This window comes from Vicia villosa, linkage group LG2 (assembly GCF_029867415.1).
Source record: "Vicia villosa cultivar HV-30 ecotype Madison, WI linkage group LG2, Vvil1.0, whole genome shotgun sequence".
Lineage (NCBI taxonomy): Eukaryota > Viridiplantae > Streptophyta > Magnoliopsida > Fabales > Fabaceae > Vicia > Vicia villosa.
Window position 1 is genome coordinate 14,269,810 of NC_081181.1, and position 144,179 is coordinate 14,413,988.

Sequence of the window (144,179 nt, forward strand, 5' to 3'; positions counted from 1 at the left end):
GCCCGTGTCGTTGCAGCTAAAAAAACATCACCCCACGCATTGTTGGCAGAGCCGGACACGGCCGACAGTGTCACGGGACACGCCAGTGTCCAGCAATCCGCCCCCCTTTATTTTTTCTACTTTTTCGTTTTCCAATTTTTTTCTTTTTCATTTTTTTTTATTTTTTAAATTCTAATTTTGTGCTGGTGGACCCCACCACTTAACCTATTTACTATTTTTTTTCCAATTCCTTTCTTTTCTTTCCACCTTTTTCTTCTTCTTTCTCTCTCAAAATTCTCTCAAACTCCATAACCACTATCACATAAAGCTTGCAACTTTACCCACCAAACCAACCTCCTTCACAAAGTCGCTCCAAATTTCGTCCTCTACCTTCCTACGGTAACTTTTTCTACTAACTCTTCGTTTGAATTTCTTGTTTTTTTAGGTACCAACAATGGCTCCCTAAAGTTTTTTTTTCTATATTTAAAACAAAATGTTTAGAATGCACCAAAACAATCTTATACAAACAAGATAGCAGATAAATCCCTATATCCTCACTCCGTGCAGTGGGACGGGATGATGTTTATGGCATCTCTTTGGTATTCAGTTCAAACGATGTTCAGTTCACAGGCAATTAAAGTAGTCGCCCTCAAAGACACAATGATTGTACCATACATCTTATTATATTTTCATCTTGTGTTTAGATATTTGTTTAAGAGGATTCCTTGAGCTCCTTTAATGGTGTCATTCTTCAATCTTATCTACTTATTTATTAATATAAAAAATACACTATACTACATAAATTTCTCAGTTAAGTGAAGGCATCCCAGTCAAAACTCAATTAAAAAACAGTCACCAAGATACAAATCCATCATTAATCTAATAACAATCTCCAGCATTACAAGAAAGGCACAAAATATCATTTTCACATTCATAAGCTGGAAGAGTTTTGAAACCAAGCTTACGAGAATGCTAAAATTTATAAAGAGCAAACGAAGAAATGGCATGATAGAAAGAACCAAAGGAAGGAATTCTGGGAAGGTCAACAAGTTCTATGGTACAATTCCAGGCTGAAACTCTTCCCTAGAAAACTGAAGTCGAAATGGTCAGGACCATTTACGGTTAATAAAGTATTTCCTCATGGAGCAATAGAGCTTAAGATTCAAGAGAATGGGGACACTTTCAAGGTGAATGGGCACAAACTTAAGCCATATTACCAGGGCCAACATTGCGGACTTATAGAAGTTGTTCGTCTCGGAGGTTGAGATGGACGACCGTCGAGCCATGCGACGTTAAACGAAGCGCTTCGTGGAAGGCAACCCACGCGTTTAAGTATAACGAAAATTTTGTTTTTGTAGGTTACATAAAAGTGGGTAGGTTCATCTTCTACGATACCCCAAGAAGAAGAGAATGTACACGTCAAAAAAAAAACAAAAGGGGACGGACACGGGGGGCCGTGTCATTTGACACGCCCGTGTCGTTGCAGCTAAAAAAACATCACCCCACGCATTGTTGGCAGAGCCGGACACGGCCGACAGTGTCACGGGACACGCCAGTGTCCAGCAATCCGCCCCCCTTTATTTTTTCTACTTTTTCGTTTTCCAATTTTTTTCTTTTTCATTTTTTTTTATTTTTTAAATTCTAATTTTGTGCTGGTGGACCCCACCACTTAACCTATTTACTATTTTTTTTCCAATTCCTTTCTTTTCTTTCCACCTTTTTCTTCTTCTTTCTCTCTCAAAATTCTCTCAAACTCCATAACCACTATCACATAAAGCTTGCAACTTTACCCACCAAACCAACCTCCTTCACAAAGTCGCTCCAAATTTCGTCCTCTACCTTCCTACGGTAACTTTTTCTACTAACTCTTCGTTTGAATTTCTTGTTTTTTTAGGTACCAACAATGGCTCCCTAAAGTTTTTTTTTCTATATTTAAAACAAAATGTTTAGAATGCACCAAAACAATCTTATACAAACAAGATAGCAGATAAATCCCTATATCCTCACTCCGTGCAGTGGGACGGGATGATGTTTATGGCATCTCTTTGGTATTCAGTTCAAACGATGTTCAGTTCACAGGCAATTAAAGTAGTCGCCCTCAAAGACACAATGATTGTACCATACATCTTATTATATTTTCATCTTGTGTTTAGATATTTGTTTAAGAGGATTCCTTGAGCTCCTTTAATGGTGTCATTCTTCAATCTTATCTACTTATTTATTAATATAAAAAATACACTATACTACATAAATTTCTCAGTTAAGTGAAGGCATCCCAGTCAAAACTCAATTAAAAAACAGTCACCAAGATACAAATCCATCATTAATCTAATAACAATCTCCAGCATTACAAGAAAGGCACAAAATATCATTTTCACATTCATAAGCTGAAAGAGTTTTGAAACCAAGCTTACGAGAATGCTAAAATTTATAAAGAGCAAACGAAGAAATGGCATGATAGAAAGAACCAAAGGAAGGAATTCTGGGAAGGTCAACAAGTTCTATGGTACAATTCCAGGCTGAAACTCTTCCCTAGAAAACTGAAGTCGAAATGGTCAGGACCATTTACGGTTAATAAAGTATTTCCTCATGGAGCAATAGAGCTTAAGATTCAAGAGAATGGGGACACTTTCAAGGTGAATGGGCACAAACTTAAGCCATATTACCAGGGCCAACATTGCGGACTTATAGAAGTTGTTCGTCTCGGAGGTTGAGATGGACGACCGTCGAGCCATGCGACGTTAAACGAAGCGCTTCGTGGAAGGCAACCCACGCGTTTAAGTATAACGAAAATTTTGTTTTTGTAGGTTACATAAAAGTGGGTAGGTTCATCTTCTACGATACCCCAAGAAGAAGAGAATGTACACGTCAAAAAAAAACAAAAGGGGACGGACACGGGGGGCCGTGTCATTTGACACGCCCGTGTCGTTGCAGCTAAAAAAACATCACCCCACGCATTGTTGGCAGAGCCGGACACGGCCGACAGTGTCACGGGACACGCCAGTGTCCAGCAATCCGCCCCCCTTTATTTTTTCTACTTTTTCGTTTTCCAATTTTTTTCTTTTTCATTTTTTTTTATTTTTTAAATTCTAATTTTGTGCTGGTGGACCCCACCACTTAACCTATTTACTATTTTTTTTTCCAATTCCTTTCTTTTCTTTCCACCTTTTTCTTCTTCTTTCTCTCTCAAAATTCTCTCAAACTCCATAACCACTATCACATAAAGCTTGCAACTTTACCCACCAAACCAACCTCCTTCACAAAGTCGCTCCAAATTTCGTCCTCTACCTTCCTACGGTAACTTTTTCTACTAACTCTTCGTTTGAATTTCTTGTTTTTTTAGGTACCAACAATGGCTCCCTAAAGTTTTTTTTTCTATATTTAAAACAAAATGTTTAGAATGCACCAAAACAATCTTATACAAACAAGATAGCAGATAAATCCCTATATCCTCACTCCGTGCAGTGGGACGGGATGATGTTTATGGCATCTCTTTGGTATTCAGTTCAAACGATGTTCAGTTCACAGGCAATTAAAGTAGTCGCCCTCAAAGACACAATGATTGTACCATACATCTTATTATATTTTCATCTTGTGTTTAGATATTTGTTTAAGAGGATTCCTTGAGCTCCTTTAATGGTGTCATTCTTCAATCTTATCTACTTATTTATTAATATAAAAAATACACTATACTACATAAATTTCTCAGTTAAGTGAAGGCATCCCAGTCAAAACTCAATTAAAAAACAGTCACCAAGATACAAATCCATCATTAATCTAATAACAATCTCCATCATTACAAGAAAGGCACAAAATATCATTTTCACATTCATAAGCTAGAAGAGTTTTGAAACCAAGCTTACGAGAATGCTAAAATTTATAAAGAGCAAACGAAGAAATGGCATGATAGAAAGAAACAAAGGAAGGAATTCTGGGAAGGTCAACAAGTTCTATGGTACAATTCGAGGCTGAAACTCTTCCCTAGAAAACTGAAGTCGAAATGGTCAGGACCATTTACGGTTAATAAAGTATTTCCTCATGGAGCAATAGAGCTTAAGATTCAAGAGAATAGGGACACTTTCAAGGTGAATGGGCACAAACTTAAGCCATATTACCAGGGCCAACATTGCGGACTTATAGAAGTTGTTCGTCTCGGAGGTTGAGATGGACGACCGTCGAGCCATGCGACGTTAAACGAAGCGCTTCGTGGAAGGCAACCCACGCGTTTAAGTATAACGAAAATTTTGTTTTTGTAGGTTACATAAAAGTGGGTAGGTTCATCTTCTATGATACCCCAAGAAGAAGAGAATGTACACGTCAAAAAAAAACAAAAGGGGACGGACACGGGGGGCCTTGTCATTTGACACGCCCGTGTCGTTGCAGCTAAAAAAACATCACCCCACGCATTGTTGGCAGAGCCGGACACGGCCGACAGTGTCACGGGACACGCCAGTGTCCAGCAATCCGCCCCCCTTTATTTTTTCTACTTTTTCGTTTTCCAATTTTTTCTTTTTCATTTTTTTATTTTTTAAATTCTGATTTTGTGCTGGTGGACCCCACCACTTAACCTATTTACTATTTTTTTTTCCAATTCCTTTCTTTTCTTTCCACCTTCTTCTTCTTCTTTCTCTCTCAAAATTCTCTCAAACTCCATAACCACTATCACATAAAGCTTGCAACTTTACCCACCAAACCACGTCCATTGCAAAACCTCCTTCACAAAGTCGCTCCAAATTTCGTCCTCTACCTTCCTACGGTAACTTTTTCTACTAACTCTTCGTTTGAATTTCTTGTTTTTTTTAGGTACCAACAATGGCTCCCTAAAGTTTTTTTTTCTATATTTAAAACAAAATGTTTAGAATGCACCAAAACAATCTTATACAAACAAGATAGCAGATAAATCCCTATATCCTCACTCCGTGCAGTGGGACGGGATGATGTTTATGGCATCTCTTTGGTATTCAGTTCAAACGATGTTCAGTTCACAGGCAATTAAAGTAGTCGCCCTCAAAGACACAATGATTGTACCATACATCTTATTATATTTTCATCTTGTGTTTAGATATTTGTTTAAGAGGATTCCTTGAGCTCCCTTAATGGTGTCATTCTTCAATCTTATCTACTTATTTATTAATATAAAAAATACACTGTACTACATAACTTTCTCAGTTAAGTGAAGGCATCCCAGTCAAAACTCAATTAAAAAACAGTCACCAACATACAAATCCATCATTAATCTAATAACAATCTCCAGCATTACAAGAAAGGCACAAAATGTCATTTTCACATTCATAAGCTGGAAGAGTTTCGAAACCAAGCTTACGAGAATGCTAAAATTTATAAAGAACAAACAAAGAAATGGCATGATAGAAAGATCCAAAGGAAGGAATTCTGGGAAGGTCAACAGGTTCTATTGTACAATTCCAGGCTGAAACTCTTCCCTGGAAAACTGAAGTCGAAATGGTCAGGACCGTTTACGATTAATAAAGTATTTCCTCATGGAGCTATAGAGCTTAAGATTCAAGAGAACGGGGACACTTTCAGGGTGAATGGGAACAGACATAAGCCATATTACCAAGGCCAACATTGCGGATTTATAGAAGTTGTTCGTCTCGGAGGTTGAGATGGACGACCGTCGAGCCATGCGACGTTAAACAAAGCGCTTCGTGGAAGGCAACCCACGCGTTTAAGTATAACGAAAATTTTGTTTTTGTAGGTTACATAAAAGTGGGTAGGTTCATCTTCTACGATACCCCAAAAAGAAGAGAATGTACACGTCAAAAGAAAAAACAAAAGGGGACGGACACGGGGGGCCGTGTCATTTGACACGCCCGTGTCGTTGCAGCTAAAAAAACATCACCCCACGCATTGTTGGCTGAGCCGGACACGGCCGACAGTGTCACGGGACACGCCAGTGTCCAGCAATCCGCCCCCCTTTATTTTTTCTACTTTTTCGTTTTCCAATTTTTTTCTTTTTCATTTTTTTTTATTTTTTAAATTCTAATTTTGTGCTGGTGGACCCCACCACTTAACCTATTTACTATTTTTTTTTCCAATTCCTTTCTTTTCTTTCCACCTTTTTCTTCTTCTTTCTCTCTCAAAATTCTCTCAAACTCCATAACCACTATCACATAAAGCTTGCAACTTTACCCACCAAACCAACCTCCTTCACAAAGTCGCTCCAAATTTCGTCCTCTACCTTCCTACGGTAACTTTTTCTACTAACTCTTCGTTTGAATTTCTTGTTTTTTAGGTACCAACAATGGCTCCCTAAAGTTTTTTTTTCTATATTTAAAACAAAATGTTTAGAATGCACCAAAACAATCTTATACAAACAAGATAGCAGATAAATCCCTATATCCTCACTCCGTGCAGTGGGACGGGATGATGTTTATGGCATCTCTTTGGTATTCAGTTCAAACGATGTTCAGTTCACAGGCAATTAAAGTAGTCGCCCTCAAAGACACAATGATTGTACCATACATCTTATTATATTTTCATCTTGTGTTTAGATATTTGTTTAAGAGGATTCCTTGAGCTCCTTTAATGGTGTCATTCTTCAATCTTATCTACTTATTTATTAATATAAAAAATACACTATACTACATAAATTTCTCAGTTAAGTGAAGGCATCCCAGTCAAAACTCAATTAAAAAACAGTCACCAACATACAAATCCATCATTAATCTAATAACAATCTCCAGCATTACAAGAAAGGCACAAAATATCATTTTCACATTCATAAGCTGGAAGAGTTTTGAAACCAAGCTTACGAGAATGCTAAAATTTATAAAGAGCAAACGAAGAAATGGCATGATAGAAAGAACCAAAGGAAGGAATTCTGGGAAGGTCAACAACTTCTATGGTACAATTCGAGGCTGAAACTCATCCCTAGAAAACTGAAGTCGAAATGGTCAGGACCATTTACGGTTAATAAAGTATTTCCTCATGGAGCAATAGAGCTTAAGATTCAAGAGAATGGGGACACTTTCAAGGTGAATGGGCACAAACTTAAGCCATATTACCAGGGCCAACATTGCGGACTTATAGAAGTTGTTCGTCTCGGAGGTTGAGATGGACGACCGTCGAGCCATGCGACGTTAAACGAAGCGCTTCGTGGAAGGCAACCCACGCGTTTAAGTATAACGAAAATTTTGTTTTTGTAGGTTACATAAAAGTGGGTAGGTTCATCTTCTACGATACCCCAAGAAGAAGAGAATGTACACGTCAAAAAAAAAACAAAAGGGGACGGACACGGGGGGCCTTGTCATTTGACACGCCCGTGTCGTTGCAGCTAAAAAAACATCACCCCACGCATTGTTGGCAGAGCCGGACACGGCCGACAGTGTCACGGGACACGCCAGTGTCCAGCAATCCGCCCCCCTTTATTTTTTCTACTTTTTCGTTTTCCAATTTTTTCTTTTTCATTTTTTTTATTTTTTAAATTCTGATTTTGTGCTGGTGGACCCCACCACTAAACTATTTACTATTTTTTTTTCCAATTCCTTTCTTTTCTTTCCACCTTCTTCTTCTTCTTTCTCTCTCAAAATTCTCTCAAACTCCATAACCACTATCACATAAAGCTTGCAACTTTACCCACCAAACCATGTCCATTGCAAAACCTCCTTCACAAAGTCGCTCCAAATTTTGTCCTCTACCTTCCTACGGTAACTTTTTCTACTAACTCTTCGTTTGAATTTCTTGTTTTTTTTAGGTACCAACAATGGCTCCCTAAAGTTTTTTTTTCTATATTTAAAACAAAATGTTTAGAATGCACCAAAACAATCTTATACAAACAAGATAGCAGATAAACCCCTATATCCTCACTCCGTGCAGTGGGACGGGATGATGTTTATGGCATCTCTTTGGTATTCAGTTCAAACGATGTTCAGTTCATAGGCAATTAAAGTAGTCGCCCTCAAAGACACAATGATTGTACCATACATCTTATTATATTTTCATCTTGTGTTAGATATTTGTTTAAGAGGATTCCTTGAGCTCCCTTAATGGTGTCATTCTTCAATCTTATCTACTTATTTATTAATATAAAAAATACACTGTACTACATAACGTTCTCAGTTAAGTGAAGGCATCCCAGTCAAAACTCAATTAAAAAACAGTCACCAACATACAAATCCATCATTAATCTAATAACAATCTCCAGCATTACAAGAAAGGCACAAAATATCATTTTCACATTCATAAGCTGGAAGAGTTTTGAAACCAAGCTTACGAGAATGCTAAAATTTATAAAGAGCAAACGAAGAAATGGCATGATAGAAAGAACCAAAGGAAGGAATTCTGGGAAGGTCAACAGGTTCTATTGTACAATTCCAGGCTGAAACGCTTCCCAGGAAAACTGAAGTCGAAATGGTCAGGACCGTTTACGATTAATAAAGTATTTCCTCATGGAGCTATAGAGCTTAAGATTCAAGAGAATGGGGACACTTTCAGGGTGAATGGGAACAGACTTAAGCCATATTACCAAGGCCAACATTGCGGATTTATAGAAGTTGTTCGTCTCGGAGGTTGAGATGGACGACCGTCGAGCCATGCGACGTTAAACAAAGCGCTTCGTGGAAGGCAACCCACGCGTTTAAGTATAACGAAAATTTTGTTTTTGTAGTTTACATAAAAGTGGGTAGGTTCATCTTCTACGATACCCCAAAAAGAAGAGAATGTACACGTCAAAAGAAAAAACAAAAGGGGACGGACACGGGGGGCCGTGTCATTTGACACGCCCGTGTCGTTGCAGCTAAAAAAACATCACCCCACGCATTGTTGGCTGAGCCGGACACGGCCGACAGTGTCACGGGACACGCCAGTGTCCAGCAATCCGCCCCCCTTTATTTTTTCTACTTTTTCGTTTTCCAATTTTTTTCTTTTTCATTTTTTTTTAATTCTGATTTTGTGCTGGTGGACCCCACCACTTAACCTATTTACTATTTTTTTTTCCAATTCCTTTCTTTTCTTTCCACCTTTTTCTTCTTCTTTCTCTCTCAAAATTCTCTCAAACTCCATAACCACTATCACATAAAGCTTGCAACTTTACCCACCAAACCACGTCCATTGCAAAACCTCCTTCACAAAGTCGCTCCAAATTTCGTCCTCTACCTTCCTACGGTAACTTTTTCTACTAACTCTTCGTTTGAGTTTCTTGTTTTTTTAGGTACCAACAATGGCTCCCTAAAGTTTTTTTTTCTATATTTAAAACAAAATGTTTAGAATGCACCAAAACAATCTTATACAAACAAGATAGCAGATAAATCCCTATATCCTCACTCCGTGCAATGGGACGGGATGATGTTTATGGCATCTCTTTGGTATTCGGTTCAAACGATGTTCAGTTCACAGGCAATTAAAGTAGTCGCCCTCAAAGACACAATGATTGTACCATACATCTTATTATATTTTCATCTTGTGTTTAGATATTTGTTTAAGAGGATTCCTTGAGCTCCTTTAATGGTGTCATTCTTCAATCTTATCTACTTATTTATTAATATAAAAAATACACTATACTACATAAATTTCTCAGTTAAGTGAAGGCATCCCAGTCAAAACTCAATTAAAAAACAGTCACCAACATACAAATCCATCATTAATCTAATAACAATCTCCAGCATTACAAGAAAGGCACAAAATATCATTTTCACATTCATAAGCTGAAAGAGTTTTGAAACCAAGCTTACGAGAATGCTAAAATTTATAAAGAGCAAACGAAGAAATGGCATGATAGAAAGAACCAAAGGAAGGAATTCTGGGAAGGTCAACAAGTTCTATGGTACAATTCCAGGCTGAAACTCTTCCCTAGAAAACTGAAGTCGAAATGGTCAGGACCATTTACGGTTAATAAAGTATTTCCTCATGGAGCAATAGAGCTTAAGATTCAAGAGAATGGGGACACTTTCAAGGTGAATGGGCACAAACTTAAGCCATATTACCAGGGCCAACATTGCGGACTTATAGAAGTTGTTCGTCTCGGAGGTTGAGATGGACGACCGTCGAGCCATGCGACGTTAAACGAAGCGCTTCGTGGAAGGCAACCCACGCGTTTAAGTATAACGAAAATTTTGTTTTTGTAGGTTACATAAAAGTGGGTAGGTTCATCTTCTACGATACCCCAAGAAGAAGAGAATGTACACGTCAAAAAAAAACAAAAGGGGACGGACACGGGGGGCCGTGTCATTTGACACGCCCGTGTCGTTGCAGCTAAAAAAACATCACCCCACGCATTGTTGGCAGAGCCGGACACGGCCGACAGTGTCACGGGACACGCCAGTGTCCAGCAATCCGCCCCCCTTTATTTTTTCTACTTTTTCGTTTTCCAATTTTTTTCTTTTTCATTTTTTTTTATTTTTTAAATTCTAATTTTGTGCTGGTGGACCCCACCACTTAACCTATTTACTATTTTTTTTTCCAATTCCTTTCTTTTCTTTCCACCTTTTTCTTCTTCTTTCTCTCTCAAAATTCTCTCAAACTCCATAACCACTATCACATAAAGCTTGCAACTTTACCCACCAAACCAACCTCCTTCACAAAGTCGCTCCAAATTTCGTCCTCTACCTTCCTACGGTAACTATTTCTACTAACTCTTCGTTTGAATTTCTTGTTTTTTAGGTACCAACAATGGCTCCCTAAAGTTTTTTTTTCTATATTTAAAACAAAATGTTTAGAATGCACCAAAACAATCTTATACAAACAAGATAGCAGATAAATCCCTATATCCTCACTCCGTGCAGTGGGACGGGATGATGTTTATGGCATCTCTTTGGTATTCAGTTCAAACGATGTTCAGTTCACAGGCAATTAAAGTAGTCGCCCTCAAAGACACAATGATTGTACCATACATCTTATTATATTTTCATCTTGTGTTTAGATATTTGTTTAAGAGGATTCCTTGAGCTCTTTTAATGGTGTCATTCTTCAATCTTATCTACTTATTTATTAATATAAAAAATACACTATACTACATAAATTTCTCAGTTAAGTGAAGGCATCCCAGTCAAAACTCAATTAAAAAACAGTCACTAAGATACAAATCCATCATTAATCTAATAACAATCTCCATCATTACAAGAAAGGCACAAAATATCATTTTCACATTCATAAGCTGGAAGAGTTTTGAAACCAAGCTTACGAGAATGCTAAAATTTATAAAGAGCAAACGAAGAAATGGCATGATAGAAAGATCCAAAGGAAGGAATTCTGGGAAGGTCAACAAGTTCTATGGTACAATTCCAGGCTGAAACTCTTCCCTAGAAAACTGAAGTCGAAATGGTCAGGACCATTTACGGTTAATAAAGTATTTCCTCATGGAGCAATAGAGCTTAAGATTCAAGAGAATGGGGACACTTTCAAGGTGAATGGGCACAAACTTAAGCCATATTACCAGGGCCAACATTGCGGACTTATAGAAGTTGTTCGTCTCGGAGGTTGAGATGGACGACCGTCGAGCCATGCGACGTTAAACGAAGCGCTTCGTGGAAGGAAACCCACGCGTTTAAGTATAACGAAAATTTTGTTTTTGTAGGTTACATAAAAGTGGGTAGGTTCATCTTCTACGATACCGCAAGAAGAAGAGAATGTACACGTCAAAAAAAAACAAAAGGGGACGGACACGGGGGGCCGTGTCATTTGACACGCCCGTGTCGTTGCAGCTAAAAAAACATCACCCCACGCATTGTTGGCAGAGCCGGACACGGCCGACAGTGTCACGGGACACGCCAGTGTCCAGCAATCCGCCCCCCTTTATTTTTTCTACTTTTTCGTTTTCCAATTTTTTTCTTTTTCATTTTTTTTTTATTTTTTAAATTCTAATTTTGTGCTGGTGGACCCCACCACTTAACCTATTTACTATTTTTTTTCCAATTCCTTTCTTTTCTTTCCACCTTTTTCTTCTTCTTTCTCTCTCAAAATTCTCTCAAACTCCATAACCACTATCACATAAAGCTTGCAACTTTACCCACCAAACCAACCTCCTTCGCAAATTCGCTCCAAATCTCGTCCTCTACCTTCCTACGGTAACTTTTTCTACTAACTCTTCGTTTGAATTTCTTGTTTTTTTAGGTACCAACAATGGCTCCCTAAAGTTTTTTTTTTCTATATTTAAAACAAAATGTTTAGAATGCACCAAAACAATCTTATACAAACAAGATAGCAGATAAATCCCTATATCCTCACTCCGTGCAGTGGGACGGGATGATGTTTATGGCATCTCTTTGGTATTCAGTTCAAACGATGTTCAGTTCACAGGCAATTAAAGTAGTCGCCCTCAAAGACACAATGATTGTACCATACATCTTATTATATTTTCATCTTGTGTTTAGATATTTGTTTAAGAGGATTCCTTGAGCTCTTTTAATGGTGTCATTCTTCAATCTTATCTACTTATTTATTAATATAAAAAATACACTATACTACATAAATTTCTCAGTTAAGTGAAGGCATCCCAGTCAAAACTCAATTAAAAAACAGTCACTAAGATACAAATCCATCATTAATCTAATAACAATCTCCATCATTACAAGAAAGGCACAAAATATCATTTTCACATTCATAAGCTGGAAGAGTTTTGAAACCAAGCTTACGAGAATGCTAAAATTTATAAAGAGCAAACGAAGAAATGGCATGATAGAAAGATCAAAAGGAAGGAATTCTGGGAAGGTCAACAAGTTCTATGGTACAATTCCAGGCTGAAACTCTTCCCTAGAAAACTGAAGTCGAAATGGTCAGGACCATTTACGGTTAATAAAGTATTTCCTCATGGAGCAATAGAGCTTAAGATTCAAGAGAATGGGGACACTTTCAAGGTGAATGGGCACAAACTTAAGCCATATTACCAGGGCCAACATTGCGGACTTATAGAAGTTGTTCGTCTCGGAGGTTGAGATGGACGACCGTCGAGCCATGCGACGTTAAACGAAGCGCTTCGTGGAAGGCAACCCACGCGTTTAAGTATAACGAAAATTTTATTTTTGTAGGTTACATAAAAGTGGGTAGGTTCATCTTCTACGATACCCCAAGAAGAAGAGAATGTACACGTCAAAAAAAAAAACAAAAGGGGACGGACACGGGGGGCCGTGTCATTTGACACGCCCGTGTCGTTGCAGCTAAAAAAACATCACCCCACGCATTTTTGGCAGAGCCGGACACGGCCGACAGTGTCACGGGACACGCCAGTGTCCAGCAATCCGCCCCCCTTTATTTTTTCTACTTTTTCGTTTTCCAATTTTTTCTTTTTCATTTTTTTTATTTTTTAAATTCTGATTTTGTGCTGGTGGACCCCACCACTTAACCTATTTACTATTTTTTTTTCCAATTCCTTTCTTTTCTTTCCACCTTCTTCTTCTTCTTTCTCTCTCAAAATTCTCTCAAACTCCATAACCACTATCACATAAAGCTTGCAACTTTACCCACCAAACCACGTCCATTGCAAAACCTCCTTCACAAAGTCGCTCCAAATTTCGTCCTCTACCTTCCTACGGTAACTTTTTCTACTAACTCTTCGTTTGAATTTCTTGTTTTTTTTAGGTACCAACAATGGCTCCCTAAAGTTTTTTTTCTATATTTAAAACAAAATGTTTAGAATGCACCAAAACAATCTTATACAAACAAGATAGCAGATAAATCCCTATATCCTCACTCCGTGCAGTGGGACGGGATGATGTTTATGGCATCTCTTTGGTATTCAGTTCAAATGATGTTCAGTTCACAGGCAATTAAAGTAGTCGCCCTCAAAGACACAATGATTGTACCATACATCTTATTATATTTTCATCTTGTGTTTAGATATTTGTTTAAGAGGATTCCTTGAGCTCCCTTAATGGTGTCATTCTTCAATCTTATCTACTTATTTATTATTATAAAAAATACACTGTACTACATAACTTTCTCAGTTAAGTGAAGGCATCCCAGTCAAAACTCAATTAAAAAACAGTCACCAACATACAAATCCATCATTAATCTAATAACAATCTCCAGCATTACAAGAAAGGCACAAAATGTCATTTTCACATTCATAAGCTGGAAGAGTTTCGAAACCAAGCTTACGAGAATGCTAAAATTTATAAAGAACAAACAAAGAAATGGCATGATAGAAAGATCCAAAGGAAGGAATTTTGGGAAGGTCAACAGGTTCTATTGTACAATTCCAGGCTGAAACTCTTCCCTGGAAAACTGAAATCGAAATGGTCAGGACCGTTTACGATTAATAAAGTATTTCCTCATGGAGCTATAGAGCTTAATATTCAAGAGAACGGAGACACTTTCAGGGTGAATGGGAACAGACTTAAGCCATATTACCAAGGCCAACATTGCGTATTTATAGAAGTTGTTCGTCTCGGAGGTTGAGATGGACGATCGTCGAGCCATGCGACGTTAAACGAAGCGCTTCGTGGAAGGCAACCCACTCAGTACGTTTGACATGGAGTAGATGGTTAAACCAAGTAAAGGTGATTGGTGTAATCATTTGATCTCAAGTTTCTCAAGGTGGACTCTGAGAAATTATGGGGAGTCTGAGAGAATTTATTTTTCTTTGCAGAATCTGAAGGGGTATTGAGATCAACAAAGACAGTGTACTTATGCTTCTAGTCATATGGAAAGTCTTTCAAAGACTAATCTTTTCAAGCCAGAAGAATAATATCGAATAAGAAGTCAGGACATATCTCAAGACATGTTTTATCCTTGAAGACCAGCAGGGATTATTCTTAAAATGTTGTATCTAAAACTTGTATTGATGGTGTGTATCACGTGTTCTGGCTTGGTGCATGTTTTGGAAAATGTAATTTCCAAAATAAACTGCGTGTATTAAAAGCATTAATTGCTTTCAGCCGGTGCACAAAGTTACCTGATGCGGTTTTTGTGAAATAGCGTTTTTTTTTACCAAGACAATTGTTACAGTCTAGGTATATTATTCTGGTTGCTCAGGTATTTAAAGTGTCTTTAGGTTTCTTTTTCTTCACTTCACATTTTTTTGTGTTTTTGGTTGTTTTGCTCTCGTCTCTTTCGTTCGGATATGGGTAAGTTTAGAGTATGTGAAGGTTATGTTTGTCAACTTGTGGCAAACATAGGGAAAATGGGTAATGTTTAGACATTGTTAAGTATGAGGTCAATCTTTGCAGGTGTTTTGCAAAGATGTCAAATAGAATGTTCTATTATGAGTCTATTTTTGTTGCAGTTTTGCAAGTTTTTCTTTTTGTGTCTTGTTTTTGTTCTGAACACATATTGTGTCCTCAACTCTGAGTTATCCAATATAGCGGCATGGTTTCTCTATGCCAGTGAATGGATAGTTCAAGTGTTTGTTTCTGTTGGTGTGTTTCCTCTTATGCTTTAGAAGAGGATGTTGTGTTAATATGTGTCTTAGCATAGTTCTTAGTTTGAGGGGGAGTTTTTAGTATCTTCTTCCTCATGTGCATCATGGCGTTAGTTTTTCTCCTTCTATGTGAAATTGGTGACTGTGGTGTTATGTTTTCTGTGCTATAGTGAGTTGTGATTTAGGAGAGAATGAGATTGGAAAATGCAAGAGTTTCTCTGGCTTTCAAAGCTTGTAAAATGAAGAGGTAGAGGCCTCTATTTATAGATTTGGAAGTGAGGGTAGTGGCAATTTGGTCATTGTTCATTGAGGATTAATTTGAATTTAATTGGTAATGAAATGTGATTAAAGTGAGGTTAATGAAGGGAATTATGATAATGAGGTGGAAATTGGTGGGAATAATAAAAATGTGATTCAAGAAAATGATCAAGTGGTTCATATGTCATCAAGAGAGGGTGTATGATAGGATAAATCATGATGATGCATGTGATCAAGAATGCTCTTCCAAATATGGTGCCAAAGATCACTACACTTGAGAATTCTTCATTTTTGCCCAATTTACTGCATGAAATCGATTTCCCTAGGAAGGAAATCAATTTCCCCTTGTCCAGAATGGGAATTTGGCGCAAAATACACTATGGAAATCGATTTACCCAGGAGGGAAATCGATTTCATCAGCTGCATGAAATCTATTTCATCAAGAGGGAAATCTATTTCATCAACTGCATGAAATTTATTTCATCCAAAGGGAAATATATTTCATCAATGTTGAAAATGCATTGTTTCTTGGATTCCTTGTCTTGGTACCTACAAAACACAAACCTACAAAAGGAACAAAGCAATATTTTCGGTATTTTGATTAGTATAACATATACACAAGATAAACAAATATTGGTGCTTGATGATTCCCCTTACAGATGAGGTGAATACAGAACCAAAAGCACAACTTCCAGATGGAGCTCTTGATCAATGATTGGTATGCGAATGATGTATGATCTTAGGGTCAAAAATTGGGGTATGACACTTAGTGTTTTATTTTGTTCAAAATAATGCTCCAATCTACCTAAACAAAGTGTGGTGATTTTGCTCTAAAACTGGACTTGGTTAACTTGATTCAGTGCATGATTAGCCTTTCTTTTAATGTGGTTAGCATCATTGAGGATCAAGGAAGGTGTTTCAATCAAGAGTTTGGATGGAAATGGCTTGAATCACAAATACATTCTCACAAAATGTTTAAGAAAGTTCAAGTTTCTACAAAGGTTTTCTGGTTCTCTAAAGCTTGATAATTGAAAGAGAATGAGTCTCTATTTATAACAGATGATGATGGAATGCTGAGGGGGGAAATGATCAAAGTATGATTGAATTCGTGTGCACCTTTGAAGTGAGAAAAGTGTGACTTGCAATCCATCAAAATACAATAATTAGGAGCGTTTAAAGTTCATTTTCATCTTTGGCATGTCCATAAACATGATTAGAGTACAAAATAACTCTTAATTTGGCTTGTAATTGCAAATTAAGTGAAGCAAAAATCTGATCATGGTGAGTTTTCAGATTCCAAGTGACCATGGTTGAACACACGTGCCCACTTGATCAAGAGGCTTTATGACCTCATTCCTTTTGCATTGTACTTTCTCCATGTCAAAGAGTAAAATGTTCTAAGAAAGGTTCTATTTGGATGCATGTAGAAAAATTGATGCTCAGTTGAAAATGGTACAAAAAATTGTCTTGACAGTTAGAAAAATTTCTAAGTAAAAGCGCTTCAAAATGACCTATAATGATTTCAAATCTTTCACGGTCTTCCAAGCATTTTTAGTCTTTATCCTTTGAATGAAACTTGTAAAGGATATCCCAAAGAGTTCATAGAAAAAAGAACCACATCAAAATTTTGAAAATTTAATAAGTTATGGTCTTGGGAAGTTGGACTAAATTCACTTGAATTCCCAAAATGACCTATAATATTTATCCATATTTGATGGTTTTCCATGCATAATCAGCTCTTTACTTGTGAAGAGAAGTTGTTGAGGATGTCAAAGAGAGTCATTTGCAAAAAGAAGCACTAAAAAATGTTGAAGTATGAAGGAGTTGCAACCTTTTGACCTTATACTTGAAATATTAACTTTTTAGGTCAAAGTACTTGCATCAACTTGCAATCTTTTGATGATTTCTTTCAATTCAAGACACAATGATGAATATATTAACTTCAAATGATGATATATTGACTTTTATTTTAGTATCATGCAAAGAATTTAAGGTAACTTGATGAATAAGGCATGAAAATAAACACATGAACCTTTGAAGTTTCTTGAGGAACAAGCCATTAAACTTTGAGATATCTTTGATTCAAATGAGATTGAATGATGCTTGAATCTTTATGCTTTGATATTAGAGACCATGCTTCAATTAGGTATCCTTTGAGATTCGATGATCAACCACACACTATTGACTTGAGGGACCAAAACCCTGGCTGAAGCATAGTGCTTGATGCTTTGATTCAAACTCATCCTTGTAAACGGAAACAAAATAAACACAAATATATTTTTTATATTTTGATTAGAGGTTTGTAAAACATAATGGCATATAAAGGAAAATGTACCAGAAACACAATAAGGTGCTTGGTGATCCCCACTTAGGTGAGCTCAAAGATGAGAGTGCTAGAATGTAACCAAGCATATGATCTTGATGTAATGTATATATGAAAATGAGGTGGGATCTTAGAGGTAAAAATTAGGGTATGACACCTAGTATGTTCAAAACCACTTATTATCTTGAGGGAAGTGTGGAAGACGTATGGAGGTGGGTTGATGAGACCCTCATTTGAGACTTCATGTGGAAGGGGTATTTTTTCATTTATGAGGAACCTGCCATCCTTGAATTCCTCTCATTCATTCGAGGACATATTTTTTCATTTGAAGAAGATAAGTAAATTTGGAAGCTTGCTTTGGATGGTGATTTCTTGGTGTCCTCTATTTATCATTTTATTTTGGCATTTTTTTTTTCTAGTCACCTATCCTCTATAGGTAATATGCCTCTTCCCCTCATTTGGGGAAGTTGGGCACCTTCTAACGTGATTATTTTTTCTTGAAAGTTTCTCCTTCGGAGAGTATTTATTCAAGAGAAAGGTGATTATGAGCCATACTATCACCTCGTGTCATATTTGTGGTGTTTTGATTAAGTCGATTTCTTATTTGTTCATATTTGTGGAGTTTTTGGTATAGGATTTTCAATTGGTTGCGGTGGTAGATAGTTTTTCCTTTCATAAGATATAGTATACCATGGACTGGACCATCTGGAGAGATTGAAATGAGATTGTTTTTTTTGGGTTTTCAAGAAACTTAAAACAAGTGGAAAAGATTAGTATTTTTTTGACTTGGAAATGGTTTTTGAGGGAGATCAGTAAAGAACTCTTACACCTTCATAGAATGACTTCAAAGCCATATCATTTAGATTAATCAATAGTGGGTTAATATTTTGACAAGGTTGAGAATGTGTTTCTTTCCTTTTTCCCTTAAGGGGTGTTCGCGGTGCGGTTTGGACGGTTTTGACGTAAAAAATCATTCGAACCGCAAGAGAAAAAATTGTGTGGTTCGGTTGGCTTTTGGAAATAAAACCGAACCAAACCAAACCAATGCGGTTTGGATTGGTTCGGTTTTTTTTTAGAAAAATTTATTGAGTCATACATATACATATAGATGACAACATAACTTTGTATTTAGTCATTTATGCGTTATCAAATAACAACAAAATTCATGATATTTAGATATCAACTTTCCATTTAATATACAAAAATAATATTAGATAAAAGTGGAATAAAAAAATATAAAATAGTAGCAAAAGATAATATCAAAAACATTATAATGAAATAGAAAAAAGAGGAGATGAAATATTAGAGAAGATGAAAAAGAAAGAGCAGAAGAGATGAGAGATTAGATAAGAAGAGGAACATTAAAAACGTAATTGGAAGAGAGAACAGTAGAATAAAAATAATAAGATGAAAAAGAAAGAACTTAAGAGATGAAAGACTAGAAAAGAATAGGTGATATGTACTTGGGAAAGAAGATGAGAAGAATGGCACAATACCGCTAGGAGATATTTGAGAAGACTTAAACTGAAACCTTAAGTGTGAGGAAGATAAAATCATTCGTAATCGTAAGGCTAAGGCATAATAGGTTTGAGTTTGGGATGAATATAAGTTAATTAAAGTTTTGGGGGTTGTAATATAATGCGGTTTGGTTCGGTTTGTAAAATACAAACTGTAAACCGAACCGCGCGGTTTGTTAAAAAACGGCTCAAACACATCCGAACCAAATACGGTTTTTTGCGGTTTTGATTTGATTTGGTTCGGTTTTGCTGTTTTCTATTGGCCGGTTTGGTTTTGAACACTTCTACTTCCCTTGATGGTCTTGATCCCGTGTTGGTGGCCCATTTAATTTCAGCTCTAGTTTAATCCTTTTTTATGTGCAGTTCTTAGAGGTCATTTTTTCTTAGAGTTGTCTTGTGGTGACTTGTTTTGTTATGCTCTTGTAAACTTTTTTTCTTATATTATTTGTATTTGCTTAATTTTATTGTTGTATCTTTTAGTACATCTTATGCCAATAATTTCGCTCCATATACTCTATTTGACCTTTTTACACTATTTTATTAATATTATTTTTCCTTTCAAAATATATGGGATGTTTAGTATTAAAAAAATATACTATAAAAATGTTAAGTACAACAAAATTATGTTGCCTCTATGAGTAACTAGACTAATAATATCATATTGTAAAAAATGCAATCTTATCTTAATATAATCATCTTATTAAATTAAGTTCAAGATTACAAAAGTAATAAAACCTTAAATCATAATGTTGATGTCCTCTTATTTACCTTGTTAAACATTATTAAAAGATTTTGACTTTTGCAAAAACAATAACATGTGAGATGTTAACTATACTTTTTGGTGTTTAGCATTAAAATCCGTTAATTAGACTCGGCAAAAATAATTGGATTCATAGGATTCTCTTCATAAATATATACATGAAAATATAAACTTCAAAATAAATAAGATTTGTACTAATAATAGCTAGCTATCGACATATTTACACAAATATTTAACAGTTTGGTTCGCTATTATGTGTATCATCTAGTACACTATATGCAAGTTAAAATGGTTTAACTGTTTTTTAATCATAATTAACTAATGAGTGATTTTTACTCAATAATTTACTGAATAAAATGATTTTTTTTTTTAATTTTTTTTTATAATTATTTCCCATTGTGTTTTTAAAACAAATTGTGTTGCAAAATTATGGGTTGATTTTACCTCATAACTTTTTTTAATAAGTAATGGTATTAATCATAATAAGATTTCAAACGACCGATCTTTACCTCTTTATACATGATAGAGATAAAATGTTCCAAAAATAAAAATTACTGGACACAAATGAAACATTAATTGAACGAAATTATTTTTAAAAGACTGTCACTATTATACTGAAACACTCATCAAAATTGAAAATGCTTCCGCTTAACAATATTGTATTCCTCATTACCAGTTATTCCAAACAACCGACTATATAATCCCAACAATTAATCTTTCGTCTAACACCTTAATTTTACTTCCTAACTAGTAACTATATTGGCATAACAACAATTATTTTCAGCAATTCATTATCATGGCTCTAATAAACTTTGGCCCAACATTACATGCAAAATAAAGAGATGCAAACTCAGATTCCCAAAGCATCTCAATAAGTAACAAGGCTAAAAGTGTTTTTGGATGCTTCATCACCTTAACACTTTACATGTATAGTTTTCTTGAATTCAGATTAGGTGGAAGAAAATGAAACATTATTTATATTACAATATTGATATTGTTGTACATTCTAATGGTGGATTGTGTCACTTTCATTTTTTTTCTTAGAAAAGGGATCACATAAATTTAAATACTACTACTTTTATATATGTGCTAGTGGAAATCACTTCTATGAATATAAAAAATCATATACTACAATTTTAAAAAAAATACAATAGACGAGAATGTGGAATTTTATTGCCAAAAATCCTTGGAAAAAGGAAGAATTATTTTCAACCATACTTGTCACCTTGCAAATTTTATTAGAAAAAAGAAACAATAGAAAATAAATAACTAGTGAAGTACCATGCATAATGTAATTAACTCCTCATAATCAATAACCAAACCACAAAACAAGTTCAAAGATACCCATTTTGAAAACCAAAATAGGCATTAGGATATGTGGGAACAAGATTGATTCCAAGCCCAAATTTGTTGTCAAATGAATCATAACGTCCAAATCCTTTAACTCCTCCCATGTTTGATGAAGATGCATTAGATTGTTCTATGATGCATTTGTTAGCAAATTTTCCCATATTCTTCTTTAACTCCTCAATAGATCCCTTTAATTGAACCAATTCATTCAAGGCAAGCTCATCAATTGGACTCTCCCACCAAAATTGGCTTTGCCTAACTTTCCTCGCTTGCTCTATCTCCTCCCCTTGTTTCTTTTCAATCTCCAAATGGTTAAGAAGTTGAGTCAATTGAATGTTGAGATCACGAACATTAGCATTTCTATGAGCCTCGACAAGTTGGAGAGTACTGGATTCTGGTGGAGGATTGCGAGTCAAAAAACGATCAACAATAGACTCGACTTCTGGATGGCCAAATGAAAATGCCTTGTCAGCTGGAGAGAAAACTATCATTGCAATTTCAACGCCACAGAGAGTGCAAAGTTCACTAGCTTTTTTGAATAGCCCTGAACGGCGTTTAGAGAAAGTAACTTGCAAATGACTTTTTTTTGGTATTTTTTCAATAGGAATTTTTTGTCTCCCTAAGCTAGATTTCTTCTTTGACATGGTGAAAAGAAATGAGTTGAGAAGTGGAAAAGAAACAACAATAAGAAAATTAAAATCCGTTTTTGTTGGGTTTCAAGATGGAAAACTAACATGAGTATATATACATATTTTTTTTTGATTTAGGTTTAACTCAATTAATTTTCCTTTGATGTATTTTATTTCTTTTTATTATTTGTCTAAAACTAGGAAGTTATATAATCTTTCATCTTAATACTCAATTGATGTATGAGATAGAATTGGTTGGCATCTTAGAAGGATTTTTATCATTGCAATACTACACTTATGCAATAAAAAACATGATTGCAAAAATTACAACACAATATTAAATTTTTGATATTAAATGCATTATGTTTATAATTTTCATATAGAATTTTTTTAATTGAAAAGCATATTTTAAAAATCAAAATACATTTATATTTATTATTTAATTTAAAATTATTATTTTTCCTTTTTAAAATTTAAATATTAAACATTTTTTACACGGAAATATTAAAATTTTGAAGACTATTAATTTTTATAGAAATATTATTTTGGAGAAGGTTGTTAGCCAAACCACTCTAAAATTGGATCCAATGAAATTTATTATTAAAAATCTAAGCAACATAATTGTTTTCTTTACCACCATTTAAAACATAATTAGTAGGTCTCTAATAAGTTAGCTTAAAGTTATTATAACCACACATAAATGGACAATAAAATTCAAGTAAATATGCAGCCTTATTCATAACGTTTTTATTATAAAGCATAAAAACTACTTTCAATATAAAATTATTTTCTAAAAATATTTTCTAATAAATAAAATGTTTTCCTAAAATATTTTTATAATAAATAAAATATTTTCATTAATATTATTCTCAATAAATAAAATTTTAAAAGGTGGTGTACTTGGACCTCTTATTTTTCTAATATCTTTTTTTTATTAAATATTTTTTTAATGTTTGATTTCTTAACAAAAATGACTTATTTTTCCTTTAAAATTTGTAATAATTGACTAGAAAAATATTTTCCATTAATTCATTAAAATATTTTCTCAGTTAACAAAAGATAAAATTTATATATGTTTTGAAGGAATTCAATCCAATTTTGTTATACACATTATTACAATGATTTGGTAATAATCCAAGCGCGTCAATGGATAGTTGAACAATATTTCTAAATTTTCTATTAGTTAAAAAAATTATTTTTAAATATATTTTTAAGTTTTTTGAGAAGAAATCTTTAATAGTAAATTTTTTTAAAAAAAAATTTATAATTTTTTTGCATTACCAAAACTAACACATAACATTATCATGTCATAATTTCAATCTGGAAACTTTTTCTTACACACACATGTATCGTTTTGTTGAATAAAATAGGACATAGGCAATTATATTGAACAACAATTTTTTTATCAAAGTAATTAAACTACATTTTATTTAATTACTTTTTTTGAATAAATTTTCAAATTTTTGCAAGGCTTAAAATTTATGTTTCTAATTGGGCTTCATATAAATTTAGGCAGCATCTAATAAAGATTCATCAATTGATAGACTTCTTGAAATTTCCAGTTACGCCTTGTTGCTATAATAAGCTATTTGAAAGGGTTTTATTAACATTTTGGGAAGGAAGCTTTAGGTAATCATTTTGAACATAGTATTTAGTAGGTGTTTTTATTTATTTATTTTTTAAAAAATCGGTATTTGATCTTAAAACAAATTAATTTGATAGTTTGAACTTGTTGCAAACTCGGGGAAGATTTATCCTGTCACACCCACAATTTGTTCGGACGCCCCATAATTTTCGTTAATATTCATATTATTTTTGACAAAATTTTAGCTAAAAAGTGCGCATAAAAAATCGGGTATAACAAATAAAATTTTTGGTAACAATTGAAAATTTTGATGGTTTATTTAAAAAATTCGAATTGCATTTTTATCGAGTTTAGAACAAATGAATTTAACATACCTTATCTTTTGACAAATCGGGTATTTTTTATAATAATTTCTTGGATTTTTTTGAAAAATTTGATAGTTCATATTAGATAGACAAAAAAAATTAACACTATCAAATTTTTCAAAAAATTCGATATGTTTTGTAGTTTTCAGACATATTTGAAAAACTCGATAAAAAATCATATTTTTTCAAGAAAATTAGTATTTTATACCGCATATTAGATAAATCATGTGTAAAAAGTATGATTTTACACTATTTTTTTTAAAAATCCGATATAAAATCATAGATTTCTGGAATAATATATGATTTCACACATGGTCTTTAAAAACAGGTGTAAAAGGTATGTGTTTTACATCTGTTTTTCAAAAATCCGGTAAAAACTCATAGATCCCTCAAAAAATCGGGTAAAAACTCATAGACCCCCCTAAAAATCTGGTAAAATTTCAAATATCCGGTAAACACGGAATTTTTCTAACAACTATAAAATTCACGAAGGATAAAAACACTACTTTTATGGAGGTGTTAGATCAAATTATGGGGTGGCAGGATAAATCCTCAAACTCGTAACTAAGGTCAGTCCAACAGGCTGCAAGTGAGGTAGCATGTGAGACAGTTGTCTTAGGCCTCAAATATTTTTAGGCTTCAAATTTATATTTTAAATTTAGTTGATAATATTAATTAGTTCAGAGCTTTTAGTTTAATGTAATTTTGCTGCTAAATGATCTTAAGATGAATTCGAAAAATATCATTTGACCAATGATTATAGGCATCTTAGTACTCCATTTGTTGAAGCATCCTATGAGCGTGTGTCATGAAGACTTCCCTCTGATACCTACTAGTACATGTTATCAACGTTATCATTTGGTCATGATTACACAAGTAAATCATCTGTTTCCTCTACTGAACTCAAAGCATAAAGTCAATTATTTTATCTTGTGTTATGAGATCGAGTTGTCATTATTTGTTGAGATAATTCCTCTAGTGATCATCAATGAAGTTTATTCTCTAGAGAATAACTTTGATAATTTTCCTCTCAACATTAATATTTCAAATTTGAAAGATAGTTAAGTGATAGTCACAAGCTTTGCATCATAAAAAATACAATGTAATGCACTACAATACATGTTGTAAGCACAAGGATGAAAAATAGTTTGTTGCAATTGTATAAATATTACAATAGCTCCTTTATCAAAGATCAAGAAAAGAATCAACAAAAAGGAAGCAATACAAAGATTCAACTTCTCACAATTTTATTAAAAAAACTAAGCAATATTTTGAATATTTGAATAAACATTTGAGAATCAACTTGAAAAAAAAATTTTTAAGTAAAGAACATCTAGATTAATCTCAAAGCTAAACAAGGTTGATATTAGGAGAGGTTTGCCTAATTTAAATTATCAATCAAATTCTATTTTTTAGGCATGTCAAAAAGGAAAACTTGTTAAAACTTATTTTTATTCTAAAATTATTATTTCTTCATCTATACCACTAGAGTTCTTAGACATTTACTTGTTTAGGTAGGTGAAAAGTGACTTCATCTAATGGTAAGAAGTATGGAATTATCATCGTTGATGACTACAACAGATGGATATGGATCAAATTATTAAGACACAAGGATGAGTCTCATTATGTGTTTTTCAGTATTATGCAATCAAATGTAAGTTTAAAAAGACTTGAATGTTGTAACTATTAGAGGTGGTCATGGTGGAGAAATTGAAAATATTAACCTTTTGAAACAAACTGTGAAGAAAATGATTTTTTTTCATTATATCTTCAATCATAGAGCTCCATAACAACATGGAGTTGTAGAAAGGAAAAATAGATCTTTCAAGAAATGATTAAACCATGATAAACAAGAAAAATATTGTTAAACACTTTTAGAAAAAAAGATGTAAATACAACATGTTAAATTCAAAATATGGTTTATATTAGACATATATTTAATAAGACTCCTTATGAGGTGTAGAAAGGTAGGAATTCCAACATTTATTAAGACCCTGTCAATTTGATTGTACTTGTTATGAGATAAACACCAAAAAAAACCTCAACAAGTTTGATTCAAAAGAATAAAACAAAATATAAAGACCAGAGCGCCTACCCCCACCCCCTCAACATAAATAAGAAAACATCATGAACTCCATATATAGCATATATGACATTACACTAGAGACCAGATGCATCAGAGAACAATTTCCACTACAATTTTCCTAAAAGGGCCAAATTTACCTAGTGGAGATCCTAGACACCCATATATTCTATCTGCTTATGTTTGAAAATATCAAGCCACTTAACCCAAGAAATCTTAGAATCACCTTCTATCCGCTAATGATTAGTGGTGGTGGAGACTTGTTAAGGATGATGTGTTTTCTATAGTCTCAACTTATTCTACCCTCCTAAAGAAAAATCTCCCCTCTAGTCTTTTTTCTCTTAGTGTGGACTTTATTCTTCCTTTAACTTAATTTTTTTTGGGCTACCTATTAAGTGGTTGTTTTTTCTTGGCAATTATTGCACGATAATATCCATATTATAGAAAATTTCTGTATGTGTATGATTTTAGTTTTTTCGAATATTATCTTTTGTGTTATGTGCAAGGGTCAGCATATTTAGTTTCTCATTTATTTGTAACTTATGAGGTGGTGAAGTTTGCGTGGTATATGATATTTAGGTGGTTGGGTTGTTTTTAGTTCTTCCTAAGGATCTTAGGGTGCTTTTTGAGTTATTTTTCTCGTTGAGAGAAGGGCCTAGGGTTTTGGATGGGCTCACCATGTTCTGGCATTCAAATTTTTGCTCAATTTGGAAATCCTGAAAAGATATTATTTTTTGAAAATCGTCAACTAATGTAAAGGATATGGAAGAAAAGAGTATTTTCCTAACTTATAAATTGTATCTTAGCAGGTCTGTAACCATCTTCTATGCTTTCCCTACTTGGATTGAAAACCATATCCTCTATCTGAATGAATAGTGGTTTGAGAGTCTTTAACTTTGCTCTTGGGGTGGAGCACTCTTGGTGTTTTCCCTAGAGCTCTTTGTTTCTATTAATGATGGTTTATTTAGGGTTGAGCTTTAGCACATTTTCTCTTACTCATTGGTGGTGTTTATTATTGTGGTTTTTTTGTTTGTTGCCAAGTTTTTTTGGCTGGTTTTTATTTGTTTATGTTTGGAGGTTTTCTTTTTGTTTTGCGATTGTTTTTATTATTATTCGTTGTTGTTTTTAGCAGTATCAACTTGGTACATCTCGTGCCTCCTGATTTTATCATTATTTGTACTCTTATGATCTTTTAGCCGCCCTTTGTTTTATATGACATATTATATTTATCGTTGAAAAAAAAGTTATGGATGAATAAATGTATTCAACTTCCTCCCATAGCTCTCACTATCTACACACGCTACAAGAAAATAGCTGGTTGTTGATTTCTATAGACAACATATGGAGTATTGTAATTCATAATTCTGAAAAGCCCACCTTTATTTGCTAAGATAAAGACTTGACCATTCTTTGTGGAACTAATAGTTGGGGTTGTAAGCCTAACTCTTAATGACTTGGACATTCAACCCTAGTTGGTGTTGTAAGCCTAACTCTTAATCACTTCGCATAAGAAATTTGTGGTTAATCTTAATGAAGTCGTCCTTGAGTCATGGGTTTGTGCATTCTAAGAACTAGAAATTATTTTGATGGAGAAATACCGTATGATAGATTAATCTTAAACATTATTAAAAAGAGTGGTTTCATCGGCACTGTACAAGCTGAAAATCATGAAGAACTCCTAAGAGTTTTGTTATGGAGAACCTTTCAATGCTAAACTTCTAATGAAATTATTAGTTCTTATTCAAGGCTTGTTTTTATTTATCAATTTTTGGGCTTCATAGTCTTTTTTATTTATTTAGGAGTCCTATTTTTCAAGGGTAAACCTAAAGTGGTACATCTTCTTGAAAAGGTTCAATGTTAATAATAGCTCATAGAGTCCAGCTAGTTAATTTTGGAATGATTCATGGTGTGGCTGCCCCTTATCTAATTTAATTTTGTTTCATGATCATGTCAAATAATCCCTGCAATCCAAAGTTATGAGTTGGGATCCTCTTCATTTCTCAAAAGAAATGGAGAATACCATTACTAAAGTATTAGTAAATAATGCATATAATTCTTGAATAATGTGACATATATTTGTATAATTTGATTTTTATACATGAAAACATTAGTAATGGTATTCTCCATTTCTTTTGAGAAATGGAGAGGGTCCCAACTCCAAAGTTATAAACTTCATTCGTAATTCTTAATGGAGAATTATTCAAAAGTTTCCACAAATTATATGACTCCTACTCTTTTTTGATGCCAGTGAGTTAGAAGGCTCTCTAGTCTAAGCTAATTTAGAAAACTTGCATACTCAAAATATGAGAATATCATGGATAGAGTTTGTTCAATAACTTTTATATGCATTTTGTGTCTTAAAATTGGGGAAACTTATAAGCATATTTTCCTCTCCCACACCTTTGCCTAACACCTATGGAATTAGCTAAGCGCTTCGATTAACATGCAACTCAACAGACTCTCAATTACTCATATTCTGAAAACTTGAAATAAAGCTTGCTGCCCTCAAGGTAAAATTGTGATTTCAGCTACTATGTATTTTATTATCTATGCTATTTGTTATGCTTAAAATCAAGCCAGACATAATAACACTCAAATCCATTCTAAATCATCCATAAATTATGTCATTTCTTTATGCTTTATTTTTGAGAGTTTGGAGAAGAACACGAGGAAAGATTTTGAAGAAAAAAAAAGAATAATTGAGTGAAAAAATAGAGTTTATAATTGTTATGCCTCGCCCGTCTCTTTCTTTCACTCTTTCTTTCAATAAAAAAATAGTCTAAGAAGAGAATTTATAATTTATATTAAAATAATTTAAATTTATTTATAATTTTAAAAATAATTGATACATAAATACTTATTTATTTTACAGTCTAAAAGTTAATTTTCTTACCTTAGAAAAATGAAAATCTCTGGTGCAATTTTACTTAATGATTTATTATTATATTTTTCTACAAGCAAAAAAAAGATAATTTATTTTACCCAAAATTAATTAAAAAAAACTAACAAGAGACATCGAAACAAAGCCATACTACATACATGATACATGTACAACAGATTTTCCCTCTCCATATAATCCCGGCCGCCGTTGTTGCTTGGACGCACACAACCAAACCCTAACCGCACCACCAGTCTCACCCTTTCTCCACCTTAGCAGTTACCGCACACTCTCAACGGCTTCAACTCCGAATTTTCAGCTTCTCGTAACTTTCTCCCTCTTTCTTAATTTCATACATGGTAGTTTATTAGTTTTCTTCTTCAGAATTTTTTGTACTGTTATGTTTGTCGTAGCGTTTTTTTAGTTTCTGAAGTTTTTCTTTTGCTTTTTTAATTTTTTATCTTTAAGAATTTGCATATTTGGAATGTGCACATCACTTGTTTGTTGAAATGCCTAGTCGAACACAATTGTTGTCATATCTCTGTGTTGAGCGTTTTAATCACTATGGTAATGATGGTTAAGTCGCGATATTCGATATGGTTTAGAATTGTAGCTGACTTAGCCTTAACCATAGCTGCAAAAGATTAGAAACCTCGTGTCGCGGGCAAAGCTTGAATGCCAGCTTCCTGCTAGTTATTACTCTAAACAAAGGCCTTCTTCTAAGTTACAATTAAAGCTATCAAAGATGTGCTTTTTAACAGTTTGATGTCTATCTAAGTATCTATAAGTTTGAAAGGTTTCTTTAAAACATTACTAAACAATTTCATAAGCAGCCCATGAAGCATCAGCTAACACTCAGGGATAAATTAATTCACCAACAGAAATTCCTTGCAAAATTTAACCTAGAAATTCGAATATTCCTCAACTCTCTTTCTCGATATCTTTTAGATAAGTTTGTCTTTTTTCTTCTTCTGTTGAACCGAATACTCCAATTGAAGTTCGGTTCTTCTTTATTTAGTTAAGATTCTTCAATTTCCTTTCAATTCAAGGGTTAAGCCATGCTCAAGGTCTAGGTAGGCATGGCAGCTATATACAAAACAAGATAGTTATATATTGTATTACATTAGAGTTTAGTGTGCAATTTGACATCACAAATTTCAGGTTTTCTGTACAGTTATACAAACTAGTTAAACTTTCTTATAATTTTAATCCATTTGCCTAGTCATGTGTCCGGGGATTAAGCATAACTATTTATGGTTCTGTTGCTAAGGCTATGTTTGGGAGTTTGGAGGGGAAGGGAGGGGAGGGTTTTGAAAAATAGGAAGAATTGGGTGAAAAGGATAAAAAGATTTTGGGTAGGAGGGTTTTGGAGGGTTTGAGTTTATTCATAACACCAAAAACCCCATAAAATGGGGGAACTCAAAAATTGTATTGAAGGAGGGTTTTGGAGGGTTTTGAAGGGCTTACATAAATGTTCCAAATATCTTTTAGGTTGTTATAGTATTCCCAAAATTAAAAATATGTTAATGATAATGACTCTTTTATCATTCTAAACAAAATCATTTTTTCAAAAAATGTCAAATATTTTCCTATATTTTTTAAAATTTTTGTTTTTTGAAGCCTTCCCCTCCCCTCCAAACTCCCAAACATAACCTAAGTGTTTGAAGAATGGGTCTTACTTGCTATTTTTGTTGGGATTTGACTTGTTGATCACTTGTATTTAACATTTACTAGGTCTCTTTCTTCCTTTAGAGATGAAATGATTTATTGATATGTTGTGTATGCTGGAATTGACAAAATCATAGAATTAATTCAATGTTTTATATTCCAAATTCAATTCTTATTATGTGAGTCCTGCATAGGAACAAAGGTAGACTTCAAATGAATTATATGTTCCCATCATTCTGATATTTGAAGAAGGTTTTCAAAGTATTTAAATTATGTTATATATCTATCTATTGATAGCAGAGTTGTCATTCCCGGCCGCTATGGCCGCTATAGCGGCGCCCCGGAGCGGTGCGGCCCCCTCCCGCGCGAGACACAGGGTGCGGTGGCGGAGATGGTGTAGCGTCCGCTACAGCCGAGATCCCGGGTCGCGGATCGCGGTTCATTCCCGGGCGGAGCGGCTCCGAATCCATTCTGTTTTTTTTCTTTTTAACTTGACTTGTTTTCTTATTTTCAAGTTCTTTGAGTGCATTTTGAGTGTTAAACTGAGCCGGTGGAGAGAAAAGATGAAGAATTGAAAGAGAAAAGATGAAAAATAGAGATAGAAAAGAAGAAAGAAGAAGAATCGGAAGAGAAATAAGATGAAGAATACTAGAGAAGAAGATGAAACGGTGGAGAGAATATTATATTATTATATTTAATGTTACTTTTAAAAGCCATTGCTAGCTGTAACATAGGTGTATAAGTCAAAAGTGACTTTTCAAAACCCAATGTTATAATAACAGCTGTATACCATATAATAATATGATTTTTTATAAAAAAAATAAATAATAAAATAATAGAAATAATAATAATTTTATATATGTATAATTTCTCATATTTTTATATATAAAATTACTTATTCCTATATATTTTTATATATAAAAATATAATTTTTATATAATTAGCCCGCTATCCTATATCCCGCTATTCCCATTCCCGGAGGTCGGCCGCTCCGCTCCACTATCCAGGATTAATAATTCTGATTGATAGTTTAATATGAATAAGCTAGCCATTTAAGATGCCATATAAGCATCTTTATCTTGTAAACAAAGTGCCACCCGGCAGAATATGTGATTTCAATGTGTTATGTTTCGAAATTTTGATGTACACACTGCTTTGGTTTTTGTGTAAGAGTATTCAAATAAATAATAATGTTACGTAGATAAAGTTATAGGTTTTATTATGTATATGACTAAGTAGGATTGTACTTCCAGTTCTTTTAGTGTTTGTTTGGGAGTTTAAGAGAAGAGAACTTAGAGTAAAAGGAACATGGAAAGAGAAATGAAAGAAATCATAGTTTCCCAACTTTAATGCAGGAGTTTATTTTTCTTCATAATACAAAAATCTCCTAAAATGGAGAGCTCAAAAGTTGTATTGAAAGATGATTTTAGAGGGTTTAGATAAAATTTTCGAATCCAATATATGTTTATTATAATTCTCTGAAAAAAGGTGAAAACTTTCTCACTTTTTCCCTCCCCTCCAAACTCTCAAATAAACCCAAATAAAAGTAGGGATACTTGATATTATATGCCTCATTTGTGTTTTCATGTGAAGTATTGTATAGTATCTTGTCAACACAGTTGATGCAATCATGCAACTTCTTTGATCACAGCCTGTTTGATTTGATTCTCATGTATAAAATTGAATTAGTGTTTTTGTTCAACGAATTTGCTGTGACAATGTTAAGCTGCAATATGCATCAAGTTGATTTTTGAAATTGTGTAGAGAAAGATGAGTGGGATTTTATGAGGTTGAAATTTCTCTATTAACATAAACTTATCATAGAGAGATAAGAATTGATCTTATATCCTATAAATTAGTAAATCAGTTAAATTAGCATGATTGGTAAACTTTGTAACTTGTAAGTAAGATTTAGAGAAAGGCAAGGATAATCTCTAATTACGATGACTCCCTCTGGTCCGAGAAAGTTGGGTAAAAAAAATTGATGCATTTGGTTTAAAATATGAATATAGATATCAGTTCCCTGGATTTATATATCTCCGTTAAATCCTGTTTCTATTTCATAGATTAGATTGTTTCCTACAATTCTGCGGGACAGCTAGAAATAGTTGTTTATTTTCTCTTAATACTATTCCTTTTCCTTTTGAAGAGAAAAAATACACATTTTTAATTTAACAATTTTTAAAATAAATAAAATAAAACCCCTAAAACCCTAAACCAACACAAAAATCAGCAGGCGGGCATCTTTAGACGTCGTAGAAAACTCAGTAGCTCCATCAAGTGGCTCAACTTGCCAGAAAACTCAGCAGCTCCATCAAGTGGCTCAACTCGCCGGAGTTTCTCACCGTCCTCAGAATCAGTGAGAGTTGATCCATATTTGATCGATAAATTAGCAAGTGTACTAATCTGCCAATGTAGTAATAATGGGAAATCCCAAAGTATCGATCTCAAGGACTGCGTGATGTTATAGAGTTGTGTTTTAATTCAATTAAACAAAAATCCTTGGGGTTTTTGGTTTGGAAATTATGAATTCAATTGCAAATAAAAGTAAAAGCTGTATTTGGCCAAATAAGAGTAACATGCCAGGGTAGGTGTGTGCATTAACATGTAGCAATTCTGAACCCTTGTTTCATAATAAAATCCAACTTATCAATTACCGGTTCTTAAGGGTGTTTGCTCCTAAGTCCTGGGCAAACCTTTGAACATTCAATTCTAATCCCAAAGTCCTTCGAAATTAGTGATGAAATCAAGCATTATTATTATCAAGAATGTTCCGGTTACTATAGGGTATCTCTAGACCTAGGTGATATCTACTATAGTCTAATGGTATAAAAACCCTAACAATGGAGGTCCATCCTAATTGTTAGTCATATATCAATCATGTTGGTCTGATGAGGAAAGCGTTAAAAACCTTATACTCGTATCATTCACACAAGTTACATAGATATCAAATAAAGACATTACAATATGGATGATGAACTTTGATCTCCAATTGCTTCTGCTCATGAAAGTTCTCCGTTCTTCTCCAATTGCATAGGCTTCTCTTCTCAATCGTATAATTCTCCGTGTGCCAAAAAGATCCCAAAATAATTCTCAAAAACTAACCTAAATAGTTTCAACACAAATCCCAGCCAATAGAATGTCTAAAATGCCCTCAAGATTAAGTTTTAATGAAAAAACCCTATGATAGAAAATCTGACGCGCTTGATGACACGAGCCGTGTCAGGAGACACGGGCCGTGTTAGGAGACACGGGCCGTGTTGGCCTCTTTGGTGTTTTTCTATTATTTTTTGACCTGCTGACACGGGTCGTGCCAGGTGTAACAGCCCGTTTTTTCTTTTATAGTATTTATTTTATTATACTATTTTATACTAATTGGTGTGTTAATTAATTATTTAATCGTTATGTGATATAATTATTAGTTTAATTAATTAGACTTGTGTGCAATTGTGTTTAAGTGGGTTAATTAAGTTATTAGAGAGTTAGTATTAATTGGGCCTATTTGTTGGAGTTATAAGCAATTAGGAGGTGTTATTCATTTTAAGCCCAAATAATAAATAAGAATAGTAAGAAGGGAAATGAGGAGTAGGAGAATCATTAGTTCATTTTGCTGGTTTTGGAAGAATAGAAGTGGAGGAGAGGAACAAGAAGAGGAACTAGGGTTTTGGAGGAGAAATCAAGAGGTAAGGGGGAGAATCCCTAATCATTGTGGGCTAGTATAATGGGGTAATTGATAGATTAATTTAATTGTCTTTGTTCATAGCTGAATCGTATAGAAATATATGTTTCAATCTGTCCGTATGATTCCTGTTTGAAAATAATTGGAAGTTGAAAATGAAGTTCATACATTACTGTTCTGTATTATTATGATTCTGGAAAATGAAACTGGGCGTGGTGCATAGTTAGGCCAAGTGATGTCTCGCGTGATACTCTTTTGGAGTTACAAGATGACGGACGACAAGGATTTGGCATTGACGGACGACGGAGAGGCTTGGTTGACGACCGACAATGGGGGCCGTGTCTCTCCACTCCTTTACATTCCCTCACCTATGACGAGTGTCATTGCCAGCCACTTTTTCTTTCTTTTCATTTCCGTTCTGTTTTAGCTCCTTGTAGAATGCCCTGTTCATACTGTTTCTGTTTTGGGTTGGCTACTGTTAGTGAAACCTTTGCCAATTTAAATGGGCATCCTATACTACTTAAGTACTTGAATTACATGCAATTAAATATATGTGTATAGTAATTAGTAAATGAGTATAATTTATGTAATTGAATTAGTATTAAAACAGTAGGCTCCTAATATAAGTGATATATGGATATGCTTCTATTATTGTTCTAAGATTGAATTTTCTATGAGTAGTTAGATGGAATAAATCCTAATGACTTGTTGGTTTAATATGAAAGTGAGTAAATCCTATATAATTGATAAGTTGTGAGTTAGCATGTGATAGTATTAATTGCTTGTGTTAATTGAAACGGTGGATTGAAATTGTGTGTTGGCTATTATATGTGAATAATGCTTATGTGATGAGAATGTTGTGTACAATATTGTGGATAATTCATAGGGTTGGATTATTGTGATATGCTAAATATTAAGATGGTAGAGATGATCTTAATTGCATATGCTTGTTGACATTGTACATACATTCATATCATGGTGTGCCTTGAAACAAAGGTGGTTTGCTTTGAAACAAAAGCGAGGCTTAGATTCTAGAGTGAATCGGAAGCGGTAAACTATATGTTTACGTTTTGGTGGGCTTTGGTCTTGTCCGGATCGGAAGCGTGGCTTGGATTCTAGATGTTGAATTGGAAAGCGGTGAAACGTTGGGTTCACATTGCGGTACCACATGCATAGCGTCACATATCATGCATTGAGTCATATTAGAGTTATGTGATAGTTGATTATGTGCATTGATAGTGTTGTGATATGTGTATGAGATTGATAATTGGAATGAGTGATGTTTGAATACATGTTTGGTTAAATACGCGACTATGTGATCATTGTAGTTGTGTGCATAATTGAGAATATAATATTGGTATTGGATTGTTATCCTCTTCGTGCTTGTTGATTACTTGTTAACATGTGAAATATATATTGTTTAATTATTAATTACATGGTTATGCTTAGTGTGATCAACTTCTGGAATTATTAATTTAACCATTGTATTCCGTTATACTTTCTTTATAATGGTTCGTATTCTCACCCTTCTGTTTTAATATTTCCCTCGTTTGGCGACATGCAGGTTCTGGAGTTTAGTAGCTCGTGCGTGACTTAGCCGGGGATTCTTCCTTGGTTACTGTAGACTAGGTAGTGTGTCGATGCTCTGGTCATGTAACACTGGGTAGACTAGATGTATTGAACTCATGTTATATTTGCTTATGTATTATGCTACGACTTGTGAACTTATTTGTTGGTTACTTGTCGTTTTGAGTGGCTTATAAGCCAAACATTCTGATTATGTCTTATGTTGATTTGAGACCATTAGTTGATGTATGATCATGGTATGGGACATGAATCATTATGAATCACATGAGTATTATATTTCCGCTGTGAATGCATATCCAGGTTAAATTGTGATTCTATATTAAGTGTTATTTGAAATGACCAGGTGTATTGTATCTTATAAATAAATGCTGTCGGTTTTGAAAGCTTTTAGTTTTTGAAAACATCGATGTGACGCCCTTTTGAATTATATGCATGTTTATTCTCTGATTATATGCTTATTTATTTTGGGGTATAAAAGGGGTGTTACACCAGGCGACACGGTCGGCCGTGTCAGCTCCCTATTTTTTGTATGGTAAGTTGCCATCTTTTTGACACGGGCCGTGTCAGGAGACACGGGTTGTGTTGGACTCCATCATTATTTCATCTTAAAACATTTCCCAGCTTCATCCATTGTTACATTGGCGCTTTAGACTATTCAACCAAAACTGAAACATTTACAATACCAACCAAACGGCATTAAAAACATCTAAATAACTCAAATTAAAACCTAATGCAAAGTAAATATAAAAGCAACCAAACATGAAATATTTAAACAAAAACAATAAAACTCTGATCAAAATGTTACCGAAACGATAGATTTAGACCGAATACATGATGGGAATTAGGTAGAAATGGTGACCGATCAATATTCATCTTATATATTTACATTTTATGATCAATTGGTGTTTCATATATTTAATAGCTCAGCTCATGACTGTTACATATAGGTTGAATTATAAAAGCAATTCAATGGCTGAAGAAACACAAGTGGTTGAATCTGGAAGAGGCTTGGGAAATAGCAAGTTTGGTAGGAACCAAGGGCGCAAAAAGTCACCAAAAGTGATGTTGTAGCAACAACGGGGACAGAAGAAAGTTAAAATTGATCAAAAAATGAAGAAACTTTACCACAACCGAGCACGAGAGTATAATTCTGATGGTTAAGATGAGACAGCTACCCCTCCTGCTTCTGTGAGAACTAAAAAATTACAGAAGGGGAAGAGCTGTTTGAAGATGAAGGAGCAACAGAAGGTCAAAGAACCCAGAACAAGAATGCTATTGATAAAAAAGTTAGTTTCTCCAAGGATGAAGGAGAAGAAGATGGTGATGAAATTCAGCCTGGAATTACTAAATTTACCCAAGGTTGTAAAGCATTCAAGATGGCCTTCAAGAGTATTATAAAGAAAAGTGTTTCTGATGACTTGTTAGTAAGCTAGATGATCATACAACATGCTAATGTTTATTAGAGAATTATAAAATTGGCATTCTTAAACTTGGACATCTCTACAGGGTCCAGTATTTTCAGCACAAAAGAATCTTGTTATAGAAAAGCTTGTGGAAGAGGAGGCAGAGCGCAAGGTCAAGGGAGAGGCAAAAAAGGAAAAGTTGATGGTAATTTTAAATTTCAACTTGACTGATGATTTTAATGATATCTTAATTAGTACTAAAATTTATGTGTATCTCCAATTTTCATTGCCCAAAATATTATCCATTTCACAGTTTCTATCTTATTGCTGATTTTAGCTAGCAGAAAAGGGACATGTCAAGCCTGCTTCTTATTTGGACGCGCACGAAAAGTTTCTTATAAGTGTAGTGACCAAAGGAGGTAAATGAACTGATTTTTCTTCTAAATATAGGTTTCTTTTATTTTTTATTAATGGCTTCCATTTCCTCTTACTAATTTGACTCTTGTTGTGAACATGGACTACTTTCGATTTCTTTCAGTGGTCAAGTTGTTCAACGCTGTAAGTCTGTCTTAATACAACCAAAATTTGTTACCTCCTAATTTTTGAATTCTGTCTATTTCTTGCATTGTATATTTAGTGAAAATTCTGGTATGACAGACTTGGATGTCAATCCTGATGTCAAGACATCTGATTTGTTATTAATGTAGCACAAGCAGAATACAAGAATCCCTCATTATTTGATTACTCTTAGGAAAGAGTCAACGAGACCTGGGATCACACATGTTCAGCATACATAACCAGATTATTATTTTTACATGGTTATGTATAGGAACAGCTAACACTTCTGAACCTGATGTTATAGAAAAAGTCATAACATTCATAACTGAAGAAACAATGCAGAAGATAAATAACACAGTTAATTGTTAACCCAGTTCGGTCTAACTACCTACTCTTGGGGCTACCAAGCCAGGAAGAAGATTCCACTCTCAGTAGTACTATTTTATATAAACAACCTCTAGTTTACAGATAAACAACCTCTGGTTTAACTAGTCACTACCCATTACCCAATGCAATCTCTATCTCAGAACTCCATCCAAGATAAGAAAACCTCTGCTCACTCCCTGGTGATACCTAACTGTTACAACCCTGCAACAGTTATTTACACAATTAACAATGAACACATACTTGAGCTGCTTCACAGCTTCAATCAAGCTTACAATACTCAACTCTTACCTACAGGTTTTGAGTGAGGACAATCACTTCTCTAACCCACAGGTTTCGAGAAGGACAAGGCAGCCATTCCACAACCTAGGTGGTCTACCTATAGAAACCCTAATGATTACATTGTTAAAACCAGGTTTTCTATCTCAAACTAGGTTACAAAAGTTTCCTACTTATAACCTGATCCCAATTGGACTTGGGCTTACAAATCGCAGCACTCTGGCTGTTACAAATATGTGCAACAACTTGCCCTAAAAATTAAAGATTAGAGTCGCCACCTATTCTACCAAGGCGAATAGGAAACCTACGCAATTAAGAGATCAGGGTAAGATACTATATTCAGGTCGAGGGAAGGTGTTAGGCACCCTCAACCCCTTCCTATGGCTTTGAATCTAAGGTTAACAGTTTTATGGCTAAGAGTATTAAGGTAAGGTTTATGCTTTCGAGGGTTAAATAATTAAGGGAAATGAAACGGGAAAAAATGAGATTTAGAGGGAAGGGGACTCGCCTTGTTTCCAAGTGCCTACGTACCTCCTTATGGAGGATCAGAGTCTACGTAGTTCGGGGAAGGATTGTACGCCCTTAAGGTTGGAAATTTGATTTGATATGGTTTTGGAGGCTTTTTGAATGGCCTATCGTAGTTGTGATTATCCGTAGTTTGATATTGAAAGTTTTGAAAGGTATGAAAAGTGTTTTGAAGTTTGGACGTACAACCCGAGTTTAATTTTGCAATATTAACCGCAACGATCAATAGGTTCAATCGCCATAGTTAAAAGATTTAAAGTCGCACCATTACCAATTTTAATCAATTGATTTGATTATTACTAATAACGAATTAGGATATTTTTTAATAATTAGTTTGTATCGTTACCCCTCGTAATCGATTGATTCGATTAAAAAGAACAACGAATTGGAATGAGAGAAATAAAAGATTAATCATCGCGACTAATAAGATAGTCGAAACCATTTAACCAAATAGAGATTAATTATATTTTAATTAAATAACATTTTAATTAAAATTTATTATTGACCATAACGATTAATTGATTTAATCGGAACGAACAACAAATTAGAGTTTTTAATATAAATATCATATACTAATTTGTTTTAAAAAACAATTATTAATATATAAATAATATATTAAAAAGTATTTTAATTTAAACAAATAAATAATTAAAATTATTTAGTTTATTAGGGTTAGGATTTGGTGTGGTTAGCTTGAGGGTCTATGGTATGAGGGCTAAACCTTGGACATTGGATCTGTATGGGTGATTGGATTGAAGGTCCAGATCTGGAGGGACCATGGTGGGGAGTATAGGCCAGGGTGCATGGGATCAGGGAACTAAACCTTTTATAAAAAATAAGGTTGGAGGGGAGGCTCGAACCAGCGACCTCTCCCTCACACACACGCTTCTTCACCATCCCAACTAAGCTGCTTAGTTGTTTAACATACGCGTTCAATATATTATATGAGAAATCAAAAAGAAACATGGAAAACGCGCGCGAATTTTTGAATGGTCCAGTAACAGGGAGACACATCATCGTCGTCCCCAAAGAGCCTGCAAACAAACTGGAAAATTTCCTACGGATTTGCTACGAATTCTTTCGTAGCCGGTGTACCTGGAAAATAGCGGACAAGGCATATATGTGTATAAATTTTTCGCACCACCCCCAATCTCTTCGTTTTAGTCATGCGAATCTAACCATGCCTATAATTTAACCTAATTTTACTCCTAATTAAAAACCCCAAATCAAAACCCTAAAAGCTTATTCGACCTTCAATGGCCGATCATGTATCAGACACGCAAACTTCAAACAATCAACCCAGAAACGATCATAACAACCACACAATGCATAATACACAAACAATTCAACATATAAATGCCACAATGATGCTAATCGATCAAAGGTTTAGAACGACCTACCTTGGCCAATTGGAGAATATTCTGGGGGTGTTGAAGTAGGGCAAGTATCCAGTCACCTTCAGAGTCCCTCGAGAAAGCTTTTGCACGTCTTGGATCTTGTTGAAACACTCTCAATTACCAAAATTGAATCTGAGTTTCTTGAAGATTTTTTTTGTTCTTGTGCTTATGCTTCTGATCAGAATTCTCAACCCTTATTCGTGTGCACTATCTCCTCTACTTATAGAGGACTCATTTAGGTTAAAAACCATCTTCAAAAAGCCCTTTGCATCCAATCTTGATATTTTGAGAAAATTGATTTTATTTACTTTCTATTTTCATCCAATTTTGCATCAACTCTTTCCAATCAAATCTCCATCAAAAATTATATGATATTCTGATATAAATGCTAATTGGAATTGGTTATTATGTGACCTTTTTTCCAAATATTTGATTTCCTTTGATTTATACAATTTTAAATCATTATTTAAATGAACAAAAATCATATAAAAATCAAATAAAAGCTAAAATTCGTGGCAAATTATTTTGGATAACCTAAATGAGTTGTGTACCAAGTTTAAGTCATAAAAGTATAGGCCCATTTGTAAGAAAACCAATTTGAACCTCCTTTGTTTCACATTTTGTCCTCTAAAATTACCCAACTTTGACCAAGCATATCTCACTCAATTTTTAAGCTATGAGGGAGTTCTTGGACTTTTTGGAAACCTCAAGATGTCCTCTATAAGCCACTTTGGAACATAGTTTTCATTTGGAGCTTTTATCTTGATCATATCTTCTTTGACAAAAAACTACTTTTGAGGGATGCCTGAAAATGACCTGTAATCTTTTGCATCATACCTCTCAAATGAAGCATTTCTGGCCTTGGCTTGTGAGACACAAAGTTGTAGAGGATCCAATTTCCTTCAAAATAGGCTTTGAGTGGGGAATTTTTGATGTTCCATGTGAAAGTTATGCCCAGTCAAAGTTGGGTTGACTTTCTCCTAAGAAACCCTAATTTGAACCTTTTTGCACTTGTTCATTTCTGAGTTTCTATTAATGGAATCATGATCAATCTTTGATCAAATGATGGATATACTTTAATTCACTTGATGTTGACCCAAAATTGAGAGCTTTAGATTGTGCTTTGACTATGGTTGACTTTTAGGTCAAACCAGTTGACTGTGGATCATCTGGACCATTGAATAAAATATGGAAGGCAAATTTTGGGGTATGACAGCTGCCCCTGTTCAATCTTCTTAAACCTGAAGAATCAGATAGGCATGTCTGCCTATTGTGATCTAAAGGTGGAAGATGATTTCACACTGAAATGCCCTAAAATTTGCTTGCGTAGGGAAGGAGTTCTATGGGAGATGGGCTTATAGATGCCACCTATTTGCCTGGAAGGGTACTTGTATAAATCATATGCTTTTCAGACATGGATCATTTGATTGCATCTGAGGAGATGTGAAGTAATGTCTTACATAAGACTACCTGAAGAGGTTCCTGAATAGGGTATACCAAAGGATGATGCGAAGAAGCTTAGGCTTTGAACAAAGCTTAGGAAGAATGTCTTGGAGAAGACTAACTACGGAGTTTTTTTCTTTTTAAGAACAAGGTATGTCTAAGAAAAGATTGGATAATTATTTTAAGAAGGCTACCTAGAAAGGCATGATATATCTTAAACAAGACTCACCTAGAAAGGCTCCTAAAAAAGATATGAAATGTCTTAAACAAGATTCACCTGGAGAGGTTTTTTTTTTTAGAAAGGATATGGAATGTCTTAAAAAGATTAACCTAAAGAGGTTCCTGGAAAGGGTATGAAAACGTCTTAAACAAGATTACCTAGAAAGGTATGATATGTCTTAAACAAGACTAACCTAGAAAGGTTCTCGGGAATGATATGATACGCCTTAAATAAGACCATAAGGTTAACTTAGATATGTTTCACACAAGACTGACCTAGAAAGGCTCCTGGAGAGGATAAGGAGGGATTGGATATATGTTTGAAGAAGATTACCTAGAGAGGTATGATATGTCCTAAACAAGACTAACCTAGAAAAGTTTTTGGAAAGGATGTGATGTGTCTTATACAAGACTCACCTGGAAAGGCTCTTAGACAGGATACGGGATACCTTAAACAAGTTTTACCTAGAAAGGCTCCTAGACAGGACACGATACGTTTTAAACAAAACTAACTAGAAAGATTCCTATAAAGGGCATAAAACGTTTTAAACAAAACTACCTAGAAAGGTTCCTATAAAGGACATGAAACGTTTTAAACAAAACTACCTCGAAAGGTTCCTATAAAGGCCGTGAGACGTTTTAAACAAAATTACCTAGAAAGGTTCCTATAAAGGACATGAAACGTTTTAAACAAAACTACCTCGAAAGGTTCCTATAAAGGCCATGAGAGGTTTTAAACAAAACTACCTCGAAAGGTTCCTATAAAGGATATGAAGGGTCTTCGAGAGGACTGCTTGGAAAGGTTGATAATTGTTTTTTTTGGACAAGACTACCTGGAAAGGTAAGAAATTATTTGATTGCTTCTGGATTGCCTTTGAAGAAAGACTTGGAATGAAGTATTGGAATTGTATCTGCGAGCGTTAAGATTGAATCGTTGATACGATCGTATTTGTGCTGTAATTGGATGATAACATCCTTTTTGAATTATGAAGTGACCTGAAAAGGCAGCGTTAGTTTTATGCAATGTCATGATGCATGTGTCATGTAATGAGATTCTCAAAATAAATGCGAATTATGTATGTATGACGATCCCACATTGCGGGTCGTAAATAGTACAGGCGTGGGAAGACCAATTAAGCAACAATGCTCTTTGTGTAGTATTAGTGTGATTTTCCCAATATTAGAAGTTTTGAGAGACGTGCCCCTTAATCTGAGGGAGGGATCTTTAGAGGGAACTCAAGTTTCACCATGTCTTGCCTGATATGCACTTCCCCAGTATTTGAAATTTTGAAAGATATACCCATAGTCAATAGGATCCTTGATTGTATGCCCCTGTTTTTAGGAAAACCCTCTGAACGTGGTTTCCCCATTCAAGAGTCTTTATCAGAAATGATCGCCTTTGGTTAGACCAATCTCGAGGTACCCTCGATGCTAAGTATTGATTTGAATGTGAAGCAGATGCTTTTCAGAGTGAGTTATGCATTTCGGTCGCATTCGACGGACAGTGATTTGCTGAGTCCTCAGAATGAGATGATGTTTTTTATAAGATTACCTGAAGAGGTCCTTGGAAAGAATGGGAAATTGTCTCAGATAAGATTGTGTTTTAAACAAAACTCAAGGCGACATGTTTGTGAAGAGGGTCAAAAGATTCCTATAAAGGATAAAGACTGTTTTATGGAATGTGGTGTTTTAAACAAAACTTAGGAAAAGACATCTTGAAGAAGATTAACCTAGAAAGGATAGGAGACTGTCTTATAGAAGATTCTGCTCTTTTAAACAAAGTTTGACAAGGTTATTTTTTGGAAGCATAAGAGAAGTTTGAATATGTCTAAAAAAACTAACTGAAAAGATCGATGAGTATCTTTAAAGAAGATTACATAGAAAGGAATATGTCTTAGAGAAGACTATCTGAAAAGATTTTTGAAAAATGAAGAGAGATACCTGAAAAGGCTCGTAGAACGGATGAGGATGTGTCTTAGAGAAGACTTTCTGAACATGGCTCCTGAAAGGATAAGAGATTTTGAACCTGTCTTGAATAAGACTACCTGAAGAGGTTAAGAGATGTACTTAACGAAAAACTACCTAGAAAGGATGAGAGTGAAATTGACACCATCTGATACTGAGTGACCTTTGCAACGTGCCCCCAGGTAATGGGCTTGCCCCATGGGCTATTCAGCGTCTTTGAGAGATTCTATGGATCTTGATTAGATTTGCCCCATGTAAATGTTATAACGACGAGTTATGCTATGTGTACACATTAGCCATCCCAGTCATCCGTAAGAGATGTTTCTTCTTTTGACAAGCTTTTAAAGCTACTTAGTCAGTCAGTAGGATTTTTAGCCATTAGCCATGCCCCATGCAACTTCTCCCTGATGTTTAAACATTTGAATCCACATAGACAAGTGTACTTTATAATGAAATTCATAAGATGCGAATGCATATGTCTGTCTTGAAAGTTTAAAAACCTTTTTTTGAATAAAACGAAGTTTTTTTTTTGTAAGAAAGTGATATCAACTCAAGAGTTATAGTAGACCTTAAGGAGTCGGGATACCTTTGGTAACGATATGCTTTCGAACTAACCATGTTTCAGTTAGGGCTTTTAAGGGTTGTAACGTGGCCCGGTTCACGGTTTAAAGAAACAAAGGATAAAGGCTCAAAATTTATTTGTACCCATCCCCATCTTCGTGATGTTCTCCAGTCCTATGCTCAGTTGACTATGCGTTTAAGCTCCAAAAGACTTTGGGAACACTAATATTCATGACGGTTTAAAAACTAAAGGTTTATTTGCAAAGGCAGTCATCTTCCTTTCTTGTAATATTTTCCTTTCGTCGAGGGTATATAGTGACCTCTTTTCAACTTTGTTATCCCTAACTTTTGCCTGAACTATTCATTTTAAAACTACAGTCAGCAGGCCCTTGCATTGCTTTCTTTTTTCTTTGCGGACATTGACTGCCGGACTTAATGATGACGAGGAACCATCGGTGATTATGTTCAAAGGAACAAATTGGAATAATTAAGTTAACTGAGCAACTACCCTACCCCAGGTTATGTATGGAGGGTTTTATTTTATATGAAGGAAAACTCCTACTTCTTTAGGCTCAAAGGGGTTGACGAGGGATTAACATCCTTATATCTCCGTTATTTAGGAATTGAAACAATGCCTGTACATCGTCAACACGGTCTGTTCGAAAGCGTAGTGTATGAAATTGTGGTATCGTTTTCGTCATTCTCCCTCTAAAGGTGTACGACTTTAACGAGAGTTGAATATCACAAAGAAGAAAACCAAGTAAAAACACAGTTTTAAATATAGTGAGAACACTAGGAATGAATCAAGACAAACGTAAGCAATGCATTAATGATTATAGTAAAGTACATAACATATGTCGTAAGACTAATGTTTAAACAAACGGAAAGAAATTGCGAATGAAAACAAAACTAATGATCTAAGAAATCCTCCTTCTAGCCACCTATGGCATTAGACTTGTGAGGATCTTCGAACTCAATGAGCCCTTCTTCAATCAAATCTTGGATCTTGTGCTTTAACGGCCCATAATCCTTTGTATCATGACCAAGACTATCTGAATGGTAAGCGCACCTAGCATGATGCTTGTACCCAGGAGCGGGGTTAGCTGGAGCTGAGTATGGAGGTAGCAGAGTTACCAATTTCTGACTGAGTAGACGTTGCAAAGCTTGAGACAATGGCATGTACAACGGGGTAAATGATCGTTTTGGCTTGGACCTCCAGGGGCGTTGGCCACCCTATTGCTTTTGCTGATCCTTCTGTTGTAGTGCTGATGTCTGATTAACTAGGATTGCCCCCACATTGTTGGATTCCTTTTTTCCGTCATATGACTTCTTTGTGTGATAGGAACCTGAGGGTGCCCCTTGTATCTTCCCATTTTTTATTCCATCTTCAATTCTCTCACCAATGACTACCAAGTCCGAGAACCCTGAAGATATGCTTCCGACCATTTTGTCGTAGTACGGTCCTTGCAAAGTGCTCATAAATATGTCCAATAGTTCTTTTTCCATCAAGGGAGGTTGGACTCGAGAAGCCATTTCCCTCCACCTTTGGGCATACTCCTTGAATCATTCATCCTTCTTCTGTGACATATTTTGTAATTGCATCCGGTTGGGTGCCATGTCCAGGTTGTACTTGTATTGCTTCAAGAATGTGTTAGCAAGATCATTCCAGCTTCGGATATAGGATTTCTCCAATTGCATGTACCAATTAACAGATGCTCCGCTTAAACTTTCTTGGAAGAAGTGTATCATCAGCTTTTGATCGTGAGCATAAGCAGCCATTTTTCGCACATACATGCGCAAGTGATTCCTCGGACATGTGAGTCCTTTGTATTTCTCGAAGTCGGGAATTTTGAATTTGTGTGGGATAGTCAAGTCTGAGACCAAGCTCATTTCGAAGGTATCCACGTCGAAGACATCGTATCCTTCTACCACTTTTAGTCTCTCTTCTAGCGCCTTAATTTGTTCACTGTCCTTGGAGTATTCCCCAGAGTTAGGAATAGACTGTTGTGTCTGAGGTGCTTGGTGTGTGTTGTCCACCTCGTGTACTCCGTACTGTAGATCCGGGTAATCATCATCCTTGGGGACATTGTTAGCAGGAATGCAAACTGTGCGGGTTGTCCCTTTCGTTTGTGGAGGAGGGACAAATCCTTCTTGAGAGGTCTCTCCTTTCTCTTGGAATTGGATAGCTCTCCTGACAGGTCGGGCCTGATGTCTGTCCTTAGTCGGGCCAAAGCCTGAAACAAATCCTAGCGGCGGGTTTTCGTCATTGGGGATCTCATCCTGAACCAGGGTATCCCTAGACTGAACCTCTTTTGCTTTTTCTTGTTTATCCAGGAGGGCCTTCATGAATCCTAGCATCTGAGTCATACCTCCCTTAACTTCTTCCATACTAACCTTTAGTTGATCCACCTCCTCACGAAGAGCGGCTTGATTCTGTTCTAGCTGATCCATTGATTTCTTTTGCTGAAATCTTGTTTGATAATACGGTCGGGATGTTAGGTTATCCTTCCCAATGATCCCTTGTTCTGGAGATAGAAGAGAAATCTTCTCTTAATGCCATGGAAATGATGTGCATGCCATGAATGATATGTTTTATTCGCATTTTTGTCTTATCCACATTTATGGATTAAATATAATAAATCCCTTCTTTTTTATCTCTCTTTTTTTGAATAAGACATGATGCAAGAATGCACATGAGGAATGATGCATGCAAACGCAAAGATATTATAACAAGCAAATAAGGAAACAAACCCAAGCATAAATGAAAAAAATACAAATCAGATTATGATATTTCAAGAATTCTAAGTTCATAGGTTCGACGTAGCGGCTCTAGGGAGCCTACCTTTTTATGGGGGGTTCTAGAAGGTCTCATGGGGTCGTTCGTAGCCTCCGAGACTTTTTGTCTCTTTGGATTTTAGAACAACTCATTTTATCCATGAGGTTCGAATTTTTGGGGTAGGTTCTCGGAGAGATCAACTGACTACCAAGTCCTGCCCTCAACAAGGCCAAGCCTCGTATTGGACATTTCCGGATATTCAACCCACTCCGAGTGGAGTTATCAATGAGACTCGTAGGCGATTCAAGTCCCCCCTAATCTCAAGGATAACTCCCACACTTAGGTTTTAACACAACATAATATACCCAGCAATGCATATAAAAATATAGCAACCAGGCAATTAAATATAAATATATTAACATAAACAACTAAATATAAATATATTAACACAAATAATTAAATATTTTTAGACAAAAATAGACGAATAAACAGATTCTTTTAAAAAAAATAATTACAAACCCTAAAAATGGCAAATTAGCCAAACCCTAAAAAGTGGCAAACTAGCCAAATCCTAAAAATTTGCCAAACCTAAACCCTGCCAAAACCTAAAACCTATAGGAGAATAGTATTCACCATTTAAGTTATCCCCAGCAGAGTCGCCAGCTGTAGCAACCTGCCCTAAAAATTAAAGACTAGAGTCGCCACCTATTCTACCAAGGCGAATAGGAAACCTACGCAGTTAAGAGATCAGGGTAAGATACTATATTCAGGTCGAGGGAAGGTGTTAGGCACCCTCAACCCTTTCCTATGGCTTTGAATCTAAGGTTAACAGTTTTATGGCTAAGAGTATTAAGGTAAGTTTTATGCTTTCGAGGGTTAAATAATTAAGGGAAATGAAACGGGAAAAAATGAGATTTAGAGGGAAGGGGACTCGCCTTGTTGCCAAGTGCCTACGTACCTCCTTATGGAGGATCAAAGTCTACGTAGTTCGGGGAAGGGTTGTACGCCCTTAAGGTTTGAAATTTGATTTGATATGGTTTTGGAGGCTTTTTGAATGGCCTATCGTAGTTGTGATTATCCGTAGTTTGATATTGAAAGTTTTGAAAGGTGTTTTGAAGTTTGGGCGTACAACCCGAGTTTAATTTTGCACTATTAACCGCAACGATCAATAGATTCAATCGCCATAGTTAAAAGATTTGAAGTCGCACCATTACCAATTTTAATCAATTGATTTGATTATTACTAATAACGAATTAGGATATTTTTTAATAATTTTTAATAATTAGTTTGTATCGTTACCCCTCGTAATCGATTGATTCGATTAAAAAGAACAACGAATTGGAATGAGAGAAATAAAAGATTAATCATCGCGACTAATAAGATAGTCGAAACCATTTAACCAAATAGAGATTAATTATATTTTAATTAAATAACATTTTAATTAAAATTTATTATTGACCATAACGATTAATTGATTTAATCGGAACGAACAACAAATTAGAGTTTTTAATATAAATATCATATACTAATTTGTTTTAAAAAACAATTATTAATATATAAATAATATATTAAAAAGTATTTTAATTTAAACAAATAAATAATTAAAATTATTTAGTTTATTAGGGTTAGGATTTGGTGTGGTTAGCTTGAGGGTCTATGGTATGAGGGCTAAACCTTGGACGTTGGATCTGTATGGGTGATTGGATTGAAGGTCCAGATCTGGAGGGACCATGGTGGGGCGTATAGGCCAGGATGCATGGGATCAGGGAACTAAACCTTTTATAAAAAATAAGGTTGGAGGGGAGGCTCGAACCAGCGACCTCTCCCTCACACACACGCTTCTTCACCATCCCAACTAAGCTGCTTAGTTGTTTAACATACGCGTTCAATATATTATATGAGAAATCAAAAAGAAACATGGAAAACGCGCGCGAATTTTTGAATGGTCCAGTAACAGGGAGACACATCATCGTCGTCCCCAAAGAGCCTGCAAACAAACTGGAAAATTCCCTACGGATTTGCTACGAATTCTTTCGTAGCCGGTGTACCTGGAAAATAGCGAACAAGGCATATATGTTTATAAATTTTTCGCACCACCCCCAATCTCTTCGTTTTAGTCATGCGAATCTAACCATGCCTATAATTTAACCTAATTTTACTCCTAATTAAAAACCCCAAATCAAAACCCTAAAAGCTTATTCGACCTTCAATGGCCGATCATGTATCAGACACGCAAACTTCAAACAATCAACCCAGAAACGATCATAACAACCACACAAAGCATAATACACAAACAATTCAACATATAAATGCCACAATGATGCTAATCGATCAAAGGTTTAGAACGACCTACCTTGGCCAATTGGAGAATATTCTGGGGGTGTTGAAGTAGGGCAAGTATCCAGTCACCTTCAGAGTCCCTCGAGAAAGCTTTTGCACGTCTTGGATCTTGGGGTATGACATTATGCAGAAAAAATTCTGCTACAAATAAGGTCTTTTAATCCTGAGTTTCCTAAATTAGAAATTGCTGAATCCAATCTTCTGATCTGATACTTCCTAAATCTTCAATCTTCTGATCTGATTCTTCAATTATTCTTTTGACCTTTAAATATGCGCCACATAGGATTACATAATATTCACATAGAATATTCTGTATCTGTTAAGTACAAACTGAATCTTCCTTCCAGTTCTGCAGGCGCGATGTCATGAGTTGATGTCATGACATTCCATCTAACATCTTGCTTGTACCTGTTTTTTTCTTTATAAACTTGTAAGATTCACATTAGTATTATGTTTTACTGCTATTATGTTTTAACCAAACATAGATGCCAATCAGCTAATAAAAGCACTAACAATCCCCCCCTTTGGCATATTTTGGCTAAAACATAAAAATGCAGCAAAAACTTAAAAACTTCAAGACACCAAGGAAGAACAGAATCTTACATTCTCAGAATTGGGTTTACCTTCTGTTCTTCAGGACTTGATCCACATCATAACATCGTCAGTCTGCTACACAACTTTTTACAGTAGCAAAATCAGAAGATGGTATTCTTCTCCCCCTTTTTAGACACAATATGACAAAGAAAGAACCGATGTCATAATATGCTGTGGAACATCTTCGTGCAACACTGATGTTCACGAGGAAGATGATGGGAGAAGCCCTGCGTCTTGGAGGACCAACGGTGGCATAAGAGACCCCTTCATTAGTATTGTACCAGAAACCAAATCCTAGCACAGACCTCGAGAGAGGACTTGAGTGAAAATTGTCCACCAGTCCTAGTAACTCAGAACACAAATCACAATTGCGTTCGTAAGTCAGATCACAAATCACAACGAAAATGATTCCTATACTGAAGGTTGTACATAGTGGAACATCTTTGTTGTTATTGCAGAAAAACCCATGGTAGAGACCATCAACATCCCCAACCCGTGTTTTTCTTTTTCTGAGATGGTTTTGGTACATCAACCCATCACAATACCAAACCCAGACTCGACTCACAAGAACGCACACAAACGACATTTTGAGAGAGTTTGATTTCTGCAATTCATGGAGATGCTATTATATAGCAAATGGAGATTATAGGAAATAACGAAGGTCTTTGGTCTTTTTCAATGGTCAAACACTTAATTAGGAAACAATTTCAAATGCTATTACTCTTTTCAAAGCAGTTTTTGACTGTTTTTCTGATAGGAGTTATCTTGAATTACCAGTGCATGCATAGTCATTGAATGAACTTTACACCGACCGCTGATGTGTAGATAAACTTCAATTCAGATTTCCTTGTTTAACTGTGAAGATTCAATGTATTTAAACATGTCATGACATTATGTCAGACATTGTCACTTTTCTTTCCTTCAGGCACATAGCCTAAGATTCCGTAAAAGATTAAGACAGAGCATCATTTGGACCAATTAACAGACTCCCTACTTACTCACTAGTCATTGACATATACTTCTGTTGTTTTTGGACACCTTGAGATTGGTAGCACATAGCTACCTCATTACTGTAGAGAAGGAATAGTGGTTACCAGTTACACATGGTTAACTTGAACCATTCAAATAACTAACAAAAGTATCACATTTTCTTCATGATGTAAAAGTATTTTTAACCAAGAAATTTCTCTTGACAAAAGAAGTTACTCCCCCTATCCGAGATAGTTTGAGCTCCCACAGACGGAATAAGCTTGAAATGATGAATGGAAAATATAAGACTCATCTTCATATCTTCAAGAGCCGCACCCTCTGTTCAACAATCCTGCTGAACACACTCATTATAGCAAATTTGTTCCTCATAATAAATACTTACACCAGAAGTAGAATGTCATAACATTGTGTCTGACATTTGTACTACCAGTATTCTCCACAAGTTTCATCCCCTTTTCCTTTTCAACAGACCCTTGCCTAAGAACTTATCTCCTTCAGAAATGATCAACATATGACCCCTTGATACTAAAATCTCACACAGAGAGGTTGCCACAATCTCAACAAACAGAACTGCCATTCTTGGAATTTTGTTGAGCATAACCCTACCATGTTTGAATAAGATCATGGTCTGCTTAAGATACTTTGAAATCCTTCTTGATAAGGTGTTTTTCAATCTCACACATTGATTAACATACTCCTTGAACAGAAGAGATTCTCCTTTATCCTTAGCTGTGTTGATCCGATCATAGAACTTTTTGTCTTCATAGTCATTTTCACTAAGTGAAGTCTTCATCATGAAAGTAATTATGTATGGCCAGAACACATTACTTACATCCAGATCAGAACCTGCCCATTCTAATCCACATTATGTCCAAACTGCCACTCTAGACAATAATGTTGCTTTTTCAAACTTCTATATATTCCCAGTCCTTCTACCAGGAAATATGTACTTCGTGATGTTGATACCTAAGAGACAAGTTCATCTGAACTCAAATAAATTCTCGACTATCCATAGAGATAACACTTCTCTATAGAGGACTTGGAACACAAGAAACGAATTGTGTTCATGACTCGAAACAAGACTCTTTATTCTTTACCAAACAGTTGTAAAGAATGACCTCAGACTTAACAATGCCTGAACACTACCCTTAAACCCTATGATTGACTCAGATAGACAATCATAAGCTAGACTCTAGACACTTCTCATATTCGAAAGAAGAACATGAGGGACTCAAACAAGACTCAAACAAAATGAAAAGACTCATACTCTTGAGCAATTTAAACAACATACTTGGACTTCGCCCAAAGTCTTGATCAAGAAATGTTATTTGAGAACAAACTGCATCAGGTGGACTCGTGCATAGGTTGGATCATGCACTTAGATCAGAAAAAGTGATACACATCATCAATTCATGTCGTCAGATGATAATGCAAAGAATATTCTTTGCTGGTCTTTGAGAATAAACATGACTTGAGTTATGTTCTGAGGTTTTTGTGTGACTTTGTTCTTCTTTCTTCAAGATTAGTCTTTGAAAGACTTTTCAAATAAATAGAAGTGGAAAAACATTGTTTTTGCTGATCTTCATACTCTTTTACTCCCCCTGAGATATACAACTTTAGGACATCTTCGATGTTTGTCCTTGAAGTTCTCTTCATTTGGAATTTGCCACAGATTCCAAGTTTAAAAATCTCAGCTTGCTTGCTACACAAGATCCAGATTTCCACATTCTGTAACTTGAAAATATAAGAAACTATGATTGTATAACCATAAATTGATCTTCAATATACACGTCTGAGTTGTTTTATACAGACTTTGTAAATGTCCAGCTCCCATCAAGATTTTTAACATAATCAGTATCCCACATCAGAGACTTTTGCCTTCTTCTTTGATGTGTGAAGATAATTGAGAACTCATGGTTGTAAGAACTTCTTCTCAGCATCCAGGTTCTAAACCTAATAAGTACTAAGTCTCCCGTCAAAGTACTTACCAACTTTTCAGTTAGAATTTGCTACTCACACTAGGTTATGTTGACTGATTACCTCTTCACATTTATACTTTCTGTTCTTGGCAAATACATAAAATAACTGAAGATCTTGAGATGTTGTAACATCAGATGTGACATCATCCTTCATGGTTCTTGGTTAACATCTTTAATGTTAAATTGATAATACTCAGGTTAGTAACAGAATAATCCAATAGTCAGCAATATCCAGACACATCAAGGGATAAAATAGCCAGAATCTCAATAACCTTTTCTTCAGACTTTAATTCTGATTTTGAGATGAAGGGTGCCATGGTCTGTACCTATAGAGGAGATTCCCTCAGCTAGGTTTATGGAACAGACTTAGTCATAACATAACACTGAATTAGTCCGATCCATTTGACTTCCTTGATATCAAATGATACTACCCTTTCTGGATAACAACTAGGGCAATACACATTCTTAACCATATTTCATTGTGATTGAAACACAGTATTCAGCTCCAACAACTGCTCTATGGTTATGAATACTTATCTGGTTTCATTGATCAGAGGAAACTTAAAGATATAGGCTCTTCAAGATTACAACATAAAGGATTACAAAGGAATACCTTTATGAGTTTTTCTTAGTGGAACTGAGCACATGTTAATCGTGTCCTGATTAACTTAGCCAGATGTCTCCTCTTCCAGACCAGGAGTAGGTTCTAAACCAATGTTCTCACACTACATTAGTTTAGCACCAGAACATCTGTTCTTCAGCTGGTAGCTGCATACCAGTTATTAATGTCCCAACATCAGATAGGACATCTGTTCTTCCTTCTATGAACACCTCAACCTTAAAGATTTCAAGGTACACACTTGCAGAGAATTATGAATATCATTGATCAGGTGACATTCATCAGCTCTAATAAACCATGCCATTATGAGTGGACTTGAGAGATTACTCAAGTATCTTTGACACTTTAGTTATAGCTGTCAATACCTGCCATACATTCTGTTGAACCTTCATAACCCTAGGGTTTCTCAGAGACTATGCAGCGGAAAAATAGTCATATATCAACAGAATTCACACAATGCTTACTTTAAGTGTTAGTAGTAAGCATGACAATTACAAATTGATTGCTACTCAACCTTGCACAATGCTTGCTTCTGCACCGAACAACTGATTAGACCAAACCAAAAATCCTGACTTGACGAACTCACACACAACAGAGGTTACCTTATCAATATCTTCACTCCCGCATGAAGGTTTAGATGAGCTTCTTCTCTATTCATAGATACCAGTTAAATTTGTATTTAAATTCAAGTTCTTCACTCCCGCATGAAGTCCTTGGACTTAGCACTCTTCGTTCCAGCATCACAGCTCTTAGGTCAGGTTGGTCTAATCATATAGGTCCATCCTCCACTTCAAGGGACCATACAATATGAACATTCTTTTGTTCAAACACTCTTCTGCTTTTACCACAACCAGAATTTATCCCTTACGGATCTCATCCAGAAACAGACAGGATGCCTGCTCTGATACCAATTGAAAATTCTGGTATGACAGACTCGGATGTCAATCCTGATGTCAAGGCATCTGATCTGTTATTAATGTATCACAAGCATAATACAAGGATCCCTCATTATTTGATTACTCTTAGGAAAGAGTCAATGAGTCCTGGGATCACACATGTTCAGCATACATAAATAGATTATTATTTTTACATGGTTCTGTATAGGAACAACTAACACTTCTGAACCTGATGTTATAGATAAAGTCATAACATTCATAACTGAACAAACAATGCAGAAGATAAATAACACAGTTGATTGTTAACCCAGTTCGGTAAATCAGTAGTACTATTTTATATAAACAACCTCTGGTTTACAGATAAACAACCTCTGGTTTACCTTTCACTACCCAATGCAATCTCTATCTCAGAACTCCATCCAAGATAAGAAAACCTCTGCTCACTCCCTGGTGATACCTAACCGTTACAACCCTGCAACAACTATTTACACAATTAACAATGAACACATACTTGATCTGCTTCACAACTTCAATCAAGCTTACAATACTCAACTCTTACCTACAAGTTTTGAGTGAGGACAATCACTTCTCTAACCTACAGGTTTCGAGAAGGACAAGTCAGCCATCCCACAACCCGGGTGGTCTACCTATAGAAACCCTAACGATTACATCGTTAAAACCAGGTTTTCTATCTCAAACTAGGTTACAAAAGTTTCCTATTTTTAACTTGATCCCAATTGGACTTGGACTTACAAATCGTAGCACTCTGGCTGTTACAAATATGCAGAAAATATTCTGCAACAAATAAGGTCTTTTAATCCTGAGTTTCCTAAATTAGAAACTGCTGAATCCAATCTTCTGATCTGATTCTTCCTGAATCTTCAATCTTCTGATCTGATTCTTCAATTATTCTTTTGACCTTTAAATATGCGCCACATAGGATTACATAATATTCACATAGAATATTCTGTATCTGTTAAGTACAAACTGAATCTTCCTTCCAGTTCTGCAGGCGCGATGTCATGAGTTGATGTCATGACATTCCATCTAACATCTTGCTTGTACCTGTTTTGTTCTTTATAAACTTGCAAGATTCACATTAGTATTATGTTTTACTGCTATTATGTTTTAACCAAACATAGATGCCAATCAGCCAATAAAAGCACTAACATTTAACATTGTAGATGTTTTTAAATTGGATGCATTTTGTGGTAAAACATTCCTGGATGTTTAATGTCTTGACTGATGTCATGACATGATTTATACATGATTTATAGTGTGTTATGGAGGCTGCATATGTGTTAAAATAATACAGGTTCTGTTAGTGAATGTCATGACCAATGTCATGACATCCTTGTTTGACAGTAGGAGCTGTTATGTTTTATTATTATGTTTCCGGATTTCTCTCAATCTACAATTTAGGAAACCTTTTATTGTGTGCTGAATATTTCGTCTAGAAGATTTCGTTGACAACACATTTTGTAACAACCTGATGAAGTGTAAATTAGGTTAAATTTGGTTAACCCTAATTTGATTCTTGAAAAGCCCGAGGCCCAATAACTGCATATAAGAAGACTGCAATCCTAATTTGAAACGCAGAGAGAAATATTTTTAATTGTGAAGAACCGTAGTTCTGTAGCTGTGTGTTTAGTCTCTTGTACTCCAAGCAATTGTCTTTTGATGATTGTATTGGAATAGGTCGTTTATGTACTTTGTCACTCTAAGCTTTTAAGCACGAGTGTGTGTCTCTTGATTGAAGCTTTTAAGCATACCAAAGTGTGTTTTTGAAGTGTGTCTTCTCTCTCTTTTGTTTAATGTTTGTTTGTAATCACTGCTGTGATTGAGGGGGAGTGAGTGGAGATACTCATGTCTAGGAATAGATTGGAATTACATTGGGTAGGTCTTAAGTGAGGAGTTGTTAACGGGTGAGTTTAACTCCAAATTAATTCTGCTTATATTGGATTCTCTCTCTGGCTTGGTAGCCATCAGAGTAGGTATTGTTGTATACCGAACTGGGTAAACAATTTGTTGTGTTCTTTACTGTTTTTATGCGCTTTTGTTTTAACGTTTTGATCTGTGTAATTGTGGATGTCATAACATCCATTACGAAATCGCGTGTGGGTTACTAGAATTTTCAATTGGCATCAGAGCAGGCACCCTGCCTGTTTACATCTGGGTGAGATCTAGGGACAACAAAATTCTGGTACTATGGAGAAGGAATTGTTAGTGTTTGGGAACAGACCACCCATCCTGGATGGCTCTAACTATGACTACTGGAAACCTCGTATGGTAGCTGTCATAAAATCTGTGGACAGTAAGGCCTGGAGAGCCGTGGAAAGCGGATGGAAACATCTAGAGAAGGTTATGGAAGATGGAACCACTGTTCTAATTCCTGAAGCACAATGGAACAAAACTGAAGAAGAGCTAGCTTTGGGCAGTTCCAAGTCACTAAATGCCTTGTTCAATGTAATTGACAAAAACATATTCAGACTTGTGCAACACTGTGATCTAGCTAAAGAAGTTTGGGATATTCTCAAAACAACTCATGAAGGCACATCCAAGGTGAAGATGGTTAAAATTCAAATGCTTACCACTAAGTTTGAAAATCTCAAGATGAAAGAGGATGAGACCATTTATGAGTTTTACATGAATGTACTTGAGATTGCAAATAACTCAAGAGCCTTAGGAGAAAAAATGTCTGAAGAAAAACTAGTCAGAAATATCCTCAAATCATTGCCTAAGAGATTTGCTATGAAGGTGACTGCTATAGAAGAAGCCCAAGACATCAGCAACATGAAGCTGGACGAACTCATTGGTTCTCTACAAACCTTGACATGAGTATTTGTGAATCTGTTGAAAAGAAGAACAAGAGCATAGCTTTTGTTTCCAACACAAAAGATAATTCAAGAGAAAGCAATGGTGGAAGTGATGAAAATTTATCAGAAGCCATAGCCATGCTTGGAAAACAATTCAACATGTTTATTAAAAGGGTTGATCAGAAGTCCAGACCCAATGTCAAGAACACTTCCAATGACATCAGCAAGACTTATGATCCAAGCAGAAGATTCAAAGCTGAAGAGAAGCCCAATCAAGGAAAAGGGGTTCAGTGTCATGGATGTGAAGGATATGGACACATTAGAGCTGAATGTCCTACCTACCTCAAAGAGCAAAAGAAAGGGCTTTCTGTCACTCGGTCTGATGAAGACTCTGAGTCTGAAGAGGAAACTGCAAAACATGTTATAGTTCCAACTAGTATCTATGCATCTGATGATGATTCCAGTGATGACGAGCTAACCTTTGATGAACTTGCTTCCTCATACAAGAAGTTGTGTATCAAGAATGCTGAATTCTGCAAATAAGTGGAGAAGCAAGAGATAATCATAAAGGAGCTAGAAAATGAGAAGAATAGACATATTGCAACCATAGACTCTCTCAGTAGTGAAGTGAGCATGTTAAACTACAAGCTTGATCAAATGGCCAAATCCTTTAGAATGTTGAATAATGGAACTGATACTCTAGAAGAAATTCTGGAGTCTGGACCAAGAGGAGGAGATATGTCTAGGGTAGGATTTGTGGCTAAAGAGGAATTCACGTCTGGGATCAGGAGATCAAAACCTAAAACTTGTGTGACTAACCAGATGTCAGCACCAATGTCACAACATCATGGAAACAGAAGAAGGGGCCATACAAAGAAGAAATTCCAAAGATGGAGGTGTCACCACTGTGGAAGATTTGGTCACATAAAGCCATTCTGTTTCAGACTAGTTGGATATCCAAACCAAACTCATCAAGCCAAACCCAAATATGATACCCTTAATAGAAAGCAACAGTGGGTGGCCAAGAATTTTGCTCTAGTAGCACACACATCTCTAAGAATGCCTGCCAAGGAAGATTGGTACCTTGACAGTGGTTGCTCAAATCATATGACTGGAAGAAAGAACTTATTAGTAGACATCAAACTTGAGGGAACCACTTATGTAACTCTTGGTGATGGAAAAATAAGAGAAGTTAAAGGTGTTGGCAAGACAGGAGGTCATGGGGTTCCTAATCTGAACAATGTCTTACTTGTTCGAGGACTGGCTGCAAATCTTATAAGTATCAGCCAACTGTGTGATGAAGGTTTCAATGTCAGGTTCACTAAAGAAGAATGCATTGTCACAAATGGTGAAAATGAAGAAGTCATGAAGGGATTTAGATCTAAGGATAACTTCTACCTATGGAAGCCTAACACCTCAAATTACCCCTCTGCCTACTCCATGATCAGAGAAGAAATCAAGGGTGATTGTGATGAATCTGATGAAGAATCATATGTTGGAGACCTCACCATCACTGAACTGGCTGCTGGGTTTACGAAGACATGCCTAATGAATGAGAAATTGTGTGCAAAAGTGCGGGAGTTTAGGACCACGGATAGATTCTTACTAGAAGAAAGAGTAAGTTTTATGAAAGATATTGCTAATCTGGAAAGAAAGTTAGCAGACACAAGACCTAACGAAAAAGCAACCAGAAATATGGATGCCCTGAAAGAAACTAAGCCAACCATCTCAGGAGCATGTGAAGATGTCACAACAGATGTCTTAACATCAAAATCTGTTGATGAATCAAGAGTGAGCAATAAATCTAAAAGTCCCTCTAACTGCAATGCTATAACATCAGTCGACAACACCTTGAAACCTCATATCATCAAAAATTGTGTGACTATTGATCTGTCTTTTGCTTATGGTACAACCAAGACCATAGATGAAAATCACTCTGAAAAAATGAAGGGTATATTAGGTATTTTTTTTCCAAACAGAATTATAGCAATTAATTCTATTAGGGGAATACACTTTGGGCTTTTTAAATATCCATTATTTGAAACTTCCCCTATTTAGTTCCTGTGTCAAGTTCCCCTTACTCCTAATTTTCTACAAAAGATGGCAACCTACTCTATTGATCTCATCAATACCTTTATGAATTTGAACTGCTCCGAAGTACCTCACAATCGTGTCTCAAGAAGCTCTCTGAAGATTCTCAAGATGTCTCAACAACCGAATGCTTCCTCCCTAAAGAAAGTGTCTCCCACCTCCGACTCTGCAACACCTAATGAGTCAACTAACCCTAACCGGGCTCTCAATGTATCTCCTCTGAGGATGATTAGCGCTGAAGATTTGTGATCGCGACTTTACGTGTCTATAAATCTGATAACTGCAAGTGCACAGTCGTGTCGTGTAGTTTTAAAAGATATCGAATCCACAGGGACTATGAATCGATCTACCGTTATCTAAGGTTACTATGTAAAGCTAGGAGTACTAAAATTTCGATTGTTCCTAAGGGAAAGTGATTGTGAGAAAATAAAGAATAATAATAAAAACAGGTATCAGTATGTATTTCGTTTAACTAAAGGCAATCCGAAGGTTCATTGGCTTTTGCATAATTAAATTAAAAATCTTTACTAATTCCAATTGATTAAAAATCCTCGTCTCAAACTTTCGCTCTGTTGATTCAGACTACTATCCTAATCCTAATGTACGCTTTCGCCATCCCATTAGATTTTAGAAGAGCTTTTTGGAAACAATGTAATTAATAAAATGCCTATTTTACGAGGTTGTTATCTATTTAAATCTCCTAATCTCAAACTTTCGCTCTGTTGACTCGGAGCAAGCTAATACCCCTAACGTACGCTTTCGCCATCCCGCTCGAGTGTAAAAACAATTTTTGAAAATAAATAAGTTCCAATTAGTTTTAATACGCTTTCGCCATCCTTAAAACTAATGTCGTATGTCTACTATCCAGTTAAAGACCTCAAACTTTCGCTCTATTGGTTTTAACCTTTGACCGTCTTAAGCCCTCAAACTTTCGCTCTATTGGTTTTAAGACTTACTAATTAAACTAGACATATAAACCAAAAATAAGTGATGATTAATAAAATATAATTAAGCCAATTTATTTCGGATCCCTACGGTTAACTTACTTTACATACCGACACCTTTAGTAATTTAGCCAGACATATTAATATGGTTAAACATGCATAAATCGGTTTTGTTCATAATAATAAGCATATTAAATGGCATATAATATATCATGCAATAGTAATATAAATAAAAGCGGTAAATAAAAACCTGAATTAAATAAATGGCAAATAATTCTTCAAGTATCGAACCTCCACCACAGCTTGGCTGGATCGTTCTTCGGAATTCAAATGGCAGAAAATAAAAACAAGGAATTAAAACGATAAATCTAACGTAAGGCTAGATCTATGAAAAGTTCACAACAATTTCCAGTGTAGAAATCGTTGTGAGAAAATAAACGGTTAAATGAAAACAGAATAATGAAAAGCGGTTCGCGGTACAATTTCGGCAGCACTTCGTTGGCAGGAAATCGGACCCTTTGGACTGAAGTGACTGCCTCTATTTATAGGTGAGGCTTTGCAGTTGCTTTGCGTGAAAAACGGAACTTTTTGCAGACCGGGACTTGGAGACGTGCGTCTCCTATTCTTCAGGAAGACTTGAGACGTGCGTCTCAAGTGGAGAGGATTTAGGGAGGTGGAGACGTGCGTCTCCCCTTTGCTGAGGTGGCAGAGACGTGCGTCTCTGCTTACTAGTGTGGCCTGGGTTGCTTCCTTCGTGGGCTGGATTGCCCTTTTGGGCCTTTTGGGTCCTAATTGCACCCCTCTTTCGTTTCAGCACCCCTTTTCGTCTTTTAAGCATAAATATTGGTCATTTAAGCTCGATTTTCTTTCCTTTTCGCAAATAGTCGTAATTGAAGTGTAAAACCTGAAACAAAGCAAATACACGCGTAATATCATAATAAATTGACATAATAAATGGAAAATGCTATAAATATCTATGAATTTTAGGCTAAATATACGATATAAAATCGTGTTATCAAATTCCCCCAGACTTGAACCTTTGCTTGTCCTCAAGCAAAATAAGAAGATAAAGATAAATGAAACACACTTCCACCACGTCGTTCAGTCATACTTAGCTACATAGTGTTCTTATTCGGAAATAACGAATCTTAGCAATAAACCTATAGTAACAACACTAAACAACTCCCAGTATGCATACCAATCCGAATCATGCCATTATAGCTCGACCTATTTGACTTGTCGTCATGTTTCACCCTTTTCATTCGCGCGCAATCACATTAAGCCCATTATCTTGACACGCACATAGCAGAGTAGTCGGTTAGTGACTATGATCCTTCTCATGGAGTTCTGGCACAATATGTGGTATACTCCTTAGCATTCACTTGTAGATTGTGGGGAATCGGACAATAGTCCTTCCTACCAAGTTCATTACCAGATGACTTCTGAACCAATCGACAGTGAGTTTTTAAATTCTTTGTATATGAGATTTGCGACCGTTAGGTTAAATGATCTTGTGAGGATCACCTTACTTAGTAGGCACATTTCTTCTTATAGTTGAACACATAATTATTATGAGGATCATACACTTATATTCATCGACTCTCTGCGTAGTTTGTATCTAAGACGGTGCCGACTGCTAGAATAAACTACTAAGGGTTATTTCAAAACTTAAAATCGATGGTTTTGGTATAACGGGTATTCAAATCGGTTATGTATACTCGGGGGTTTTAGAGTGTTGCGACAATAACTATATTGACTAATTCAGTTTCGGTGCGTTGAGTGGTTGAGTAGCTTCGTATTTCTTGAACGTGTGGGGTTTGCGTTTTATCGTTTAGGAGCAAAGTAAAAAAAATTTTTTTTTGTTGTGGCTCAAGAAAATGGAAGAAATTGAAATAACTACGGAATTATACATATAAGATTTAAATTCCATAAATATTCTTTATTGAATTAGAAAAACATTACAAGGAAGGGAAATAACTGAAGGGAAAAATAAAACTAAAGGAAATAGGAAATAGAAATAATACGACTCCCCCAGACTTAGATGATGCAATGTCCTCAGTGCATAAGAACTACTCCTCATTGTTGCGGTTTCGAGAACTGCTCGCGCCTCTTGTACGAACACGGCGACGTCTATCAGGAGAGTCATTAACACGAATGTCAAGATCATGCAAATATGTGGCAATTTCAGCGTATTGACTTTCGTTCCTAATAGCATAGTCACGGTGCTCCTGTTGCATCTCTCGGATGAGCCTAATTGTTTCAGTTTGGTTTGTCTGCATAGCTTGAACGAGTTGATCTTGGCGTTGAATAGCAGCATACATGGCTTCAAGAGTGATAGGCGGAGGGTTGTTTGGAGGAGGTTGGTTGACATCAGCTTGCCCTTGGTTGAGTTCTTCTTCATTTGCATCCATTGGTTCATTAGGATGTTCTTGTTGGTCATCTTGAGGGTTTTCTTCAATAAGCCTCCAACGTTGAACATAACGGATGTTAATTCTTTCAGGACAAGGAAGGATGACATAAGGAATAGGAACTTTGTTGACGACCAAAGTGTATCGGCCATCATGGCGGGGTGAAACCAAGTGGGAATCGCGGCAGTAAGTGAGATCGAGTGACTGAGCAGGCTTCATGAGATGAGAGAGTGATAGGAGCTCGTCACCAAGACCTAAAGCACAGGCCAAGGTAGTAATAATGCCTCCAAGCAAGAATGGATTTGTAGCGGGGGCGTTAACTAAACCTTGGATGTGTTGGAACATAAACGGTGCGGCATTGAAACGGATATTGTTAAGCGCACAGTAAAGGAAAAATAATTCATTTTGGTTTACCTTGTGGTTGTTGGATCTTGCAAAAATAATATGCCCCAAAACACGTTGAAAATAACGTATAGCGGGGTTTTGAATGTGAGAAGCATGAAGAGTTCTCCAACCGGTAGGATTTTCTCCAGTGAGATGGAACCAAAATTCAAAAGCGAGATCCTCCCAGGATCGACCATTGAGTTCTTGAAAGATTGAGCGGTGAGCAATTGGAGCATGATTAAAATGCAAATATGAAGCTACGACATCTTGATCTAGAGCATATTCACGGTTGAACATCCGGAATTGGATGCTACCGGTTGAGAATGGTTGATTAGAGGGAGTGTCATAGTTGAAGGAACTCAAAAATTCTAAGACGAGCGGCTCATAAGTAGGTACGGGTTCGGTACAAAGATGGTGTAGGCTAGATTTAGTGAGTAAACGGGTGACACCATCAATGAGACCCAAAGTTTCTAGACACTCGGTGTTCACAAATTTTGTGGGAACAACCGAACGTTCGTAGAAAGCAACATATTTTGTTCGTTGAGCATCATCTCGGAAGATAATGTTTGAAAGGTCGGGAGGTGGTCGCTCGGGACGCTCACTACGGATTAATGAACGTGGAGGCATGGTGAATATGGAAATGAAAAATAAAAATGTAGTGTAGAATGGTAGAAAAGGAATGGTATGAAGGTTGTGAAGAATAAGAGTGGTGGTGGTGTGGTTTTATCAAGAGGGAGAGAAGAGTGTCTGCGTGGTCAAATGCAGACTGCTAGCCTTGGGAGACGTGCGTCTCAGGCAGTCAGTCTGCTGGGGCAGAGCATGGAGACGTGCGTCTCCTGTCCCAAGAATGGCATCTGCTGGTCCCACACAGATGGAGACGGGCGTCTCCTGTGGCAGGCAAGTGGGCACGCATGCAGGTGACCAGACAGTGCTGACAGATACCATTAACAGCAAAAAGTGTCCATCAGTTCAGAACAATGTCTTATTTTAATACTATTAACAGCAAAGAGTGATAGCCAGGCAAATATATATAGCAGTTAATAGCAGTGTATTATAACACAACAGCAGAATATTATAACACAGCAGCAGTAGTGAATAAAATATTGCATTTAAAATTAAACCAGTACTGAGTGTTAACAGAAGCAGAAAGCAAAAGTGCAGAAAAAAAATAAATCTAAACTAGGAATAGAAATTGCTAAAACTAGAAATAAAAATCTAATAATCTAAACGGTCACATCTAGCCACGTCTATTGTTGTTCTGATTAGACTGAATGTGTTTGAAAACTTCGTCAAACTGAGCATTGACGGTGTCGATGAAATCGAAGAAATGCATTTGCAAAGTGTGAAGCTCGTTGCGCACATGTTGTATATCTTGTTGTAGCGCAGTGATGGCTTGCTCGTGCGTATTCAGATTAGGCATTCTTTGATTCACCGATGCGGTAGATGTAGCGGGTTGTTGTTGCTCCACCTCGACATCAGTCATATCAACAGTGTGATCTTCAACGGAATCTTCAGAACGAGTTTCAGGTTCATACTCAGATACAGGTTCATCAATAGGAAGAGGTTCATAATCAGGAATGGGTTCATCAACAGGAAGAGGTTCATAATAACCAGGAGGTGTTTCAGGTTCAGATTCAGATGCAGGCATTTCCTCATCAAAATGTTCATAAGCTTGAGGAGTTTCAGGTGATGGCTCTCTCTCAGGAATCTGACCATAGTAAAGCCAGTTGGTAGGGTTGTGCACACTTGTCCTAGGATTCGGTAAGGTGAACTGATACCAAACTTTGTTATCAATGAGCAATTCAAAACGATCAGGTCCAAGATTACCGATGATACCTCGATTAAAGCAGTAATTAATGTCCATAGAGGTATGGGTACCATAAGGTGTCAATCTAAGCAAGGGCACTCTCATTCCTATGGCATTAGCGATCATGGTGACAAATCCGCCAATCCTAATGGGTGAAACTTCGTCTTGCGTGATGCGCTCGAAGTTTGTTAGCATGAATGCAATGGCGTTGACCGGGCGATTCTGAGATGTACAAAACATGATGAACAACTCTTCTCTAGTAACTTCAGTGACATTATCAGGCTTTCCAAAAATGTAGTGAGCAAGGATCTTGTGAAAGTAGCGGAAAGCAGGATTGTGGATGTTCTCAGATTGAAATTCATTCTCTTCAGGGTTGTCGTTTCCAGTGATCTTGCCCCAGTATTTTTCCAACTCCCAGTATGGAAGATTTTCTTCAGCTACTTGGGCGTATGCATCGGGTCCATGAGGTAGTTCTAACATTTCAGCAAAATCTCGGATGCAGAAATTAAACTCCATACCAAAGAGTCTAAAGAGAATAACTCCTTTTTTCAGTCCTTGTCCACAGTTTGGAAGATAGGTCAGGGAGCTCAAGAATTCCAGAGAGAGCTTCCGATAAGTGCTAAACTTGCGGAACAAGTGAGAACCAGTCCAACCGATTTGGTTAAGCAGGTGTAGGATGCTTTCTTCGATACCAAGCTTCACCATAGTTGGTTGGTGAGGATAGCAAGTCAATTCCATGTGTCTTTCAGCCAGCTTGTTAAATCTTGCTTCTTGTCCTCTACCACGGAACACAACTTCCATATTGTCAACTTCTTGCATCGTAGTTAGTAATTAAATGAAAAACCTAGAAGTTGAAAATATTAGGATAAGTTAGAATTAGGCTAGTGTTTATTTAAAATAAAATAAAAAGTTAAAATTAAGCTTAGGTAACAAGTTATAATAATAAATATAATTATAACGGAAATATTTTCTCAAATCAAGATAGTAGTTATAATTATAATAATTATTATAAGATGTATGAAAAATCAAAAATGATTAAAATTAAAATTAAAAATAGAATAAAGTTTTAAAAATGAAAAATAAAATTAAAAAATTAGAAAAATTAAAGTTTTAATAAATAAAAAATAGAAGAATAAATAAATGTGGGTTGTCTCCCACCAAGCGCTTTGTTTAATGTCGTAAGCTCGACGATTTAAAAATAGAAAACTATTTTTTCGAAAGAGCGGGCAGTTCGTCAAGTTTAAAAACTTCGATGTTTTCATCGTATTCGAGATGATGGTAATACTTAAGACGTTGCCCATTTACGACAAAAGGTTTGACGGTTTCTCCTTTGATTTCTATCGCTCCACTCGGAAATATGTTAGTTATTTCGAAAGGGCCAGACCATCTAGATCGTAACTTACCAGGAAATAATTTTAGTCTAGAATTAAATAAGAGCACTTTATCGCCTATGCTAAAATTTTTCCTAGATATACGCTTGTCGTGCCATTTTTTCGTTCGCTCTTTATAGATTTTGGCGTTTTCGTAAGCGTCTTGTCTAAGTTCTTCTAATTCATTTATGTCTAGAAGTCGTTTCTCACCAGCGGCAGTGTAGTTTAGGTTTAAGTTCTTAATTGCCCAATAGGCTTTATGTTCTAACTCTACCGGTAGGTGGCATGATTTTCCATAAACGAGTTTGAATGGGGTAGTTCCTATTGGAGTTTTGAAAGCTGTTCTATAAGCCCATAAAGCTTCATTTAGCTTGGTTGACCAATCTTTCCTAGATATAGCAACAGTTTTCTCCAATATTTGTTTTATTTCGCGGTTAGATACTTCTACTTGACCGCTTGTTTGTGGATGGTATGGTGTGGCTATTCGATGATTTACTCCATATTTTCGAAGGAGTTTCTCAAGTATTCTTGAAATGAAATGGGAACCACCATCGCTAATTACCAATCTTGGTACACCGAACCTAGGAAAGATGACGTTTTTGAAAAGTTTGATAACTACTCGTGTATCGTTTGTAGGGGAAGCAATAGCTTCTATCCATTTTGAAACGTAATCGACGGCTACGAGTATATATTGATTTCCAAACGATGACGGAAACGGTCCCATGAAGTCTATTCCCCAGACGTCAAATATTTCTACTTCAAGAATGCCTTTTTGAGGCATTTCATCGCGTCTTGAAATGTTTCCAGTTCGTTGGCATCTATCACAGCTTAGTACAGCAAAATGGACGTCTTTCCACAGGTTGGGCCAGAAAAGTCCAGATTGAAGGATTTTGGCGCAGGTTCTAGATGTGCTATGGTGTCCTCCACACGGTGCAGAATGACAATGTGTTATTATGCTTCTTATCTCTTCCTCGGGTACACAACGTCTAAAGATTCCATCGGGGCCTCTTTTGAAAAGGAGTGGGTCGTCCCAATAGTAATGTTTTAGGTCATGGAAGAATTTCTTCTTCTGTTGGTAGCTTAGATCAGGAGGAAGCACACCAGCAGCTAGGTAATTTACGAAATCTGCATACCAAGGTGCGTCAGATCGGGCTAAAGCTATTTCAGCTAATTTCTCGGTTTCAGAGTTTGGACGGTATGGTTCGAATTCATTTGCTTCTAATTGGGCGATGAGTCTTTCATAAGGGAAATCATCGTCAATTGGTACTTGTTCGGGTTTCAGATTTTCCAATCGAGAGAGGTGATCTGCTACGACATTTTCAGTGCCTTTCTTATCTTTAATTTCCAGGTCGAATTCTTGCAGTAACAAGATCCATCTCAAAAGTCTTGGTTTAGCGTCCTTTTTGGTTAGGAGGTACCTAATGGCGGCGTGGTCAGTGTATATGATTATTTTGGCTCCTACCAGGTAAGAACGGAATTTGTCTAATGCGAATACGACAGCTAATAATTCTTTTTCTGTCGTGGCATAATTCATCTGAGCTTCGTCTAGGGTTCTACTCGCATAATATATGACATGTAGTTTCTTATCCTTTCTTTGTCCTAGAACGGCTCCTACAGCATAATCACTTGCGTCACACATAATTTCGAAAGGTTCATTCCAGTCGGGAGGTTGCATAATTGGCGCAGAGATCAATGCTTGTTTAAGCGTTTGAAATGCTTCAGTGCATTTATCGGTGAAAACAAATTCGGCGTCTTTCATGAGTAGTTCAGTTAAGGGTTTGGTTATTTTAGAGAAATCCTTAATGAAGCGTCGGTAAAAACCAGCATGTCCCAGAAAACTTCTTATTTCTCTAACGGTTTTGGGAGGTTGAAGGTTTTCGATAATTTCGATTTTTGCTTTATCAACTTCGATTCCTCTATCGGATACGATGTGTCCAAGTACAATTCCTTGTCGAACCATGAAATGGCATTTTTCCCAATTAAGGACTAGGTTTACGCTTACGCATCGTCTAAGCACCATTTCAAGGTTTTCTAAACATGTTTCAAAACTTCCTCCACAGACAGAGAAGTCGTCCATAAAGACCTCCATTATTCCATCTAGGAAGTCGGCAAATATTGCCATCATGCATCTTTGGAAGGTCGCGGGTGCATTGCAGAGTCCAAAAGGCATTCGTCTATAAGCGAATGTACCATAAGGACAGGTGAATGTGGTCTTCTCTTGGTCGTCAGGGTGGATAGGAATTTGGAAAAATCCGGAGTATCCATCCAGATAACAAAAATGTGAGTGTTTAGCTAAGCGTTCGAGCATTTGATCTATGAAAGGTAAAGGGAAATGGTCTTTTCGGGTAGCTTTATTTAGCTTCCTATAGTCAATGCACATCCTCCATCCAGTTTGGGTACGTTGTGCTACAGATTCTCCTTTTGCGTTAGTGATTACAGTGACTCCTCCTTTCTTTGGTACGACGTGAACAGGGCTAACCCATTTACTATCGGATATAGGATATATTATTCCAGCTTCTAGCAGTTTTTGGATTTCCTTTTTAACCACATCGCTCATAATAGGATTTATTCGCCTTTGATGTTCCCTAGAGGTTTTACTATCGTCTTCGAGCATAATGCGGTGCATACACAGAGAAGGGCTTATACCTTTCAGATCTGATATGTTGTATCCTAAAGCGGTAGGGTATTTTCTTAGGACATTAAGTAATTTTTCAGTCTCGGTTCGTCCTAAGTTGGCGTTCACTATAACTGGTCGGTTTAGTTCTTCGTCTAGAAATTCGTATCTAAGATCGGTAGGGAGTGTCTTCAGCTCTATAGCAGGTTTCTTTGGTCCAGGTATAGGATCAGGGGTTAAAGCTAAGCATTCACTCAGGTGGTTATCTTGATATTCCTCACGCCAGTTGTCATCTTCAAAAATTGGCGGCATAGGAATTCTTAGGGTTTCGGTTTCCTTATTTGGTTCGGATTTTATTTCCTTGACACACTCGTCGATTATGTCAGCAGAACAGCATGTGTCAATTATAGAAGGTGCTTTTAGGAATTGGGAAAGGATAAATTCTATTTTCTCTTCTCCTACTTCGAAAGTAAGCTTTCCTCGCTTTACATCTATAATTGCACCAGCGGTCGCTAAAAATGGTCTTCCTAAAATGATCGGGATGTTAGAATCTTCTTGGATATCCATAATGATGAAGTCAGTCGGGATGTAGAATTGACCTACACGAACAGGGATATTCTCTAACATTCCTACAGGATATTTGACTGAACGGTCTGCTAGTTGAAGAGACATTCTTGTTGCTTTAAGCTCACCTAGATTGAGTTTCTTACAGGTCGAAAGAGGCATCAAACTAACACTAGCTCCTAAATCGCACAAGGCTTTCTCTATGATGGTTTTTTCAATTACGCATGGTATAGAGAAACTACCAGGGTCTTTCAGTTTTGGAGGCATGTTGTTTTGGATGATAGCGCTACATTCAGCGGTAAGCGTTATAGTTTCGTTATCCTCGAGCTTCTTTTTGTTTGATAAGATTTCTTTTAAGAACTTAGCGTACGAAGGCATCTCAGTTATGGCTTCTGTGAATGGTATGGTTATGTTTAATTGCTTCAGAAGCTCTACAAATCTTTTAAATTGCGCTTCGGTTTTTGATTTGGCTAATCTTTGAGGGTAAGGAATTGGTGGCTTATAAGGTGGTGGTGGAACATAAGGTTTCTCTTTTTCGGGTTCCACTTCGTTATTGTTCTCATCAGTCTTAGCATTTTGTTCGTCAGTTGTTTTCTTTTGGGTTTCCTTTGGCTCTTGTTGTGACATGGGTACGTTTTGGGTTCTAGGATCTATGGGTCCATCGTAATTAGTTCCACTTCGTAGTGTTATTGCGTTCGCATGTCCTTTAGGATTAGGTTGTGGTTGAGCAGGAAACGTGCCAGCAGGGGCAGCAGTAGGTGCTTGTTGTTGAGCTACTTGTGAGATTTGAGTTTCTAACATTTTGTTATGCGTAGCTAAAGCATCTACTTTGTTCGATAGTTGTTTTAGTTGCTCGCTATTGTGGATGTTTTGATTCAGGAAGTCTTTATTGGTTTGTTGTTGAGAAGCTATGAAGTTCTCCATCATGATTTCTAGGTTTGACTTCCTAGGGGTGTTTTGAGCAGCTACAGGCGCTTTTTGGTAGCCAGGTGGTACAGCAGGTGCTTGTCCAGGCGCGTACAACGCATTGTTGTTCTTATAAGAAAAGTTCGGGTGGTTTTTCCATCCAGGGTTGTACGTGTTAGAATAAGGGTTTCCTTGAGCGTAATTTACTTGATCAGATGGGACTCCAGTCAAGAGTTGGCATTCAGCAACTACATGCCCAGTCAATCCACAAATCTCGCAGTTAGGTGCTACAGCGGCAGCGGTGGCTGAAGGAGTGATGGTTAAATTCTCGATCTTTTGAGTTAAAGCGTCTACTTTAGCGTTAACGCGGTCTATACCACTAATTTCGTACATTCCTCCTTTGGTTTGGGCTTTCTCTAGAGCGGCGCGTTCTCCTCCCCATTGGTAATGGTTTTGTGCCATGTTCTCTATGAGTTTGTATGCTTCATCATGGGGTTTGTCCATTAATGCTCCGCCAGCAGCGGCATCTATAGTCATTTTAGTGTTATATAAGAGACCACCATAAAAGGTATGGATGATCAGCCATGGTTCGAGTCCATGATGAGGGCATATTCTAAGCATGTCCTTGTAACGTTCCCAAGCTTCGAAAAGCGATTCGTTATCTTTCTGGGTAAATCCGTTGATTTGACCTCTAAGCATAGCAGTCTTGCTAGGCGGAAAGTACCTTGCTAAGAATACTCTCTTCAATTCGTCCCACGTAGTTATGGAATTGGAAGGCAGGGATTGAAGCCACGCTCTCGCTCTATCTCTCAAGGAGAAAGGGAAAAGGCGTAATCGAATAGCTTCGGAACTAACGTTGTTGGCTTTGATAGTGTCGGCGTATTGCACGAACACGGATAAGTGGAGATTGGGGTCGTCTACAGGGCTTCCAGAGAATTGATTCTGTTGAACAGCGTGGACCAGTGAAGGTTTCAGTTCGAAATTGTTCGCTTCAATCGCAGGTGGTGCGATACTTGAATGCGGTTCAGCGCGCGAAGGAGCGGCATAGTCTCTAAGAGGACGAATAGCAGCCATCTCTAACTTCGGGGTGATTTGATTGATTTGATCAGTAAAATTCAATTCCTGATTAATCGGAATTTCTGCTACTTCGGGAAGGTTGCGAGCTCGACGTTTGACGTTAATGAAACGTTCGATCTCGTTAATTCGTTGTATTAAGTCTCCTCCTTGTGAACGAGTATTTGGCATACAATCGTTCAAAAAGAAAGGGAAGAATTTTCCTAGTCTCTACGGTGTAACAGTGAGTTACGATATCGACTTAAATAGTCCCCGGCAACGGCGCCAAAAACTTGATCGCGACTTTACGTGTCTATAAATCTGATAACTGCAAGTGCACAGTCGTGTCGTGTAGTTTTAAAAGATATCGAATCCACAGGGACTATGAATCGATCTACCGTTATCTAAGGTTACTATGTAAAGCTAGGAGTACTAAAATTTCGATTGTTCCTAAGGGAAAGTGATTGTGAGAAAATAAAGAATAATAATAAAAACAGGTATCAGTATGTATTTCGTTTAACTAAAGGCAATCCGAAGGTTCATTGGCTTTTGCATAATTAAATTAAAAATCTTTACTAATTCCAATTGATTAAAAATCCTCGTCTCAAACTTTCGCTCTGTTGATTCAGACTACTATCCTAATCCTAATGTACGCTTTCGCCATCCCATTAGATTTTAGAAGAGCTTTTTGGAAACAATGTAATTAATAAAATGCCTATTTTACGAGGTTGTTATCTATTTAAATCTCCTAATCTCAAACTTTCGCTCTGTTGACTCGGAGCAAGCTAATACCCCTAACGTACGCTTTCGCCATCCCGCTCGAGTGTAAAAACAATTTTTGAAAATAAATAAGTTCCAATTAGTTTTAATACGCTTTCGCCATCCTTAAAACTAATGTCCTATGTCTACTATCCAGTTAAAGACCTCAAACTTTCGCTCTATTGGTTTTAACCTTTGACCGTCTTAAGCCCTCAAACTTTCGCTCTATTGGTTTTAAGACTTACTAATTAAACTAGACATATAAACCAAAAATAAGTGATGATTAATAAAATATAATTAAGCCAATTTATTTCGGATCCCTACGGTTAACTTACTTTACATACCGACACCTTTAGTAATTTAGCCAGACATATTAATATGGTTAAACATGCATAAATCGGTTTTGTTCATAATAATAAGCATATTAAATGGCATATAATATATCATGCAATAGTAATATAAATAAAAGCGGTAAATAAAAACCTGAATTAAATAAATGGCAAATAATTCTTCAAGTATCGAACCTCCACCACAGCTTGGCTGGATCGTTCTTTGGAATTCAAATGGCAGAAAATAAAAACAAGGAATTAAAACGATAAATCTAACGTAAGGCTAGATCTATGAAAAGTTCACAACAATTTCCAGTGTAGAAATCGTTGTGAGAAAATAAACGGTTAAATGAAAACAGAATAATGAAAAGCGGTTCGCGGTACAATTTCGGAAGCACTTCGTTGGCAGGAAATCGGACCCTTTGGACTGAAGTGACTGCCTCTATTTATAGGTGAGGCTTTGCAGTTGCTTTGCATGAAAAACGGAACTTTTTGCAGACCGGGACTTGGAGACGTGCGTCTCCTATTCTTCAGGAAGACTTGAGACGTGCGTCTCAAGTGGAGAGGATTTAGGGAGGTGGAGACGTGCGTCTCCCCTTTGCTGAGGTGGCAGAGACGTGCGTCTCTGCTTACTAGTGTGGCCTGGGTTGCTTCCTTCGTGGGCTGGATTGCCCTTTTGGGCCTTTTGGGTCCTAATTGCACCCCTCTTTCGTTTCAGCACCCCTTTTCGTCTTTTAAGCATAAATATTGGTCATTTAAGCTCGATTTTCTTTCCTTTTCGCAAATAGTCGTAATTGAAGTGTAAAACCTGAAACAAAGCAAATACACGCGTAATATCATAATAAATTGACATAATAAATGGAAAATGCTATAAATATCTATGAATTTTAGGCTAAATATACGATATAAAATCGTGTTATCAATTTGCCAACTACAAAGCCAAGAACAGCGCATGCAAGAAGACCTAAGGAAAATGTTCGTACTAAGGGCTCCAATACCGCATCATCCAACCTTCATGAGGAACTTACTAAATAAGGAACAGGATATGTGCATAACTCCATAGCTAAGATTGTCAAACGGATCTTGGATGAAAATCATCAGGTCCCTGGGATATATGTCCCTCTTCAAAGTGTGATCCTTGATCCTCCCAAGAGCAATCATAATGATGTTCACACTGCTGGTAGTGACATTCACATGACTGAAGAGGAGAACAATAAAGAGGTTCAAGAAGATGCTGATAACACCAATGTCAATGAGGATGTCAATGACATCGGAAACTCTAAAGCTGATGAAAGTCCAAGGGAAAATGATGGAACAGGTACAAATGTTGTGGATTTAGATGAGTACTCTGACAATGATTTGCTTGCTACTGTGAACCCTAGTGTAGCTGAAAGGCTGATGACCAGGAGAAAAGAGAAAGCTGTGATTCATAATTCTCCCGTGAAGAAAGCTTCTGTTAAAAGCCTTTCCAAAGATTCTGTCAAGAAGAAGAGTACCCATGCATGACCTGTAAATAGGAGAACTAAAAGTGTTGGTGTTGGTCCCTCAAAATCTTGGAGCAAGGTTGTTCAGGCAAGAGCTGTTGAAGAATATGAGTCTGATGTTGAAGTGAATGTTCATGACATTCGATTAAAGAAGAAGCCCACAACTAGCAAGCTTGCTGCGAGTGTTCCTGAAGTTTCCATTGACAATATATCCTTCCACTTTGCTGCAAGTGAAAACAGGTGGAAATTTGTGTATCAAAAGAGACTGGCCCCTAAGAGGGAATTGGCTCAAAATGCTCGTGACTGTAAGGACATAATGGACCTGATTGATGCTGCTGGCCTAATCAAAACTATTGTCCATCTGAGTAAATACTATGAAACTCTGGTCAAAGAGTTCATAGTAAACCTCTCTGAAGAGTGTGCTGACAAAAGATCCAAGGAATTCGGAAAAGTATTTGTAAGAGGAAAATGTGTTAACTTCTCCTCCATTGTGATCAACAACATATTGGGAAGGTCTGATGAAGCTCAACCTGGGCTTAAAGTCTCTGATAACAAGGTATGCCAAGTTATCACTGCAAACCTAGTCAGGAGTTGGCCATTGAAAGAAAAATTGTCCGCTAGTAAACTAAGCATGAAATATGCAATACTGCATAAGATTGGGGCTGCTAATGGGGTGCCAACAAATCACAAGTCTACTGTTTCAACTGTTCTTGGAAGATTTATCTATGTTGTTGGTACAAAAGCGAAGTGTGACTATGGTACCTACATTTTTTAGCAGACCATGAACCTGGTAGCTACAGTGTAAAAGGCCCTATAGCATTTCCTTCTCTCATATGTGATATCATCTTAAACCAGCACCCTGGAATCTTGGTTGGAACTGATTCTATTTGCAAAAGGGACAGTGGTATGTCTTTCCATTATAAATTGTTTCAGGGAACGCATGTCCCAAACATTGTCATGACATCGGGTGAGACATCCAAGAGTGGATCATCAGCCAGTAAGGCTGAAGTCATAGCAATGTTGAAAGAGACTTGCAAAGAGCTGGAGGCAAGGAAGATATCTCTTGAGAAGATGATCAGCACTCTAGAGAAGGGTGGTAATGAGGATTTTGTAGGTGCTGCAGGGACAGAAGCACAAGATGAACAAGAAGAGGGAAGAGATTTTGAGGAAGAAGTTGAAGAAGGAAATACCAGTCTAGCTGATGGTTCAGATGAAGAAAGTGATGCAAACAACTCTGGTGGGTCTGAATCTGAAGAATAAAGACAACTAGTGGTGGTGATTTTTGTTTTGTTTTGTTTTTTTGTTTTTACTTAATTTTGGTCTGTACTTATTTGCATTTTCAAGTTTACTTTGGCAACTTTTGTGGCCAAACAGGGGGAGAAGTAGTAATGTCACCCCAGAACAACAAGTTTGTGTGATCAACAATTCTGATATGCTTGTTTTGTGTGTATCTATTTGATTGTGTGTAGTATAGCAGTCTATTTCTGTTATACTTGACAAGTGCTCTTGTGGTGTGGTAGTATAGCTATGTTATGTGGTTAAATGCTTGCTTTAGAAGTAACTGTAGCTGTGATTGTTGTGTGCATACTGATGGTAGTAGTGGTGTATGATGTATGTGTGGTATGTTGTACTGTATTAGCTCTGATTGTGTATGGTTGTGTGCTTTCTGCTGTTGCAAGTGGTTCTCTGATATGGTGTGATAGGTTATTTTAGCCAAAAAATTTCCAAAGGGGGAGATTGTAGATGTTTTTAAATTGGCTGCATTTTGTGGTAAAACATTCCTAGATGTTTAATGTCTTGACTGATGTCATGACATGATTTATACATGATTTATAGTGTGTTATGCAGGCTGCATATGTGTTAAACTAATACAAGTTCTGTTAGTGAATGTCATGACCAATGTCATGACATCCTTGTCTGACAGTAGGAGCTGTTATGTTTTATTATTATGTTTCCTGATTTCTCTCAATCTACAATTTAGGAAACCTTTTATTGTGTGCAGAATATTTCGTCTAGAAGATTTTGTTGACAACACATTTTGTAACAACCTGATGACGTATAAATTAGGTTAACTTGGTTAACCCTAATTTGATTCTTGAAAAGCCCGAGGCCCAAGAGCTGCATATAAGAAGACTGCAATCCTAATTTGGAACGCATAGAGAAAGATTTTTAATTGTGAAGAACCGTAGTTCTGTAGCTGTGTGTTTAGTCTCTTCTCTCTCTTTTGTTTAATGTTTGTTTGTAATCACTGCTGTGATTGAGGGAGAGTGAGTGGAGATACTTAGGTCTAGGAATAGATTGGAATTACATTGGGTAGGTCTTAAGTGAGGAGTTGTAAATGGGGGAGTTTAACTCCGAATTAATTCTACTTATATTGGATTCCCTCCCTGGCTTGGTAGCCCCCAGAGTAGATATTGTTGTATACCAAACTGGGTAAACAATTTGCTGTGTTCTTTACTGTTTTTATGCGCTTCTGTTTTAACGTTTTGATCCGTGTAATTGTGGATGTCATAACATCCAGTATGACATCGCGTGTGGGTTACTAGAATTTTCAAGAATTATTAAATCAAGGAGTTTGTTACACATGTTGCAGGTCAACAAGGCACAAGTTGCTCAAAAGGGCTAGATCCCTCAAAGAATAGGGATGCCAAAGGTAAGTTATTTTATGCTGCAACAACAAAATGTGGGACATTAGAAAGATTCAAGTTAGTTGTCCAATTGCAGAATAACTAAATCAAATAAAGGAAAAGAAACCTCATTTGGGGAGATTGTTTGTTTCGGTTTATATTATATACAAGGAAATTTAACACAAGTTCTTTGACCTAACAAGCTCAGTTTTAATGATCTTCTCAGTGTTACCAAATAGTGATATGCTATACTATAGCATTATAGTGTAGTGGATTTTGAAGAATCCATAAATGAAAAGTACAATGCTATTCCTGTTTCTGTATTAGGGCCTTCGCCCATAGCAGTTGCAACTCCTTTTTTGAAAAAGAGGCAGCATGTTAGCTGCACATTACCTTTTTAAACTTCCCAATGCACTTTTTTTATGCAGCATACCATTGTTTATATATTATTGATTTCTTTCAACTGCTATCATATGCGAGTTTGGATATTTTTCTGCACTGATATCCAGTATTCCACACAGTAGATTTTTGCTGGTCCACTAATTTCCACGATGTGCTATTAGTAACACTGACTTTTTTCACAACGACCATGCCAACGACTTGTTCATGATATCATGCTCTAAGTTTTAAAGGAAAGAGTTAGCCATTAATCTAATTCGTATGTATAACTAGTAAAAGATAGGAGCAATTGTAAGATATAACTTGGAACCATACTACTCCTCAAATGGATTCATCTCTGTCACAGTTCTCTGTTTACCTTTTTAATCTATTTCATACCTATCTTTTTTACTTTAGTGGTTCCTAATATGTTCAACATTTGGCAGAGTTAAGAAAACGCACCAAAGAAGCCTTCTTTTCGAAGTTAGGGAAGCCAGCAATTGGCACCTCTATAAAGGTGATTGCTACAACTAGTTCTCTTTCAGTCAGTTTTTTATTGTTAGTCCTTTTTTGCTGACAGTTTGATAATCTGAAACACTGTTTTAAACTATAGTTTGAGCTAGAACTTTAGTTTGAGATAAAACATGTTTAATTTGATATATTATTATTTTTATTAGGCCTTGTACTTCAAAATCATTCCATTTTATCTGATCAGTTAAACTTTGAACCGGTGGCTTCACTGTTTTGATGTTATAGATCTGCACTACTATGTTTAATACAATACTAATTTTCTTTGTATAAACTTCTGCAAGTGTTTCTTAACTGGGAAAACTTCCATTTGTTGCTTAATTATCAAATCTTTTGTATTTTGGATTTACAGGCCAATGCAAGCACAAGCAATGGAGAAGATGAACAACCTTCTTGGGCTCCATTACGAGATAATTATATGCTGACAAGTTCAAGGATAAAGGATTGGGACAGAAACATGCTTGTAAGTATCTTTTGAAGCTACTATTATGCTATGATCCAGCTACCTTGCACTCACCGTGTGGCTTAACTGCAGGGTAAAAATGAATCAGATGACAATGAAAAGGTTTCCGAAGATAGCAGTTCTGATGAAGGTTAATGTTTTGATACTTGGGAAATCAACATTAAAATTGATACCCATTACGATTATTAGCTCTAAATCCATGTCTAAAACCTAGAAACTAAAAGATATAATTGCTAATCAAGATCTATGATGTCCATTTCTGCAACAACACAAATCCGAAGCATTAAGCAAAAAGATCAAGAACAATAACAATGATGATTTATAAAGCGAATATATAAATGATCCCAAGATCAACAAATATACATACAAGAGAGGAAAAATATATACACAAACCCCACCATTGGAATGGGTCACAGAGAAGAAGAAGAACAAGCGGAAACTTCTAGTGTTTGTCGGCACAATCGGAGACCACCCGAGCTAAATCGACATGATGAGACACCCAATAATGTTGCTTGAACCTCTAAACTACAAAGAATGGATCAGAGCTCAACTTTGTCCAAAAAGAGGTGATAAAAACCTAAAAATAAAAAGCTAAACTATTTATACAAAAACAGAATTTCGCAGTGGGCGTGACGCGCCCTGTACAAATGTACCAAACCGCCCAAGCGCGCGACACGCCCTCAGTTCTACCAAAAATTTATTCTTTTGCTCCTATAGCACGTGACACACTCTAATCCGGCGCGACACGAGCTACACCAGCAACTTTATTTCTTCAAAATGCGTCTGCAACCGTGTCTTCGACACTTTATTCCTCGAGGCACCGAAAATGCAAAAATACCTACAAAAAGACAAGAAAACTATCAAACAGTACATATTTACACGAAAACGTATTAAAACACAAACGATACAAATATACACAAAACGGGGAATTATTCAAACGGTATTAGCAAAAAATATCGGTAAGTGCCACTATTTACATACACAAAATAACTACATTTTGGCACTTATCAGCTCTCAAGTTTATTGAAAACTCACAAGATCGGTTCTCGGTATTCTTCTTTTCCCTATCCTTTTAATTTTCGCAATTTATATTCTGCATTTTATTTCCACTACTAAGTATTTAAAAATGTTTTTAAACTTTGATTTTATTTCTCAAAGATTTTCAAAAACCAAGTTTTTATTAACCACACAATTCCCACCCCCTTCTTCTATGTGAAGTCACATGTTCAACAACTGGTATCAGATACTAACTCTTGTTTAAGGACTAATCGTCTCGGGAGGAAGATGACTTTCGACAAGAGATCTTTCCTAAACTCACCACCATTTTTCATTGATAATAGATTTGATATTAGGGAAGCTTGATTTAGAATTTTTCGTCACAGTTTAAATCATGAATTGTAGGAAATAGTATTCAATAGTCCGTTTATCCCTACTCATCAAGTAAATGATGAAGTAGTAGATAAACCTGGTTCACTTTAGACCGAAGTGGAAAAGAGAAAGTTTGAAATAAATTCTAAAACTAAGAGCCTTATAAAAATGTCTCTAGATGATAGAAAATTTTACTTTGTTCATCATTGAAATATCTCCAAGGAAATGTGGGATATTCTTGAAATGATATATGGATTTTCTCTAAGTATCTAACAAGTGAAGATGTACACATGAGTTTGATAACTTGAAAACGTATCACATTTTGCGACTCGATTTACATGCTATCGTACTTTATTTTCACATATTTATCATGTTTATTTAATGTTTTTAATGTGTTTCAGATACATAGCTTGTACGAGAAGGAATGTGCGTCGAAAGTGAAAAAGGAGCAGAAAGAGAAAAGAAAATGCAGAAAATGAGATTCAGCTGAGACAGCGGTCGCCGTCCAGAGAATGGCGGTCGCCATTTCCCTTAGATTGGCAAAAGTGGAAAAACAGAAGTAGACTCATTCTTCCCCACTTCCCTACTTTTTCTCAACTATTTTGCACTCGATTGCGGTACTGGTTTTTTACTGTAACACTATCTATAGGCTAGGATTTTAGTTTAGAAATATCTTAGAACATATCTAGCGAAGCTCTGCCGAATTACACACGCCAATATTGTACACCGAGATCAAGTCTTTTCATCTATTCAAGTTTTCTATTTTCCAGATTCTTTAATTGCATGTTCTTTAATTAATATTGTATGCTCTTCATCTCAATCTCTAAGTATTCTTCTTTAGCTCTATTCGTGGTCAAAATTAATTTAATCAAAACCATGTCTGGCTAATTAGTTTAGAGTTTGGTACTTGAGGACCTTAGTTTTGACAAGACTCGGTAATTTTGTTGACTTGTTAATTGTTATTAAAATTCTGTTTTTGCTTTAGTTTTTATTTTGAATTTAGGTAACATTGTCATGAGAGTAAAAGGTTGCTTGCCACGATTTTGTCACGAGAGTGAGGAATCTATTAAGGTTCAAACCTGCACACGAGAGCGTGGGGGTCGAACCTGATAGTAAAAACTAGGCATCGATCCTAGAGAGAGATAGAGAGAGAAAGGGTGCTTTAGGTATCGATTAGGTCTTAATTAGTTTTCAAAACACGATCCTTAATTAGAATGGGCGAGCTAGAGAAAATTCTCATGGTTAGGGAACGTGGCCTTATTCAAGACCACGAGAGTGTGAGGTTTAGCCTTTAAACTGTTATTTCCTACAAAATACCTTATAAGTCCAGACAAGTCAGCAAGTTACAGAGTCCCCGAGACGTATGAAACTCACGTTCCGACTTCTTCTAAATCTCTTATTTTCTAAACTCTAATTTCCTTAAAAAGCTTATTTTCTCTCTTTGTTAGAAATCAATCGCCTTAGCTAAACATAGTAACAAACCGATAGCATTAGTTTGATTATTAGTCCTTGTGGGTTTGATATCTTTTAAAACTACACGATAGGGTGTGCACTTGCAGTCAGTGAATAAGATAGACGTTAAAGTCGCAATCAATATTGTTGGGTGACTTGATCAAACTCAGGTGTAGCAACCTGCCCTAAAAATTAAATGTTTTTAGAGTCGCCACCTATTCTACCAGGGCGAATAGGAAACCCTACGCAGTTAAGAGATTCGGGGTAAGTTATTATATTCAGGTCGAGGGAACGTATTAGGCACCCTCAATCCTTTCCTAAGGTTTGCATTATAAAGTTAAGGTTTATGGCTAAAATAAAGAAAGATGACAGACAGTTAATAGAGTTAAAGGCTAATTATTTGAACATGATTAGAGTTTGGAGGAGGGGGACTCGCCTTGTTGCCAAGTGCCTACGTATCTCCTTAGGGAGAATCAGAGTCAACGTAGTTCGGGGACAGGGTTGTACGCCTTTATATTTGATATGAAATAGTTAAGGTATTTTGAATTACCTATCGTAGTTTTCGAAATGCGAAGTTCGCAAGGTATTTTGAATTACCTTATCGTAGTTTTGAAAATCGCAGTATTGAAGAGATGAAAATCCGTAGTTTGAATAGTGTTTTAAGATTTGGCGCACAACCCTGATTTGATATGTTACCGTTAGTTGCGATGATCAATAGGTTTGATCACCATAATTAACAGATTGAATGGAGGATTGCTAACCAGTCTAATCGATAGATTCGATTATCACGAATAACAAATGAGCGTGTTTTAATTAGTTATTTAATTGTTTTTGGGAATTGATTATCGTTAGTTATCGCAATCAATAGAGTTGATTAAAACTACTAACGAATTAAAAGAGATTGCTAATCATCGTAACCAATAAGATGGTCAAAACCATTTAGCAAAATAAATGTATTTTAAATAAATGATTTGAATTTAGTTAATTAATTAAATAACTGATTATTACCCACCGCGATTAATTGATTTAATCGAAGCGAATAAAATTCTGAGATTGTTGGGATAAAAACTAAGTTGGTTAGAAAACCTAATCCTAATACTTTGGCCAATGACCAATGGGATTGAGTAAACCCTAATCCTAATACCCATGATAAACCCATCTAGGGTTTTTATGATTTTTAATAATTAAGATTTATTAAATTAATTAAATCGAAGACTCGAAATAATAAAGAAAATAATTCTAGGTGATTACAACCCTAACCTAAACATATTATCAATCCTAATTAGACAAATTAACTATATCTAATATTTAATCTAACAAATAAAATAAAATAAAAACAATAAAAAACAAATGAAACAAAAGAACCTGGGAACTAATTGCATGCAGCTGATTCTTGAACGTCCATGGTGTGCCCTCCAATTCTGTTGCGTTTGATCTTGCCAGGTGCATATCTGACGGTTAGATGGTGAGGACGTATCGTGTGCCAGCGCTGATGGAAAGCACCAGATCTATGAACAAAACATTGCAAAAAATAGGTGTCCTTGTTAAGACTCGAACCCAGGACAACTCAATCACCATTAACTTATGTTTCCATATGTGCTACCACGATTCCATGTTATTGATACCAGGAACGTTAATAAATACCAAAACCTGCAGTAAATTGTTAGTTTAACAAAAAAGGTCAAAGCGGGGCCCTCTTACTTATCGGCTGGCCAATCCTGCGACGACAACCAATCATCTTCTTCATGGGAATGTGCAGTGGAATTTGAACCACCCCTCCAAGGCCGTGAATCGCCATCTCGTTCTCCCATCTTCACACATCCATAACTCCATCAATTCTCCATGAAATCAAACAAAATTTAAACCAAAATTGTAGATCTAAATGACATGAACACAACCATCATTAATTTGAAGCAAATAGAGGGCGTTATCAAGCATAAAATCGTCCTCAAAGTCATGTTTTCAATATGTTCCAATAACATAAACACATAATTAAACTCAAACAAAGCAATGTTATTCTAACAAATAGATCACCCATACCTCCTAATTCAAACATGGTGAGTCTAATGGTGTGATTTGTTTGGCTCAAAACCGGCCATAATCATGAAAACGAAAAGGAAGACCTCTATGCCCTAACAATGGCAAATGCTTGTCCAGTCATCAAGAATCGTGAGTAGATAGTCAAATCGATTCTAAACTACCATATGAACACAATAATGATGTTAGTTTTGATTGAAACAAGCTGTAAATTGAAAAACGATGATGAGCATAACTTTAAAGATAAGAACGTATATGCAATCATGTGGTGTGCATGGGGGCTGTACAAAGGATTCTTCTTACCTTTACTTACCCCCAGAACAAGGTCCAATGATTAAATGGCTCTGAAGAAGTCTGCAAATTAGGATTTGAAAATCACAAGTTTATGTGTAATCTTGAACTTGTAAACCCTAGCTCCTTTGCCAACTTTCTCGTCCCCTCTTTGGTTCTGAATATTTCTAGAATATATATGGACTATTTTAGGGTTTCTTTGGGCTTGGATACTAGGATATCAAGAGAGAAAGAAAATCGATTAAAATCACATGATTTTTTCTCTATTTTTATCCAATATTTTTCTATCATCAAACCAAACTAATCTCAAATGATATTTTTATCATGACTTGATTGAAAAATTATCCTTGTGCATTCTTTAGAATATCTCCATCATTTATTTAATTTAAATTGAATTTAATTGCATAAAATTCAATATAAAAGAAATAAAAATAATAGGAAATAGAAGAATGGATTTAGAGGTCTTTATTTGGGTCATGAATATATTTTAAGTGAAAATCTTGGGCCCATTAACTAAGAAGTTCAAAATTCATCACTTAGGGTTTCATGTACTTTCCAAATTTTACCCAACTTGTGCAAGTCGTAATTCCTTCAATTTTTAACATATGGAAGTGCTCTTGGACTTTTTGGAAAGATTAAAGAGTCCTCTAAATGACCTTTTTAGTTTCATCTCAATTGAAGCTTCCATGCTCAAGTTATGAGCTTTGACCTAAAAGGTGTTTTTGTTGACCTTTAAAAGGACCTATAATGTATTGGACCATATCTCTTGAATGAAGCATTTCTGGCCTTGGCTTGTGAGAGACAAATTGTAGAGAATTCAATTTCCTTCAGAATAGGCTTTGGTTGGGAAATTTTTGATACTCCGTGTGAAAGTTATGGCAAGTCAAAGTTGAGTTGACTTTTCCTATAAAAAACCCTAATTTGAACCATTTGAATTTGTTCATTTCTGAGTTTTTATTGATGAATCATGATCAACCTTTGATCAAATGATGGATATAATCTTCCCTACTTGATGTTGACAAAAATTTAGGAGTTTTGACTATAGTTGACTTTTAGGTCAACATAGTCGATTGTTGATCATCTGAGCCATTTGAGTGAGAAATCCTTGGAATAGAAGCTTGACTTTTGACATGGACATTCCTTGAGACATATGAGACACTTAGAAATCTATTTGAGGCCTCAGGGATTCAGAACTCCTTTGATAAAATGCTAACCATAATTTTGAATAAGAGAGAGTAACTTGAGAAAACCTTTGAACCTTAAGTTATTGGAGATGAAATGAGGAGGGCAAATTTTAGGGTATGACATCTGGTCAAGAGAAGAAAAGTGTAAGGATCAACATCAAATATATGTAAGTCTAAAGTACGCCTAAGAGGGGGGGGGGGGGGTGAATTAGGTCTTCAAAAATTTGATAGGTTTTATGAGAATACTTCTAACAATTTTTTTTGGTTGAATGTATGAAGGTTTTTGAGTGATTCTTTTCTTTTCTTGGTAATGATGATGAAAGCAATAAAATGCGGAAAAGTAAAGAACACAAGGATATATCATGGTTCCCCTCATAATTCGATAGTACTCCAGTCCCCTTTCCAACACGAAAGAGATTTCACTATAGTTAGAATTATAGTACAAGCATATGCTTACTATCTAACCTATAGGGTGATCAAAGGTTCTTAACACCTTTAAGATCAAGCAACACTAATGTGAATGAAGAACAATCCTCTTCAAAAACACAACACTTACTTCCAACAATCCTGGATAGTAAGAAAGAACAATATCTTTGAATGATACAAGAGTTTATGACGAGAGATGGAGAGCAATTTCAATCTTTGATTGATCATCTTCTTCAAGACAACAATTCTTAATATAGTATATAAATGTTCACAAATATATGTATGAAACTTGTAATGATTTCTCAATGAAAATGTGTATGACAAGTTTCACAAATTTCTGGTTTGTAAGAACACTTGAAAGTTTGAAAGATGAAGAGATTTTAATGCTTATGAACTGTTAATGAAGAAGGTAGTTTGAATTTTAAAAAAAATGCAGAATTTATAGTGTGTAAAACACCCTTTCAAAACAGTATTTTATCATGAAAAGATGCCATGAATCAATGAAGAGATACCATGAAAATTCTGGTTTAAAAATAAAACATTTTCAGCCACTAGTTCAGTGGGAACTGGTTCCCACCTGGAAGAAACCGATTCCTTCTGAACGTTAGATAAAAATTTTTGAATTTTAACAAAGGGGAACCGGTTCCCAGAGGGGTAGAACCCGATTCCTGGTACAAAAAGACAGAGGCTTGTTTTTGGCAAGATCTGGAACCCGTTTCCCATATAGGGATGAACCGGTTCCTGCAGCTTGTTTTCAGAAAATATTTTTTTAAACCAAAATCCAAATAGAATTTTCTTGAGTAAAAAAATATGGCATTTTTATGTTATGCATGTAATATATATTGTGAACATCTATATGCCAAAACGAGAATTATATATACCTTTGACATTTTGCTTAATTCTCATTAAATCTTCACAATTCTTCAAGACTTGAAATGGTGTGAATTTGCCTAAGACTTGACATTCGTTTTGCTCATCCTTTATGAAAGTTGGTATCCAAGTTGTCTTCATCAAAACCAAGTGATTTAATATTTTGATTGAGAAGCATGTAATTACATTCTCCCCCTTTTTGATGATGACAACCAAGTTTTGAAATGTCTTTGAAATGTTGTTTTGTGCTTGAAATTTGTTGAACAATGCAAGGCTCCCCCTATGTTAGTGACTCACCCTAAATCCATGATTTATCTTTGGTAAATGGAGTGAGTTCATTTGATATTTAGTTATGGCCTTCATTTTCTTTGAAAACAAAACAACAACAACAACAACAACAAACATGCATATTCTTCTCCCCCTTTGTTATTATCAAAAAGGATGGGGAAAAAGAAAGAAAAATATGAAAATAAAACAACATAGAAATATGAAGCATAACACAAACGGATTGACACAACACACATAGATTAAACGAGACAATAAGTACGATACAATATGGAGTTCCACATGATTATGAACAAATAATTAGCCTAAACATCACGAGGCATAAAAAGAACATTATCTAGATTAAAAAAATATAAAGGAAATTAAGAACAGAACATTGAAATAAAAGACATCATCAATCACTTTCCTTCATTTCTCCACCTTCATCTCCACTTCCATTTCCGTCATCTCGGTCTTCCTCTTCTTCACTTGCTTCCTCACCACTATTTTCCTCTTCTTCATCAAAGTGTGCCAATATACGTCTTTGAGTTTTTTGGATTTCACGGATTTGCTTTCTCAAATGACCATGTTCAAATTTGTTCTCTCGTTGGTTGTTTTCTATGGTAGTTTGGATTGAACACCGTTTGTTAAACATCATTTCCATAGTATATCCCCCTTCAGGAGCTTGAGGAACAAGGGGAACAGTGGGCTCAAAATCTACCTTGTAAAAATATCTTCCTTCCATATCCATCACAATACCGGTATTTTTGAGTGCGGATGATGTAGAGATTGCACACTCCTTTTCTTCCATGATTTTCTTTGGTTCCCTTTGAAGAAGAACACCGACAACCCTAACAATATGAGAAATAACTCCAACATACGGTAAGCCACCACTTAGAGAAGCCATGAATTGCATGTGATACATGATGGAGAGAGACCAATTAACATCAATACTACGTGTCAAAGCAACCAATACCATTAATTCAAATTCATTAATTCTTGAGTGGTTGGAGTTTTTTTTGGAAATAACACATAAGCGATGATAAGATGAAGCATCCTATCACTAACTGACAAGCTCGATCCGAACATGTTATACTTTGAGGCAAGTTGTTGTCGAACACTATCACGTTGTGTTGGTTTGCACATATTCACAAAAACTTCTACCTTACTATAAGGTTGCCAAGTTTCCGGAACAGTACCCTGGACTAGAAATGAAGGAGAAGATGTTTATATGGAGGTTTGAGGTAGTGGGTATTAAATATTTGTTGAAGAAAATGAGATAGTGGAGCTTTTATGGAGGTTTGACAATGGAGTTGGAAGGGTTGGAGTGAGGAAGATGAAGATGAATGAATGAGTTTTGACTAGAATAAAACACATAAGCAATGTTATAAATGAAATCAAATAAACAAAACACATAAACAAAACAAAAAAAATAATAAAAGAAAATAAAAAAGAAAAAAAATGGATGAGGACGTGGGAACCGGTTCCTCACCATGTGGAACCCGGTTCCTGGATTTTAAAATAGAACACGCTTCTGGAAATTACTATGGGGAGTCGGTTCCTCCACATTTGGGAACCGGGTTCCCAGTTATAAAATAGCTAATATTTTAATTTTTAAGAATAAAATGAAATATATAACACATGTAACACCCTTCTAAACCCCGCGGAAAATTAACATTAAAATCAGAGTAAAACATGAAGAAGAGTATTACAACGCCAACAAAATAAACAATATTCATGTCATGCCATAAAGGAACGATAAACCAAAAATTATTCAGGTAGCATGTTAACACAGCGGAATATTCTTAACAACTGAATAATCAAACATCTGGAGTCGAAGACTCATAATTCAACCATAAACCATAAACAAAACAGAAGTCTATCAGCCAATTCTAAAATAACGTTCCCGGTGTTACACGACCAGAGCATGACACTGACCCAACTGACCCTAACGAACTACTTGACGAGCTAATCCTCACCAAGTACGCAAGCTACTCCTCAATCTGAAAAATAACAACAGTAAGGGTGAGTTTCATTCGCATTAACAAATGTTATAGGTATATAAACAATACGACTTCATCCATATATTATTCACCCAAATCAATTATGTTCAGATAATATAGCAACATTCATACCAAAATACACACAAATCATAACATTGGACAACTTCCATTCATGTTACAATTATACACATCAACCTAATGCAATGCAACTAAATGCATGTGGTACCAAACATGGGATAACCCATCTCACCGATCCACCACCATAAAGATTCGGCTACTTCTCTCACCAATTCCACACAATGGGAATTAGCTACCGCTGTCCCACCACCATAAGGGATACAGCCCACAACATGATTATGAAATGCATGCATCACATACCGCATGCTAATCATCAACACCAAACAACTGAACAATCATAATCATCAACCAATGCAATAACAATATAAACCACCACAACCAATTAAATCAAGTGTTTAAATTAAATTCGATTCACAACTCAAACACTATTTTATTGCATATATCACTGAATTAGCCTCACTATGTTCGAACGACACATCAACAGACTAACGGTTAAAGAGTTATACATCGTTAAACTTTAACAAAAATCCCAAACAGCACAGCACGCGGCGCCAACATCCACACGCGGCGCGAAACGAAGAAAAAGTTACGCCTTCGCGGCGCCAACACCTACACGCGGCGCGACGCGAGGAAAAGTTACGCCTTCGCGGCGCCAACACAGGTACGCGGCGCGACCTGTGCGTATCAAAACATCTTGCCATTCAGTCCACCTGTTCGCGGCGCCACCCTGTGCACGCGGCGCGAACCGGTGATTTCAGAAATCCCAACCTGCAGAAAACAGCATTCTATGCCTCCCAAATACTCTCAAATCATTCCAGCACGAATTTCAGCAGAATAAACCACACATACGACATAAAATGCACTTTTACACATACTTCTAATCATGTTTAACATCATTGTTCATCACCAATCATCATTCACAACCTAAATTGAATCAAAGTTCTATAAACCCCAAAACCCCAATCCGACATATAATCCAATTCGAAATCCTAACATACAAATTCCATCGAATCATTCATACAACCCATAATAGAGGTTAATGAGAAGAATCCCCCCTTACCTCGATGTCGAATTCTTGAATGCTCTTCCTCTTCGCACTTGCTCTTCTCCCAATTTCACGTTCAATCTCCTCTGCTCCCTTTTGGTTCTTTTTTTCACAAAAATACTCCTCTTTTCTATTTTTATGAAAATGTAACTTTATTTTAGAAAAAGGGCTTTGCAACTGATACACCCCCAACTGCTACTTACAACACTGGCCCATTAGCCTTATTTCATCCCTATTCCCAAATAATTCCACTTAATTCTAATATTTAATAAAAATTTTAATTAAATTAAATAAAGAATTTTATGGGGTGTTACAACTCTCCCCCACTAGAAAAATTTTCGTCCTCGAAAACATACCTTAGGCAAAGAGTTCTGGGTAGGAGTCCTTCATCTGGCTCTCCAATTCCCATGTAACATTTCCACCGGCTGGTCCTCCCCAAGCTACTCTGACCAACGCTATCTCCTTGCCACGCAATTGTTTCACCTTCCGATCTTCAATCCTCGTAGGCAAAGCTTCAACTGTCAGATTATCCTTTACCTGTACATCATCCACTTGGATAACATGTGACGGATCAGCAATGTATTTCCTCAACTGCGACACGTGGAATACATCATGCAAATTCGCAAGTGTCGGTGGTAACGCAATGCGATACGCCACCTCTCCCACTCTTTCTGAAATCTGAAACGGACCAATAAAACGCGGAGTTAATTTCCTTGACTTTAGAGCTCGTCCGATACCAGTCATAGGTGTAACTCTCATAAACACGTGATCTCCTTCTTGAAACTCAAGAGTTCTCCGTCTCTTGTCATGATAACTCTTCTGACGACTCTGAGAAGCCTTCATCTTCTCCTGAATCATCTTAATCTTTTCTGTCGTTTCTTGAACAATCTCTGGTCCAATCACCGCACTTTCGCCAGATTCATACCAACATAAAGGCGTTCTACATCTCCGACCATACAAAGCTTCAAACGGAGCCATACCAATGCTCGAGTGAAAACTATTATTGTAGGTAAATTCGATCAAGGGTAGATAACTATCCCAAGTACCACCTCTTTCCAACACACAAGCACGCAATAAATCCTCTAGCGATTGGATAGTTCTTTCTGTCTGTCCGTCCGTCTGCGGATGATAAGCGGAACTCAACCTCAGCTTAGTACCCAAAGCCTTCTGCAACCCTTCCCAAAATTTGGATGTAAACCTTGGATCTCTATCTGACACGATACTCGAAGGAATACCATGTAAATTCACTATCTTCTCAACGTACAATTGAGCCAGCTTCTCCATTGAGTAATCCATTCTCATTGGTATAAAGTGAGCAGACTTAGTCAACCTATCCACTATGACCCAAATGGCTTCATAGTTCTTCACCGTTCTCGGCAATCCAGAAACAAAATCCATAGATATACTATCCCACTTCCATTCCGGAATAAATAACGGTTGCATAGCTCCATATGGTTTCTGATGCTCAACCTTCGACTTCTGACAAGTTAAACAAGCATAGACGAATTCAGCTATTTCTTTCTTCATTCCAGGCCACCAAAACAGCTTCTTCAAATCATGATACATCTTGGTCGCACCAGGATGTATACTCAATCCACTACGATGTCCTTCTTCGAGAATACTCTTCCTCAATTCAGAAACATTAGGAACACAAACACGATTACCAAACCTTATAATACCATTCTCGTCGATTCTGAATTCACCTCCCTTGCCTTGGTTAATTAGAGTCAATTTATCCACTAACTCTACATCAACTTTCTGACCCTCTCGAATCTCTTCCAGAATGCCACTAGTCAACTTCAGCATGCCCAACTTAACACTGACAGGAGTGTCTTCGCATACTAAACTCAAATCTCGGAATTGTTCAATTAAATCCAATTCTCTCGCCATAAGCATAGACATATGCAAGGACTTCCTACTCAAAGCATCGGCAACCACGTTTGCTTTACCCGGATGGTAATTCAGCCCAAAATCATAATCCTTGAGGAACTCTAACCATCTCCTTTGCCTCATATTCAGCTCTTTTTGATCAAATAGATACTTCAGGCTCTTGTGGTCACTAAACACTTCAAATCTTGAACCATATAGGTAATGCCTCCACAACTTCAACACAAATACCACTGCTGCCAACTCTAAGTCATGAGTCGGATAGTTTCTCTCATGCACCTTGAGTTGTCTCGACGCATAAGCGACTACCTGTTGATTCTGCATCAGTACACCTCCTAATCCTGACAACGAAGCATCACAATAAACAACAAAAGATTCCGCCGGATTCGGCAAAATCAAGATCGGTGCACTAGTCAATCTCCTTTTCAACTCTTGAAATCCTTCTTCACATTTCGAATCCCAGATGAATGCTTGACCCTTCCTAGTCAACTTAGTTAACGGTAACGCTAACTTCGAGAAACCTTCAATGAACTTTCTATAGTAACCCGCAAGACCAAGGAAACTACGGATTTCGGAAACTGACTTCGGAGCTTCCCATTGAGACACTGCTTCTACTTTCGTTGGGTCAACGGCAATACCATCTTTAGAAATTACATGCCCAAGAAAGCTTACTTCGCTTAGCCAGAACTCACACTTTGACAGTTTCGCATAAAGTTTCTTTTCCTTCAGTAGTTCTAATACCACTCTCAGATGCTCTGCATGTTCTTCTTCACTCTTAGAATATATTAGAATATCATCGATAAATACCACCACAAACTGATCCAGGTAAGGGTGAAAGATCCTATTCATATATTCCATGAAAACTCCCGGTGCATTAGTTACTCCAAATGGCATCACTGTATATTCGTAATGACCATACCTTGTTCTAAATGCCGTTTTCTGAATATCGTCCGTCTTCACCCGAATCTGATGATATCCCGACCTCAAGTCAATTTTGCTAAACACACTCGCACCGACCAGTTGATCCATTAAATCATCAATCCTCGGTAATGGATACCGATTCTTGATAGTAACTTTATTCAGCTGTCTATAATCCACACACAGTCTCATAGAGCCTTCTTTCTTCTTTACCAACAACACCGGCGCACCCCACGGCGACACACTAGGACGAATGAATTCTTTTTCCAGTAACTCTTCCAGTTGACTCTTCAATTCTGCTAATTCAGATGCCGACATACGATACGGCGCCATCGACACCGGACTAGTCCCAGGGACTAACTCAATAGCAAATTCTACCTCCCTCTCTGGCGGTAACTCTCTTACATCTTCTGGAAAAACTTCTGGAAATTCACATACTACTGATAAATCACTACTCACCGCTTTCTTCTTCACTTCCATGGATGCAACCAACATAAACACGGCGGCCCCGTCCTTCATGGCTTCATCCACTTGTCTAGCAGTCATTGCTAAATCCTCGACTCTGACATCTTCAGGAAAAATAACTGTCTTCGTGAAACAGTTGATATGAACCCGATTAAATTGCAACCAATTCATACCCAGGATGACATCAAGTTGTTCCAACGGAAGGCATACTAAGTCCATTCCGAACTCTCTACCAAAAATATCAATTGGACAGTTCAAACAGGCAAACGAAGTAGTCACTGAACCCGACGCAGGAGTGTCAATGATCATACTTCCACGAATATCAGATATTTCCAAGTTCAAACGTTTAGCACAATCCAATGAAATAAACGAGTGAGTTGCTCCAGTATCTATTATTGCAATTAAAGGAGTGCCATGGATAAAACACGTACCTTTAATCAATCGATCTTCCGGAGTAGTCTCTGAACCTGATAAAGCGAAAACTTTACCCCCAGTTTGATTCTTCTTTGGCTTAGGACACTGTGGACTGATATGGCCCTCTTCACCACAGTTATAACAAGTCACAGTCCTTCCCTTGCAGTCAACAGCAATGTGGCCTGCTTTGCCACACCGGTAGCACTTCTTCTCCTCACTTTTGCACTCGTGAACACGATGTCCAGGCTCCCCACACTTAAAGCACTTAACAGGAGCACTAGAGTCTCCCCCACTAGGCTTCTTCCAACTTCCAGCTTTATAATTACCTCTACCATATGGTTTACCACGGTCCATAGGCTTCTTCCCTTTCTTGTCAACTAACTCACGGGAGTGAGATGACTTCAGCTTCAGGTTGTCCTCTTCGTAGATTCTACTACAATCTACCAGATCAGCAAACCGACGAATCCTTTGGTACCTGATTCCCTGCTTAATTTCATCACGGAGACCATTCTCGAACTTAACACACTTCGAAAATTCGCTCGCTTCATCATTGTTATAGTGAACATAGTATTTGGCCAGCTCAACAAATTTTGAAGCATACTCCGGTACCGTCATATTACCTTGTGTCAGCTCCAAAAACTCAACTTCTTTCCTGCCCCGAATATCCTCAGGAAAGTACCTCCTCAGGAATTCTCGCCTGAATACCGCCCAAGTGATCGCTACACCTGCAGATTCAAGTTCATCTCTACTAGCCATCCACCAATCATCAGCTTCTTCAGACAGCATGTGAGTCCCATACCTCACCTTCAGATTTTCAGCACAATCGATCACTCTGAAGATCCTTTCGATTTCCTTCAGCCACTTCTGAGCACCTTCGGGATCGTGCGTGCCTTTGAACAAAGGAGGATTGTTCCTCTGAAAGCTATTCAGCTGCCTGTCAGCACCAATACCAGCTCCATTGGCATTCCCTCCCAACACACCAGCAATCATGCCCAGAGCCTCAGCGATCGCGTCGTCATTTCTTCCCCCTCTTCCGGCCATTGTTCTGCTAAATATCAGACAATATTTATTAGAACAAGAAGTATCGACAGTGTCAATTTTACACTAATCGTATACGAAGGATTAACTGACACTAAGACTCTGACTCAAACGACCGACTATGCTCTGATACCACTATTGTAACACCCTTCTAAACCCCGCGGAAAATTAACATTAAAATCAGAGTAAAACATGAAGAAGAGTATTACAACGCCAACAAAATAAACAATATTCATGTCATGCCATAAAGGAACGATAAACCAAAAATTATTCAGGTAGCATGTTAACACAGCGGAATATTCTTAACAACTGAATAATCAAACATCTGGAGTCGAAGACTCATAATTCAACCATAAACCATAAACAAAACAGAAGTCTATCAGCCAATTCTAAAATAACGTTCCCGGTGTTACACGACCAGAGCATGACACTGACCCAACTGACCCTAACGAACTACTTGACGAGCTAATCCTCACCAAGTACGCAAGCTACTCCTCAATCTGAAAAATAACAACAGTAAGGGTGAGTTTCATTCGCATTAACAAATGTTATAGGTATATAAACAATACGACTTCATCCATATATTATTCACCCAAATCAATTATGTTCAGATAATATAGCAACATTCATACCAAAATACACACAAATCATAACATTGGACAACTTCCATTCATGTTACAATTATACACATCAACCTAATGCAATGCAACTAAATGCATGTGGTACCAAACATGGGATAACCCATCTCACCGATCCACCACCATAAAGATTCGGCTACTTCTCTCACCAATTCCACACAATGGGAATTAGCTACCGCTGTCCCACCACCATAAGGGATACAGCCCACAACATGATTATGAAATGCATGCATCACATACCGCATGCTAATCATCAACACCAAACAACTGAACAATCATAATCATCAACCAATGCAATAACAATATAAACCACCACAACCAATTAAATCAAGTGTTTAAATTAAATTCGATTCACAACTCAAACACTATTTTATTGCATATATCACTGAATTAGCCTCACTATGTTCGAACGACACATCAACAGACTAACGGTTAAAGAGTTATACATCGTTAAACTTTAACAAAAATCCCAAACAGCACAGCACGCGGCGCCAACATCCACACGCGGCGCGAAACGAAGAAAAAGTTACGCCTTCGCGGCGCCAACACCTACACGCGGCGCGACGCGAGGAAAAGTTACGCCTTCGCGGCGCCAACACAGGTACGCGGCGCGACCTGTGCGTATCAAAACATCTTGCCATTCAGTCCACCTGTTCGCGGCGCCACCCTGTGCACGCGGCGCGAACCGGTGATTTCAGAAATCCCAACCTGCAGAAAACAGCATTCTATGCCTCCCAAATACTCTCAAATCATTCCAGCACGAATTTCAGCAGAATAAACCACACATACGACATAAAATGCACTTTTACACATACTTCTAATCATGTTTAACATCATTGTTCATCACCAATCATCATTCACAACCTAAATTGAATCAAAGTTCTATAAACCCCAAAACCCCAATCCGACATATAATCCAATTCGAAATCCTAACATACAAATTCCATCGAATCATTCATACAACCCATAATAGAGGTTAATGAGAAGAATCCCCCCTTACCTCGATGTCGAATTCTTGAATGCTCTTCCTCTTCGCACTTGCTCTTCTCCCAATTTCACGTTCAATCTCCTCTGCTCCCTTTTGGTTCTTTTTTTCACAAAAATACTCCTCTTTTCTATTTTTATGAAAATGTAACTTTATTTTAGAAAAAGGGCTTTGCAACTGATACACCCCCAACTGCTACTTACAACACTGGCCCATTAGCCTTATTTCATCCCTATTCCCAAATAATTCCACTTAATTCTAATATTTAATAAAAATTTTAATTAAATTAAATAAAGAATTTTATGGGGTGTTACAACACACAATTATAGAAAGACATTATGCAAGAACATAAATAATGCACATTTTGACATAAATAAATTTTAGAGAGGTGTACCTTTGATTTATGATAATGAATAAAATAATTAAACATCACCTTCATCTAAAATTCCAAGCTCTCGTCGAATTTTATAGAAAGGTTCTTTTGGAAGAGGCTTGGTGAAGATATCTGCAAGTTGGTTATGGGTATCCACAAATGTTACTTCGACATCTCCTTGAAGGACATGGTCTCGGAGAAAATGATGTTGATTGTCTATGTGTTTGGTTCTTGAATGCATGACCGAATTCTTTGTAATATTAATTGCACTTGTGTTATCGCATCGAAGAGGAATGCATCCTAGATCAAGTCCGTAGTCACGAAGTTGTTGTTTGAGCCAAAGAATTTGTGCACAACAACTACCCGCTGCTATGTACTCTGCTTCGGCCGTGCTAAGAGCAACACATGCTTGTTTTTTACAAGCCCATGAAACTAATGCATTTCCAAGAATGTGACATGTACCACTGTGCTTTTTCGATCAGTTTTACAACCTGCATAATCTGCGTCAGAATAACCAATTAAATTGCAATCACTATCTTTAGGATACCATAATCCGACATTGGTTTTTCCTTTGAGATACTTCATGATCCTTTTAACCGCCATGAGATGTGATTCCTTTGGATTTCCTTGAAAGCGAGCACAAAGACAGACACTAAACATTATGTCAGGACGGCTTGCCGTCAAATACAATAGAGAACCAATCATACCTCGATACTTGGTAATATCAATAGAGACACCAGATTCGTCTTGATCAATATAGGTTCCGGATCCCATTGGCGTAGACATTGCTTTACAACTATCCATGTCAAATTTCTTTAACAACTTTTTACAATACTTGGATTGGTTGATAAAGATTCCATCTTTGAGTTGCTTAATTTGTAATCCAAGAAAATAGTTCATCTTTCCCATCATAGACATCTCGAATTCTCCTTACATCATCAATGAAAATTCCTCACACATTTATTTGTTAGTCGATCCAAAAATGATATCATCAACATAGAATTGAACCAATAAAGTGTTACTTTTGATTTTCTTAATGAACAAAGTTTTATCAACCTTCCCCTTTTCGAAACCTTTTTCACACAAAAAATTGCTAAGTCTACCATACCATGCTCTTGGTGCTTGCTTTAAGCCATAAAGAGCCTTTCTCAACTTAAAGACATGTGAAGGATTTTTGAAGTCTTCAAATCCCGGGGGTTGTTTGACATAGACTTCTTCATTGATGTAGCCATTCAAGAATGCGCTTTTGATGTCCATTTGATAAAGCTGAAAATTTAATGAACAAGCATATGAAATTAAAAGATGAATAGCTTCTAACCTTGCAACCGGAGCAAATGTTTCTTCAAAGTCGATTCCTTCTTCTTGATTGTAACCTTGAGCCACCAATCTTTCTTTGTTTCGAACAATTATACCATTCTCATCAAGTTTGTTCTTAAACACCCATCGGGTACCTATGATGTGTTTACCACTTGGTCTAGGAACAAGTTCCCAAACTTGATTTCTCTCGAGTTGATTTAATTCTTCTTGCATTGCATTTATCCATTGATCGCCTCCTAAGGCTTCATCAATTTTGGAAGGTTCAATTTGAGAAACAAAAGCCATGTGTAAGCAAGCATCTTTGAGATTTAATCTTGTTGAAACTCCTTGGCTAATATCACCAATAATTTTATCAATAGGATGGTCTCTATGAGTTCTCCATTCTTTTGGTAGATCGTTGGTGTTTGATTCTTGTTGTACACTTTCTTGTTGATTTTACGGTGCCTTCACAATTTTATCATTTGAAAGTTCTTCCGGGGGTAAATCTATAGGATCATCATCATCACAAACAACTATTTCCTCCTTAGAGGTGTTAGTCTCATCAAAGGATACATGCATGGATTCTTCAATAGTTAAAGTTCTTTTATTATAAATTCTATATGCTTTACTAGAAAGAGAATAACCAAGAAATATACCTTCGTCGGATTTCTCATCAAACATACCAATATTGTCTTTGTCATTGTTGAGAATAAAGCACTTACACCCAAAAATGTGAAAGTGAGCATTATTTGGCTTTCTTCCTTTGAAGAGTTCATATGGAGTCTTCTTTAAGATAGGTCTAATGATTACTCAATTTCCAACATAACATGCCGTGCTAACCGCATCCGCCCAAAAGTATTTAGGAAGATTTGCATCACTAAGCATTGTTCTTGCAAGTTCAACTCGAAACCTATTCTTTCTTTCAACTACTCCATTTTGTTGTGGAGTTCTTGGTGCTGAAAAATTATGAGAGATACCATATTCTTCACAAAATTCTTCAAATGATGCATTTTGAAATTCTCCATCATGATCACTTCTTATGGATACAATCTTTAGTGACTTTTCATTATGAATTTGTTTTGCATACTTCTTAAAGGCTTTAAAAGCATCACTTTTCTGCACAAGAAACAAAGTCCAAGAATATCTAGAAAAATCATCAACAATAACTAAAGCGTATACATTACCTCCGAAGCTTCTTGTTCTTGATGGTCCAAATAAATCCATATGCAACAATTGTAGTGGTCTTGTAATAGATACCACATTCTTTGGTTTGAAAGATGATTTGGTTTGTTTTCCCTTTTGACAAGCACCACATAATTTATCTTTGACAAACTTTATCTTAGGTAAGCCAACAACAAGATCATGTTTGATTAATTTATTTAAATGATCCATATGAATATGGGCTGCTCTTTTATGCCATAACCATGATTCATTATTATTATTTACCAAAAGACATTTTACTTTCAAAGATAAATCATTTAAAGAAATCATAAAAATGTTATTAATTATTGTACCTTTGAGTTTTACCTCATTGGTGACTTCATCAATAATTAATCATTCCTCTTTAGTAAATTTGATCTTGAAGCCTTTGTCACAAAGTTGGCTAATGCTAAGAAGATTATGCTTTAGTCCTTCAACATAGAGAACATCTTCAATACATGTGAAAGGTGGTGCACCAACTTTGCCTTTGCCAAGAATCCTTCCTTTATTGTTATCTCCATAAGTGACATAACCCTTGGCCTTTAATTCAATATTTGATATTTGGTTTAGGTCTCCCGTCATATGCTTTGAACAACCACTATCTAGATACCATAAGTTTGAAGTGGTCTTCAAGCAAACCTACAAAACAAATTAAGTTTTGTTAGATACCCAAACGGCTTTGGGTCCTTCATAATTAGCACCTTTCTTAACCCACACATAATGCCCACTTGGTACATTAAAGTTTCTACATAGCAAGCATTAGGTGTATGACCAATAATACCACAATAAAAGCAAGTAGGTTCAAAATTAATTCTATATCTAGGAGGATAAGATTTCTTCTTAACAAAGTTTTTCCTTTTAGGATAATGTTGAATTACTTTAGGCTTGTTCACTTTCTCTTGAACTGGTTGGTTACTAGCCTTGACAAAGATAGTTTTGTTGGAACTTGGTTGAGAAAATTTTGAAAAACCAAGTCCACTTTTATCATTAGAATATCTTTGTGTGCTAAGAACATTTTCCGATCCAATTTTTCCCTTTTCATATCTTTCTAAAACTCTTTTTAATTGAACAATTTAGAAAGAAAGTGATTCACAATTCTTGCATGCAACATTCTCTTTTTGAACACTAATCATCTTTTCTTTTTCTTCTTTATGTTCTTTTTCAATTATTTTAAAATTTTCTTCTAAAGATGAAATTATTTTCTTTTGAGATGAGATAGTTTTATAGATAATTATGCATTCATTTAATAGTTCATCTATTGCACCTTGTGCACCATTATCATAAAGAGATTCATCATAACTAACCTCTCCTTCTTCATCATCGGAGTGGTGTGAAGCCATCAATGCTAGATTTGCACTTTCGTCACTATCCGAATCTGATGAAGAACTTACTTCATTATCTTCCCATGCAATATATGTCTTTTTATTTTTGAACTCCTTTTTGCCTTTGAATCCATTTTTCTTGGAAAGTTTTGGACAATCCGGCTTTATGTGCCCTTGTTTCCCACATTCATAGCATGTAACTTCTTGTGTTGAAGTGGAGGCTTCTTTATCCTTATGCTTTGAGAATTTCTTTCTTTTGGCATAGTTAGCATCATCAATATTGTTTTTATGACCAAAATATTTGCCTAACCTTTTCACAAGAAGCAAGAAGTTTTCATCTTCCTCCGGTGCATCTTTCATTTGGCTTTCTTTTGAATCTACTTTTAATGCAATGCCTTTGGATTTTTTCTCTAAGTTCTCATGCTTTTCCAATCTTCCAAGTTCCGTCTCATATTCTTGAAGCTTTCCAAATAATGTTGCGGAAGTCAAATTTGACAAGTTTTTCTTTTCGGATATTGCCGTTACTTTTGGTTGCCATTCCCTTGTTAAAGATCTAAGCACTTTAAGATTAAGTTCTTCGGTAGTGAGGGTCTTACCAAGTGCCTTCAAGTGATTTGTCAAATGAACGAATCATTTTTGCAATTCAAGAATAGTTTCTCCGGGCTTCATTCTAAACAGTTCGTACTCTTAACTTAAGGTATTCAATCTTGATCTTTTAACTTCAGTGGTACCTTCATGAGTTTCTACAAGAGTATCCCATATTTCCTTTGTCGTTGTACATGCCGATACTCGGAAAAATTCATCCATACTAAGAGCACCTTGAAGGATGTTGATCGCCTTTTTGTTATTTAGAACCTTTTTCTTGCCATCTTCATTCCATGATGCTTTAGGCTTAGATGTACCAACACCATTAACAACACATACCGGGGCAAATGGACCATTTTCAACAGCATCCCATAATTCATCTCCTTGTGCTTCAAGATGAGCCTTCATTCGTATTTTCCAAAAGTCAAAGTATTCACCACAAAACAATGGAGGCTTGTTGTTACTACCACCATCTTTGAAAATAGGATTTTGATTTGCGGAAGCCATTCTGGATCTTTAGGAACAAGTTACCTATAACTTGCTCTGATGCCAATTGTAAGCCTAAAGTACGCCTAAGGGGGGGGGGGTGAATTAGGTCATCAAAAATTTAATAGGTTTTATGAGAATACTTCTAACAATTTTTTTGGTTGAATGTATGAAGGTTTTTGAGTGATTCTTTTCTTTTCTTGGTAATGGTGATGAAAGCAATGAAATGCGGAAAAGTAAAGAACACAAGGATATATCTTGGTTCCCCTCACAATTCGAGAGTACTCCAGTACCCTTTCCAATACGAAAGAGATTTCACTATAGTTAGAATTATAGTACATGCCTATGCTTACTATCTAACCTATAGGGTGATCAAAGGTTCTTAACACCTTTAAGATCAAACAACACTAATGTGAATGAAGAATAATCCTCTTCAAAAACACAACACTTACTTCCAACAATCCTGGATGGTAAGGAAGAACAATATCTTTGAATGCTACAAGAGTTTGTGATGAGAGATGGAGAGCAATATCAATCTTGAGGAGTGCTAGCAACACTCTCTTTTGAACACTCTCTCAAACACTCACTTTTTTATTGGTTGAAACATGTGTGGGCCCCTCACTTTGAAAATAGGTCCCACATAAAATAGTAGGACCCACACATGTTTCAACCAATAAAAGAGTAAGTGTTTAAGAGAGTGTTCAAAAGAGAGTGTTGCTAGCATTTCTCATCAATCTTTGATTGATCTTCTTCTTCAAGACAACAATTCATAATATAGTATATAAATGTTCACAAATATATGTATGAAACTTGTAATGATTTCTCAATGAAAATGTGTATGACAAGTTTCACAAAATTCTGGTTTGTAAGAACACTTGAAAGTTTGAAAGATGAAGAGATTTTAATGCTTATGAATTGTTAATGAAGAAGGTAGTTTGAATTTAAAAAAAAATGCAGAATTTATAGTGTGTAAAACACCCTTTCAAAACAGTATTTTATCATGAAAAGATGCCATGAATCAATAAAGAGATACCATGAAAATTCTGGTTTAAAAATAAAACATTTTCAGCCACTGGTTCAGTGGGAACCGGTTCCCACCTGGGAGAACCCGGTTCCTTCTGAACGTTAGATAAAAAATTTTGAATTTTAACAAAGGGGAACCGGTTCCTGGTACAAAAAGACAGAGGCTTGTTTTAGGCAAGATCTGGAACCCGGTTCCCATATAGGGAGGAACTGGTTCCTGCAGCTTGTTTTCAGAAAATATTTTTTTAAACCAAAATCCAAATAGAATTTTCTTGAGTAAAAATATATGGCATTTTTATGTTATGCATGTAATATATATTGTGAACATCTATATGCCAAAATGATAATTATATATACCTTTGACATTTTGCTTGATTCTCATTAAATCTTCACAATTCTTCAAGACTTGAAATGGTGTGAATTTGCCTAAGACTTGACATTCTTTTTGCTCATCATTTATGAAAGTTGATATCCAAGTTGTCTTCATCAAAACCAAGTGATTTAATATTTTGATTGAGAAGCTTGTAATTACAATATAGGATTTGTAGGGTTAGATTTCTATATTTCTCTTGTAAACAATTTTTTGCATAGTAAGATTGATATCTCAATTCCACATTGAAATTGAGGGCAGACGTAGCAAAAACGAGGACAATCGGTGAATTTCCTAAACAACTCTTCGTGTCCTCTCTCTCATTTAAATTTTCATAAGCAAATTGTTAAATATATTGATTGAACAATCGATTCGTAGAGAATTTCCCTTTGATTGTTCAAAGTTAAATTGGTTTGTTGATTACCTTCAATCTTATTAGATTGTAACTGGTTTTTTATATCAATAAACTTGAAGGGAAAATCTAAAAAATCGATCGCACGCCAAGTGTCATATCTTTGTTCCACTTGTCCTAAATTGTCATATCATATCAATGTGTTTTCACAGTTCCTGGAGCATCCATGAACAGAGCATTTGGATGCTTCTTTGCAATTAGTCAAATACCTTAAAAGAAATCCCGAACAAGGAGTTCTCTTGGACACTAATTGTGATATGAAAATGTGTGGAAAATGTGACTCTGAATGGCCCACTTGTCCTCTTACTCGTAGGTTCCTTACTTGATGGATAATTTTCTTAGGTAAATTCCCCATCTCTTGGAAAACCAAAAAATACCATACAGTAGCGCGTTCATTCATTAAAGCTGAGCATCGTTCGATAGCTAGAACGACTTGTGAACTGAAGTGGATCAAGGGAGTTCTTTCTCCACTTTCAACAAGTTATTCCATGCGCATACAACTCTATTGTGACATTCAAAATCTGGTGCGCACTTCGAAGGATCCCTTCTTTCTTGAGTGTACTAAGCATATTGACGTGGATTGTCACTTCATCCGCGATGAGATGTTCGTCACAACTTGCAATTGTTTTCTATTCCAAATAACCCACAACATGCTGATTACAAAATCTTCGGGTTGCGCTTAGTTTTATGCCTTGCTTGAAAAGTCATACATGTCGTATATAAATTAAATTAGGTATATGAAACATAATTTTTTTTCCAATAGTCTAGTGGTTGAAATTTCACGCTTTAAAAATAAATTAATGAGATGTCGTGAGTTCAAATTCGCATCTCTACGGTCTGATTCCTCTGTACAACTAACAACTAAGGAGTTTTAATGAGAAGGTATGGAGAGAGTAGTAAGTGTAATATATATGGCCACTTATTCTAGGTTAAATAAACATATTATTTTCCCATAATTTATTAGCAACTCTTGTTTTCAAATTAACAATTTCCCCTTGTACTTATGTAAGAAGGCGATATGAGCAAGACAAATATGTTAAAATGACACCAATTGTACAAGCATTACATTACACATTTTTGGTTTTACTATTACTCTTACCATTTTCATTAACTAACCTTGACTTCATTGCACACACAACACAAGGACTCATCTGCATGGCTTTATATTCAAAACCAAAATTTCATTGTTTTAATCACCTCTTCTTTAATAATCCACACATAAGTTCTGTAAATCATTTGTCTCCTTCAAATTAAAATGATTTCAATATTAATTAAGTTTCTTTCACTGGCCATGGCCTGCCATTGTATTTTCAACTTTTTTTTGTTATGTCTAACCCTAGTTTCCTTCCCTATATATATTTGTTCATCTTGGTCATATATCTCATAGCATTATAGCATTAATATTAGAACTATGGCCATCAATAACTCATCAAGGACTAAAATCCTTTTCATCACCCTCATTCCCTTCCTTGTTTTAGCTCAAAATGTAAACTCAGTTTCATTCACAATCAATGATTTTGATTCATACCAAAACATCATTCAACTCGAAGGCGACGCCTTCATTTCAAGCGGCGCTGTCCACCTCACAGGCCTCGTCCCGAGCACCGCTGGTAGAGCCTCTTACACCGGACCAGTGCGTCTCTGGAACGCAGATAATGGCAACCTTGCAGCCTTCACTTCAATCTTCTCTTTCGTAGTTGCACCAAACGGCCCCGGACTCATTGGAGACGGAATCACATTCTTCGTTGCACCGTTCAATTCCCACATCCCAAACAATTCAAGTGGTGGATTCTTAGGACTATTCGACTCCAAAACCGCTTTGAATTCGTACCAAAACCAAATTGTTGCTGTTGAATTTGATTCCTTTGGTGAGAATCCTTGGGATCCTAATTATTCTCATGTTGGCATTGATGTGAACTCTATTGCTTCGGTGACAACAGCGCCATGGAATACAGGAAGTGTTGCCAATGGTTTCACTGCAATTGCTGTTGTGAAATATGAGCCTGTGGCGAAAAATTTAAGTGTTGTTGTAACATACTCCGGAAGCTATGGTGTGCATGGAGCTTCAAGTAGTGTGTCTTTTTTGATTGATTTGAGGACTGTGTTACCTGAATGGGTTAGAATTGGATTCTCTGGTGCTACTGGACAGTTAGTTGAATTGCACAAGATTCTTGATTGGAGTTTTATGTCAAGTTTCTACTGATATGGTTTGGCTATAAGGGAGCAAGAGTTGTGTGTTTCAATATTCAGAATAATGTTGGTGATTTGATTTGTTTCAATATACAGTGCTATTATATGTGCCGTGCAATGCAAGGTATTAAAATTAAGATGTAAGAGTTGAATAAAAAAATTATATTGTTATAAAATTATATTGTTAAAAAATTATATGTGCCTAAATGTATGCTTCTTACTTTTCTTTTTTTTATAACCACAAAATTCACACATATAAATAGGGGTGTTTGCGGTGCGGTTCGATTTGATTCGGTTTGTTTTTGAAAATAAAACCAAATCAAATTAAACTAATGTGGTTTGAATTGGTTCGGTTGATTTAATTTTTTATAAAAAAATTATTGAGCAATACATAAAACATATCGAGGAAAATATAATTTCATGTTTAAATTCATACATTACCATAAAAAAAGTTTATAATTGTCAAGATAAATTTATACTTTGATACATAAAATTGCGTCTTACAATTTAATCTTAAGTCTAAAGAATGATATACTTGAAATTGCATTCTTAAATAAATATCATACAAAGAATATGATAAAATATATTTTCTCAAATTAAAATAATTTTTCTAAAAAATTAAAGAAATATATATTGGTTAATAAGATTTTGTAAAATAATGCGGTTTGATTTGATTTGGTTAGGTTTGTAAAATATAAATTGTAAACCGGTTATGTTATAAAATGGCTCAAACACATCCGAATCAAATGCAATTTTTTTGTGGTTTCAGTTTGATTCGGTTCAATTTGACGGTTTTTTATTGGGTCTGTTTGATTTTGAACAACCCTACATACAAATATGATGTTTATTGCCATGTAATTGTAGAGTATTATTATATAAAATTGCAATCCTAATATTATTCAGTTAAATTGATCTTTATGAATTGATTTTAAATTGAGAAGGATTACTAAACGTAACTTTTGAAACTGAATCTTATTTAACTGGTCAATTAATAATTAATCTAGACATATTGAATTATTGATTGTGATATAAGAATTAACATGTGGGAAAACATTATTTAATTATGAACTCGACTAAGACATTAGCGAGTTGTAATTAAAAGAGAGGATTATTCCCCACGAATTTGGGTATGATTATTGTGTTAGTTTATCTTGATACCAAAGAAAAAATTTTAGGGAATAGATGCAATTACTATATAGGGAGATATAAAAGATTACAAAAGATTTTAGTCTCTGATAATGAAAATCTGATAGACTCTGATATCATCTTAAAATATTTGGGTTGGGTCTAACTCATTATTACAAAACAGGCTTATAGGGTGAGGATTGCCGCCACTTATAAACACATATTGAGACCATATCCTTTTCAATATGGGACTCTTCAACACTGGGTTTTTGTTCCTTCTTGTCTTATTAGCCATTTCTGATAGAACACAGAAAGACTAAGATAGATCTAGGGTTGCAAAGAAATAAAACAATATTCAAAATTTTGAAAATTTTCATAATCCTTGGTAGTTTCAGCACACTACATTAAATAGCTAGGGTTTTTTACTTAATGAGGCAAACCTAAATAAAAATAGATATAATTGACCCCATTAATATTAGTAGCAATCCTTACACCAACAAGGCTTTTTAAATTTTAGTTGCAAAAGGATATAATCAACAGGAGAGAATAGATTTCGATGAAACCTATTATCCTATAACTAGATTATAAGTCTTAAGAATGGTAATAGCTTTCTCATTCATCATGGATTTCGAACTATTTCAAATGGATGTAAAAAGTATTTTTCTAAATAGATACATTCAAGAGGAGGTATTTGTTGACCAGCCTCCTGGATTTATTAACCCAACTTTTCCAGACCAAGTATTTAAACTGAAAAAAGGAACTATATGGCCTAAAACAAGCTCCTAGAGCATGGTATGATCGCCTAAGTAAGTTTTTACATGAAAATAAATTTGAACGAGGACAAGTTGATAAAACCTTTTTTATTAAAAAAATAGAACATGACATATTACTAGCTCAAATATATGTTGATGATATAATTTTTGGTGCTACTAATGAATCCCTGTGCAAGGAGTTTTCTGAAATAATGCATAACGAATTTAAAATGTCTATGATGGGAGAATTAAAGTAATTTTTAGGGCTTCAGATCTATCAAACCAAAGGAGGAACATTCATAAATCAAGCCAAATATTGAAAAAGAGCTACTTAAAAGGTTTGACATGGAAAGATCAAAAGTACTAGCAACACCAATGTCAACATCATGCTCCCTAGACAAAGATGAAAATGGAAAACTTTTCGATGAAAGAAAATACCGAGGTATGATTTGGTCACTATTATATTTAACTGCATCTAGACCTGATATAATGTTTTATGTATGTATATGTGCACGGTTTCAAGCATCTCCTAAAGAGTCACATCTCAGCGCCGTAAAACGCATAAGGAGATATCTAATAGGCACACAAAAAATGGGTCTATGGTACCCCAAAGGAACTGAATGTAACTTGGTAGGATACTCGGACTTCGATTTTGCAGGATGTAGATTAGATAGAAAAAGTAACAGTGATACATGTCACCTACTTGGAAAGTAACCTATCACTTGGCACAATAAAAAAACAAGCTAGTGTAGCTCTAACCACAATTGAGGCGGAATATGTCGCTTTCGGAAGCTTATGTGCCTAAATCATATGGATGAAACAACAATTAAATGATTATGGTTTCAAAATAAGAGCCATACCAATAAAATGTGACAACACCAGTGCCATAAACCTCACCAGAAACCCTATACTTCATTCTCATGCCAAACATATTGACATTAGGCACCACTTTATTAGGGATCACATATAAAATAGTGAATGCATGCTTAATTCTGTAGACTCATACACTCAAATCGCGAATATACTCACTAAACCACTTCCAAAAGAAAATTTCTCCGTTATAAGAGCATAACTTGGAATTTTGAATCAATCATGCATAAGTAACTACTTCTGAATCTATGTACTTTTTACCTTTCTTATTATGACAAAGGGGGAGAAGTATACTCTCAAGGGAGATGACATATATTTTATCTAACTCAGGGGGAGCTTAAAACACTATAAAAATATATTACATTGACTACTTTATACCACACTCTCTAAGAGATGCGTTGTCATAATCAAAATAGGGGATAATGTAGATCTATGTGCTTCTAGGTAACATACAAGTTTTGATGACAACAACAGTACTCAAATTCAACTGACAACAAACATGAAGATTATAAAGTCAATTAATAACACAACAGAAGTCCTAAAAGTCTCTTCTAAAAGAAAGATGTGGAAGCTCGCCAGGTCTTGTCAGTCTGTTTGAGTGAACCAAGTATTGTAAAAATAAAATAGTAGCTTAAAAATACTAAGGCAACTCAAACACACTGAAATTTTTTTCCGAAAATAAAAACATTTAAAAATAACTTGGAAGTAGTGCCAAATAACTTATGAACTCTAGAAATGACCAGAGGGAATATTTTGTCTAATTTAATCAATTAAAACCTCGGTCTAATCGATTAGAAAAGATCAAACTTACGCCCCGAGACATTTATACAACTCCTAAACGATTGGCAACAAATCTATATCACAACCTTCCATTTTAAGAATCATAACGGGCATATTCATTTAAACTAATCAATTAGATCAATCTAATATATAGTTAGTGAGACCCATGGATTATTTCCTTATAGAGTGATTTCGACTACTATATAAATGGGTGACTTCCTCCCTTAAAATCACGCAAAATTTTAATGTTTTCATATTTGTTTGAAATTTATCTCTCTAAGTTATCTCCTCTCTCTAAAAATTTTCTTTCTTCTCTTTAGTTGCCTTAGTGCTTTGGAGTGAAATTTTATTTGTGAGGAGAATATTTTTTGTAAGTGGTTGTGTTGGTTGTTTATAGTCTTAAGGGTGCGATACCTTTTAGAGATTGAGTTTTGCTTCTTGAGATCAACCATAAATCTCTGTTATTGGTTTATTAAGCTTAGCCGGTAAAAAGCTTTGGTTTTGGTTATAGAGATCAGCCATAAATCTCTAAATACTTTTCTTAGAACAAGTTAGGGTAAAGTTCATCCATAGGTTGAGGATAAGCTTTTTCAAATTCAAAAGTTCAAATTGTATTAAGGTTCGTGGGCATAACCAATAAAAGCTCACAAGTTAATAGTGTAAAATCTCAAGAAGAACTCTTCGGGACAAACTTTCTGCCAAACTTGGATAACTCTCTGATGCAATCTTTCTATCCTTACTCTCTTTATTTTTTTGTAATATATTTTATTTACTTTACTTTCGCTATGCTTTACTACTCAAAAAACATTACTAACATGATCTTAATAAAGAAAGGGGAAAATATCCACACTTTTCAAAAACCACAACTCACCCCCTCTCTTGTGCTTGAGGTCACTTGTTCAACAACAAGAGCCAGATGGGGCCAGAGACCAGAAAATTTTCATTAGGATCTTCTTGTTCCTTGTTGTCACGAGAGGCAATCCCCAAGGATTCATACAAGCTTCCAAAAATTAATTTTTCTTAGACAAATGTTTCTCCTCTCATGAAGCTAAGTAGTAGAGGGATAAACTTCTTGGCTACTTGAAGGGAACTGGAGCAAAAAAAAAGTGAGATAGCCAGAGGGTAAGGAAGGCTATATATTCTTGGGCACTTATGTTATCGTTAGAGGCATGATGGTCTTTGATGAAAGCACTAAAACTAGGGTTTGAGAAGGTGAAGTTAGGCTTAATTTTGTTTATCAGAGTGGGGTCGAAGATTTTCCTAATTGGTAGAAGGCCAACAATTGATGCTATATCAAATAACGTGGGGTAACCATTCCACATGGTAGATGAAACATTGGTCTAAGATTCCCATAAGCAAATAGAAGTGACCAACATGTGAGAATTATGCTTAGGACCTGCTCTTGAGATACCTTTGTCCTTCCATACTCTTTCCTTCTTTTGTTAAACCCTATCCAACCAATTGATATAAGAAGCATTGTTGATTGAAGAAGATGAACGAAATACACAGTTTTCATGAAACTAAAATTAAAAGATTCATCCTCAAACACTAGGGGTTTTCATGATGAGTTACAAGGAAAAAAGCTCTCTAAGTTCGATTGTTTTTTATTTGGTCTGGGTAGAGGACCCATGAAAGTGTGACCAGTACTTGCAACGGAGTAAGGGATTAGTACCTTGGAAAACCAGATAGCATATTTCACTTCTTTCATTGGGGGTTCAAGGTAGTAAGTGCGACCATCTCTGACTCTTGAGTTTGGCAGCAGAAGGAACATGTGGTTGACGTTTAGTGGGAGAACCGGAAGCCATTGTTTGCTTGAGAAATTCAGAGTGAAAAAACTTGTTGAAGAAGCAAGAACGAAAGTTGCAGAAAAGGGTGAAGGATTTATAAGGATCTGGAGAAGAGGAATGTAGCAAAAAGGAAAAAGAAATGAGGAAGGAGCATACATATAGCCAGAAGGTGAAAAATTTTCAATTTCCCTCTAAAGTTGGACAATTGGCATCTCAAAATGGACAGTTGGCATTTAATTTTATGGGAAAATATTAAATTAAATAATTTCTTCTAATGTGATTTAATTTCACGGCCCATAATTGTCCTAATAAATCAGAATATGATGACAATCTGCATGCACTTCCTTGACTCGACGGTTTGGTGAAAAGCAGTAATGATGATTATGATGTGTACAACTATCTTGAACAGTATCGAGCAGTTACAAAAAAAATGCCACCCTTCTTCCATCGCATACATATGATCGAAAGTGACATTATAGGGGGAATTTGTTAGCCTGAAAAATTTAGCCGAAGAATTCAACGAATAATGGTAACGGCCATGTATCGGTATACTAACTATGTCGACTACGATGGTTCCACCTAGTTATCAGAGGATTTGGTACATAGTGCATTTCAACACCCATAAAGCCTGTTTTGGAGGAGACTTTGGAACAGATCCACAAGATTAGGATCACTCTCTTTTTAAAACATGTCTAGAATATCGAAAAAGGCTTGCACAAATTAGTTCTTCAACAAAAGTGACGGGTTCGACACGTTCGTCATATGTTGGGGACTTAGTGTGTTTTTAGTCTATAATCCATCAAAACTAGGGATGTTTCGACAAAGACTTTCGACTAAGGAAGTTAGGGGCTTCAAAGGCAGTTACCAACGTGATGAGTGGTTTGCAACATTTTTAAACATTGAAGACGCGTGGAAGTTAACTAGAAGACTGAATCCCACATTAGGGGATTCTGTGGAAATAACGATTGTTGACAGTAAACATTGTATTAGTATATTAGTTGATCTCATTGTTGATATCAAAGTCACAAATTTATTTCTTCTCTATAGAACTAAAGTATCCAAGTCACAGAGAGAAACAATTTGTGAGAAAATGTACGAGTCAACATCCTCTCTCTTACTTCTTTAAGTCTTTTTAATCGCAACATTTACTTTAATGATATTTATTACGCTTTTTATCTATTTTCTTCTTCCAAAGAAATTATGTATTGTTTCAATTAGATTTTATGTTTAGTTTGTCAATATTTAATCATTTAAGTTCCAATCACAAACATTTTTCGTTGTGCTTTTCTTCACAAATTGTCCTTATGATTTTTTTAGTTTAATCTATTTAGGGAATTAAAACTTGTGATTTGATTTACTAAAAACTATCAGTAAATTGGTGGATGTAATTGATGTAGGAAGGCTCGCTACGCGTATCGGATAAGAAGTCACACGTCCGAAAAGTTTGGCAGGAATTGTGCAAGTTTGATGTATGATATCAGAATGACTATTATAATACCTTTTCAGATATGAAATCGGCTCATGAGTTCAACTCTTTACTTTGCAGTAATATATGGGTCTTTTAAGCCATTCATGTTTGTTTCAGACCCAAATACAACATTTTAATATTTTCCGCAATTTTCTACTTTATTTTTGTTTTAGATTAAAAGTCCATTAAGGTTTTTTTTGGTTTTATTTATGTTTTGCACTAAAAGCTCATTAGAGTTTCTTTTTATGTATTTAAACACCTTTGGGTGTGGCCGTCAAGATTATATTTGATCATAATAAAATTCAAGTATTTTAACTTTTGGTGGATTCCAAAACTTTATGTGACATGTTTGTCGCTTGCAAACTTGTGTTTTCTTTCTAGTCTTAACGCTTGCTAATCCTTTGTGAACATACAAAATGTGTCATCTAGGTTCTAATTTATAAAAATACATGTTATAACCAAAAATAAGTAAAATTTAAAAATACATGGAATTTCGCATCGGTTAAAATTCCCAATTGTGTGAAAAGTGGTCTCTTAATCCCTCTCCTCTCAGTTAACACTCCCAACCAAGAAGAAAACCGAAGGATTTCACATCGTTTCAGAATCTCAACCGATGTAAAACACAGGGGATTTTCCCTAGGTTATCCTCACAATCTAGGACAGAAGTGGCACACTTTATAATTTTTTGCCTCGGACAGTGGCTCGAGGGTAAAAATGACACACTCATTGTTACCTAGTACTACCAACCAAGATAAGATCTCTTTCCAAACCGAAGTAAAAGTCCTATTTTATAATAGTGAATGCCTCGCATCCTCATCTAAATGTCTCACATTTTTCCTCAAACTCAAATTTAAAATATAATCGAATTTTGGGAAAATTTGATTTTCAGAGTTTTAGTCATTGGCGAAATTTTGAATTTTTTTTTTTTTTACTTTTCTTGAGTCATTCTTCTAGATCCTAATAGTTGACACCAAAAATGAATAAAACAAATTTCAAGGAATACTCATTTCCAAATTAACATTTTCCCCTCGTACTTATGTTAGAATGGCCACAAGAACAAGACAAATATGTTAAAATTACGCCAATTGTACAAAGCTTAACTTGATTGCATACACAACACAAGGTCATATCTACCTGGCTTCTTATTCAAAACCAAAATTTCATTGTTTTCATATATGTTATGTGTAAACCATTTGGCTTCTTCAAATTAATTTGATTTCCTTATTAATTAACTTTCTTTATCTGGCCATGGCCTGCCTTTCTATTTTCAATTTTTTTTTTTATGTCTAACCCTAGTTTCCTTCCCCCTATATATATTTGTTCATCTTGGTCATATATCTCATAGCATTATAGCATTAATATTCAGTACCAATTTTCTAAATTAGAACTATGACCATCAATAACTCATCAAGAACTAAAATCCTTTTCATCACTATCTTTTCCTTCCTAGTTTTGTCTCAAGATGTAAACTCATCTTCATTCACAATCTCTGAATTTGAGCCATACCAAAACAACATTCAACTCGAAGGCAACGCCTTCATTTCAAATGGCTCGGTCCATCTCACCGGTCTCGTCCCAAAGAGCGCTGGTAGAGCCTCATACGCCGGACCAGTGCATCTTTGGAACGCAGATAACGGTCACCTAGCAGCTTTCACTTCAGTGTTCTCTTTCGTAGTTGCACCAAACGGTCCCGGACTTTTTGGAGACGGAATCACATTCTTCGTTGCACCGTTCAACTCCCACATCCCGAAAAACTCAAGTGGTGGATTCCTTGGACTATTCGACTCCAAAACCGCTTTGAATTCATACCAAAATCAAATTGTTGCGGTTGAATTCGATTCCTTTGGTGGGAATCCTTGGGATCCTGTTTATTCTCATATCGGCATTGATGTGAACTCTATTGCTTCTGTAACAACAGCTTCATGGAACACTAGTGTTCCGAAGGGTTTCGTTGCAATTGCTGTTGTAAGTTATGAGCCTGTGATGAAAAATTTAAGCGTTGTTGTAGCATCACCGGGAAGCTATGGTGCGAATGGAGTTTTGAGTAGTGTGTCTTTTTTGATTGATTTGAGGACTGTGTTACCTGAATGGGTTAGAGTTGGATTCTCTGGTGCCACTGGACAGTTAGTTGAATTGCACAAGATTTTTTCTTGGAGTTTTAAGTCAAGCTTCTACTAATGTGGCCATAAGAGAACAAGAACTGTGTGTTTTAATTTACAGAATAATGTTGCTCATTTCATTTGTTTGTACTCAACTATACAGTGCTTATTATTCTACCGTGTAATGCAAGGTACTGAAATGTGTGTTTTAATTTTATATAATCATGTCAAGTTTTCAATAGGCCAGTTGAATCTTTTGTTCATTGAAAAATTGTTGCTAAATTCTGGATCAACTCTATGAAATTTTGATGGGTCAGGGCCTCATTTTCTGAGATATTGTCGTTAGGTGTCTGCAAATGAAGAATTATTTGATAGAGTTAAGCATATGGAGGGCATGTTAGCAAATATAATGACCTTAATTCAAAATATTTTTTTTGGATAATATGTAAATGATATTAATTAATACAAGATGCTAGACAAGTTATTAATACTTCTAGTGCTCCTAACCTAACCATTTGAAGTCCTTTAATGTAGACAATAATAAAAATGAAAATGATATTACTTAATTCTCACTAAAATTGTAAATATTTTTGGAGTGATATTATCTATGTTCAATTGTGTTATTATTCATCTTCTTTTTTTAATTTCTTGTAAGTGAGGATGTAAACTTGAAGATGTAAGTTATAGGTTATTAAGTGGAGACAATTTATTTTTAAGTTGGAACTGGTATACTTATTTTATGATCACAAAACTATTATTTTATTATTAATATAATCTTCTAAATTAGGTTAGGATTGACAAAATTCAAATCGACATTTACCTACGCTTTTTGCCTGCCACTAAAATTCAAAGTTCTTGTAGTGAGTGTCAATGAAATAAACGTTCAAGATCCAAGAGACCTTAACACCACATATCCACCAAAAATCTTAAGGCATCATGTATATGAGTCATCTTTATAATAAATCATGCATTTCCATAATTTCTAGTTAATGTGAAACTTATCTACTCACAATTGAATAAAACAATCTCCCATACAAGTGTGAGTCACCCATATTACTAGTCTTGATCCATAATACGGTCTCAATTTTGCTCCTCTCATCCGAGTCTAACCATAACTTTGATATCACTGTTAGGAAGTTCGGTGAGCACCAAGACTGTCAATGACGTAAATGTTAAGGATCCAAGAGACCTTTATTTGACATCATATATCCACCAAAAACCATAAGATATCAGGTAAATGAGTCTGCTCTCTTATAAATTCAATATTTCCACCATTTCTTATTGACGTGGGACTTAATCACCCACACTTAAATTCAACAATCTCTTCCATAAGTGTGAGTAATCTACATCATTAGCTTTGATATTAAATGATGATTAACCCTGGTATGAAATTTGAGTTGACAAGGTTCGACGGGACATGTAATTTAAAAAATGGAAAAGGAAGGTTAAGGATTTGTTGGCTTAACAAAGTTTACAAAAAGCATTGCTGAAGGGAAATTAGGATTACAATATGCAACATAAAATAAAATATTCTTAAGTTGATCTTTACGAATGATCATGATTGTTGATAGAATGATTACCTCTTAAGGCGATTAATCGTTGATGTAGAATCCAGATCCAGAGAACGATAATTTGTGTTGAACGAATAATAACACTTTTACTCAGTCCTCATAAACAAAGTGTCTTTAATCCATTGTTGTGTGAAGCTTTGTTCATGTTTGGCGTGAAGACTAACCGCTTCATTCCATTGTTCGTTGTCTGGTTGGAAGTAAAACTGTAACTTCACTTTTTCATGTATAAGGAGGTTCGTGAGTTTAACCTTCTAAAAGCTCCCAAGAGTGATTGGAAACTCTCGAGATCAATTCTTGGATATTTTTACCTGTCACCCCAACACTTAAACCTAAACCCCCTCCCCCATTTTCAATAACACCCAAAATACCTTTGTTAAAATTTTACCAAAAAAGAGCTCATGAAAAATCTGGTAGTGCAATTGAAAAATCAGGTATGAAAAGAAAAATCTAGTAGTGTATTCTATAAATTCGGTATGCATTTTTACCATTTTTTTTTTAGAAAAAACGGTGGGTGAAAAAATTTATTAGATTTCTCGAGAAATCCAATAAAAACTCTGTTTTTTTTAAAAGTATTTGAAAAATTCAATAAAAACTCATGGATTCTCCAAAATTCGGTAAAAACTCAGAGATCCCCCAAAAAATCTAGTAAAAACTCGTGAAATCCCCCAAAAATCTGGTAACAAACTCAGTAGTTTTCTTAAAATCTGGGAAAACACATCTCATGATCGTTTAATCCTCGTCTGAAAGTCATTTACCGAAAAACCAAAAGGATCAAATAAACAAAAACATTATTGTCAGTATTGAGTTGTTGCACAGAACTCAAAATTTTGACAATTTGTGTTGTGTGTAAAACATTGGTAAGGTTTAATGGTTTGTGCTTCTGGGAGGTAGGTAGGGTTGTGTGTTCACAACCCTGAATTGGAATGCCTTGTCCGCTACCAACAAACATTTTCTGGTTTAAGTGACTCAAATTAGAATAAGACGGTAGACTACCTTTTGAGGCGACTATGTGGGATAAGGCATTCGTTTCCATGTACCATGTGGTGTCTGAAGGAGTGAGAGACATAGTGTGCATGACCGCTCCAATTTCAGCGGGTGCTGGTGAAGCCTTGGCAGCGTAAGCTTGAGGACGCTGGCCCATAATACCTTGTTGATGGGGAGGAGCAAAAGGCGAGTCCGCTGAGAAGTAGGATACAGGCATAGAGGCATGGTCCACAATGGTGGAGTCAAACCCCACTATTGTCTATTGGTAAGAGTGATAATGTTGTTACGATAGTTATTGGTGCCAAGAAGGAGAACTCTACGTGCTTCTACAGCGAGGACTACAATGGTTATGATGATTTCCACCCCGATTCTGATTGTTGCAAGGAAAGGAGCGGTTTCCAGAGCACCGCTTGGTGTTCTGCGACGAGTCGTCAGAAGGATGTTGCTGGATGGTAAGATAAGCGGCAGGAGACTATGTGGGTGTTATCTTATCTAAACCGGCTTCTTCAAATGTGAACAAGGAACAAGTATGATGAAATGACGTTAGCATATTGCTCTGTTGATTCAACGTGGCAACACTACAGTAGGCATCACTAAGGTCGGAGATGAGCTGAAGGGCCCAACGGTGATTGTTCACAATAGCACCGACATCCCATAATTGGTCATAAAGCATATTTAGACGATGACAATAAGCAAAGACATTTGAAAAAATTTCCATCCAAACTCTAGAGAATTCCTGCTCAAGGGTGACAACACGTACGTTCTGATTATCTTAGAAGAGGGAATTCAAACGCTCTTGGGCATCCAAAGCTGTGGAGCCAGGTTCCATGATGGTGGTTAGCAAGTCAATAGAAATAGTGGAATAGATCCATTGAAGCATGATTGCATTCAAAGTGGCCCGCTAGTCATAATTGGGATCAGTGACAGGTGGTGGAGGCTTGTTGTCTGAAGGCATAATATGATGCAAAACCCAGTGAGAGCGGGCATGAACGCGGAATAGTTATGCCCATGTGCCGTATTGATCAATTTCCATGTCAATCATTATAGGAATATTATTTCTAATGTTGGAAACAGCGAAAGCGAAATGAAATATCGGCTTGGTAGAGGATGTTGAAGGTAGTTTTGGGGTTTCCACCAACGGAGGAGGAGTCTCCATGTTGTCGTCGTCGTTGGAGGAGATGTTAATGTTGTGGGCGGATAGGACGAAAAGGACAAGTGGCCGTAGGAAATACCGGTAGGGTCGGATCGGAAGGAGCCGACGTTGGTGGAGGAGCAACAGTGGAGCTGCACATGGGCTTTGAGATCAGAAGGAGGGAAGGAGATCTGGCGGTGACGCGGTCCAAAGAATTAAGGGAGAGGACGATCGTTGAAGGGAGGGCAAGCGGTGGCAGCGGCGGTGCAGTAAAATGAGGTACTGCAGCAGCTTTTGAAAATAATTAGGTTGGGAACTTTAACACTCTTGAGACCATGTAAGAAAGTGAGAGATACTTGAATATACTATAAGTGAATAACACTACGGAGACTATATTATATATAGAGATTTAGAGCTAATTACATGCTATAGTTGATGTTGAACTTATATACAAATATTCTTTAACAAATAAATACAGATTCTATCACTTTCATCATCCTCTATCTGAGGAAGGGTTTATCACTTTCATATTGTCTACGTCCTCAAGGGCGGGAGGGTCCTCATGCAGAGGTTTGTAATGCTGTAAAAACTTAATTGTTGAGGTATTATCCTTAAGAGATTCATCGTGCACCACCGGTTCTTCCAAGGGTTGATGTCTCCTTTGCCCATTATCCTTACTTTTCTCCAAAGTCCAAAATTTGCACTGTTGTGTAGACACCTTCTTCACATATTGAATTCAGTTTTTGGTAACCACCACTCTAGCTTTGCATTCCTCAACTGCGTGAATTTTCTTATTCAAATTTTTACAAGAATTTTCATAATGATCAATTGCAACGCATGGGTGCAAAACTCTGGTAATGGTTCGTAGTTAACCGCCACATAGAAAGCGTATCCATTCCTTTCGACCGTAATCTCGTCAAATATTTGTTTAGACAAATCAATATCCACCAATACACGATTGTAGTGACCGAATGAGCGGTGCTTAGTAGCTTCATCACATATTAACGAAGTACCCACCCCTCTAGCAATTTCAAACAGAATGTGTGGCCTTTAATACTCTTGAGGAAGATTATAAAATCTCACCCATGATTGCACATGATGTATGTGGGTTGAATTCAGGTTCCCGTTTCGAAAGTCTAAGGAGCCCCGATTTCAGACAATAAGATCCCATTGACCAAGCCTTTCTCTTGTCCTCTTCTGAGCCAAAATGTAATTCAAAGAAGAAAATTCTTAGATAGACACGGACATAAGAACCCTTTCCTTAAAGGGACAATTTTCCAGGATTCAAAATCAGTCTAAATTGTATTCAACTTATGCAACAGCTCCCTTGTTGACCAAGGTTTCTCCCCTTTCCTCATAACCAAACGACCAGGAAGTTGTTTCTAAAACCCTCTAAACCTTTCTGGTACTCCTCTTGAGAGATTTTCATGCTAACAGTGTTTCCTTTCATGACAGGAATTGGAAGCTGTCAAAAACGGATCGCATCTGCAGAAACGATTTCTGCTGTAGAAAGTTGTTGCGTGCAGAAACAATTTCTGTTGTAGAAGGTTGTTGCATGCTTTCGGACTGGTGCGATTGGTGTGTTTTTCCGAAACGGGTTGTGCCATGAACTTCCATGTGCACGAGAAATTAGCCATAGATCCAAATCTCAAAACTCTAGCAGAGCTGCTTGTTGAATGACAAATTGACAAAAGGTACTTCTGGAAAATTGCCAACCTCCTTGTTGAAATCTAATCCTAATACAATTATTTAAATATGTTGATTTTCATTTGTATTACAATTTAATTTACTGTATATGTTTTTGACAAAAACTATATCAAACCCTTTATGTATATGTATAGATATTAGAAATTTATAAATGATGATTAAATGCGCGAGTCTTTAGAAATATAATAGTTCAAAATATATTATTACTTCCATAACATGTTTTTATATGTGATTCTACTTCATTTTAAATTATTTTATAAATTTATTTCTTGACCCCCTCAAAAGCATAATACAAACTTCATTTCGTCGCAAACGTGTAACACTACACTTGTTTTCTATCCTCTGCGCACAACTGCTCTTAGCATGTAACACTAAACTTCTAATTAAGCTGAAGAGACCTCCGTCATCTCATCACTATTAGAAATACTCTGTTTTCCTGCAGATTGACCAGCGGATTTTAGCTAAATTTCCGCAGGAAATACGTGTTTTCTGTGGATTTTCCTGCGGTTTTATGTCCCCAGCTAAAACCTTCGTGGGTAATATTTTCGGCGGGAAGTTCCGCAGGTAAATCTGCAGGAAATTATCCGCAGGTAAAACCACAGGAATTTATATCCGCAGGTAAATCCGCAGCTAATATATGTCAAAATTAAAAAAAATTAATAAAATCTAATATATAATTGATAAATTGAGACTACATCTTTCCTATGAAATAATTTAGAATCCTCTTGAATTACGGAACCTTTTCCCCATCGACTGTAATAATATTGCCAGGTTCTGCATCGGCAGAAAGATGAATTCCCCATAACCTCTGTTTGACTCCATCGTGTGTTATGAGCCTAGCTATAGTCTCTTGACCTTTTTAACAGCTGAGAAAATTAAATTGGGACTAATTAGCAGGAAAATCTTTAATACATTGTGCAAATTGGTAGTGAAAAAAGAGCACTCAACACACCCTTCTTTAGAGAAATTGAGTTCCATAGATAGGCTTCCAGGACATTGAATTCATTTGTAAGCTTCATTCCAGGAGCAGACCTTCCTGTGAAGTCAAGTTACAATCAAAATCACCGTTAATGTTTTGTCCAGTTTCATTATATAAGGCTTTCAACTTCAAAAACAAATATTATATGCTTAGTGATCTTTGTAAGGAGGGAGTATGAGCACAGGTTATTCTTTGACAGAAGGCAAGTTCTCACAAGCAGTACGAAACAACCTAAGTCATCAACATCAAGTCATCCACTATTAATCCAAAATAATCATAAATTACAACAATTATAACTACATGGTAAATGCATTAAATACAATTATAACTACCGTGATGTATCTAACAGATCACACATCATCCAAACTTAAAATGCAGCTAGCCCATTAAGGGGATATCTCCCCCCACCACTTCTCTCTATACTTGATTATCCCTTTCCCCTTTATTTCCCATCTTACCCTTTTATTCCGACTGAAACCTGTTAGACCTCTTATTTGAAGTGTGTATAAAATGAAAGGGCAAAACTGATCATATCAGTTAGGGAAAATTATTGCTAGTTGAGACAGTTACTTTATGGGATAGTTAGCGCAAGGTATGGGGTGTTAATAATTAATTATGTAATTACTTATGTCTATTCAGTTATGGGTGGTGTGTAACAATAAAAGGGAAAGACACTGAACTGTTCTGTGTAATACTTCTATGTAACATTTCAGAATGAAATTCTGAAAGGGAGACCCAACTCTCTAACAATTGAGAAGGGGAGAGAACCAAGGTCACCTGCATTAGAAGTACAGTATGGTGGAAATGGGAGATCGGAGCAGTTAGAAGTTGTCGGAATGAGTTCTTTGGAAAGATATTAAGCTTGGTGTTTCTTTCCAATTCCACCATTCTGATTATTTTCTAACTTCTCATCCCTTTCCCTTCATTCACTCTACTTTTCATTTTCATCTTTTATGTGGATCTGAATCTTTGAATAGTTAGAGTTCAGATCTGATACTCTTGATGAATATTTTCGTGTTTGAGAAAACAAGATTTGAGGAGTTAGTTTATGCTGAAAACAAACTGAATCTAAGCAAAAAATATCATAACCCCACAACTGAAAGTTGAATCCCCAAGCACACTTAGAAGCCTTGATTTCATAAACTAATAAAAAATTCAATTTGGAACTTCAAATCAACTAATCAAATCCAAAACTCAAAACAGAGAAAAACACTCATAGTTGAAGAATGCAGTGTCAATTCTTGGTTCGATGTTTTTTATCTTGTTGACTGGTGCAATTTACCATATTTATGACATTTACATACTAAAGAAAGCAAAGCAAGCAATTATAGAACCACACCTTATGTTGTAATCAGCTAGTTAAATATTTTAACGCATGAGGAGTCTCACGCCGATTCGGATCGTTCTCAGTCAGTTGCTGGATCAGACCCTCAAGCCCCAATCCAAAGAAATAATTTCTCGGATTCGCGTTGCTGGAAAACCAGAACTGACAAGCCGGAATTGTAGCTACATGAGTTTGGTCACACATTGTGCAAATTAGTTTCAATGTTGCTTTTAATTTATCACAATGAAGGCCAGAAGAACAAACAGAAGGGAAGGAAATCAGAAACCTGTTTGGCCTCATTAGTTTGTAAGATAACATGCTCTTCTGTTGTTCAATTGATCTCTCTGTTCTTGGAAACCAAAATAAACATACACACCATCACCTCCCTCAGTAATTCCATCAACCAATTTATTTCAAGCACATTTTCTTCTTTAAGTTTTTCAATTTTCCTCAGTTCTAGAAATAAAACCTGTCCATGACAAAGAAAAAACCTTATAATAAATAAATATAAATCTTTCATAAGCTCAGTTCATGGACCAAATCAATAACATATGATAGAAAGGTAATCCGCTGTCGCGCACGGATCAAAAACGAGTATTTTGTATAACGTAGTTTAGCGGTAACGACAACTCGGATATTGTCTCACAAGGATTCTTAGTTATTACTAACCGACTGGAATTCGAATTAAGGGGGGGTTTGTTTCGAGTTCAATTATAAAAATGCAGAAAATAAGTTATTATGAAAAAGTGATTATCTGAATAAGCTGAAACGAATCAACCCACTGTATCAACTTCCGACTTATCATTGATCCCTATAAAATTCCAATTCCCTAAACGGGTCTGATCCTATTCGACTACAAAAACTACTGACAAGCGCAATAGCAATTATACGAAGACTGTCCCTGAATTCCGGATAAAGCAAACTGATTAAAAGCTATTATGAATTAAGCAAACACAATATGATCGAACGCGATAATGCAAAAGCTGCACTAATCACGAAATTGATTCAAGAATGGACAACAATCAAATTAAAGAATTCTATCGTATAAAAACAATTAAATTAAGCAAGCGATTGTAATTATAGATTGAACTCAAAGGAAAAGATTAATGGAAAATTATAAAAGAACCTCAAAGCGGCATCTGATTACAGTGAATTGATCCTCGCGGTTTAGTTCTCCATTACAATTGTCAAGCTCTCAAAAATTCGTGAATAGAAAACGTGAATAGTGTCTGTACGGCCGGACCTAGACTCCCGAGAAGACAAAAGTAAAACCGAATCATAATAACCCAATTGGGTCGAATTACAAAACCAGACCCACTACTTAACGACCCAAAAACTGAAAAATAAAATAGTGCTGCAGCTTGAAATGCAAATCTGGGAATTATAGGCTCCGAATATGACTTTGAATCCAACATGAAAGTTGTAGCTCTTTCTCTTAGCTTTCCGGCGATTATTAAAACGCCTCAATCGGACTCCCGAAACTCTAGTTATGATCGTTTCCGTGCAGACTGCTAAAGCTGAAAAATAAAGTGCGAAAATTAAATAAAGCTAAAAATAAAATAAAATATAAAAACATATTAAAACATAAAAATAATTAAAACAAATGGAAGAAATGCTTGAGTACAAACATGGAAGAACGTGCATCAAAATGCACTGATCAAATTCCCTCACACTTGAACTTTTGCACTCCGAGCAAAATGAAAAACAAAACAAAGAAAGCACAAATACATCAACAATTACTCATCCTAGGCTACAAATCTTCTTTGGGTAAGTTTGCATCGACAAGTACTAATCTTGCACATTAAGGACATCGTAAGAACACTAACCACAGTTATGCAGACATAAGCCTCCTAAATACACAAACCAATTCAAATCATATTATTATACCATAGCCTAACTTACTCATCTTTTTTGCTCTTTTTCATTCAGGTGCAATCACATTAAGCCCGTTATCTCCACACACTTATAGCAAGACGACCGGTTAGTGACTCTGATCTTTTTCTGCACGGGGTTCCGGTACTTACGTGGCATAACCCTTTGTTTACTCAGCTGTAGTTGCGGGGGATCGGACCGTAATCCTCCCTACCAAGTTCAGCACCAGAAACCGCTGAACCAACTAACAACGAGTTTTATTATCAACTTCTTTTTTTTTGAAGGCTCTACATCCGTTGGGTTAAGTGACCGGGTGAGGGTCACCAAACTTAGAAGGTGTATTCCTCTTTCTTTTTTTCTTTTTTTTTTCAAATAAAAAACTGGATCACTCACTTATTTTCATCGACTTCCCTGCGTAAAGTGCGTGTGAGATGGTGCTGACTGCTGAAATAAACTACTCAAGAGCTGTCAGAGAATGAAAATTTAAGGCTAAAACATAATGAGTATTCAAATCAATTTCCACATGCAGGAGACTTACGGTGTTAAGACGATACCGATCTTATGAATTTTTCCCAAGTCTCCGCAAACTAATCTCAAATTAGTCTATAGCCTAAAACTTTCAAAACGATGCATATTTATTTATTTTTTAAACTGAAAACAAAACAAGAAAACAAAAGAAAATAAAACAAAGAATTCCCTCCCCCACACTTTAAAATAAGCATTGTTCTCAATAAAAAGAATTCAAATATAAAGTAAGAGTGAGAGAAAGGAAAGAACACACCCGAGTATTCAAGGAGGGTAGGTGATCGCATAAACAACCTTTTCTAGTGAAGGCTCTTCTACATTCTCTCCTTCCAAAACATAGTTCTCATGGATAAGCTTCGGGTAATGCTCATTGTCCTTAAAAAGTGGTTTAGCTCCTCCGCCTTTTATTCCAAGATCAAAGAATGTTCTTCTAAAAGTAAAAGTGTCAAATGGGCACGTGAAGGTGCTCTCATCTTTCACAACATCAAGGAACCAAATGTTATGGGGCTGCCTCACTACTTTTTATACATCTTCAAGTGAGATCCTATGCACACACATGAACGAACTAATATCATAAATGTCATCAAAGGTCCATCCAATTCCTTTCTTATGCTTCTTCAAAACCTGCAAAAACTTACTTTCTTGATCAAAATAAAGTTTAGAAGAAATTATAACCGGAAGTTTTTCATTCATCTCTAAATAAGCGTATTTCAAATTTTCAGAAAGTTGCTTCAGCTCGGGGAAGGTGGCTGCTCAATGGAAGGAGTGTTTGGGGCAGTCGGGATGTCAAGAGTATCAACTGCATGAACAGATTCATCGATAACAACTTCACCTGTAGTAAATATGTTACCCTGCAAGGCAACATCAATCTCAGCACATACAACACAAATGTTAGTGTCAGTACAATCAGAACATGAGTAAACATCATCAAAATCAGACAGTGATGGAAAATCATATGCAAGCAAATCATTACAAGTATCATCAACATTTTCAAAAATCAACTCTATTTGAAAAACAGAATGCTCTTCCAAGGGTTGTTGGTTTGATCCTTGAGCTTGCTGCATGGCATCCATCAAAGAGGCAAGTTGTCCAATTTGTGTTTGCAAAGTCTGAAGAGTAGAATCTATTTGTTGTTGATACTGGAGATTATTTGCGGCCATTTGTTTGACAATATCCTCTAGTGAAGGTTCGGAGGGTGCTGAGCACACAACCTGAAATTCATTCAGATGCATATGCGGATCCTCACCTGCAAAACCATTAAACCTAGGCAACAAATGTGTTAAACCATATTCCAATTCAAAAGGTGCATCAGCCGCAGGATAGTCAATACATAACCCATTATAGTTCATATTAGGGACAGTCAACTGCGTCAAAGTTCTTTGTTCATCCATGTTATCAACAAACACATGAATACCAACATTGTCCCAACTAGGAAGAAACAAATAGAAAGAAGGAAAACGATTAAAATAAATTCATAAAATTATAAAAACATAAAATTTCATCTAATTAGACGAAATAAGAATTATAGAAATTTTTTTGGATTTTTTCGAAACAGCAAAAACAGTAAAAAATTAATTAAAAATAGAAACATGATGAATTTTGAGATTTGGGGTCAAATTCTTTTACTCTTCAAGAGTAAGGGAGTATTGATCGCACGATTTTTCTTCTCCCAGTAGGAAAAAACATATTATCGATCAGACTCAATTTTCCAAAAAAAAAAACCGATTTTTCGACTCAAAAAGGCGTTGTGGCCAAAACTGCGAGGAACCTATGGCCTAAACGCACAAACACTTAATCTAAGACTCTAAAATTACTTAATAGTGACAAGAATCCCCGGCAACGGCGCCAATTTAATCCGCTGTCGCGCACGAATAAAAAACGAGTATTTTGTAGAACGTAGTTTAGCAGTAACGACAACTCGGATATCGTCTCACAAGGATTCTTGGTTATTACTAACCGACTGGAATTCGAATTAAGGGGGGGTTTGTTTCGAGTTCAATTATAAAAATGCAGAAAATAAGTTATTATGAAAAAGTGATTATCTGAATAAGCTGAAACGAATCAACCCACTGTATCAACTTCCGACTTATCATTGATCCCTATAAAATTCCAATTCCCTAAACGGGTCTGATCCTATTCGACTACAAAAACTACTGACAAGCGCAATAGCAATTATACGAAGACTGTCCCTGAATTCCGGATAAAGCAAACGGATTAAAAGCTATTATGAATTAAGCAAACACAATATGATCGAACGCGATAATGCAAAAGCTACACTAATCACGAAATTGATTCAAGAATAGACAACAATCAAATTAAAGAATTCTATCATATAAAAACAATTAAATTAAGCAAGCAGTTGTAATTATAGATTGAATTCAAAGGAAAAGATTAATGGAAAATTATAAAAGAACCTCAAAGCGGCATCTGATTACAGTGAATTGATCCTCGCGGTTTAGTTCTCCATTACAATTGTCAAGCTCACAAAAATTCGTGAATAGAAAACGTGAATAGTGTCTGTACGGCCGGACCTAGACTCCCGAGAAGACAAAAGTAAAACCAGATCATAATAACCCAATTGGGTCGAATTACAAAACCAGGCCCACTACTTAACGACCCAAAAACTGAAAAAGAAATAGTGCTGCAGCTTGAAATGCAAATCTGAGAATTATAGGCTCCGAATATGACTTTGAATCCAACATGAAAGTCGTAGCTCTTTCTCTTTGCTTTCCGGCGATTATTAGAACGCCTCAATCGGACTTCCGGAACTCTAGTTATGATCGTTTCCGTGCAGACTGCTAAAGCTGAAAAATAAAGTGCAAAAATTAAATAAAGCTAAAAATAAAATAAAATTTAAAAACATATTAAAACATAAAAATAATTAAAACAAATGGAAGAAATGCTTGAGTACAAACATGAAAGAACGTGCATCAAAATGCACTGATCACAAGGTTACTTTTCCATGCTCAGTTATTCCTCTGTAACAAGTTCATGAACCGAATCAACTCTAAATTATATCTAAAGGAAGCATAAAAACTAGTTTTTGAACAACAATTGCAATGTCAACACGGTTTCAACTGACCTAATTCAAATCTCCTTCCTGCGATTCAACATAATAGATTAGGGTTCCTACGAGCAAGTTTTCAGTGAAAATGAAGATGTGAAATCGTAGAACTGTGATGAGAAAGTTGAACGAAATGAGAATTCAAACCGTGACGAGAACGGTGGATGGCGGTGAGAACGGTGGACGGCGGGATCAAATTACACCCGAAGAGTTACACCACGAGTTACACTCGTTTAATAACTACATCTCAAATTAATATTTTTTAAATTCAACCGTTGGATTGAAACATAATATCATATAGATCATACCTATAAAGTTTGAGCTTAATCTATAATGATTTACTATATCATCAAGATATCCAAAGATTAGCGTCAAAATGAGCTTTCATATAACGTTAATTTTGATTTGATTCAATGACATAGTAAATCATTATAGATTAAGCTCAAATTTTATAGGTATGATCTATATGATATAATGTTTCAATCCAACGGTTGAATTTAAAAAATATTAATTCAAGATGTAGTTATTAAACGAGTGTAACTCGTGGTGTAACTCTTCGGGTGTAATTTGATCCCTCCTCATATATATATATATATATATATATATATATATATATATATATATATATATATATATATATATATATATATATATATATATATATATATATATATATATAATCTAACATTAAATAAAAAGAATTATAAAAGAATGTAACGTGAAGTGACATTCTGACATATGACATTTTTAAAAGAAAATAATTACATATATATTATTACTATATTATGTTTATATATTATATCATCTTATATCTTATATTATTAAAAGGTAAGTTATTAAATCATTTAAGTATATTTCTTTTTTTTATTTGAGTATATTTCTAATAATTACTTTAATTATTCAATATAATTTAGTGAGATTTACTTTGAAATTTGACTTCAAGTAAATTTGGAAAGAAAATGTTTGAAAAATGATGAAACTTGTTTGAAACATCACCATATAACAAGAATAGGGGTCTAAGTGGAAAAAAAAACCGACTATACCAACCATACAAACTAAACCAAATCAAAAAAATCTTGATTATACTTATTTGATTCAAAACCTAAGCAAAATAATGAACACCAAACTGATATAATTGTTATATAATAATTATTAACAAATATTTATTACATACTTTTTATATCTATTAAATTTTGATAAAATTTAAATAAAATACTATTAATTTTTTTAATAAATATTTAAATCTACTAATTTTTTATAAAAAAATGTTTTATTTTAATGTAAAAAATTATATATATATTATTTTTTATAGTCAATAATATAAAAGTTACTGTCTTATTGGTAGGTTTTTGACTCAATATTTAAGAATTAAAAATGTGGGTTCGATACACACCATTTAAATTTTGGTCAGATTAACTTAAGTTACTGTTCTGCTTGTAGATTTTTTGGACCAACATGACGTAAATAGAGAAATTAATAAATTATACATATCTTTTGTTTTAGAGAAATATTAATTTAAGATACAGTCCTACTGGTAGATTATTTGGTCCAATATGAGTTACATAGTAGGTTCAATTCCAATATGGGAAATGTTTAAGTAATTAATAAAATTAAAAATGAAAATTTTCTAACAATTATGAAAATTAAAAACTATGTACTACATTATGAAATAAGATTGAAATTCAAAATTAATTAAAATACATTATAAAAATAATATATCAATTAGTAAAAACTAAGATTGAAATTTAAAATTAATTAAAATACATTATAAAAATAATTACTAATAGAAAAAATAAGGATTAAAAATTAAAATTAAGTTAGAGTTTTGTTATAATAAGAAACTGCAGCAAATTCTGCAGGAAAGTTTCCTGCGAATACACCTGCGGATTTTATAGTGTAGTGAGTTACTTTGAAATATAAATTCCGCAGAAAAATCCGCAGGTGTTCCTGCGGAATTTTCTGCCAATTTTTTATCACAGGAAACTTTATTTTATTATGAAATTCCTAGGAAATTCCGCAGGTAAATCGAGTATTTCTAGTAGTGCATCCTAATACTCTTGAGTATGTAACACTAAACTTATGTACAAAATATTTACACACATACTATATTAAAACTTAATCAAGAAAGAAAATATTATCGTACAAGTGATCACAATTTTTTCATAAACCGATGCAAGAAAGGTGGAAACACCTTCATGATTCCATTGATAAATTGTCAATTAACGACCATCTTGAAGGCTTGTAGTGATATAATCTTGTACCGAGGTTACAACAAGCGTAGGAGCATGATAGGTTGCAACTGGCCTCTTTGGTGAATTGCTTGTCTAATTGATGGTCTTAGATTCACATCAGGATGAGCACACCATAATCCAACAATCATCAAACACTCTACTTATTTCTCATCAAAATCCTTTCTCAAATTCTCATCCATTGCCATAAGTAGCTCTCCTCTTCCATAATGATCCCAAACCCACTCAATCATTCCCTTCTCTCCACCATCTTTGTCCTTCATAACTTCAACGACTTTCTTTCCTTTGGTGATCTCCAAAGCAACTATACTAAAACTATACACATCTGACTCTTTGCTGGCCTTACCTGTACTCACATATTTTGGAGCTAGATAGCCCAATGTTCCGGTTATACAAGTTGTTTGAGGCCCAAGCTCATGGTCCATTAGTTTCGCCAACCCGAAATCACCAAGCTTGGTGTTGAAATTAGAATCCAACATAACATTTCTTGATTTGATATCTGTATGTACCACACACCCCTCCCATTCTTCGTGTTGATAAAGCAAACTAGAAGGCAATCCAAGTACTATTTTATTCCTTGCATTCCAAGAAAGAGTTGTTCTTTTTCCAAATAAGTGAGAATCAAGACTACTGTTAGACATAAACTCATAAACAATAAAAAACTCACCTTTTTCATGGTACCAGCCTAACAGCTTCACAATATTTCGGTGTCTCAACTAGCTGATAACAGTAACTTCAGTTACATACTCTTTCTTCCCTTGTCTACATCCCTTTGATATTTTCTTCACAGCAACTGTTAAGTTTAAATCAATAATGTAACCTTTATAAACATCTCCAAAACCACCTCAACCCAACTTTATATCACTAGAGAAGTTATTGGTGGCGAAATTCAGTTCTTTGTAGGAGAACCTCCTTGAACCTGCTTCTCTTTCAAGATCTTCATCATTCATAGCCTCTTCCTTTTCTTTTTTACTTTTGTTGGTCTTTCTCCGAAGTAATGCATATGTTGCAATTGCTCCCACTCCCATTCCAACCCCAACAAGTACAATCCCAATTAGTATCAAAACTAATCTTGTGAACATACAGAATCATGCATATAAAGCTGTGTGGCAGCCATTGATGAATGCATGAGAAGTATAAACTGTATGCTATAGAGAAAGAAGAAGAATGCAAGTTTTTTATATTGATCAATCTCAAGAAACTACAATGATTACATTAAGTGTTTATATATAGCTAGCTTATATGAGGATCATCAAATAACCAACTATCATAACAAGCTTCTAACTAACTAACTAGATCTAGAAAGTTAGTTATGTATCACACGTGGCTTTGTCATTCACAGCCCCCCTCAAGCTGGAATGAATTTCAATCATTCCAAGCTTGGATTGCAAATGATAGAAAGGTCTTGGACACGTTCACGTACTACATGATAATCTATCTCAATGTGTTTTGTTCTCTCGTGGAATACAGGATTTGCAGCAATGTGCATAGTTGACTTGTTGTCACAATAGAGGATGATAGGTAAGGTAGAAAGAAGATAGAAATCAGTGAGGAGTGAAAGCAGCCATACTCCTTCACATGTCGCGTGAGCTAAGGCTCGATACTCAGCTTCAAATGAGGATCTAGATATCACAGCCTGCTTCTTACTTTTCCAGCTGATGAGAGAATCACCAAGAAAGAAACAAATGCCAGAAGTGGATCTACGGGTGTCAGGGCAACCACCCCAATATGAGTCAGAGAAACCGGTGAGTCGCAAGGCAGATGTAAACTTGTATAGGAGGCCCTGGCCAGGATTGTTCTTGAGATATCTGAGGACATGAATACCAGCAAGCATGTGCTTGTCTGTAGGACTAGAAAGGAGTTGAGAAAGCTTACTTACAGCATAGGTTATCGCAGGTCGCCTGTGTGTAAGGTACAATAAGCGACCAAGTAGACGTCTGTATGTTGGAGGTTCAGAGATGGGAGTACCAAATGCTTGATGAAGTTGTAGATGAGGTTGCATAAGTGTGTTACAGGGTTTTGCACCAAGAAGGCCAACATCGTCAATTAAGTCAAGAGCATATTTCCTTTGACATATGGAAATCCCTTAAGCATTGCGAGCAACCTCGAAACCAAGGAAGTATTTGAGAGTGCCCATGTCTTTGATGCTAAATTTAGCATATAATAATGTTTTGATGTTAGCGATTTCCTCGGGATTAGTGCCTCCAAGGACCAGGTCATCAACATATACCAAGATAACAGTAAATCCTTGAGATGAGTGTTTGGTGAATAAGGAGTAATCTTCCTTGAACTGTAAGTAACTAGATGCTATAAGGGTGTCAGACAATTTTGTGTTCCATTGTCGGCTATCCTGTGTCAATCCATACAAAGATCTTTGTAGTTTACATACAAGATTAGGGTGAGGTAGTTCCAGAACTGGAGGAGGCTTCATGTACACTTATTCAAGAAGATCTCCATGGAGAAAGGCAGTATTCACATCAAGTTGAAACAGTGGCCAATTATAAACTGCTGCAACTACACGGAGAACTCGAATGGTAGTCATCTTTACCATAGGACTGAAAGTGTCTGTATAGTCAAGACCTTCAGTTTGTGTAAAACCTTTGGCAACCAGTCGAGCTTTATATCTCTCAATAGTCCCATTTGCATGAAGCTTCATTTTAAACACCCTTTTACAACCAATTGATTTCTTCTGGGGAGGTAGATGCACAAGTTCCCATGTCTTGGTTTTAATTAGAGCAGACAGCTTAGCTTTGATAGCCTTTTGCCAATTAACATCATTCATTGCAGTCTCATAGGATTGTGGTTCATGAATGGAGGATAGGTTTAAAACAAAATGTTTGTGGTCAGGAGACAAAAAATTATAATTGAGTACATCAGAAATATGATACTTACATTTGGAAGATGATGTGGAACTAGCTGAGTTGTGCTTAGTGATTGTATCTGACAATAAGTTGCAGTGATAATCTTTAAGGTATGAAGGTGGCTGAATGTGTCTGGAGGATTTTCTGACAGGATTATGAGTAGATAAGGGTTCGGGTGGTGGAGGATTAGTTGTAGGTGAAGTTTCAGGTAAGGGTAAAGGTGAATTGTTAATAGGTGAGGGATTGCCACTATGGACAGGTGAGATGTTTGATGGCAATTGGGGAGATTCAATTGGCTCATTCATGAAATGATGATCAAACAAGTTATATAATGATGGATTTGGAGATTGTTGGGTAGGAGTATTGGAAGGAAGGCTAGGTTTGTATGGAAAGTGAGTTTCAAAGAATGTGACATCTCTAGATAGGAAAAAATCTTTATAATTGAGGTCAAACAATAGATGTCCCTTTACACCAGGTTTGTAACCTAAATATATACACTTTCTAGACCTAACATCAAGTTTCTTTCCGTTAGCTTTCAGCGTTGTAGCATAGCATAGGGATCCAAAAACCTTGAGATAGGACAAGTCTGGAAGAGTGTTATAAAGAACCTGATAGGGTGACTTGTGTTTTAAGAAAAGGGTAGGCAGTCTATTAATGATATGCACTGAGTAGCTCACAACATGAGCCCAAAAAATGTGTGGTAGATTGGCTTGAAATAGAAGGGCTCTAGAGATGCCAAGGAGATGTTGGTGTTTTCTCTCAACAATTCCATTTTGTTGAGGAGTACCAACACAAGAAGTTTGGTGTGTGATGCCTAGTTTCTGATAAAAATCATGAAGTTTGAATTCATGGCCATTTTCAGATCTGATTCATTTGACCTGGCAGTTAAATTGTGTCTTAATCATGGCTACAAAGGACTGGACAAGATTAGAAGTCTCAGATTTCTATCTCATAAGAAATAGCCAGGTGAATCTACTTTTGTCATCTACAATGGTAAGAAAATACCTAAACCCCATCATGGAGGGTGTGGCCAATGGTCCCCATATATCCATGTGGAGCAGATCAAACACAGCCTGAGATGTATGATCACTAAGAGAAAAAGGTAATCTCTTTTGCTTAGCATAAAAACACACATCACATGGTAAATTAGGATTGACAGGTTTAATAAAAGGAAAATCTTTATTGAGTGCAACAAGCTTGGCATGGGAAGTATGTCCAAGTCTTAGGTGCCATAGGCTACAATTGGAAGATTTATTTACAGGTATGTGCATATTTGAATGAATAAAGTGACTAGGTGGATTAGGGTACAAGGAAACAGATGGAGTCTTGAGGAGATACAATCCACCATGCAGTTCAGATGTGCCAATCATCTTCTTGGATGACAAATCCAGTATGACACAAGTAGTATCAGAAAACATAAGTTAGCAATTGAGAGTTTTGGTTAATTTGGGAACAGAAATGAGATTGAATACAAAGTTAGGCATGTATAATACATCTATGATGTAAAAAGACTCAGTGAATTTTATGGTGCCTGAAAAACTGGTTGTTACAAGACTGCCATTAGGAAGATTTATAGTGATGGGTTTAATTTGTTTGATGCATTGAAAATAATTTTGTGTAAAGCATACAAGATTAGTTGCCCGTGTGTCAAGTATAAAAGTTTCAGGCTGAAAGGAGTTTGGAAAAGTACAAATGATATCTGAACTAAGATTGTTTTGAGAAGTGAGGTGATTAATACTATGAGACTGCAAGTTTGATGCATCTTGGAGTAAAGCCAACAAAGCTTTGTGTTGCTCAGGAGTAAAAGCCAATCCACAGTTTACCTGTACATTAGCTTCAGAATCATCACTTGGATGAGCATCTGGTTTGTCATGTGAAGTAGTGTAATTGTTGACTGTACCATCTGGTTTCCAATTGGGAGGATAGCCATGCTTTTTGAAACATGTATCAATGGTGTGGTTGGTCATTCCACAATGAGTACAGATACGATTACCTCTACCTCTGCCACCAATGGATTTTCCCCCTCTAAAGTGACCTCTGCCTCAAGGAGTGTTTCTGGACTGCGAATCACGATTAGTGTTAGGGGTAGCTAACACTTTGGACTCATCAAGAGGGATACAAGTTTGTCTTTCTTTTTGAACAAGTAAAGAGTAAACTTTGCAAATGTTTGGCAATGGATCCATCAGCATGATTTGAGACCTAATTGCAGCATATTGATCATTCAATCCCTTTAAAAATCTAATTACTTGATCACTATCTCTGTATGTGCGAATCTTGGTGATATCACAACATGTAAGATCACAATCACACATAGGGATAGGTCGAAAATTATCTAACTCTTGCCATAGAATTTTCAACTTAGTGTAATAAGAAGAAATAGATGTATCACCTTGTTTCAAAGTGCAGATTTCTTCTTGTAAATCAGAAATAAGAAAAATATCACCATGATGCATTGTCAGCTGCATTGTCAATCCAAAGGATGATTTGAGCAATTTCTTGTTCCACATAATTCTTGATCCATGACATGATCATGGTGTTACATCTGTCCCAAGCAATGGAGTTGAAATCAAGATCGGATGGACGAGGCAAAGCACCATTGATAAAGTGAAGTTTGTTCTTGGAACAGAGTGCCATTGTCATTGAACGAGACCAAGAATAATAATTGTTGCTTGATAGAAGAGGAGTGACAAGAATCAAGGCTGGATTCTCATTTGGATGCATGAAATAAGGATTGAGAGTATCATTTTCATAACCTTTTTGTTCATTTTGAACCACAGATTCACCATGAACGCTGCCTTCAGATTGTGTGGACATGATGAGACGGAGGTGGGAATGCAGAATGAATCAGGAAACGAAGAAGAAGAATAGTTGGATATTGAGAACTTGCGAAATGCAACGGAAGAAAGGGATCACAGGTCGATGATACCATGTGAACATACAGAATCATGCATATAAAGCTGTGTGGCAGCCATTGATGAATGCATGAGAAGTGTAAACTGTATGCTATAGAGAAAGAAGAAGAATGCAAGTTTTGTATATTGATCAATCTCAAGAAACTACAATGATTACATTCAGTGTTTATATATAGCTAGCTTAGATGAGGATCATCAAATAACCAACTATCATAACAAGCTTCTAACTAACTAACTAACTCTAGAAAGTTAGTTATGTATCACACGTGGCTTTGTCATTCACAAATCTCGTCCTTTTTATATTCCTATTACCACTTTCTTCCAAAGTGGAGTCAAATTCCCATGACAAAAGATTATGGATTTCTCCAATCGTGCCCGTGGTAGCAGAAAATCCAATGGTAATCCATTTAGGTAAGACTTTCATTAAATCAATTTGATATGAAAGACTAGTTTTTTCATGTGGATAAGTGTTGCTTTGGTATTTCCAAGATACACTTAAATTTTTGGTTATAGAGTTGTAGTTAACCCATACCTCAGCAGTGTCACCACTCTCTAAGCTGGCATTCCAAGGTGCCATCACTGATGAAATAAATGATACCGCACATGAAAGTTACATAAAAGAAAGAGAAAACTGGTTCACAACTGCATTTGACTAGTTCAATAGGAATGGATCAAAATACATAATAAAACATATTACAGTTAGAAGACTGAGATTTTCTTTATTAAAGAACATTGTTGTTCAAACCTTTCCTAGTTCAACGCCTCATACACTCAAAATATATTTTGTTAACAATAGTAAACATATAGAAACATAGAAAAGGAAAAAGACCCTTTGGCTTAGGGTTTCAATAGAATGAATAAAAACCAGAGAATAAGGGTTACACCAAAGTATAAATACTATATGCTAGTAAAGTACCAAACTACCCTGACACAAATATATAATAAACTAATAATAATAATAACTAACATCTCCCCTCAAACTCAAGATGCATTAGTAGGAAGCATCGAGAGTTTGTCAATCAAAAACCGAAAACGTTTAATGGAATGCGTCTTCGTAAACAAATCAGCAACCTGTAAAGCAGAGGAGACAAACGGTAGAGTAATTGTCCCATGCTGAAGATGATGACGAGTGAAGTGACAATCAATCTCAATGTGTTAGGTACGTTCATGAAAGACCGAGTTGCGGGCAATTTGAATGGCACTCTTGTTATCACAATACATGGGAGTTGGTTCAGAAAGAATGACACCCATATCAAAAAGTAACCAACGAAACCAAACTATTTCAGTAGTGGTGAATGCCATAGCACGATACTCAGCTTCTGTAGAAGAACGAGAGACAATATCTTGTTTCTTACTCTTCCAAGAAATAAGAGAGTCTCCAAGAAAGATACAAAACCCCGTGGTAGACTTACGACCTGTGGGGTCGCCAGCCCAATCACCATCAGAATAAGCACGTAGTTCCAATGAGGAAGATGAGGGAAAAAGAAGGCTCTGAAACTGGGTTCCCCGAAGATAACAACATATGCGAAGAACGGCTGCCCAATGCACTGTAGTAGGAGATACAACAAATTGACTAACAATATGAACAGCATACGCAATATCTGGTCTAGTAATTGTAAGGTACACCAGGCTGCCAACCAAAGTACGATATAAGGTGGGATCTGGTAGAGGAACACCATCAGATGGAGCATACTTCACATTCAACTCAAGAGGACTATCCACTACTCTAGTATCAGAAAGGCGAGTCTGTTCAAGAATGTTGGCAATATACTTATATTGAGAGAGAAGATAGCCTCTAGGAGAGTAAGCAACTTCAATACCCAAGAAGTACCGAAGAGTGCCTAAGTCCTTCATCTCAAATTTTTTGGCTAACTGTAATTTCAAATCATTAATTCCTTCCATATCATCACCTGTAATAATCATATCATCAACATATAATGAGAGTAGAATTCGACCATGATAAGTGGTCTTGACAAACAAAGAGGAATCATGATCACTAGAGCGAAAGCCAATAGATGTAATCACAGTGGTAAACTTCTCAAACCACGCTCGTGGAGCTTGTTTCAGACCATATAATGCCTTCTTCAACCTACACACTTCCCCTTGATTATGAGAAACACCTTGTGGGGGTACCATATAAACTTCCTCTTGAAGATCACCATTAAGAAATGCATTTTTAACATCCATTTGAGAAATATGCCACTGACGAACAGATGCAACTGCAATAAGAGTGTGAATAGTAGTCATCTTAGCAACAGGAGCAAAAGTTTCTTCATAATCCATACCATATTGTTGAGAGAATCCCTTAGCTACAAAACGTGCTTTGTAGCGCTCAACTGATCCATCTGACTTAGTTTTGATCTTGTATATCCAACGAGACCCAATAGCACGTTTTCCAAGAGGAAGAGGTACTAATTCCCAAGTATCTGTTTTATGCAAAGCCGAAAGTTCTTCTGTCATAGCCTGCTGCCAAAGAGGGTCAAGAATAGCCTTTTTATAGGAAGAGGGCTCAGACAAACTGTGGATAGAGGTTAGAAATGAAGCAAAAGAAGAAGAGTAAGTGGAATAGACAAAATCAGGCAATTGAGTAGACTTACGGTCACGAGAGGGATAACGAGGAGGAGAAGGATCAACATTCGTAGGAGGTTCTTGGGTAGCCGTGGGGACAAGAGGGATGTCAGTATCTGGAGTAACAGTAGTATCAGTCCTGCAATTCTCAAAACTACAATCACTAGAAATATTATCATTATGATCAAAAGGATCGATATGAATGAGTTTTGATCTGTTAGTAATATAAGAATCTGAAGAAAGAGAGTAAAAAGGAATGTGTTCAAGGAAAACAACATGACGAGAAACATACAATTTCCTTGCATCTGGATCATATCAACGGTAACCCTTTTGACCATCCCCATAACCAAGAAAAACACATATAGCAGAACGAGAAGACAACTTACTACGTTCTACTTGGGGGCGAAGAACAAAACAAGTAGAACCAAACACTTTCAAAGATGAATAATCAGGGATAGAGTTATACAATTTTTCAAAGGGAGACAAACCTGATGTGACAGACGATGGGATTCTATTAATAACATGAACAGCAGTAAGAACTGCTTCACCCCAAAATTCACTAGGAACCGAAGCAGACAACAAAAGGGAGCGAGTAGTCTCAATAATGTGACGGTGTTTCCTTTCAGCAACTCCATTTTGTTGAGGTGTATCAGTACAAGATGTTTGATGAATGGTACCATCAAAAGCAAGTAATTCAGAAAATTTATTAGAGGTATATTCACCACCTAAATCACAACGGAAGCACTTTATAACAACATTATGTTGAGTCTTAACCATAGCACGAAACATACAATAGATGTCAAAAAATTCTGAACGATTTTTCATAAGATAAACCCAACAATAAGGAGTATAGTCATCAATAAACGAAATATAATATCTAGATCCACCTTTAGTAAGAAGCGGTGATGGACCCCATACATCTGAATGAACTAAGTCAAAAGGTGCATATGAAACAGAAACACTTTTACTAAATGGTAAAGCTGAAAATTTAGCCAGTTTACAACCACAACAATCAGAGATATCATTGGTTTGTAACTTTCCTAAAGCTCCAGTAGAAGCCAAATAATTTAATCTAGAAGCAGAGACATGTCCAAGACGGTAATGCCATAAATAAAAATTAGAAGACGAAGAATTCAAACGAAATGAGGACAATAAATCAGTTGTGGAAGTGGAAGTTGAGGCTGCAGTGTCTGGGACTCTCAACTCATCCAAAACATAAAGTCCCCCCTGTCTACGGCCTGTCCCAATCAGCCTCCCGGAATGAGGATCCTGCACACAACAAGAAGTGGAAGAAAACATAACTGAGTAACCAGAATCACATAATTGACTAACAGAAGCAAGACTCAAAGTGAGGTTAGGAATATAATAAACATCAGAAAATGAAAAATTAGGTGAGGAGACAGAACCGATGCCTGCTAATGGCATATGAGTGCCATCAGCCGTCATAATCGACATAGATGGTGCAACATTCAAAGACACAAATGATTTAGCATCATATGACATATGGTGCGATGCTCCAGAGTCTAGAATCCATATGGAAGGAGATGTACCTGAAAAACTAGAAGAGTTCAAACCTTTAGTAGAGGAGGCAGACATGGCACGTGACTGAGTGGCAAGAAGTTTTTGAAGCTGCTCTGCAATATAAGATATTTGAGAAGTAGTCTCAGATGGATATGCATGATCAGAACCAGAACCAATGGTAGTAGGAGCAGTAGCAGCAACATTGGATGATGGGCTCTTGAAATTTTTCTTACTTGATTTCATCAATCTGGGACATTGTGCTTTCCAATGACCTTTCTCCTTACAAAAATCACATTCATCAATACCAAGACCAACCTACCTTGCTGTTTTCCTTTGTGAAATGAAGCAGCAAAAACAGATTGAGGAGTGGGAAGAACTCCTTTATCTGGAATCAAATTGGAGTGAGACTTGAGTCTGATTTCTTCTGCCAACAATTCATTAAAGACTGAATCAACACTAGGAAGAGGATTACGATGCAAAATGCCTCCACAAAGTCCCTCAAAATCATCCCTAAGCGCCATTATAAATTGAACCAAACGTTGCTCTTCTCTTTGATCGGTGTATGCTTTGACAATCAGTCGATTCCATAAGAGCCAATTGATCCCACAAATTACTCATCGATGAATAGAATTCTTGAATGGTCATATTATTTTGTTTGAAAGCTCTAATATCACTCTCCAACTGATACCGTTTTGCAAAATTAGATTGAGCATACAAACGCTTCAAATGGTCCCAAACCTCCTTGGCAGTATCATATTTTGCTAGTTGCACGCCTATTGACAGAGAAACAGAATTATTGATCCAAGTAAGGATCTTCGAATTACTAACATCCCATGTTTCCAACTCTTTTGCATATTTTGCTTCATCCTTTTTATCGGTAGGTTTAACCGATGTTCCATCAACATAACTTCACATCCTCTTTCCTTTCGAAAAATTTCTCATGACATAACTCCAATAAGAATAATTTTCTCCAATGAGTTGGACACTAACTGACTGAAGGGAGTCATCTTTATCGGTACTCATTGTGAAAAAAATTGAGAGAACCAAACCAGCACAATTAAACAAAGTATAAAATAGATATTCAAAACAAAAGAGACAAAATTCAATTCCAAACTTCACTTTTGAAACAGTGCTAACCAGTGCCAAATTATCAAACAGTGATGCAAGCAATTCCAAACTTCCTTTTGAAATAGTAGCTTCATGTGATGCAACTAGTGCCAAGTTATAATATCTCAAACAATACCAAATTATCAAACAGTACCAAATTGTAAAACTTCCCGTGACGCAAGCAACAATATCTTCAATAGTAAACTAGCATAACCCAAAACATTACATAAATTACCGTAAAACCAATGCTTTACCGAAAACCGATTGATTCATCGTAAAGTAGTTCCTAAAATTAAACCGAGCTCTGATACCATGTTAACTATAGTAAACATATAGAAACATAGAAAAGGAAAAAGACCCTTTGGCTTAGGGTTTCAATAGAATGAATAAAAACCAGAGAATAAGGGTTACACCAAAGTATAAATACTATATGCTAGTAAAGTACCAAACTACCCTGACACAAATATATAATAAACTAATAATAATAACTAACATATTTAACACTCACGCTAGAATAAAATAATCTCAAACTATTTTGGTATCATTGGGACATATCCTTTTCAACTATAATTAAAAGACAGTTTATCCAAACACCATAATCTAGACAACAAAAATCATAACAAAATTTTAATTATCAATTGCACCCTCATTTTTCAATTATCGGCAATACTAATTATCCTGACCTCTAGTATCAGCAACTAGTTAATTTTCACATAAAAAGGTAAATTATTTGAAAAATAAACAAAGAAAAAACTCACACTATTCTTGATTTTGTCCAAAAAAAAAATTTAGATACATTTCACTATAACAAAAGTCCCTTTTTACTTCCATTGACAAAAGGGTTTTACCTCAGTTTTAAAGGCGGGATAATGAATAGTATCATGAAAAATTCACTTTAATCCTCGATTTTTGTACAACTGCTATTAGGTATTTTTACTTACAAGTATTCATATATATATTAAATTTTCATAATCTAATATTATTTTTGCTTAAACCTACAAGTACAATTTTGAAAAAGAATCCTGAAACATCTTCATCATCATTCTTGTAAATCTTGGTGAAGATCAAATACTAGAATTTATTGCATATTCGTATATTGCAGGATATTCTCAATGGCTTCTCATTCAATTAATTCTGATATGTTAAATTAACAGAAGTTAGATAAAGAAATTGTTGTGAAAACGATGCCGGAATGACAAAGTATAACCGGTTTATTGTTCGGCAAGAAACCCACAAGGGTAGGAAAGAGAAGGAATGAAAAGAGAAGGAACGATACCGGAATTTTTGATATTTATAGAAGGAAAAACCACCTATTATACTCCTGCAAGGTTTAATGTGAAACGTTAGTGGGGCACGTGTAAAAGCGTGAGAGGTGGTTCAGACGGTTGCACAAGTTACCACCTTACTCTTAGTTAATAGTGTAAATGCAAGCTTCTCAAGCATAGTGTGTTTTGATGAAGACAATATGGACATCAAGCTTTTATAAAGGATGTGCAAAAAGAATTTCAAGTATCAAGCAAAAATACATCATTTCAAAGTCTTGAAGAAATTGTGAAGATTCAAGAATCAAGCTAAAATGTCAAAGGTATAAACAATACTCACTTTGACATATAATTGTTCACAAATATATTTCCATGCATATCATAAACATACTACAAAGTGTCATCTTTCAAAAGTTCATTTAAAACCTTTTTCAAAGTTAAAATTCAAAATAAAGGTTTTAGGAACCGGGTTGTCCCTATGGGGGAACCGGTTCCCAGCATTCTAAGTTTTCAGTTCTCTGTGTTTTACTATGGGGAACCGGGTTGTCCCTAGGTGGGAACCGGTTCCTCAGTTCAAAATTTGAAATTTCTGCTGTAACGTTCAGCAGGAACCGGGTTGTCCCAGGTAGGAACCGGTTCCTACTGAACCAGTGTGTTTTTTCATTGCATGATCTTATTCAAACGAATCCATTTTCTTACCACTTGATCATTGCATTGTTTCATGGAAAAATAACCATTCAAAGAGGTGTTTAACACATTATAAATACTACATATTTCAGAATCATTATTCACCTTCTTCATTAACAATTCATACTCATAAATTTCATTATTTTCAAGTGTCCACAAACCAGAATTTTTATATGAAACTTTCTACACACATTTTCATTGAGAATTCATTTAAAGTTTCATGCATACATTGTGAACACTTATATTCATTTTGAGAATTGTTTATTTGAAGAAGAAGATCAATACAAGATTGATAGTGCTATACAAACTTCATCTAAATCTCTTGTAAAAATTCAAAGAAAATTATCTCCTTACTATCCAGGATTGTTGGAAGTAAGTGGTGTGTTTGAAGAGGATTGTTCTTCATTCACATTAGTGTTGATTGATCTTAAAGGTGTTAAGAACCTTTGATCACCCTATAGGTTAGATAGTAGGCATAGGCTTGTACAATAATTCTAACTATAGTGAAATCTCTTTCGTGTCTGAAAGGGGACTGGAGTACTCTCGGATTGTGAGGGGAACCAGTATATATCGTTGCGTTCTTTACTTTTCCGCACTTTATCGCTTTCATCACCATTACCAAAGAAAAGAAAAGAACCTTACAAAAACCTTCAAACACTTAACCAAAAATTATTAGAAGTATTCTCATAAAACCGATTAAATTTTTGAAAACCTAATTCACCCCCCCCCCCCTCTTAGGCGCACTCTTATACTTACATTTGGCATCAGAGCAAGTTATAGGTAACTTGTTCCTAAAGATCCAGAATGGCTTCCGCAAATCAAAGACCGGTTTTCAAAGATGGTGGTTCTAACAACAAGCCTCCATTGTTTTGTGGTGAATATTTTGACTTTTGGAAAATCCAAATGAAGGCTCATCTAGAAGCACAAGGAGAAGAAGTTTGGGAGGCTGTCCTACAAGGTCCTCATGTTCCTACAACGGTCGTTAATGGTGTTGGATCGGAGAAACCTAAAGCGTCATGGGATGATAATGATAGAAAAAGGGTTCTTGCTGACAAAAAGGCGATCAGTCTTCTTCATGGTGCTCTTAGTATGGATGAATTCTTCCGAGTATCAACATTTACAACATCAAAAGAAATTTGGGATACTCTTGTAGAAACTCATGAAGGTACCGCTGAAGTTAAAAGATCAAGATTGAATACTTTAAGCCAAGAGTACGAACTGTTTAGAATGAAGCCCGGAGAAACTATTCTCGATTTGCAAAAACGATTCGTACATTTGACAAATCACTTGAAGGCACTTGGTAAGACTCTTACTACCGAAGAACTTAATCTTAAAGTGCTCAGATCTTTGACAAGGGAGTGGCAACCAAAAGTGACGGCAATATCCGAAAAGAAGAATTTATCAAACCTTACTTTCGCAACACTATTTGGAAAACTTCAAGAATATAAGACAGAACTTGGAAGATTGGAAAAGCATGAGAACTTAGAGAAGAAATCCAAAGGCATTGCATTAAAAGTAGATTCAATAGAAAGCAAAATGAAAGATGCATCGGATGAAGATGAAAACTTCTTGCTTCTTGTAAAAAGGTTAGGCAAATTTTTTGGTAATAAAAATAATATTGATAATACTAACTATGTCAAAAGAAAGAAATTCTCAAAGCATAAAGATAAAGAAGCATCCACTTCATCACAAGAAGTTACATGCTATGAATGTGGGAAACAAGGACACATAAAGCCGGAATGTCCAAAGCTTTCGAAGAAGAATGGATTCAAAGGCAAAAGGGAGTTCAAAAATAAAAAGGCCTACATAGCATGGGAAGATAATGAAGTAAGTTCCTCATCGGACTCCGATAGTGACGAAAGTGCAAACCTAGCACTAATGGCATCACACCACTCCGACGATGAAGAAGGCGAGGTTAGTTATGATGAT

At 35.9% G+C, this 144,179-nt stretch overlaps 3 protein-coding genes, 1 non-coding gene and 2 pseudogenes across 4 annotated transcripts; 4 read left to right on the top strand and 2 right to left on the bottom strand.

Moving 5' to 3' along the window:
- Nucleotides 1-21,481: 21,481 nt before the first annotated feature.
- LOC131648611 (agamous-like MADS-box protein AGL61) lies at nt 21,482-22,141 on the bottom strand. Its single transcript, XM_058918355.1, has one exon. It carries the CDS (start codon nt 22,139-22,141, stop codon nt 21,482-21,484), a length of 660 nt encoding a protein of 219 aa, XP_058774338.1.
- Nucleotides 22,142-36,940: 14,799 nt separating this feature from the next.
- On the top strand, nt 36,941-78,559 carry LOC131648612 (uncharacterized; annotated as a pseudogene).
- On the top strand, nt 71,396-71,502 carry LOC131654341 (small nucleolar RNA R71). Its single transcript, XR_009299382.1, has one exon. It is a non-coding gene; the product is annotated as a small nucleolar RNA R71 (small nucleolar RNA).
- A 25,706-nt stretch (nt 78,560-104,265) lies between the features above and the next one.
- LOC131648614 (lectin 7-like) lies at nt 104,266-105,057 on the top strand. The gene has a single exon (XM_058918356.1). It carries the CDS (start codon nt 104,266-104,268, stop codon nt 105,055-105,057), a length of 792 nt encoding a protein of 263 aa, XP_058774339.1.
- An 8,158-nt stretch (nt 105,058-113,215) lies between these two features.
- On the top strand, nt 113,216-114,091 carry LOC131645929 (lectin 7-like). Its single transcript, XM_058916116.1, has one exon. The coding sequence runs from the start codon at nt 113,216-113,218 to the stop codon at nt 114,002-114,004; it is 789 nt and encodes a 262-aa protein (XP_058772099.1). The 3' UTR covers nt 114,005-114,091.
- A 15,211-nt stretch (nt 114,092-129,302) lies between these two features.
- Nucleotides 129,303-135,691, bottom strand: LOC131648615 (L-type lectin-domain containing receptor kinase IX.1-like; annotated as a pseudogene).
- Nucleotides 135,692-144,179: the final 8,488 nt, after the last annotated feature.

Bases quoted from the DNA above. Each gene is read 5' to 3' on its own strand.
- LOC131648614 (XM_058918356.1), top strand. From the start codon at position 104,266: ATGGCCATCAATAACTCATCAAGGACTAAAATCCTTTTCATCACCCTC.
- LOC131648611 (XM_058918355.1), bottom strand. From the start codon at position 22,141: ATGTCAAAGAAGAAATCTAGCTTAGGGAGACAAAAAATTCCTATTGAA.
- LOC131645929 (XM_058916116.1), top strand. From the start codon at position 113,216: ATGACCATCAATAACTCATCAAGAACTAAAATCCTTTTCATCACTATC.